Source organism: Acartia tonsa, chromosome 1 (genome assembly GCF_053477335.1).
Source record: "Acartia tonsa isolate MP-2025a chromosome 1, ASM5347733v1, whole genome shotgun sequence".
Lineage (NCBI taxonomy): Eukaryota > Metazoa > Arthropoda > Copepoda > Calanoida > Acartiidae > Acartia > Acartia tonsa.
The window spans coordinates 9,887,592-10,001,815 of NC_137260.1; the positions used below are offsets into that span (position 1 = coordinate 9,887,592).

A 114,224-nucleotide genomic window follows, 5' to 3' on the forward strand; every position below is an offset into this window, starting at 1 on the left:
CCGGGGGAATTTCACATAAACATAAAAGGATGACAACTTGTTTTAAATGGACGTACAAACATCCTGTTAACGATTTTATAGTTGCTACGCCTTCTAAATCGTGCCTAACTACTACAGGAATCACTATGCAAAGTTTGAAATCGATATGACAACCGTAACATGCCTAAAAATACCCAAAAAAGTATTATTTTAGAGCTACCCGCATAATTAGTTTGTTGTCCTTGTTTAAATTATAAAATAAAACATTAAAAAACAATTATTATGTCAGATTGCAGATTTTTTCTGTCAGCAATTACTCATATTTTATGTCAAGCTCTATTTGCAAGTATTTTAGAAAAAAACTGTATCATGAAAAAAAATAAGCATGATATATAAAAATACTTTCGTATAGGCGTATTAGGAAACTTGAGAAGTCGGGGAAATGGGTGGGGGATCAAAAAAGTCGACACCCCCAATTTTCAATTATAGATTTGAAAAGAAAAAGTTTTTTTTAAATTTTGGAAGGGTAAATTTTTTGGGAGGGAGGATGGTCGTACCCTCCTAAAAATAGTTATACACCGTCTTAGGACCTTTCGAAGCTAAACTGTAAAAGAGAACTATACTTTGGTACACAGAGACAGGTAGACAGACACACATATTTGCATCCTATTACTTTTATATAGAGATTAGATAAACAATGCTTAAATATAATCTGGAATAGCTAAGACAAAATTATGCAGAAGAACCAACAATTAATTACAAATTTTCACGTCTTCTACTAAAGCAATTCTCATGGGACAGGCATATGCTGGGTAGAAATTTAATAGAAAATAATATGAAGGTGTTAATTACCATTAAAATATTAATATTTAGGGACGTGTGAAATTGCAGGAAATTTAAATATTTTGGCCGAATAAAAATATTAAAAAATCAGGCCAGGATTTTATTGCCCTAGATAACCCCTTTTTTTTTAATTTCTAACCCTTTATTACTAGTCTCCAACTTCTCATGAACTTTATGATTTTACAAGTTTATTAAAAATATTCAAATGCTAATCAGGGCAATAAAAATCTGAGACAGACACGAGTATCTATTTACCATTTAAAAACACCAAATCTCTCCAAGATATGTATATATAAATCAAGTTTTATACAAGTTTGGGTATCATTATAATTATTTAAATTTGGGTACTTTATTTCTTAATATCTGCGGAAAACTGTCTGTAATAAAATACAAAAGATATGAAAATCATATCATCGCGATTGGGTACCACTATAATTATATAAGATGGGTACCATTATGATAATTTAAATTTGAATACTATATTTCTTATTATCCGTGGAAAACTGTCTGTAATAAAATGCAATATTCTCTACATATATTCACAACCAGGGATCTCAAGAGATAAGACAATGGATGATAAATTGATGTTTGTACCCAATGATGATATTTAAATTATTACTTAGTTGAAAAGTTAAGACACTGCTAATTAAAAAAGCTGTCTGTAATACAATGCGATATAAATGAAAATCATATCGGTTAGCATATTTACATTAAAATGATTATTTTATTTTAAAATCTGTAGTAATCTATTAATAGAAATTTACCTTTATAATTATTTAAAGTTACTTTTACTAAATTTTGAAACATTTACATAGAATACATTTTACATTAAATTGATTATTCTTATCTAAATTTGGGTACTTTATATCTTAATATCTGCGGAAAATTGTCTATTATACAATACGATAGATATGAAAATCATATTGGTTAGCATATTTACATTAAAATGATTATTTTATTTTAAAATTCGTAGTAATCTTATCATCGCAATTTACCATTTAAATTATTTAAATTACTGTCTGTAATACAATAGGGAGGGAGGAGAAATTAAGCTGTTAAGTACATTAGTATCCAAAGTTACTTTTACAAAATTTTGAAACATTTGGCCACTGAAATCCGCTTTATTAACACCACCCTCCATCCCCCATCCCCTTCCATAATATAAAAGGGGGGGGGGTTTATATCAACAAGGATGACAACATCCATAAAAGCGAAATGGTAGTACAATCAAACATTAACATAAATGTATATGTATAAACAAAAAGTATTACATAGTTGCTACTCTTTCTAAATCTAAACAATACTAGCATGCATGAATTAATGGAGCACAGACGGACACAAATTATAGAAAAGCTTCGTTTAGACAAATGTTTAAACAGTATATAGCCCCCTCCCCTCTCTACTTCGGTTAGATTTTTTTTTTGGAGGTTGGGGGGGGGGAGAGGCGGATGATGTGTATCATCAAGGCGCGCAATTTCAATTTTCAAAATGTCCGCATTTTTAATTATAGAAATTCTTATCTTTTTTTTATTCACGATGTTTCTTTACTCTATCATTATCAACTAAAAATAACCTAAAACTACAATCTTATCAAGAAGACTTTTTCTGGAGTAATTATTTGATGGTTATAGGAAATATAATTGATAAAGATACATTATTTTCTATAAGTGAAGAATTTCTATTATTATGGTCGGTCCGTTCGTACATATACCTCTAATTGTTAATTAACGTATAGCTCTAATCGGTTATTTAGGCATGTCTAACGATTTTCAACTGTACATGGTGATTTCTGTTGATTTCATATGATTTTTGAAATACTGATTCCTAAGACAACAAAGTTTAATTTCATAAACAAAGTATCTCTTAAAAATGTAAGTATGCCCTTAAACAGTATCCTGTATTTAAGCATTATCGTATAAGTATCGAAATGACTTACAATTTTGCAAATACTTCTTCATTAATATTCTGCTTATTCAACTTTACAACTCTAAATGTGTTAATGTTCATTTTGGAGCTTTGCTTTTATGTATGTTGTCATCCTTGTCAAATAACATATTACAGAGTAGCTTTGCTTCCGCTCTGAATGTAACTAAACAAGTACGAATTTTGTAATACCATTGTATTTCAGATCAAAATTTATCTACTTACAATAGATATAATTAATATCCCTTCCATATATCTTTACTACAACAACAGGAAGTTGAGGTTTTGATTTGAGCAAGGGGTCGAACTTGAAACCTTACTTTTAATAAAGCAGAGCTTTTCTATAATTAGGGTCGGTAAGTCCGTCCATTACGGTTAGGTATGTCCTTTAAACAGTATTCTGTATTGAACAGTTTTACAAAAAAAATGACGTATAATTTTGTCAAAAATAATACATTGATATTATGCTTAAATTGTTGTGACACTCTACAAAAGTTAGTATTTGATCTATCATTCTAGAGCTTTGCTTTTATGGATTTTGTCATCCTTGTAATTTTCTCAAAAGTTAGATAGAGATATTAGGGAGGGGGGGGCAGTATTTTTAATTATCCTAATATATAAAGTAATAAGCTTTTTTGTCTATAGCGAAGAATCTCGCTAACCCCTGAGCCGATATAGTCTTCCTTAGCATAATGGCAGTAAAAAAATTGTGTTATGGGCGGTTAAAATGATGGGTGGAGAAAAGAGATTAATATTGTAACCAACACTGAAATATGGTGAAATAATTTTAAGGGCGTTGATTATGGGCATAATGGCAGTAAAAAAATTGCGTTATGGGCGGTTAAAATGATGGGTGGAGAAAAGAGATTAATATCGTAACCAACACTGAAATATGGGGTCTAAGTTTAAAATCAAAGAACCCCAACACTAAGAAAATAGGCAAAAACCAGTGTTGTGTTATTATCTTATAAAGGCAGAACATAAAATTCATAAAATATTTTAATATGTATGGATGTTGTCATTCTTGTCAGTAATATGTTAGTATGTATGGACTCAATTGTATATAAACTTCGCTTTGCTTTTATGGATGTTGTAATTCTTGTTTTAAAACTTTTATTCAAGAGATAAGACAATGTACGATAAATTGATGTATAAATAATTATTGCATTGTATTAAAGATTTCTTTGATAAGACAATGGAAGATAAGTTGATGTATATACCCAATGATCTATTATTACATACATCTAACAGTGAGAGTTTTTAGTTTAAAAAAGGTAAAAATGATAAAAGTAATTCAACTATGTATTGGCATATTGATGTTCAGATTTCATGATTATTATCAAAATATTTATTAATTTGGTGTTTTACCTAGAAGTCATAAAAAATCTGTGATGTTGTAAAATTTCCCCCTTCCCCTAACGTAACAAAAAATGGACAACTCAAGAAATTCATAAATTTGTTTATTATTTTATTACCTTTCATGACCAAAAAAATTAATATTTTTATTCCAAAATTAATATTGAAAATATAAACCCTTCCTTTCTGAACAAAATTATAAATTTAGGTGTTAAATAATACTTCCTTTGTGAACGAAAAATTTAATATTTAAACCCATTAAATATATTGATATTTGAGTCCAAATAAGGACTGACCACCAAATTTTTCAATTTTACTAAAAATATTGCTACCTAGCCTATGCCTGCATGGGAGGTTGGGTTAACCCGCACCCAAAATAGACGAAAACCTTCCCTTGAGACTATATAACTTTAACTATAAAAGATACCCATATCGATCAAGTTGTTAGCAATATCCTTTTTTACACAGACAGCCATCCTGTTACTTTTTATATAAGAATGATAGAATAATAAATGTTGCACTTATAACAACTTAATTAACACTGATAATAATAAATAAGACAGCAAGACAAACAAAGTTCATAAAAAAACAAGGATGACAACATCCATAAAAGCGAAGCACTGAAAGGGTAGGACAAACGGACATTAACATTTGTATAGTGTCAGAACTAAATAAACATAATATAAATGTATAAGAGTCAAAGCAAAATTGTAAGTAAATTTGTTGAAAAACTGCTTGATACAGGATAATGTTTATGGACATACTTACATTTTTAGGACTTGATCATAGAGTTGCTTCGCTTATTACATTATACTTTGTTGTCCCAAGAATCAATATACCAAAAATCAGATCAATCCGATGATAAGATCACATAAAAATTGTTGTTAAAAAAGTAAAAAAAATTAACATGTTTAAAATGGACGTACGGATATTTTGGTGATGATTATAGAGTTGCTATGCTTTCTTAATCCTACCTAACTACTAGAAGAATCACCATGCAAAGTTTGAAATTTATAGGACAATTCTAACATGCATAAATTAACGAAAAAATCTATCCGTTACGGATGGACGGACGGACGGACGGACCAATTCTAATTATAGAAAAGCTTCGCTTTTAAGAACAAGGAAATGTATCACCATAAGTAGCGTATAAATAACAGACTGACATAATCTTTTAAAATTAACAACTAACAATTAAAACTGTTTCCTCATATCGCCACATTTGAATATTACTGCTGAGTTTGGGTAGAAGGGCTTAATCTGAATAGTAGTCCATAAGGATAGGGCACCGAAAAGTTAGAGCCAATCATAGGCACTAGAATTATGTTTATTCAAAATGAAATTTAAGTGGGGAGAACTCGGTAGTCAAAAAATTAGATTAAAACCAGGGGCTATAAGGATTCTCTTTCTTTAAAATTTATTAATCCAGAAAAAGGAGGGGGGTGTAAATTTGGATTACACTAGGGAGGGAGGGGACAATGGGCTCTTTATTTCACTGAATCTTAAGTTTTAATAGTATGTTTTCTTAATCGTTGGCTTATCAACTTTGGGGACTATTATTGAGTTTTGATTGGTTGGTTCAATTAGTTGAGTGTTCAAACGTTTCAACCACTAAAAATTTTAATCTACAGAAAGGCTAATTTTGTGTATCATCGATGGAGATGTACAGCAATTTATCGGCCATTTTCTAATCATTATAGATCCCTGGAATTACACCATATCTTAGAATAGAAAGATTAAGTTATTCATAGAGATGTTACGTTTTAAAAAGATAAAAATGATTTACTTTGTAGCTACTTGTACTAAATGAAGAAATAGTTATTTCACGCATCGTATTATAAACAGCTTTCCGCGGATATAGAAAGTACAATTATGAGATTAAAACTAGTTTTTTTAGCCCCGAGGTGCCGAAGTCACCGGCTAAAAAAACTGGTTTTAATCTTATGATTGTACATTTCTATATTCGTAGAAAGCTGAATATGATACGATGCTAGACATAATTTTTTCGTATGGATAAGAACCGGTTCCTATCCACCGGATTCGAATGAATACGAGAAATAAAATTAAAATAAAAAAGCAGTGTCCAATTAAATTGTACTTTTTAACCAATTAAGGGTTTTAACATAAGGGATAAAACAATGAAAAATAAATTGATTATTGTCCAAACGATAATAAACATAATTACCCCTTCTGTAGATTAAAAATATTGGTTTAAAAGTTTGGACACTTCTAGTTTGGAACCAACCAATAAAATTCAATAAAAGTCCCAAAGTTTTTGAGCAAACTTTGCGTAACAATTTTATTTACAGTCAAATGTCTTCCTGGTGTAGTTTAAAATATTTTTATGTGTTCTGTTTATCAATAATTTTTTTACCCATAATATATTGTAATATTTTTTGGTTGTACTTCTCATGGAAGCTTAAATAATACCGTGGGGTGGTTTTAGGCTATTTTTCTGCCCTCCCCTAGATGCTAGGTGCGAAGCAACTAGTAAAATTAATAGTATAGTTTATTTATCTATTTTTTTTGTTTTTAGTGACGCACAGACACAAGTAATTTTTAGACATTTCAATTATTTTGTATTATATATAGTAGCAATTATACTTATTGAATAAACGACAATGGCAATTGTTTTCATAAGTAGCGTAGCGAAAAGAACGTTGTCAAGTATAAAAAAAAATCACGAAACGGAAGTAACCAGCCGTACCGGTCAGTCTGATATTTTAATTGGAATAATTGGAACTTGGTAAGCACGGGTTGTAATGGGATATATAGAGTTTTTAGCCCTCAGGGATCTAAAGGGATAAGACATTGATGAATATCTCCAATGATAAGACACAAATTAACCCTGATTATTACAATTAGTGGTTGAAACGTTTGAACACTCAACTTAAGGAACCAATCATTGATAATTTTAAAAAGTCCCTACAGTTATTAAGCAAACTAATAAGAAAATGGTATTGTCCCCTTTCCTTCCTGCGTTACTTCCAACAGATACGATAATAGTAAATTTAGAATATCTAGATGATCAATCCCTTAATTGGACCAATTGTAACACATGTAGGAACAATCCGATTACATTTTTGGTGTGAGTGAGCCCAATTATATAATTAAATCGCATATGTGACTAAATATAAAACAAATGCTCTGTCTGCTAGTTGGAAATTCCTCTTAAGTTTCACGGATTTTTCACCTGATTGATCATCAAGTGCAATAAACCTATTATGATCATAAATGTGCAAATTTCAGTGTAATCATTAAAGGTAGAGAAACCACTAACTTTGTGAGGCTTTTAAAATATTAAGCCATATAAATTTGATTTGACATCCTTTATTTAAGTACAACGTGTACTGTTTTATCATATGTAAAAAAGAAAAGAAAAAAAAGCATCGTTTTATTTTATATGTGGATAATTTGTTTACATTCACAAATCAATAGGTTTGTCATTACTAGTGCAAATGTTTTCAATAAAATAGCTTTTTCTTTCAAAATTACCACTTTAATTGAATATTCATCAAAATGAATAAAGCACTATGATAAGTAGACTTGCCGTTAAATCCTACATAAAAAAAAGCTGCAAAATCAAAATTAATTGCATTTCCTTAAATGATAGTGTTAAAGTTTATTTGTCCAAAAAATGTCCGAATCAAAAACATATGTATTGATGAAACCCCAAATTATAGAGTAGTTGTGCTATGCATGTGTTAAAAGTGTTTTGTCTGAAAAAGGTCACAATTATAGGCATATGTATTAATGTATTGATGTAACCCTTAATTATAGAGTAGTTCCACTTCGTCAAGTCAATGTTTTTGTTTGAAAAAAAGATTTGTCTAAACTAAGTCACAATTAAAGACATATGTATTAATGTAACCCTAATTATAGAGTAGTTCAACTGTGTCTCAAACATAGGCGTCCAAGGGGGGGGGGGGTAATTGGCCATTTGGCACCCCCAAAATTTTGTGAACAATACCCCCCCAAAAAAAAATTACCCCTACCTTGGGGGTGCCGTAGGCACCCCCAACGATTTTGGGGGGGGGGGTAATTACCCCCCCCCCCCAAATTGAATGTTCTTAAAAAAAATTTTACTGAAAATTTTTTTTTTGGGGGGGGGAGGGAGTAATCCCCGCCTCCCCCCCCCCTCCTAAAAAAAGTCATAGTGTGACTCGAGCCTTGAGGTGTAATATATTTTATGTTCCTCGTTTGGTCTCCTAATAGTTAATGAAAAGTATATCCTAAATGGCTTTTGATAGTTTATTTTAGGATAGGTTATATTGGTTTAGGTGATTGCCCCACATGGTTAAGCAATTGGCCCCCCGCAGGGGCTAGAAATAGGAGAGAAGCTTGTGTGAAAAAAAAGAAGAAACGCCCCTTAAAGAGCGTTGCCACAAAAGGGACTATACCCCAATATAGTCCAACCAGTTAAAACAGTTCTTAACCATGATAACAAAAAATTTAATAGTTTGATCATGTTTTATTTGCTTGGGCCTTTATAAGGGCTAAAACCATCCCGGGGATCTATGATGTAATTGTAAAGCACTGAAGATTCCATAAAATAGATACCTAACTAAATTAAATATTTCATTAAATAATGAAAAAGAATTTCTATAGGCGATTTCTTTTGGGAGGATGTCAGGGTGTCTCAAAACTAGTTATAAAACTTACCAGGACCTATAAGACGCTTCGCTTTAAAGTATAATCATATTAGTTCATTGGTTAGTGAGTTAATTATTGTATTTTTATGTTCTAAAGAATGAGATACTACTATATATTTGAATAGTAGTGGCGCCCTTAGCATCTAAGAACTCGTGTTTTCTAAAGGGTAAAAAGGGAGGAGAAAAATAGCCTAAAACCACTCAAAGGATTGACCTATAATAGTGTGGAACCATCATGGGATCTATGTGAAGCTTTCCTAAAAAGGAGAACTCAGTATTAAAAGTAATGAAATCTGAAGCTATAGTCAAATAAACCTTACTTACTACTTTATGTTATAGGATAGTACTTATTAACTTAATAGATTAGGTAGGTGCTTTTTTTACATAATTAAATTACCCCCCCAAAAAATTTTATGCCCGGGGTAAATTAGTTTGGGGGGGGTAATTACCCCCCCCAAAAGATTTGGGGGGAGTATTTACCCCCCCCAACAGACTTTAGGGGGGGTAATTACCCCCCCCCAATCAAATTTTACCCCCCCCAAACACGAATTACCCCCCCCCCCTAAAATTTTTTACCCCCCCCCCAAAAAAAAGCTTGGACGCCCCTGGTCTCAAAGTATCTGTTTAAAAAAGATTTGTCTAAATGAAGTCACAATTAAAGACGTGTGTATTAATGTAACCCTTATTTACAGTGTAGTTGTGCAATGTCAAGTCAAAGTATCTGTTTAAAAAAAAGATTTGTCTAAATTAACCCATTAGTGCCGAGCGCCACTTTTATGGGCCGATCGAGCTGTAAGTTTCAGGGAAGCTTTATAATGGTCAAAACGGAATTCGTATTTTTTTGTTTTGCTCTAGTGGCGTGCACAGGAAAGTTGCAAAAAAACCCGGTTCGGCTTGGCCATAAATACCAACCAGGCATTAACACCCGTTTTTGGTGCTTTCCCCCAGTTTTAAAACCCGGTTGACCTGTATAAACCCGGTTATTTTGACCAAAAATCGAAAAATGTAATTTTTGAACGCCAAAAGTGAGATGAACACTTTTTAGAACTTTGATACGATCTGTAATTGAAAACTATACAACCTCATGTAATCTAAAGAGCTACAAGTATAATACGAAGCGATTTATTTCAAATTTAGTGTTTCGGCTATAGGTGCCGCCGTTTTCGGGTAAAAAAACCCTTTGCTCGAAGTTTTAAAAGACACACACTACAAAAAAAGAACATATAAAATTTGGGTGTTACATATCAGAAAACGAGCATAAAACTATTGGGTGACACCTATAGAGATTACTAGGGTTATTAGGGTGGCTCAAACCCTTACTAATGACGTAAACTGTTATTTTATTGGTTGAAAAGTTAAAACCGGGTAATAAAAACCGAAACCGAGCCGGGTTTTAAAATTTTCGGGTATTTATGGCCAAGCCGAACCGGGTCATAATAGGGCGTAAAAAAACGATAAAAAAATCATATACAAAATTATAATTTGAATAAAACGAATTCACAAATAGATGTACTTGTCAATAAACATTAGATTTCACAAAAAAATCAGCGACTTTACTATAAAAACAAAAAAGTTAGAAGGGGTATTTTGAATTTTCATGATTTTCAAATTTTGTTGAGCTATACCAGCAAACGGAAGTAAGCTAAACTGCCTGCTCCAGGGGGAAATGAAAGTCAGGGTAGTAGAGGGGGGATTCATTCTGAGAATGATGCAATTATGAAGCCGGAAACCGTTTTTTTTCCATTTTTCGGAACCGGGTTTTAGTGCCCGGTTCGGCACTAATGGGTTAAGTCACAATTAAAGAAATATGTATTAATGTAACCCTTATTTACAGTGTAGTTGCGCTGTGTCAAGTCAAAGTATATGTTTAAAAAAGATTTGTATAGATTAAGTCACAATTAAAGACATATGTATTAATGTAACCCTTATTTACAGAGTAGTTCCACTGTGTCTCAAAGTATCTGTTTAAAAAAGATTTGTCTAAATGAAGTGCCAATGAAAGACATATGTATTTATGTAACCCTTAATTATAGAGAAGTTATGAACCCAGTAAAAGTGTCTGACTCTGATTATGACGTAAAAAATAGCCAATGAGAGGCCAATATACACTGTAATTGACCAATGGTAAAATTTATAGTGGCCTCTCATTGGCTAATTTTTTTACGTCATAATCAGAGTCAGACACTTTTACTGGGTTCGAAGTTATGCTATGTATCTGTTGAAAGTGTTTTGTCTAAAAAAGATCACAATTAAAGAAATATGTATTTATGTAACCCTTAATTATAGAGTAGTTGCGCTGTGTCAAGTCAAAGTATCTTTTTAAAAAAAGATTTGTCTCAATGTAGTCACAATTAAAGACATGTGCAAAGCATTTTCACACTTTTGTAAACATAGTACGTTATACAAAAATGATTATTTGTATAGTGGATCAAAATTGAAATTAAAAAGTACTGTAGTTTAGTTGAAGCAGGGATCTAAAGGGATAAGACAATGGCCGATAAATTTATGTATGTATAATATATACATTGTATATCTCCAAAGAGGATACACAAAATATTACTTCAGTAGATTATGATTAGTGGTTGAAACGTTGGGACACTCAACTTACTGAACCAACTAATCAAAATTTAAAGTCTCCAAAAATGTTAAGTCAACAAATAATAAAACGAAATTATAAAACATTGGGGACTAGTGAGATAAACAACTTAATGTCCCCTCCCTCCCTGAGTTTGAAATGTGTTTGAGTAAGCAAGTGGTTATCTGGTAAGCCGAGCGTTCTCGGCCCACAGGGTAACGAGTTCGGATTCAACGAGCCCTAGCCTTTAATTATTCTACCAAAATAAACAAGCAGGATTCAATCATACAGAAATTATATATTTAAACTGAATAATATTTACAAGCAATGTTTACTATATATATACAACAGATTATAACAATGGTTAGGTTTGAAGGGGGTGTGGGACGCTAGGGCTTAGCTCCCGGCGGTAGACAGGCTGTGGGGGCAGCGGTGGTAAAAGGGGAGGCAGCGCCTCCCGGTTATATAAGCGCGTGAGGGACGCGTGATAGTTGCATGTTTGAGTCCCCTCCCCACATTTAGGCAGGCCAGTTTGACCGCTGGGTTGCGGGGTCAACAGCGGTCATGAGATAGATGGTGATATAATAAGATTAGTGCAGGGGGTTTGTTATCATAAGTCACAGCGAAGCAACTCTGTAAACTGCCTGTCCGTCTGGGTGTCGTATTACCACAACCTCCCCTTCAAGGGTTGCGTGGCTCCCGAGCCACCAGGCCTTGAACCTGGGGATACGACAGCCTATGCCTGCGCAGGACAGGCTCTTCTTGGGGCACAGCTCGATGGAGGACAGCTCGGGCTACACAGGCTCCCCGGGACACTCGTTGCTCGGTCTGACTGTGGTTGGATATCAGCATTGTCAGCTCCTGGTTGGCTTCTAGGCGTGGGTTGGCAACGGCCAAGCCCCGCCGCTGGAAATTTTGCCTCGTCTGCAGGATTAGCTCTGCCTCAGCTGGTAACTGGACACGGAGGCCTAGGCTGACTCGGGTGGTTCCTAAGGGGGGGATGACGATGGCAGAGGGCGCATAGAACTCCATGGGGGCGCCTGCTTGATTCAGGTTGCTTGGTCTCCTAGCTCCTATCCGGATGGGGATGGCTGTCATCAACAGGGGGCACATGGCTTCAGCTTCGTCTTCTGGGGCGGCCTCTTCCATCGCAGTGGCTGGTTCTTCTCCTACAGGCTCGCTGCTGGCTGGCAGGTTCTCCATGTCCGCGTCTGGGTTCCAGATGGCATCTCTGGGTGGCTCTGGAGCGGGCGGCGGCGGCGGTGGTTCGTTGGGCTGCTCCTGCAGGTTCTCCTCTACTGGGTCACGATCCTGGCTGCTAGGCTGTGGGGCGGCTGCGGCTGGCTGGTGCACTGGGAGCTGTCCTGGGTCGCTAGCTGCGGGCGCCGCCGCTCCAACTGGCAGCTCGGTGGCATCCTCGTCGCCGTCCACGTCAACTTGGATGTCTGCTGGGATCTGGTGGGCAGTCACATCTCCAGTGTATTTGCGCAGTCGGCCTACATGCGCGGTAACTTCTGAGATCCTGGCGACTGGAGAGGCAGGTTTGATGACATAATGTACTTCTGTAGCTTGCCTCACTACTTTCCAGGGGCCAGTCCATCTCTTGGTAATCTTGGCTGCCTTCCCTGGCACCAGGCGGGGGGCCAGGTACCAGACCAAGTCTCCAACCTCATACTTGGCCGTGCCTTCGTAAGCTGCCGCGCTCCTCCGGATGGCTCCCTCCTCCTTCTGCTGGATGGCATCATACACTGCATAGTAGCGCTGCAAGAGAGCTTGGACGTTGGCTGGAACTGAAGCATATTCGGTCTCTGGCAGCCGTAGCACCATGTCCACCGGAAGTTTGGCCTCTCTCCCAAAGAAGGCCAGGAACGGAGTCACGCCAGTGGATCTGCAGGCCTTGGTGTTGTAGGCAAAGGCAATAGCAGGCAGGTGGGGCTCCCAGTTGTTATCGTCTCTGTCTAGGAACAGGCGCATGCCTGTGTTGAGCGTCCTATGAAACCTCTCCACTCGGTTGGACTGCGGGTTGTAGGGTGGTGGATGTGTCAGGCCAATCTCAAGCCTGGAGGCCAGTTCCTGGAATACCTGGCCGGTAAACTCAGGGATAAGGGATGGGAAACCTGACCGAAAATTAGGTCTCAGCCTCCTTTTTAAAGTGATGGGGCAACTTTTCTTTTTTGCCTATAAAATCAACTCATTTTCGCCAGTTCATTATTGGCTGTAGGCTAATATCCAATAGCCTGAAACTTGCTTTTAGCATTAACCAATTAATTAATAACCAACGCTTCCCCCAGTTCCTAATTGGCTAAATTAATTCAAGCAAACATAAATTTCTGCTATTAGAATGAAAACAATGGAAATTTTCTGCTATCAGAATGACTACAATATACATGATGTTCAATCACATCAACTTATTATTAAATCTACACATTATTAAATGTCCATATAGCAAAACATAAACAGAGAGATCGTTTTTTGAAGACTCCGTAGGATTCAACATTTTATACTTCAGAAAAATGTGAAAAACTCATGTCTTTAGACAATTTAAAAGTTATATTTCATGTGGAATTGATAACCCACCTAAATGATTACAAATACAAAACTAGTTCAATATGTAAATAAAAAGTGTACTGTGTTTTGTTAAAAAAAAATTTCATTAATTTTGGTAAAAATTATTGCACACTTAATTAAACTTTTCTGTTAATTTTTAACGTAAAATTATTTTTTTTTAATTCTTAATTTATATGTATGCTATGGAACAATTAGTTGATAGAATGTTACCCATGTACTTATTAAATTCTACTTAATTTATTTATTTAAGCTGGGGGGCTAAAGCGGTGTTTATTTCTATATACAAATTTTGGGGTGAAGTAGATCCCCCCTTAAAATGTTTGAAAATAAATCAGATTTAACCATCTCAAAAAAAGACTTTTTTTAAATGGGGGGGGGGGTGGAGAAGTAATGACCATCTTAACGGGATTCTACTTAAACCCACTAACATATTGGTTCTTTGAAAAGTTTTTATTATATTTTATGCTAGGTGGAATTAACTACCTGAATTCTATTCTATACTTTTTTTCTTTGCATTCATATAATAGCTATTTCATCATTGTTCATAGTTTTCAAATCTAACTACTGCGTCATCCCGAAACTAGTTTTTTAGGCCTAGTTGGAAAATAGGCCTGGAATAATTTTTTCTTACGTTTCCCATCCCTTATCCCTGGTAAACTCCATTCCATTGTCGGAATGGATCTTCAGGGGGCATCCGAACGTGGCCAGGTGGCGGTGCAGCAGGGTCTCAGCCACCGTGAGAGTGCGCTTGTTGGGGATGGCGTAGAGGCTGACAAACCGGCTGAACCCATCTTGGCAGGTGAGGATATAGCGGTTCCCAGCTGGGGTCTCTGGCAGTGGCCCCACCAGGTCGATAAATAGGACTTGCTGTGGATACCCCTGGCGGGAGGGCACGTGGATCCCTTGCTTCAGTCTCTCCTTGGTAACCTTCTGGACACACTCAGGGCAAGTCTGAACCATCAGACGGATGTCACGGGCCAGGTTGGGCCACCAGAAGTGCATGGCAACGCGGGCGATAGTCGCGTCCATCCCAAAGTGCCCAGCCATGGGGGTCCCATGGGCCAGAAAGAACGTGTCCTGCTGGAGGGCCGAAGGCAGCAGGTATCTTGTCCTCTCCCCTGTCAGGGTCTGGTCAGTGGTGGTGAGGCAGCCATGCTCGTCAAGCCCCAAGGCTGGGAAGCGGCTGGCGTACTGCTGCTCGTCTCGTTCCTTGCCACGCAGCTCAGCCTTAGTTGGGGCTTTGCCATCAGCCAACCATTGGCGGACACGGAGCAGGAGGGGGTCCTGTGTCTGGGCCTCCAATACTCTAGCTGGATCCAGTCGGGCGGCAGGGGGCCGGCTAGCTGCGGACTCCCCTAGCTGGCAAAGGTTGTGGATATACTCAGCCTGCTCTGCTAATTCTTCGGCGCTAGCCGTTGGCATGTTGGCGTCTTCCCGGCGGCTGAGGGCGTCGGCGTTGGTATTCTGGGTGCCAGGCCGGTGGCAGACGGTAAAATCTAAGGCCGCTAGCTCCTCCTGCCAGCGGGCCACCATCCCTGTGGATGTGTTCAGTGATTTCATTTGTAGCAAGGCTGAGGAATCAGTGTTGATCTGGAAGCTGCGGTAGGACAAGATGCCGTGGAATTTTCGGATCCCATACATAATGGCGGCCATCTCTCCCTTCCAGGACGGGTAGCGCGTCTCAGGGTCGGTTGTCTTGCGCCCCACGGCGGCAATCAGCCTCTCCTTACCATCCTGGCATTGACTCAGTATGGCAGAAATGGCACGGCTGCTGAAGTCTGTGGTGAGCTGGAACACCGCTGGCAAATCAAACCTGGGCGGCGCTCGGATGGGGGCCTTGCGGAACTTGTCCTTGAGTTGCAGCAGCTGGGCTTCCATCTCAGGCGTCCAGGTTAGGGTCTTGGCCGTCTTCTGCCGATTCATCTCGTAGGTGAGGTCTGCATACTCTGGGATGAACAGGCGGTAGTATCCAAAGAACCCCAGCAGCGCCAGCAAATCCTTGGGGGTGCTGGGGGCCGGCCAGTCCAGGATACGGTCAATATAGTCCTCCTGCATGGCTATCCCCTCACGGCTGAGGGTGTGGCCCAGATAATCCACCTTGGATCGAAACAGCTTGGTCTTGGCTGGCTTGAGGCGGATTCCTCCCCGGCGGTGGGCTTCCAAGACCTCTCGGAGCCTGGCCAGGTGGGCCCAGGTATCCTGGTGGAAGGTCAGGACGTCGTCAAGGTATGACTGGAGGTTGGCTGTGCCTAGTGGGTTTAGGACCCCTGCAATAAACCTGGAATAGACAGACGGTGCCGTAGCCAGGCCAAAGGGCATCCTTTTCCATTGATACAAGCCCCTGGGGGTGGTGAAGGCGGTGCAGGGCCGGCTGTCCTCGGACACACGGATGGTGTAGTAGGCGGCCACCGCGTCTAAAGCACTGTAGACACGGTGCCCTCCAGCTCGTTCCACCAACTGCTGGATCCTAGGCAGGGGGTAGCTGTCCAGTTCCAGGCACTTGTTGAGGGCTCTGTAGTCGACGGCCCAGCGGGTGCTCCCGTCCTTCTTCTTGAAGGAGCACCAGGGGGCTGCTCCAGGCGGAGTCTGACGGCTCTATAACTCCCTCCTGTAGCCAGGTGTCCAGTTGTTTCTCCAATTCAGCCTCTTGCCGCGGGTTCAGATCCCTAAATCTCTGGCGGATCGGCTGGGTCCCTGGCTTGAGGTGCAGCTGCAACTCAACCACATCTGTGCAGCCGGGGGTAGAATTGGAGAAGACGTCTCTGTATTCTGACAACATAGTCCAGACCTCCTTCTTGAGCAAGGGGTCCTTGCGTAGGAACTCATTGTCTTCCATCTCCAGGGCCTCCCACAACTCCTGCATTTCTGGAGGCTCAGCAGGCTCTTGGAACGAGTGGAGACGCGGGGGAGGCGTATCAGAGACCTCTAGAATGTCAGGCTTGACCAGCTCCCCAGCCACTGGGAGGCCAGCATCCAGCAAGAGGGGCATCTCCCCTTCATTTACCACCAGTACTCTAAACACAGTGGCGGAGCCAGGCCTGTGGGCATACAGGCCTTCTGGGATGACAAGATCCTCCCCAAACCTCTGTTCTGGGGCAGCTAGTTGGATGGCATCCTTGGTGCGATGGCCTACTAGCTCAACAGGGACCGCCATGACCCCGCGGCCAGGCAGGACCACCTGCTTGGCTGTGCGGAGCTGGGGTGGCTGGCCATCAGTTGGAGTGACAGCGCTTAGCCTATACGTGGCTGGTGCGGGGTCAGCTTTGGCTCCGGGACCCACCGGCCGCGACTTGACGGGCTCGGCTTCTGGAGGGGCTGACGTGTCGGAGCCAGGTGTGGCTCCGAGGGCGTCCGGCCACGATTTGACGGGCTCGGCGCTGGGAGAGGCCAAAGTGCTGGGTCCAGCCTTGGCTCCGTGGGTGTCCGGCCGCGACTTGACGGGCTCGGCGCTCGGAGAGGCTGAGGTAGCGGAGCCATGCATGGTTCCGGAGGCAGCCGGCCACGACTTGACGGGCACGGCGCCGGGAGAGGCTGAGGCCTGGGAGTTGAGTGTGGCTCCGGGTACATCAGACCGCGACTTGACGGGTCTGGACTCGGGCTTGGCTGGTGGACTGGCTGGAGGTCCCAGGTAGAGGGGGCCAGGTGGACACGGCTGGCCGTTGATAAAGGTGTTGGCGGAGAAGATAGGTTCTGGAGGGCTGGCAATCTCAGGGAACGTTGTTGGCAGGCTCTCCCTCGGCACCTTGGGCACTGGGGGCAACCCCATGGCTAGCAGGTTAGCCCCCTTGTGTGCGTTGAGCTCAGCGTCCACCCAGTGTGTGCCTTTCTCAACCACACGCGGCTGCTCGGGCAGGGGGCCTGGCAGAGGCCCCTCATAACTTAGCTCTCTCTCGGCTGTCTCCCGGTCAATGGGGACGCCACGGAGTGGGATAAACTCCCCACGCACCCACAAGCAAGGTGGTTGCATGTCGAAACAGAGCCTAGTTCCGAACTCCTTGAGAAAATACCCTCCTAGGTTCAGAGGGTGTGAGAGGTTCCGGACCACAGTCACGTGGTATAGATGGAGTATAAGGGTGTGTGAGACTGCCATATATAACTCTTTTAATTTTCCTATTACCTGGAGGGGCTGGCCTTCCTCGTTAGCAGTCAGGATTTGGGTGTTGTCCGGAATCAACATGCGTTGCACGCCCATCGCGTGCATGAGGTGTTCAGAAATTACAGCAGACCCTGGTACACGGTTGCCAGAATCGATCATGGCATCAACCTGTACATGCTGGGCAGGGTCAGGAGTAGGAAACCTCACCCTGACATGGCAGGGGAAGTGGAGGTCCTGCCCTTGAGACAAAGGGGCCTCTCGTTCGGCTGGGGTTGACAGAAACTTCGGTGGTGGCCGAACTGCAGCTATGGTGGTATCGCTTACCATGGTGGCTTAGACTGTAGCTTCGAATCACTAGAGCTTATTAATTATCACTGGGTCAACAATTTTATATTTATTTTTATCACTTGGTTGACATTTATACACACTTATGTGTTGTTATCACTAGGAGCTCTAGGTGTGATTCTGGAAGCACTGGCAGCAGGGAATGTCCGTCCTGCAAGGTTCAGAGGGGTGACGGCGGTAGGGAATGACCCGTCCTACAGCGCCGCTGGTTCGAATCCCGAAAATGGCGGCAGGGAATGGCCCGTCCTGCAGCGCCTCGGGTTCGAATCCTGGGGGGCAGCGGCAGGGAATGTCCCGTCCTGCCGTGCCTGTGGCTCAAAATCTGCTATCCGTCGCAGTGGTAGGGCTTACTTGTGTGCTGAAGCTTCGCAGCCACACATTGCCTGCTTAAGGAGACCAGCACCCAGCTGTCTGTCTCGTAGGTTTGGCCTGGGTGTCCTGGGGCTTGTCCCAGCTACACTTGCCAATTTAGACTCAGTTCTGTAGCCGTCTGAGCTAAATTATCCGATTGCCGTGGCTGCGCACCTAGCGCTACTCCTACACGGCACGGAAAAAGCGTCTTAACTGGCGCTTTTAGCAGGCTAAATCTGCTTCCGTAGGCCAGAGGCCCACATATTGCGTTCAAAATGATGGAAATTCGACCTAAAAAGGCCGTCTCACGGGTCAGTTGGCTTCTCAGTTGGCGGCTGATTGTCCCCTTACTTGCCAAAGGGTCCAATCAGAGGTAGAATAGGCTAGTTTCTGTAAGGCTCGATTGAAACACGCTGACACCAAGTTCTGGTAAGCCGAGCGTTCTCGGCCCACAGGGTAACGAGTTCGGATTCAACGAGCCCTAGCCTTTAATTATTCTACCAAAATAAACAAGCAGGATTCAATCATACAGAAATTATATATTTAAACTGAATAATATTTACAAGCAATGTTTACTATATATATACAACAGATTATAACAATGGTTAGGTTTGAAGGGGGTGTGGGACGCTAGGGCTTAGCTCCCGGCGGTAGACAGGCTGTGGGGGCAGCGGTGGTAAAAGGGGAGGCAGCGCCTCCCGGTTATATAAGCGCGTGAGGGACGCGTGATAGTTGCATGTTTGAGTCCCCTCCCCACATTTAGGCAGGCCAGTTTGACCGCTGGGTTGCGGGGTCAACAGCGGTCATGAGATAGATGGTGATATAATAAGATTAGTGCAGGGGGTTTGTTATCATAAGTCACAGCGAAGCAACTCTGTAAACTGCCTGTCCGTCTGGGTGTCGTATTACCACAGTTACTTGAAGAGTAACTTCACAACTTTAAAAGGCTATTTTATAAACTTAGAAACGTGTTATGTGTTATGTTTTGTTCGTCAAATTATTTTTCTACGATTTGTACACTTGTACACATCTTAAGTACATTTGTCGATGGGTTCAACTTCATTCAAAGGGTAAAAAACATTGGATTGTAGAAAAAATGTAAACCCATTTATTAAAATAATTATTAATAATAATAATTAATACAAAACTAATATCTTATAATTGTTCTTTTAAAGACATTGAACACATAGTATAGCTTTTTAGAATAAATTTTGGTGGCCATCATAACAGCCATGTATAATGTACAATGTGTTTAGAAGATTTGCAACAAGAATGATAACAAATTATATATTACCAGCGGCTACGCCCCCTAGAAGCCTCTAGGGGCACTTAAGGTTAAAGGGGGTAAAAGTCGACCTCATCCCATTTTAAATTTTTGTTTAAAAGAACAAAAAAAATATTTTTGGGGGGGATGGGGGTGAAAAATAAGACACCCTCCCCAAAAAAAAGTTTAAAACCTTCCCATGTCCTATAAGAAGCTTCACTGTAAAGGAGAACAATATCGATTCAGCGGTTAGCGAGATCCTTCGGGACAGACAAAAAAACCTTACTACTTTATATATTAGGATATATGGTAAATTGAAAATATGTGTGGATATTGAAAGCAAAACAAAGCTTCAATAGATGCAGGAATCAATTATTTTATTCTATAAATTGTAAAATTATCATAGTAGAAATATAATGTTTTGACACAAAATGTGCAATTTTAAATGCCTTGTAATCATAATTTTAAGAAATAGAATTTATAAACATTCTTTAAAATTAAACCTTAATAATTAAACTTGAAACTGATACTTTGAAGTCAATGGCTTATTACGCACACTTCTGATATAAAAAATCAAATTGTTCCATTGTACTACAACCAAGGATCTTAAGAGATAAGTAATTTTTATACGAGCCCAATTATGATAAACAAAATATACCTCCTCCATTGATTAAAATAACAAAAGAAAATTATTCAAAATATTGTCATACAATTTGGTAAAATTAATCAAATTTGCGAACATTTTACTAAAGCTTTGGGAAACCAGTTTAGTTTACTAGTCAGTGTCCCATCTTTCCTGAATTGAAAAAAAAACATTGCTCATGAAACCAAGTCATGAGTAACCTTGATGAGTCCTTACCATTGCAAAACAATAATCTCTTAAAAACCAAAACCATGATAAGAATCCTTATTTCATCAGCTTAATCTAAATAACCAACCCAAACTTGCCAGCCGTTTGAGAAATCTTACTGAACAGACAGTAGGTCATAGCTAAAATACTTCATTTGAAATGACATACTTGGTAAAATATGCTACCCTATATCCTAAAAATTTTCAAACCCAGCTAAACTCCTTTGTATAGAAATCATACTTATTCATTATCAGCCCATTACCCAAAATACCTCGTATGGGCACGCTATATGCTCTAAACAGAAAACCCAAAAATATATAAAAACAAAAAAAGTTGTATAACTGTTTTGAATATTTTAATGGACTTCTATCATATCTAATTATTTACAACTGAATGTAATAGGATTAATTATTTTGAAAATATATATTATTATTTAAAGAAATAATTTTTAAGCTATAAAATGCTTTAAAAGAAGAAAACTATTTAAAGCTTTTTTTATAATACAAAATAATCTTATTTTTGCATAATAGAAAGCGACTTAATTTAAAATTTTACTAATTAGAATAATTTATCACAAATTTATACGAAACCACTGGGAAACAACGGCAAACCATGCAGTGCAAGGTCTTTGTTTTGATGTTTTCATTCAGGCAGAATTCACGGAACTAGAAGCAGAACCTGAGATGTGTATTTTCACATACATACACAAAATACAATGTCCGGTTTCATAGATTATATTCCATTGTGTCACAATTAAATTATAGGCTGAAATTTACTCTATTATAGAGTGACAGTGTGTCTGTGGGAACGGCAACTATTCTCTGAGAGTTCCAGAATAGTTTTCTGCTATCTGCGGGGATTTTTTAGATCAGCTGTAGGCTTTCTTTTTACTATTTTGTGTTACAATATTTTTTATAAAAAGTACTGGGATGTTTGTGTGTGTTTGTGTGGGGTGGGGATGAATATGTATGTGATGTGTTTATTAAGATATAAGAAAGTGCAGTTCTTGTTTTCAAGAAGCTTCATATGTTATATTACATATAAGATTAATAGAATATTTCTCTTGTTTATAATACAATATTTCTTATTTTATGTCCGTTCATTCCCCTCTGGTGTTTTTACAGTACAGCTATTCTGTTTGAATAAAAAAAGATAAAAACATTAATTTTTTTTTTAAAATGAAAAATATTCCTTATTTTAATACGACTTAATTCAGGTTTATACGTATAAAAAAAGGGGATAAATTTAAAAACTGTCGGCCCAAAATCCGGAATTACGTTCTATTAGAATAATTAACTATTCTAATATGACGTCACTCTTTATAGGCACTATAAAGAGCTTCAGATAAATTCAAAGAACGGAAAAAAATTACGTTATGACATTGGACGGGAATATTTTATTATAGAGTAGCTATTGTTTGTTTGTCCTAAAGTTTGAATTTAAAGCTTCGCCTATATAAATGTTGTCATCCTTGTTAATACAATATATAGATATATTTTTTTATCGTAATAAACTTATATACATATTAATATAATTGTGTATATATGTATTTATTTATAGGCTTTAATGCATTATTATGTTTTCTTTTTTGATACATTAGGAAACTGTCAATCATACAAACATCATTGCTGTATTTTATCTTTCTGTTCTTTTTTACTCAATTGTCCTTGTCTATATTCTGAGTGGGATATAAAGAAAAAGGCTTACAAACGAATCTTTCCTAAATCATATTTTTGAAATATAAATTAGGATCATAAGGCGAAGCATCTATTTAATGAAGTTATAAAATGTAAGTTCATAAAAACAAATTTTGTAACTAAATATCTTTGTACAAAATACTAAAAATTGTAAAATGATAAATGCGTTGATAAGATAAGACTCTAGGGGGCTAGGTGTCGCTTCGGGTACTAGACCTCTTCTCCACGCACCTTGAAACATACTCCGCTTATGATTGCAGTGTAAAGCGTTTCACCCATCAGACAACCAACTCTCTGAGATGCACGACCTTTGTCTGAGAAGTCCAAACTGTGCATGGTAACGAGCTGCGCCTGTTTTGGACCAAGGCATTTCCCCCACTCTAACTATTTACATCGTGCAACTGACATAGTAGCAGTGGGAACCATTTTTAACGTCTTTAGTTATGACGCGGTGTCGGACCGAGATTCGAACCTATCACCTTCCCGACGACGAACGGATGCGCTACGTGTTGAGCCACGGTCGCGGGTTTAAAAATGCGTTGATACTTTAAACTTATTAACTAGGTGCTTTGTTTAAAAGGGGATAGAAACCACCCCAAGACTAAAATATTCAAATGAAATAGCCACAAACCTTCTCGAGACCTAAGGGAAGATTGCTTTAAAAAAGAAAACCCAATCAATTCAGTAGTTATTGAGATCTTAAGCTTAAGACAAAAAAAAACATTCTACTTTCTATAGTAGGATCAATTAATGTTCGTTTGTCTAATCTTTTCATGTGTTAAGCTTCGAGCTTTCCTGTATGTTGGCATTCTTGTTTCAAAGGAAAAGAATAAATAAATGTTTGCTCAAGTTTTTAAAAGCGAAGCTTTTCTATAATTAGGGTCGGTCCGTCCGTACGTAAGTCCGGGAGTTTTAAACAGGTTAGAATTGTCCTATATTGATTTCAAGCTTTACATGATGATTCCTCTAACAATATTCTGCTTATTCAGTTCTGACACTCTACAAGTGTTAATGTTCCTTTGTCCTACTGTTTCAGAGCTTCGTTTTTATGGATGATGTTATCCTTGTTTTGTTGAAAATTGCTGACTTTCTGCATAAAAGAAATTCCTATAATAGAATATTGGAACTTTTATGGAAATTTAAATTGTTAACATAAACATAAAACTCAACATATCAACAAATAATTTTCATTAATATTTAGAAGAAATAAAGATGACAACAACATCAATAAAAGCAAAGCTCTAAAACGGTAGGACAAACGAACATTAAAACTTGTAGATGTTATAACTGATAAACAGAGCTGGATCTTTAATTCATTTTAGTGGTGAGCCGGATCGGGGTGCGCCAGAGGTGGACCAGAGGTGGGCTGAAGGTGAGCCACAGCAACAACTGCTAAAAAACATTAATCTTTAAAAGATTTTTGGAGTGGTGTTGCCAGATCGCTAGCGACACTCAATAAAATATCGATCATTAAATACTTTTTTTGGCTCATCCTCCAAAAACTAAAAATTTAATCATATTCCAATCTTGTTAATAATATTGCGGTCATAAATCCCCACAATAACACATCTTAATGATATTTATAGCTTTAATGTTTAAATTTCCTTAAATTGTCACCTATATGTTTTGCAGGCAACATATATATACGCGCCGGTACAACTTTATAACTTTTAGCCGTGCCAGTATGGTGTATTTCATATAAAACAATATATAATTTATTTTAAAAATAATTATAAAAATGTTTTCACAAAAGTTTTGCAATAAAATATTAAAACTAATTGAAAAAAATATTAATTAATGAAATACGACTCACCCCAATCCGGCGCGGTGGCTACACCTAACGAGTGTAACTGGTGCGCCAGAGGTGCGCCACTTGGTGGGCCGGATCGCCAATGCCATTTTGATTTAAAGATTGATATAAGGTGCGCCAATCTAGACCACCTCTGGCGCACTTCGATCCGGCCCACCACTAAATGATTTAAAGATCCAGCTCAGGATAATTATTAAAAATTAACAATAATATATTGGACCTACTGATATTCCTTTAATGATTATAAAGTTGCTACGATTTCTAAATCGTACCTGACTATAACAGAAATCACCATGCCAAGATTTAAATTAATTTGAAGACAAATCTATCATGCCTAAATTAACAATAAGATTCATCCGTTACGGATGGACAAACGGACGGGCCACCACTAATTATAGAAAAGCTTCACTATTGAAAAAGTAAGTCTTGCTTTTCGAATATTTAGTTTTGTTGTTTTTTTATCCGATTGACATTATTTTTTTTCTCAATAAGTAGATTATAGCTGGCATACAGTTGAACGTAATTCCATTAAGTATTGCAACTAGAAACCTATACATACCTATAAACTTGTTTAGAATGATACAACAATTGTATTCTGATGTTGAGTTGTCAACATCAGAACAAATATGATAAATAGAAACGGATAGGTATAGAATATACGTGGATAATATGACAGGGGAAAAATTCAATTTAGCTTGAAAACATGGAACTCGTTTATTGGCCTTTTCGTTCATCCAGTATTAGGAGAGGGATGAAGATAAAGTGGAGGGAAGGGAGGAAATCGTTATATTAGCCAGCTGAGTGTTTCAATTTATTAGAGAATATGAAAATCTGGTGTAAGATCCAAGTAATGATATATCCATTTGAACAGATTAATACTCTAATTATGATATTTTGAATTTTATTAATTATCTTAAAAAGAGAGTAAAATATTGATTCAATAAGTAATAATCAATAAAACTTCACATAACTTAACATGCATAAACATAACTTAACATGTATAAAACAAGGATGACAACATCCATAAAAGCGAAGCACTGAAACGGTAGGACAAACGGACATTAACAATTGTATAGTGTCTGAACTTAATAATCAGTATATAAAAGTATAAGAGTCGAAGCAAAATTGTAAGTAAATTTGTTGAAAAACTGCTTGATACAGGATAATGTTTATGGACATACTTACATTTTTAGGACTTGATTATAGAGTTGCTTCGGGTATGATATTGTTCTTTGTTGTCCCAGGAATCAATATACAAAAAATCAGATTAAACGGATAATTAGATCACATAAAAATTTGTTGTTAAAAAAGTAGAAAACTCAACATGTTTAAAATGGACGTACGGACATTCTGGTAATGATTATAGAATTGCTACGCTTTCTAAATCATACCTAACTACTACAGGAATCACCATGCAAAGTTTGAAATCGATAAGACAATTCTAACATGCCTAAATTAACCAATAAAAGCTATCTGTCTCGGACGGACGGACCTACCCTAATTATAGAAAAGCTTCGCTTTAAAAAATCTATATGGCTGAAAGGGAGGAGGGGGTTAGTTTGAATAAATTGAATAAAACACTTAAACATAAAATGTATAATATCACTGCTTATTTTTTGACAAAACGCGAACTTCTCCTGATCTAAAAAGTTCATAAACTGTTCATACATAAACTAAAAGTTTTCATATAATGTTGCTGAAATTTTTAGTTCTATTACTATTTTATCCAAGATCTAATAATTTTGTTTTACTTAGTTGATATAGTTTAACCTATTTTTTCAACGGATAGATTTAAGCAGGCTCAACAGCCGCACGTTAGCCGCCTTTAAGCCTTCATCAAAATCAAGGAACACAGTAATAGTGTCTGACTGATTATGACGTAACAAAAAAAAATTTGCTAATGAGAGGCCGCTATTGACCAATGGTAAAATTTATAGTGGCCTCTCATTGGCTATTTTTTTGTTACGTCATAATCAGTCAGACACTATTACTGTGTTCAAAATCAAGTTTATAAATTACCTGGTAGACTAAACATGAACGACATATGGCAATTCCTTTTCAAAAAACTTTTGAAAGCATCCAAACGGGTTTAAAATTGATGCTTAGGCGCGGCTAAAAGCCCTGTGTTTAAGAAATTTTAGAAGCCAATCTTATAGAGCAGCCGAAAAAATGAATTTCTTCTTTAAAAAACAATTTTCTCAATATGACAGACAGGCAAATACTTTGAGTTTTAGAGTTGAATAGAGAAATCATCAAAAACAAAACAAGGCATCAATCTTTGATAGCAGCTGAGAAAATAACGCTTCCATAACATGATACATCTCATAGTTTTATGCTATTTTGAAAATATATCTTAACTTTTTTTGTATTGACATATCATCGGATGTTTAATTTAGAATAATTGAATTTGACAAGTTCGCTTTAAACAAAGAATAACTACAAAATAGATACATTCAAAATTCATATTTTGGGCGAATTAATGATTTTATAACAATAACTGTCAATTATATCATTACTACCACATCAAACTGTTGTGCTAGTGGATACGCCCCTAGCGTCTAGGGACTCTGTTCAATGGGACAGCAGCTGGGAAATAGCTAAAAACCATCCCAACCAACCAAAAAAATAAAATAGCTTAAAACCCTAACAGGACCTATGTGAAGCTTACCTCAAATAGACAATCCAAGCCCTTCAGTAGTTATTAAGACTTCAATCTTCAGACAAAAAAAAACTTGCTACTTTATATAAGAGGATAGGTTTTGTCAGCCATGAAGACTCTCCATAAATGACATATCATCTTACCTAATGTATTAATAATAAAAATACTTCTGTTTTATTAAATTTTCAAACAAGTCTAATATACAAATAATATTTGATTGAAAGAGATATATGATTAGAGAATGGACAGATTTTTGAAAAACCTAAAATATTTAATGATAGATTGAAAAAGTCAAACAGTGCTTATGACTCCAATATGTAAGGTATTTACTCATAAGGTTATCCGATGGTAATGTCGATATCATGATAGCCCGTGCCACTTTTTATTAAACCCATTTAGTCGACATAAATTATCGCATATCGATGAAATGTAAACAATTTTAACAGGCGTCAATCTATCTTTAGCTCTTGAAAAAATAATCAAAATTTATCTTTAACCCAAAAGACGTCAAACAATATAATAAGATGATTTTTAATTGTATTAAATTTTATAAAAAGATTATTTTACCTTTCATTGTTCATCCTTCAGAGTTCTAAAGTTATAAGACAATGGGCAATAAATAGATGTACATCCCCAGTGATAAATCACAAATTCACCCCTTCTATAGATCACAATGGTTAAAAAGTTTGGACAATCAATTTAATGAACCAACCAATCAAAAGTAAATAAAAGTCCCCATGTTTGTTAAGTCAATAAATAAGAAAAATTGATTAAAAGACTTTGGGGACTAGTATATTAAACAGCCAAATGTCCCCTCCCTACCTGCATCTCCTTCCATATATATTACCTCGTACGGGCGGGATTACAGTCCAGGACCTTTTTGACTTGGTGTACTGCCTTGGTCCTGGTCCAGCAATCCAGGAGAACTAAGGATGACTGTGACGCACCCTTCTCTGTCCAAACACCCAATTAGGTTAAGTAACATCCAACATACAACCAACACTCTGTGATGCACGACCTTTGTCTGAGAAGTCCCAACTGTGCATGGTAACGAGTTACGCCTGTTTAGGCCAAGGCATTCCCCCTATTCTAACTATTTATGTCGCGCATCTGACATAGCAGCAGTAGGAACCAATTTTAACGTCTTTAGTTATGACGCGGTGTCGGCCCGAGATTCGAACCTATCACCTTCCCGACGACGAGCGGATGCGCTACGTGTTGAGCCACGGTCGCGGGTTTCCATATATATTCTCTTTGAGATTACCAAAAACCATTAATGTAGGTTTGATTTTAGCATAGCATTTGATAACTCAGCACACATTTATTTGAGTCCTTGCATAAACCAAAATTGCAGAGACTAAGAAAAAAATTATGTGATTCAAAGGCTAAATAGTGACGTTCGATAATTTATTACCTTTGGTTTTAGATATTCATTTATGCTAAACCAGCGGCTACGCCCCTAAAGGCCTCTCGGGGCACTTGAGGAGGAGAGAGTCGACTTTAATAACCCAATTTCTTATTTAAGATTTTAACAGAAAAAGTAAAAAAAAAATTAGGGGCACACAAACACAAAGAAATCCTGTTACTTTAGTATAAGGATTTTGTTTTATTAAATAACTCATTTAGGCAGAGTCTAAATTGTTAGGTTAGGTAATTTATGCTTAAAACATTATACAGAAGCGAAACCCTGCAGGATCTCTAAATTTGTGGGGCTGCACAATACGCAACATATACTTGCCTAACCTAAGCTAGAAAACTAAAAAAAGAAAAAAAACTCTGGAATATTGTCCTATTCTATTGATGACAACTTTATGTATATTCTCTAACCGAGGCAATTTTGATTAATTTGGATGAATACATTTTCAAGTGATACAACTCTGACATTTCAAATATGCAAGTAAAACAAGGATGCCGATAATTCAAAGAAGCGCGATTCAAGTAATTTCAAGGAATAAAGACATATCCTATTACATAAATAAGAAAGGTTTTTTGTCTGAAGCTTAGCATAGGAGGGTTTTAGGCTATTTTTTAGGCTTCAGTCTAGGGATAATTTTAGGAACAGCCGCTAGTTTATGAAAAAACACTGAAACATTCATTATATCTTTGTTAGTTTTAAAATAACTTCATCCAATTTAGTGGGGGGGGGGGGGTGGCACCTGAAAGATGTATGATTTTTAGATCACCCCCCCCCCCCCGCGTCCCTACCGTTTTCTGAAAATATAAAAATATCAAAACAAAGTGAAAAACATATATTTAGAAAGATTGAAAATAATTTTACGTTTATAAACAGCAAGAACGGTAGAATTGTGGTATCCGCCTAGGTTAAATGGCAGACACCCGAGTTCAAATGACTACGGCAGTGCGAACAGACGTGGACACATATATTATAGAGAAGCTACGCTTCTCTAGCAATCACTAAATAATAAACAGAGTCTATTCAGATGTTCCTTTATTCAGGGTCTAAGGTTTACTAAAGTTATATACAACAAACAATAAATACACAGATTGGAATAAGTAATCATAAAGCAGAATCAATATAAATACATATACAATAATCAGATTGGGCAATAATGATCCCCCATCCCTGGAAAGGGTGGGGGAACCAAACAATACAGCTTAACCATAATAAGGCTGTCAAAATCTATCATTAATTTTAAAGCATAGGGAGGGGTCGGCTGACCCCTTCCCCAGTACTCGGGGGAGGGCCCTCGGCCCTTCTCCAAACCAAGGTCAGGGTTGCCATAGAACATGGCTCACGGCTGCCGAATACCACAACTCTCCCCTCGGAAGGGGGTTTCCCTGCCAGACTTCCGACAGTGGTTGAGGCCTTCGGCCCGCTCATTAGGGGCTATTATGTACAAGAGATAATGATTCAATGGAATCCTAGTGGTGATTTTCAGGGCTGATGGGCCCCCAACGTGGGGTAGAAGGTAGAGGCTGGCTTTTGTTGGGCACGTAGCTCGGCGCCAGCGGGTGTCAGGTTGGCATGGGGCGCAGCCGCTGCGGGACCGGTCAGCAACGGGGCATTCTGGTTGGTGTTGGCAGCGGCTGGGGCACTGGCTACCAGGTTGACTGTCTGGGCGACAGCCTGGCCTCCCGAGGGGCCGCGGGGCTTTCCAGAGTGTGGCCCAGGCCTGCCTGGGCGGTCATTTCCACTATTGGCGGATTTCATGGATACCATCTCCTCGGCTGCTTCCCGGCCAATAGGAATGGCATCCCAGTCCACTGAAAAGTCCCGGGACTTGGCATGGGTGAGCCTGGCCCTGGCCAAGGCCTTACGATACAAGGTTGGGTGATACAGGAATACTTGTGACATCGCGTTCAGGGCGGCTCGTACACCTCCTTGTGCAGCTTCCAGGGAGATGATGGTTAAGTCTCCCAGCAGCTTGAGGATCAACAGCAGCAGACACAGTATGGCTGCGCCATCTCCCCACTCGTGAATAGCTTGTCTGAACCCAGCCCAGACATCCAGGGTTTCCTCCCCTTCCTCCGCCAGTCGGTCAATATTGTAGGACACGATCCCATGGTCTCCGGTGGCTGAACAGCTGCCTTGCTGGACGCATGAGCCATACGACAGGCCGGTCAGCATGGCGGCCTTATACGCCGGGAACGCTAGTAGCTGCTGCCAGTCATTCAGCTCGGCCTGAGAATACAATCCTCCCGAGCTAAAGTCATCCAAGGGCTCGGTCAGCAGCTGCTTGGGTGTATCCAGCGGGGGCGGCCTCTTCTTAGGTGCAGGAGTTAGCTCTATCCACCCTTCCTTGGCGTGTACAGTTAGGGGGTAGGTGGAGGAGCAGGGAATCTTGGTGGCGTGGCCACTATACACCTTTGTCACGGCATCTACAAATCCTGTGGGCTCCACCGGCACCTTGTCCCAACATTCATTGCTCTCCCTTACCACGTACTTATTACGTTGGCAGGTAAGCTGGAGCAATACATCTCCCCTCAAAATAGAGAACGGGCTCCCCTGGACACGCACCGGATGGGCCGGGTCTAGCTGCTGGAGCTTCCAGCAATTGGCCGCTACTTCTTCTGCTGCTGCGCTTCTCATTCGAGTTTCCAGGGTAAATCCGATGTAACCCGCGTGTATCTGGGCCTGGAGGGGGACATCCACGTCCCTGGCCGATACTCTGGGCAACGCTGCCGCGGCCGGGTCGGCTGCCACGAACAATGCTGGGTGGTTGGTGGCATGGGCCTCAAAGTCGCAGTTCACTATCGAGGTGGGGGTAGTCATGTTGATGAAGAATTGGGCCTGATGGTCAACCAGGAACGCATCCATCACCAGGCTGGGCTGGAGGCTGCGGATCAGCCTCAAGGGGCAATCTCTCCCCAGGTGGTCCCACACATATGTGGCCTCTCCAGTGACACAGGACAGCTCGGACTGGGGGCACTCTAGGGTCAGGTGGTCAGACTGGGACTCCACCCGTCCGTTCTCAACTACATAGGTCTCTTCCTTGACCAGCAGCCGTCGCTCCTGGAGCACTAACTCATTTCGGTACAGCTGGCCTTCAAAATGGACGTCCTCCCCTTCACAACCCACCCCCTTGGGGCTGTTGACCAATGCGCCTACCATATCGAGGGTAAAGAACAGGGGGTGGTTCAGCTGGAACGTCAATGGCTTGGTCTTGCCTGGCAGGGTGTAGACTCGGCTCCGGGCCAGGTCCCGGCACGTTTCTGGGTCAATCTTGGTTGGCCGCATGAGGGTGGGGACCGAGGTCACCTTCAGGTGGCCCCAGACTCCACACCTAAATGTCCACTGGGACACTGTGATTTGACAGCTATATCCCGTGGTCTCCCGAATCTTGACTTGCTGCAGGACATGTACCTCATGGCCCAAGGGCACCTCCTGGTGGAGCGGCTCCTTGCTACACATCTGCTCTTTGTTGAAGGCGGTGACATGGGTGGGGTTGGCACAGTCCCACCCTACTAAGACATAGCTAGTTGTAGGCCACACAGCTGCTAGCAATAGGCCCCACAGAACCATCCACCAATGGGAGAATCTGCCAGACAGCCACCGTCCTCGCGCACGCATCTGGGGATCCTCGGCTCTGGCCACCACTGCTTCCTGGGGCTGGACACTGCTGGACTGCTCCTGGCTAGGTATAAATTTCCATTGAGTGTTATCTTTGGACGCCCGGGGCGTCCCGATGCCCTCCCCAATGACGGACTGACAGGCGACTGGCGCCTGTCTGGGCTTCGGCTCCCCTAGCCCCAAGGTGGCCCTTCCCTCGTCCATGGCATGCACAGTGGCATGGGGCTGGAGTGCGTGTGGCACAGGCTCGCCCTGTATTACATTCCTCCCCTGCCCTAGGAACTCAGGTGCATGTGGCACAGGCAAGTCCTGATAACCCCAAATCTCAATCTCCCCAGCCTCTGGTGCGGGAGGCACAGGCAAGGCTGGAGGGTTACAATATTTTGGATACAATGCATTTGTCAATTTTAACTTATCCTGGCTCAGTTGAGGGTGGTAGACAGCTGGACTCTCTCTGATGGCAGGGGGCTCTAGATGAGGGACAGCTGGACTCTCCCTGCTGGCTGGGGGCTCTGGATGATGGATAGCTGGACTCTCCCTGCTGGCTGGTGGCGCGGGCTGCCTGGGGGTGGTAGATGTCACCCCTCCCTCTGGGGCTGCAGGCTCGTTCCAGGGTCCAGGTATCTCGGTGGCAGCGACGGTTGTCGCCCCAGGCACCAGTGTGGGGGCGCTGGATAGCACCCCCCAGTCTTCACAGGTGGCGGCGGTGGTTGCGGCCCCAGACATCAGCTTGGGGGTGCGGTATCGCACCTCTCGTCCTTCCCAGGTGGCGACGCCGGATGGCGCCCCATACATCGACTCAGATGCGCTGGCTAGCACCTCTCGCCTCTCCCGCTCGGCGGCCGCCAGGGCCTCCCGTACACCGTCTCAGTGGCGCTGGGTAGCGCCCCTCCGCTCTTGCTGGGGGGACTCGGTCTGGCAGGCCCCATCATGTTGAGGCTGAATGGTAGAGGCCGCAGGACTTCTGGCTCCGCAATGTTGGTTGGCTGCACGAACTCCGGTCCCAAGTGGTTGAGGCTGAAGCCCAGGCCAACCCGGTTGGGTTCAGCCGCTCCTCCCAGCACGTTGATCCTGGCTGGGATAGTCCCAAACTGCGGCATTCCTTCTGATTGGCCCACAGCGCTGGGGGCGGCTGCTTGCTGGAGTGTTGCTGGGGGCGCGCTCCCTTCCATGTTGGCTACCCGGCTGGGCTTCCCTGAGTGAGCGCCCTTGTCAGCTACACGTCTCCTGCCGGCTACCTGGTCCCAGTCAGCCTTGCACTCGGCTGCCGTATGGCCTGCGTAATGGCAACGTTCACATTTGGCAGGACGGTCACGGCGTGGCTGGGTGCGTCGCTCTTCTAGGCTGACCTCCATAGGCGTAGGACAATCTCTGATTCGGTGGCCCTTCCCATGGCAGCGGTAGCAGCGGCCTGGAATCTTGTCGTCTGGTGCAACCTTCCCCATCTGGTGGAGACCCGGAGCCAAGGCGCCAATCTCCATTGGCTCCGACTCATCGTACTGGGGCAACTGAACGCTGGCCGATCCCGTGAGCCCGTCGGTGGCGTCCACTAGGCACACACCCTCCTTCAGCTGCTTGGTGATCATGGTCACGGTGAACATGGCTCGCCTCGTGTACTCAGGTACCGAGGCGATCTCATGTCCCATCATAACGCGTTTCACATTGGCATTGCGGATGCCGCGGTTAAGTTCATCTATCAGTAACTCCAAGTCTTCGTGGCTGTAGGCCTCCCGGTACAGCGCACACTTGGTGGATATGTAGGCTTGTATAGGCTCCGTCGAGTGTTGCCTGTAGTCTCTGAAGGCTTGCTTCAGGGTCTGAGACTCATAGGCTGGACGAAATAACATTTCACACTCGGCCTTGACTTGTTCGTATGTCAAGGCTTGGCCTGCCTCTCCAAACAGATGAGAGGCCATCTCCGCCGCTTGCCCCGCCAGGGATAGTAAAAGGGCGTTGCGGCGGTTCAGTATGTCATGGGGGGGTACACAGTAAGCCGCCCATGACATCTCCAGCCTCCGGATGTGGAAGTTCCAGGACTGCTTGGGCGGTCCTCGGTACTCCGGCAGGTTACTCAACATCAGCTTGCGGTACTCGGCTGGAGCCGGCTGGGGATCGTCCTGGAGCCATCCTTGGAGCTGGTCGCCTCCTTGCGCTTGTGGCTGCTCCATCAGGTCAAAGGTTCAGCGGCGGGACACTAAGTTTTAAGTCAATACTATAGGCGGTTTACACTTATGGCTTCTATCCTAGCAGCCAATACCGTTTATCACTTGGTTGGTAGTTTGAACTACAAAGATCTAAAATAGGTGTACACTAGGATACTTGTCACTAGCTTCTAAGCTTTAAGGTAGGCTGGTAGGTGTAGATAGTTGTTGAGGGTCTGAACTGCTGTCAGGAACTGATTTGGTTTTCCTTATCACACTGTAGATAGGAGGGAGGAGCTTGCAAGTCTTTTTTTTCTAAAAATATCTCTGTTGTATGCTATAGAGTAGCTCCTCTCCTGTGTGTGTGTGTGGGCGTGAAATCTCCTTTCCTTGCAACGCGCCTACGCGCCGTCAGATTGCGCACACAGGTAAAACGCGCATCTATCCCTCAATCTGCTCTCTCATTGGTCCGCATTATCTCCTTTGTCCGTTGAATTTTCGTTGCGTCCCAAGCTCCGCTGCGCAACCTGTGAATTGCGCTCCGTTCTCCCGGTCGCTATCTCCGCACGGTGGACGGACTTATCCAAGTGTGGGGAGAAGGGGGAGTGCGTGAGGGGACGGGGTAAAGCCGTCCTCCCCCCTATGGGGAGGGGGGTGCTGCAGGTTTGAGGTGACTGGGTGGTGAGGTAATTGTGCTTCTTCCTTAATCCTTGGCTTATTCTTATGTCACCTCAATTGTATTTGCTTCAATTTATGGTGGGCCCCTCCCCTTCCGTTGGGATAAGGGGGTGTATTTGTCGTGCTGTAGGTTTGGGGTCAGATTGTTTACCAATGCATTGTTATCTTACATCTAGGTTCTATTTTTGGCTTTATCACAATACACAACAAATTTGTTTACCAAGCCCTGCCCATAAATCTATTGTTCAGCTTTCACACCAGGGTGGTAATCCATAAAATCTGATATAATATCTGTTTTTCTCAATGGGTGGCTGCGCTGTAGCCTCTCAGGATACTTGGAGTTGATGTAGTTTTTCTTCTGCTTGGTACACTACACTCGTATTTTCGCTCACAGCTCGCAGCTATTTTGCTTGTTTCAGCCAGTCGGCGGCAGGGAATGTCCCGTCCTGCAGCGCCGTGGGTCCGAATCTGGTTGGTGGCGGCAGGGAATGTCCCGTCCTGCAGCGCCGTGGGTTCGGATCCTGCTATCTTTTGCAGTAAATGTTGGCCTATTTTCAGCTGTTTGCAATTATTTGGCCTGTTTCAGCCCGTCCGCAGGCCTGTTTCAGCCCTTGAGCGCTCAATCCTCCATTAGATTTCGGCGCTCTTCGCGGTTCTCCGTCAAGTTTCGCTGCTCTCCGCAGTCTCTCGTCCGATTTCGCTACTCTCCGCAGCTCGGGTTCCGCCACACTCAGTGGTCTTTCGCTAGGTTTCGCTTCCACAACTGCCGGATACAGAGTTAGACCTTGCTATCCAGGGTGGGTAATTCAGGTTGCTTGTGTCAGTTTTGCCAGTTTCACTGCTGGGAGTACCTTAGCCTCAGCTGCGCGTCTGCTCTACACTTGTGGTTTGCCGTAATCTCAAACAGCTGTCACCAAAAGTTGTGGTATCCGCCTAGGTTAAATGGCAGACACCCGAGTTCAAATGACTACGGCAGTGCGAACAGACGTGGACACATATATTATAGAGAAGCTACGCTTCTCTAGCAATCACTAAATAATAAACAGAGTCTATTCAGATGTTCCTTTATTCAGGGTCTAAGGTTTACTAAAGTTATATACAACAAACAATAAATACACAGATTGGAATAAGTAATCATAAAGCAGAATCAATATAAATACATATACAATAATCAGATTGGGCAATAATGATCCCCCATCCCTGGAAAGGGTGGGGGAACCAAACAATACAGCTTAACCATAATAAGGCTGTCAAAATCTATCATTAATTTTAAAGCATAGGGAGGGGTCGGCTGACCCCTTCCCCAGTACTCGGGGGAGGGCCCTCGGCCCTTCTCCGAACCAAGGTCAGGGTTGCCATAGAACATGGCTCACGGCTGCCGAATACCACAGAATAATGGATTTATATATTTTGTTAATTTTATGGATATATGTATATGTACAAACTCTTATGTAAAAGGTTTGCTCTTAATAATGAAACTACAATTCACATTGATTTAATTTTATTGAAAATAATAATTTGACTGAAAATACAATTATTTCATATATATTATTATACTTTACATTACGTTATGATAATTAAATACACGGTAGAAAATAATTAAATATATATGGTAGAAAAGCAAGTTTGTTTTGGTTATAGCTTAGTATCACATTTAGAGAGAGAGAGAGATAGTCTTAGAAAGAAAAAAATATTTGAATTAATAACATTAAAGATTTTGTTTATATGCAAGAAATTTCAAAAAGGCTAGAAGTTATTTATCGTATCGTATTACAGACAGCTTTCCGCTGATATTAGATAAATGAAAACGTATAAGATTAAAACCAGTTTTGTTAGATCTGAGAGGCCGAAGGCCCAGGCTAAAACGGATATTAATTTTAATATTCAGGGAAAATTGCCTTAACGATGTTATAGATGATTTTTCAATATGGCTGAGAACCGGCTCTTATAAAGCGAATATTAATCGGTTATTAAGCCATACTGGAAAGTATTTAATCAAATTCAAAGATTTAGAATAAATAAGAACCAACATATATTTTTAAGCTACATGATAAAAATTAAATTTAAATGCATTTTTATATCAAAATTTTAAGCATTTTGTTATACTATGGATTTTATTTAAGTTCGCTGAGTTTCACATTAGGTATTGTACTATTTGATTTTTAAAAGCGAAGCTTTTCTATAATTAGGGTCGGTCCGTCCGTCCGTACGTCCGTACGTCCGTCCGTACGTCCGTAACGGATAGCTTTTTTCGTTAATTTAGGCATGTTAGAATTGTCCTATCGATTTCAAATTTTGCATGGTGATTCCTTTAATAGTTAGGTACGATTTAGAAAGCGTAGCAACTCTATAATCATCACCAAAATGTCCGTACGTCCATTTTAAACATGTTGATTTTTTTACTTTTTTAACAACAAATTTTTATGTGATCTAATCATCCGATTGATCTGATTTTTGGTATATTGATTCCTGGGACAACAAAGTATAATGTAATAAGCGAAGCAACTCTATAATCAAGTCCTAGATATGTAAGTATGTCCATAAACATTATCCTGAATCAAGCAGTTTTTCAACACATTTTACTTACAATTTTGCTTTGACTCTTATACATTTATATTATGATTATTCAGTTCTGACACTATATAAGTGTTAATGTCCGTTTGTCCTACTGTTTAAGTGCTTCGCTTTTATGGATGTTGTCATCCTTGTTAAAATTTGTTTACATGCATTATAAGAATAGGCCTGTTCATTAAATTTAAGACATTTAGGATCGCAGCTATGCTCTCATTTTTATTTAAATAGGTATATCTGTAAAGCGTTTAATCATATTTCACAACATGATTGTTTTGTTTTTATCATTGAAAAGCTATTTCAAATAGTTGTTTTTAACGATTTATTATGTAACTAGCAGCTGCGCCCCTAGCATCTAGGGGCTCTGTATATAAAGGTGTAAAAAATAAAGATGGAAGAAAATACCATCCCTTGGCTTAAAGTTAAAGTTCAAATAGCCTTAAACCATCCTGGCACCTATATAAATATTTACTAAAAAGGAGAACTTAATCAGTTTAATACTTACTTATATCTTAAGCATCAGACAAAAAAAAAATTCTACATTAATAGCTTACTTTTCCTCTAAAATATAAAAATTTTATATTATTGCTGCGCTACTAAGGATTAAAATTGTCCTTGTTAAAACACATTTTGATACAATATGATTGAAATAAATAATGTAAAGACGACACAACACACAAACATATAGAATATGGATTTTAAAGAATCAAAATATTTTAATATTTTTAAGAAAATACAATTTTTATGAATAATCGATAAAATATTTAATGTTTCATATTTATTCATATAGAAACCAATGAGAATTTAGTAAACATCAGTTGATGGAATCATATTAAAGTTAGGTAGGTCTATCTAACTAGGGTAACCTATTCAAGATATAGGTAAACATTTGTAGAGATAGATATACATGCACACACACTTTTATATCGTTTCACCTACTGAATAAGATAATTATTACTACAAAAATAAACGCTACTAAAATTTTGATTATTTGGTCTGCTTCGAATATTAAACTCGACTTAGATTAATTTTTTATTGCATCTTGGGATTGTTGTTGCGAAGGTTGTTGACCTTGGCCCGGGGGAGGTGGTTGTTGTGAGGGGAGGGCTGTTGGTTGTTGTGGGGGGAGGGCTCTTGGAGGGGAGGTATTCGACGGAGGTGCCGCTACATCTTCTGAGGTGCGGATACTTAAAAACTCACTGGAAATAAAATGATTTAAAAAAACTTAATTTATGTGTCTTTTTGTATTAATAACTGTCTTTCTTTCAGTCTCTCTAGATTTGTTTATTTTTAAACACTAAAGTATGTTTGTTCAACTGTCTATCTATCTATCCTGTCATGTACCTATCCATCTAAATATCTATCTGCATCCTTATTATCTATCTATCTTTTATTTCATATTCAACTAGCAGCTGCATCCCTAATATCTAGGGATATTCGAAGGGATATGAAAGGGCCGAAAATAGCTTAAAACCACACAACGACTTTTTTTATAAAAATAGAATTGCCTAAAACCATCCCGGGACCTTCGCTCTAAAGGAGAATCATATCGGTTAGCCAAATCCTTGCTACAGACAAAAAAGCTTCCTACTTTATCACAGAGGAAAAGAGCAATCCCCTGCTAATCTGATGTCTAGATGTCTATTGTTAAATGTCGTCTTAAAATTCCCTATTATCTATCTATCTATCTATCTATCTATTCCCTGCTAACCTGAAATCAAGGTGTCCATTGCTGATGTCGTCATAAGGTTCCTCATCGTCGATAGTGTCCCATTCACTTGACTCATCACGTTTTAACCTTAAACAATTTTTCCGTTGATTTATAAATGATAAGTGGTTACGCCCCCGAGGGGTTATAAACCTTATCAATTTAGCAATTAGCAAAATCTTAAGCTACAGACAAAAAATCTTACTACTTATGTAATACCAAACTTAGAGTGATCAACACAGTTTTGTTAAACATGGTATTTTAATTTGATACACAGTGTTTCATTGTTAACACAAATCTTAAGTTGGTTTACAAATAAAAAGACATGATGCTTTAATGTGTAAAAATTATATACTGTTTATTATATCAAAAGATTAATTTTTTTACAGTGGAAATAAGGAATGAGTGGGGGTGGGTGAAACTGCATAATAAAAAAGGGGAAGGTGGTAAGGTATTTAAATTTGGGCTTTTTAACCCTTAACGGTCGGGGGGGGGGGGCATCCAGTTTTTTCTATCTCATTTTCTGTGTGTGAAAGATAAAGAGCCCAAACTGCGTGACTTTTTCAGTATAGGTATGACACATAACTGAGAGTTGGAATTTTTTGAATATCTCCATCCTGGCGTGCACAGGAAGCCAGCAAACCTGGCAGGGTCATCCAGGTAAAGAGCAAAAATATTTTTTTTGACTTAAACAAAGTATTTTGTCTTGCCAAAATACTAAAATATCCTCTTGTAGTACATCCTTATATGAAATACAGGTGTTTAAGTCAATTTCAGGTTCCAGGAATGATCCTGCAGGTCCTGATCCTCCAGGTCGTCAGAAATCTTTAAAAGGCTCCTGTGGCCTCAATTTTTGACTTAGATACTTCAAATTTTAAACTTAAGCTTTTCTTACATGTCTACATAACGTAATAAAATTTCATAAAGATCCACCGCCGTTTTCCCGCCGACCGCCGACTGCGGCGGCTGGCAGCTGCCAAGTACAGCTGCGGCCACTGAAATTTATATTTTGACATTTCAAATATAAAATTTACATAAAGATAAACATTTTCTGCAAAAAAAATATTCTTCTAGCTTCAAAAATAAGAATAATAAGAAATAAATTACAGCCGTTTGAAATTTTTAAGTAAAAAAGGACCTAAAAACAAAGGTTGTTAAATAAAAGTGTGAAGGAAGCGAAAATTTACTTTGACTTACTTAAGGTCGGAAATTCATCATAACACAGGGGACTTGTACAAAAAAAATTAGCCCTCTAGCTCTAATAGGAACTGAGATAATATGGGGGGGCGTTGAACGCCCCCCCCCCCCCCGACTGATTAAGGTGCGGCAAGGGTTAATGTGACTTAGAATAACAATATATTTACTAACCTATTCTTTATCCAAATGTTAATTATAATGGGGTTTAATAATATTTTTATTCATGAGGATCTCATTTTTAAACAAATTTAATCTTATAAAAGCAAAATTTATAAAATCTCTAAAATTTAAAACTAATAATAAATTGACTTCATGTATTTGCTAAATGAATTTGAGTTAGATTTTTGCTTCAATAAAATAATCCTAAAAGAAACTTTCAAATATATATTTTAAAGGTTTTATAACATACTCTTTTTGGTCTTACATAAAAAAGAATGATAGCGATAAAAATTCTAGAAAAAAATTAATTAAACTATAAAACTAAAAATTAGTTTTATGAGCATTATTTAATTTCACATTTAGGAACTTTTTTGATATTTTTAATTTAATTAATACTAAAGTGTGTTTCGACCTGAGATTTGCTGGGAAGCTGTTGATCTAGTAAGTTTATTTTTTAAAAAAAATGCTTTTGGTAGGTTTTAGGCTATTTTGATGAGAAGTAAAACGAATTGTAACCTATACTAGCAGCTATGCCACTAGATATATTTAGGGGCACTAGAGGTGAGGAGAGGGGGAAGTCGATTCCCCCCCCCCCCTATAAATTTTAGTTTTAGGAAATACAATGCATGGGGAAGGAATTATTATTTTCTAGGGATGATTTATCTTTGAAAGGTGATGGTTTGTACCCCTCCCCAAAATTGTTATAAACCTTCCCAGATAGTGGAAGATGGCGATCATAACTATTCTCAGATATCTTCAAACTAGTTTACCCCCTCTCTTCCCCCTCTCTTTTTTCCCTTCCCCTTTCAAACCTATAATTCTGGTGTTCATACAAATGCGCCAATTTTTGTTTTATAAAATTTTTTTGAAAATAACATCTGTTTGGTTTTCCTTTGCAATTAAGCTTTTTTTTAGGTACAGGGAAGGTTTTTAACTATTTTGGGAGAGCGTATCTCCACCCTCCCAATTTAAAATCCCCCACAAAATTTTTTTTCTGAATATTTCTTATTAAAACTCAAATTAAAAAGTAGAAGGGCGGTTGACTTATCCCCCTCCCACCTTAAGAACACTTAGAGGCTTCTTGGGGGCGTTCGTTGCCCCTAGTCTTTCTTAAAATAAGAGCTATGTCTTGCATTTTTTTTCAATTAGGTGTTTGAGCACGAATTTCATATGGTAAAAATATTTTTCTTATTTAATTGTTATCCTAAAAAGATAAAAGTTATGCTTGAAAATTGTTTTAATAGCTATTATTATATGTTGCATTTTTATATAAACGTGAGAGTTGTGATCACAATTGGCGTAACATTTGTACTCTTTGGCGTCAATGCGTATTTTCAGATATCCATTACTCGCTATCCCTTCCCATGAATAACTACAGTAAAGAGGAAATTATCGTATTAGCAGTTAGCGAGATGATCCTTCACTAAAGTCAGACGAACACACACATTTTGTCATTGCAAAATATTAAAATAATTATTTTTAAAATAAATCAAATAAAACAAGAACACATATGTCATAACAAGCAAAGACTAAACAAGGATGGCAACATCTACAAAGGCGAAGCTCTAAAATCAGAAGTATAAAGACAAACGAACAATAAGTCTTGTAGACCGTCAGAACTCAATAAACAGAACATTAATTTCTAAGTCTTAACGAAATTGTACATAAATTTGTTGCAAAATTGCAGGATACAGTAAAAGGACATACTTTCATTTTTAAAATTTGATTATGGAGATACATTGCTTATGTTAAGATTGGTTATAGAATTTCATATTTTTGTTAAATATGTGTAACATACTATGATGTAAAATGTAAAATTTGTTTAGTTTAGATGCAAATTTTGTATTGTTATCAAATATCCAGAAATAAATTCACAAAACCTTATCACCAAATAGATAAGTATTTCCAGTATGGATTTGAAACCGATTAATATTCGTTATATATTAGAACCGGTTCGAAAATCATGTATAGCATCGTATTACAGACAATTTTTCACAAGCATTAGATAAATCATAAAATTAATACCAGTTTTGTTAGCCCAGGCCTTCGGCCCACCATCGGAGCTAACAAAATTTATTTTATCTTATTATTTTTCATTTTGATATCCACGGAAAGCAGTCTCTAATACGATACTATAATAAATATTAGAACCAAGACTTTTTTGCACATATTTTACTGATAATATGAATTAAAAAAAAAGAAAAAAAAACATTGAATTTATCATGCAAAATTATTGATGGATAATTAATCTTCCCTCGTAAATTATGCCTTTACAATTATAAGTAAAAGACTAAGGTGCAGAAAATTCTAGCACCGTTTATGCGAGTTAAAAGGCAACGCAAACAGATGTACCAATCATATTACTTTTTAGCAAAAGACATTAAATATATATATTTAATGTCTTTTGTTATATGTATACTATACCATCCATATAAGGAGTTGTAGGGGATGGTAAAATGTATAGCGGTCTGGTTGTTTCAGTACGCACAGATATATCCTAATTATAGTGTAGCTACGCTACTTCAAACATCTATATATTGACCTGTTTATCCGTCCATATAAAGAGCTGTAGGGAAAACTAAAATGTATGGCGGCCTGGTTGTTCCAGTACGTACATTTATATCCTAGCTATAGTGAGGTTAGGTTAGGTTAGGTTAGGTTAGGTTAGGTTAGGCTACGCTACTAAAAACATAAATATTCACCTGTTTATCCGTCCATATAAAGAGCTGTAGGGAAGGCTGAAGTGTATAGCGGCCTGGTTGTTCAAGTACGTACATTTTTATCCTAATTATAGTGAGGCTACGCTACTAAAACATATATTCACCTGTTTATCCGTCCATATAAAGAGCTGTAGGGAAGGCTGAAATGTATAGCGGCCTGGTTGATGGACATTGTCCCAGTACGGACAGACTCCAGTGCAGCTATCATGTCATCCTCGCTCCAGTGAACCTGAATTATTAGTTCCTGTTCAGCATTATGATGACATAAAAAAAACGCGGCATTAGCGTTGATGATAGCGTAACTGCTTGTTGTTGGGAGATGTTGAGTTCGAGTCGAATTTGATTGGTTGGTTTATTAAGTTAAGTGTCCAAACTTTTCAACCACTAACTTTAATCTACAGAACGGGTAATTATGTCTAACATTCTTGGGGATGTACATTAATTAATCGGCCTAGTCTTATCAATTTAATTCCCTGGCAAAATTGCCCTTTTTAAACATTTAATTTGTTCTATTTAACAATTTGTTTATTGCTGCGCTACATATTCATAATTCCAGCCTTGTTTTGAAAAGCACTTTTTACTTAGTGCCTATAAAAAATGACGTATTATACAAATGACCAATGATAGGCCAATACACACAGAATAATTTACCAATGGCAGGCCAGTACACATTTTAATTAACCAATGGAAGGCCAGTATGACGTCTTTTTTTATAGGCACTATAAAAATCTTCTTGTTTTGACAAGCTTACCGTAGCTGCTTTGCTGAGCTCAATACCAACTTTCTTACACCTGCCATACAAAGTACCACTGGGGATACCATATTCAGCTGCCGCCTTCTGCACTGCCTGGCCACCTTTTATGGCATCCAACGCGGAATTTAAATCTTCCTAAACATAAATATATATTCAGCAAAAATATGTTAATCTATTTTGTCGAAATTGTTACAACTAGTACAGATTTAAACATTTTTAAATATTTCCACTGAAAGATTTAGTTTAAAAATCATAATTTAAAGTTTTTCCTCGTTTTGCAATATTATCAAATTACAGTATACTAACAAAAACGCCCCTAGCGGGCTCTAGGGGCACGTAAAATATTAAGATCAGCTGCAAACTATATTTTTTTTATTTCTTTTGAGAAGGTGATGTTAATATTCCCTAAAAGAACAACAAACCTTCCCAGGACCTATGAGAAGCTTTCCTGTAGAGGATAACCAACCATATTTGTTCGGCGATTCCTCGGCAAGATCCCTCGGTAAAGACAGATAGAGATCCTATTACTTTTATATTTGTTTTTTTTTGCCTAGTTATTCTAACTTTAAAAAATACATTTAACCCAAGGAGTGTAAAAATACATGTTAAGATTTTTGTTTTTCCTGACCTAAAGGTTGATTTTTAGTTTTGCTATAATCTGTTACAAAGCTTAGAAAGTATTAGCTTAAGTAGAAAAGAAACAAGGAATATTATTTACACAAAAGGGAGGCAGCTTATAGTGCCTATACAAAATGAAGTCATACAATACAAATGACCAATGATAGGACCGTATACATTGGTGAAGTGGTGAAATGTATACTGGCCTACCATTGGTCACTTGTATTGTATGACGTCATTTTTTTTATTTGCACTGAGCGCTACCTCCACAAAATGAAATGATTTTTAAGAATTTGATGATGTCATTCAATAAAATGGTTTAACAAACAGTTTTGTAAAGATTGTTTTTAATTAGTGCATTTTTATTAAAGTACTAGCAGCAACACCCCCAAGAGGTCTCTAGGGGCACTAAAGGTAAAGTAATTTTTTTTTATCTAGGGGTTATCTCTTTTGGGAGGGGGGAGGGTAAAATCCCGAAAATATTTAAAAATCGAACCTATGAAAAATTTCACTACAAAGGAGAAATAAATCGGTTCAGCGGTTAGCAACACTTTATCTTGTACTCTAATAAAGTAAAACTTGTAGCTTGCTAAAATAACGACTCCCTCTCCCATCCACCCACTTTACCTTATCTACCCCCCTTCTGGATGAACAAACTGACTTGAATTGTACATCTAGGGTACTAAATGTATTATTACCTGAGTCCACGTGGTTGCCACTGCATTGAACGGCTGTGCAAGTTCTATCCCCTCCTTCCTGGCAATCTTGTACAGGGTGGAGCTGGGGATTTTGTACACTTTGGCGGCTTTGTTCGCAGAGATCTTCTTCTGGCGCAGGGCCTCTAATGCACTGGAAAAAAGTAAAATATAGATATCAAAGGCTATAATAAAATTAGCAGAATTTTGACAGTGGATAAAAAAATATTGCCAAAAACACAGCTAAAAACGATATTGACAAAAACACACCTACTTTTTGTCAAAAACACAGTGGTTTTTTTTTTGCTAGTGGTAAAAGTGGCAGCACCCCGGATTTATTTAGTGTATCTTTTTTACTAACAACTGAACTAACTAGGATATCCTTTGTTAGGGAAAGTTGAAAATATTCAGGTTTTTATTTTTGACCTCTGTATAAAGTTTCTTTGTTGAACTAAAATTCAGAAAAGTTTTTTTTTCAATATAAAAAAATGAATTAGCTTCAAATTACCAGTAAAGATATCTGCTTCATGCATATAATAATATATTTTGTCTCAACAGTAACATTTTTTACTTGGGAAAATTCTATGATTATTTTTATCCTGTTCAAAAATTTTAGGCTGAAAAATGTATTCCAAATTTACAAACCAATAAAAATGTGAAATTCCCTGACTCGCAAGCCGCGCATAATCCACAATTTTAAAACCGCCTGTGCGACATTTTTTTGTTGAAAACATGGATTGTATGTTTAGATATACAGCTGAATTTTAAAGTTATAATATAAAAATTTCACTAAGGCGTACGAGCGTCTGCCGAGCCTTGTAAAATTACATCACAAACACATGAAAGAAAAGAAAAATTCTTTCAAATAAAATTATATATTTATATTTCTTAGAATTTGCTTTGCAAGTACAATTTTCATAAGAAATGGATAATTTCTTTATAACCTCTGCATGTAAAGAAATCTTCCCCCAAATTGTATTTTTGTAAAAACATTTCTTTAAGAATATTTATATATTGTAGTTCTTTGAACCTTTAACGTCGCAATAAAAATTTTAATGACGAAAATTTTTTCTCTGGAAAATTTATATAGAGCGTTACAAAGAATAGATAGACAGACAGAGTTCTATGATAACAAAAAAATGGAAGGGTTGGGTGTGGTGGCGGTTTACAAAAAAAGCTACTACCTACAACAAGAATGAAAAATATCTTAACATTGAGCAATAAAAATTAGATCTATAAATAGCAAAGAATTTGAATAAAAAAATTTCAAAGGCCAAAAATCCAAAATTAAAAAACTTACAAGGAAGCACTTATAATAACTTCAAGTCACGTGATTTATAATTTTATTACATACTAGCGGATGCGCCTCTAGGATCTACGAACTCTGCATTTCAAGGGGCCAGGAAATTGTTTCAAACCATTCCAAGACTTAAATCTGAAATGAAATAGCTTAAAACCATTATGGGACCTATGTAAAGTTTACATATAATGGAGATCCCAATCACTTCAGTAGTTATTGTGATTTTAAGCAGCAGACAAAAAATCCTCACTACTTTATATAATAGGATAATATGCTGGCGGCTTACCTCCCTAATTCCTGTCAATATCATACATTCTATATTTATGTATAAATTTATATCATCGATCAAAGAACAAAAAATTTCATTTCATCATATCGATCAAATTTTACAAATAAAAAGTTTTATTTGAAAGCGTAGCTATTCTATGATATGTTTTGTTATCACTGCCTGCATTAAGAAGATATGATATTTAATATTTTTAAATTAACCCTTATAGAGCACCATTAATGGAACAAGGAATTTACCCCTCTAATAACCAATAAGAGGAAAATTTTTGTTAGGAATCGAACCAATGCAATGACTAACCTCAAAACCAGTGGCGTGCAGTATGGTGGTGTAAGTTGTGTTAACACCCCCCTTAAATTTCAAATGCAAGTCTTACACTGTTTTACCCCTCTGATGGTTACACCCCCACACCCCCTTGCATCGGGTAGCCTTTGAGTGTATCCTTAAACCAAATATTACTTAATGATGTTCATGATAATATAAACAAACGCCCATCAGAGAACCATCCCTTTGATTGCAAGACCATTGTCTGTGCATTATAATGAATTGTGACTGTTTTGGGCCAAGGCATCCCCACTTATCTAACTATTTATGTAGCGCACATGTCAATTTTAACGTCTTTAATTAATTGTTGGGCCGATATTAGAACCTACCAAACAACGAGCGGATGCGGGTCCACTGTGAAATCATTTTGTATGACAGTTCTTTTAACTAGCTTTTAAGTTTGTAATCTTAAAATTCAATAATATGTAATATCTAACAAAAGTTTTAATGTTGTTATCCTTGTTTAAGGTAAAGCATTTTACATTGTACATTATATCCAATAAATAGTGTGTACGTGCGTTTGTGCAATTTAAAATAGAAAGTCAGAAAGAGAACCATTAATGGATTTATTATTATTTGGATATCAGTTGAATACCATTAATGGATTTATTATTAATTGGATATTACACGAGACTTCCATGTTCACTAATAAAGTGAAACTATTAGCGGGCTAAAATAACGATACCCTCCCTCAACCCCCTCAACCCCATCCCCTCCCATCTTTCTGGATGAACTGTCCAATTAATGACAGCCTAAATTGACGACATAATTGACTATCATGATATACACGTATATTTTATATCCTTTGTATCATTAGTAATACAAAATTTGAATCAACTTTTTTTTTGGCTAATGCTAGGTTAAAAGTGCCCGGATGGGATATATACAATGCATTTTAAGCATCTATTTAATGTATCTCTTCAACAATGTATACAGAATATACGTGGAATTTAAGACATAGGAAAATTTTCGTTAATTTTAGGTTGCTAACATGGATATCATTTACTAGTTACGTTGTTTATTCAGTAGGATGGGAAGGGAGAATGGGATAAAGGGTAAGGATGGGGAGTATCCTTATTTTAGCCCGCTACTAGTTTCACTTTATTGGAGAACAAGATAATCTGGCGTAACATCCAAGTGATAATACATCCATTCCTTCAACTTGAATTACACATAAAGGAGTTTGCAAAAGACTATTTTCCTTCATTAATAATGTAAAATCCCAAACGCTTAAACTTTCTAAATGTCTTAAATAAGTGTTTTAAACCCAGGGCTCGGCAACTGCGAATAATCCAGTATGTGCTAATTTAAACCAATTCGCAATTAAACAGACAAATTTCTATGTAGAATGTATGTAGAATATACATGGATATTATGACAGGGGAAAAATTGTCATCAATTTATGTTGCTATTTCTCCTGTTACTTATTGGCCATTTCGTTCATCCAGTAGAAGGTAAGGGGAGGAGGTAAAGGGAGGATATGTGGTGAATAGCTATTTTAGCCCGCTACAAGTTCCATGTTAGGGACAGATTTAGTCATCCATTTTGAAGGTTATAAAAATCGTGTCCACTGCGAATTATTTTGGGATTTTTTACGCGGATGCCGAGTCCTGTGTATTTCATTTTCATCTTTTAAAGTAGATACAACGACAAATATCAAACTAACAAGGACAACATTTTTTATTAGTATCTCAATACTTAAAAGTCACGCTATATAGTATCATACCTAAAAGTTTTTATTAGGAAAATATTCAAGCAAAATATTATTTTGAATTTTACAGTAGATGTGCTAGTAAAATTAGTAAAAAATATTGCCTCGTATACTAAAATGAAAAATTAGCAGATTAATTGTTAGGAACCAACAGACCGGACAAAAAAAAACGATATATTTTCAGCATAGCTCAGAACCGGTTTAAATCCAACTGAAATGATGCGGTGCGGATTCGAAGCCATACTGGAATAGTTATTCATCATATCGTATTAAAGACAGCTTTCTGCGGATATTAAAATGACTTACCTATTTAAGTCTTCTTCGGACCAGGTTTTGTTTGCAGTCTCTTTCTTTGGTGTTGGTATTCCCATTCTAAATATAGTCAAATTAAAGAAATTCTTTTGATTTATGAAGCTCTTTATAGTGCCTATAAAAAAATGACGTCATACTATACAAATGACTATTTATAGTCCAATACACAGACTAAATTACCAATGGCAGGTCAGCATACATTTTAGATGACCAATGGTAGGCCAGTATAACGTCATTTTTATAGGCACTGTAAAAAGCTTCTAAATTTTTATGTAGAATTTAAAAAGGCTTTTATTAAAAAACATTCACATGTAATGACAATACACAGGGAGTAAGGGAGGGGACAATGGATCGAATATTCAATCTTTAGGAGTCTCAGACTTTGGGGACTGGCTTAAAGAGAATGTGCAAGAATTTAGCAGTTTCAGACTGAGTTTGGGGACTTGCGCAAGAAATGCCGTTACTCGCTATGTTAGTTTCGAATATATATAGTTTTGCAGACAGAGAGTAGTTCAAATATAAATACACGGCCCCCCTCCCATACTATATTTCACTCCCTTCATCCCCACCTCCTTTTTAAAAGTAGACGAGAAAGGGAAATGGAGAGGGGAGGTGGGGGAAATAAACAGGATAAAAAGGGGCAGGAAGGCGTGCGGGTCATATACTTGCCCATCCAGCTACACGCCTGCCTGCCCCTTTTTTCCGTGTTCACATCACTTGCCCCCAAATCTCTTTTCTCTTTCCCTGTCATCTGAAGAGATCCAGGGAGATATTTCTAGTAATTAATTACAGAATGGTTATGTCAGTCTGTAATACTGGTAATCTTATTTTCAAATGATTGCTTTTTTTCTTGGAACTTTTTTCTTAGTTTATGGTTTTCTAGATTTAATCAACAATCACTTTACAATTTCCACCATATTTTCGGGATTATTCTGGTTTTCATGGCCTTTCTTCAAAAACTCCTAAATTGAATTAATTGCCCATTGTCCCCTCCCTTACTCCCTGGACAATACATCTCCGATAAGAAAGTTAAAAAAAATTATGCCCTATAATAGGCCTTTAAGAACAAAATTCACGAAACTTCTCACACAATAATTTCTATTACTTTTTGGTTTACTTTTTCAACTTTAAAAATAAAATAAAATCAAGTACAAAAACTGTTTAATAAACAGACTCAAATTTACACCATATCTATAATACAAAGTAGAATGATGTCTGTCCGTCTGTCCGTCCGTCTGAAGCTTAAGATCTCGGTAACCACTGAATCGATTGGATTCTACTCTTCTACTGGTCCTGTGGTGGTTTTAGGCTATTTTCTTGGGGGGTGGGACACCCCAAACCCCCCCCAAAAAAACAAAAAATTCCGCCCTTATTTTTTTCTTTTTTTTTGCAGAAGATTTCCTTGGTCCTTTTTTTCTTTTTACTGCAGAAGGCTAGGGGCGAAGCCGCTAGTTATCCATATTTGAATAAGGATAATCTTCATTAATAATTTTTTTATTAGTTTTTTTAATAAAATAAATTTTATTAAAAATGAGATTCATTAAAAGTTAAAAAAATTTTTAAAAATATTTATTAATTAGCATTCTTAGCTTAAAATGTTTAAAATTTAATTTTAGTTACATTCAGAGAAAGTACCTCGTTGAGAACTAAAACCCATACCCCCTTATTTTTGATTAACTTGAAATTGGTTTTTTTTCGTTTATTTCTATGTTACTTTAGGTCAGCTTGAAACGGAGTGCCATACTGACGGACAAACAGATGTACATACCATAGATATAGAGTAGCTGTGCTAATAAAACTCCTGACCTATTTGCTCTCTGCCATAAGGTGGTGGGAGGTATTCCATACATTTCACTTGCCCGGGATAGGCTCAGCTTTTTAGACCTTAAAATAAATTAAACATTTTATTTAGGTCATAATCCTTCAAAATCTAAAAATGTTCATAGAAAAGTTTTAAAATTGTTTTTTTTACTACTGAAAATGATAACATTGAAAAACAAGGAATAATATTTCCATAAATACAAAACTGTTATAAAACTTAAACTTTTCTATGGGAATTAAAAGCATAAAATTGAAAGAAATTTTATAACATTTTGACTGAATTAGGGAATTGCAGCTTTTTAGAACAAATTTTGCATGTACAAAATATCGGAAAAACTAAATTTTTTAGAATTTTGGGGACAGTGTATTTAGTTAACTCATACAATTTTGTTAAAATACGTAGAATAAATTAACATTTTCCTCAATTTTTTCTCTAAACCTAAATTCTAAATTCTGAAGAGTATATTTCTTTCAATAAACAATTTTCTATAGACTTAGACCAAAATGGATAAAAAAATATATATATTGCTTATATCTATTTTGATTAATTTGGACCCGTTTAAACTTTCTTGCTGTTATTAAATCAACAGAAAGCAACTGTTCAAATGTAACTGACGGACAGGCAACTAAGATTTTATAACAGAATTATTATGGTAAGCCGAACGTTTCAGCTCACAGGGTTGCGAGTTCGAGTTCAACGAGCCTTAGCCTTGAATTATTCTACCAAAATAAACTAGCAGGATTTAGTCATACAGAAATTATATATTTAACTGAATAATATTTACAATGAATGTTTACTATATATATACAACAGATTATAACAATGGTTAGGTTTGAAGGGGGTGTGGGACGCTAGGGCTTAGCTCCCGGCGGTAGACAGGCTGTGGGGGCAGCGGTGGTAAAAGGGGAGGCAGCGCCTCCCGGTTGTATAATCGCGTGAGGGGCGCGTGATAGCTGCGTGTTTGAGTCCCTCCCCACATTTAGGCAGGCCAGTTTGACCGCTGGATAGCGGGGTCAACATCGGTCATGAGATAAATGGTGATATAATAAGATTAGTGCAGAGGGTTTGTTATGATAAGTCACAGCGTAGCAATTCTGTAAACTGCCTGTCCGTCTGGTTGTCGTATTACCACAACCTCCCCTTCAAGGGTTGCGGGGCTCTCGAGCCACCAGGCCTTGAACCTGGGGATACGACAACCTATGTCTGCGCAGGACAGGCTCTTCCTGGGGCACAGCTCGGTGGAGGACAGCTCGGGCTACACAGGCTCCACGGGACACTCGTTGCTCTGTCTGGCTGTGGTTGGATATCAGCATTGTCAACTCCTGGTTGGCTTCCAGGCGTGGGTTGGCGACGGCCAAGCCCCGCCGCTGGAAATTTTGCCTCGTCTGCAGGACTAGCTCTGCCTCAGCGGGTAGCTGGACACGGAGGCCTAGGCTAACTCTGGTGGTTCCCAAGGGGGGAATGACGATGGAGGAAGGCGCATAAAATTCCATGGGGGCGCCTGCTTGATCCAGGTTGCTTGGCCTCCTAGCTCCTACCCGGATGGGGATGGCTGTCATCAACAGGGGGCACATGGCTTCAGCTTCGTCCTCTGGGGCTGCCTCTTCCATTGCAGTGGCCGCTTCTCCTCCTACAGGCTCGCTGCTGGCTGGCAGGTTCTCCATGTCCGTATCAGGATTCCAGATGGCATCTCTGGGTGGCTCTGGAGCTGGCGGCGGCGGCGGTGGTTCGTTGGGTTGCTCCTGCAGGTTCTCTTCTACTGGGTCACGGTCCTGGCCGCTAGGCTGTGGGGCGGCTGCGGTCGGCTGGTACACTGGGAACTGTCCTGGGTCACTCGCTGGGGGCGCCGCAGCTCCGACCGGCAGCTCGGTGGCATCCTCGTCGCCGTCCAGGTCGCCTTGAATGTCTGTTGGAATCTGGTGGGCAGTCACATCTCCAGTGTATTTGCGCAGTCGGCCTACATGCGCGGTAACTTCCGAGATCCTGGCAATTGGGGAGGCAGGTTTGATGACGTAATGGACGTCTGTAGCTTATCTCACTACCTTCCAGGGGCCAGTCCATCTCTTGGTAATCTTGGCTGCCTTCCCTGACACCAGACGGGGGGCCAGGTACCAGACCAAGTCTCCAACCTCGTACTTGGCCGTGCCTTCGTAGGCTGCCGCGCTCCTCCGGATGGCTCCCTCCTCTTTCTGCTGGATGGCATCATACACTGCATGGTAGCGTTGCAGGAGAGCTTGGACGTTGGCTGGAACCGAGGCATATTCTGTGTCTGGCAGCCGGAGCACCATGTCCACCGGAAGTTTGGCCTCTCTCCCAAAGTAGGCCAGGAACGGGGTCACGCCGGTGGATCTGCAGGCCTTGGTGTTGTAGGCGAAGGCAATGGCAGGCAAGTGTGGCTCCCAGTTGTTGTCGTCTCTGTCTAAGAACAGACGCATGCCTGTATTGAGCGTCCGATGGAACCTTTCCACTCGGTTGGACTGCGGGTTGTAGGGTGGTGGATGTGTCAGGCCAATCTCAAGCTTGGAGGCCAGCTCCTGGAATACCTGGCCGGTGAACTCCATCCCATTGTCGGAGTGGATCTTCAGGGGGCATCCGAACGTGGCCAGGTGGCGGTGCAGCAGGGCTTCAGCCACCGTGAGGGTGCGCTTGTTGGGGATGGCGTAGAGGCTGACAAACCGGCTGAACCCATCTTGACAGGTGAGGATATAGCGGTTCCCGGCTGGGGTCTCTGGCAGTGGCCCCACCAGGTCAATGAACAGGACTTGCTGTGGATACCCCTGGCGGGAGGGCACATGTATCCCTTGCTTCAACCTTTCCTTGGTAACCTTCTGGACACACTCAGGACAAGTCTGAACCATCAGGCGGACGTCACGGGCCAGGTTGGGCCACCAGAAGTGCATGGCAACGCGGGCGATAGTCGCGTCCATTCCAAAGTGCCCGGCCATGGGGGTCCCATGGGCTAAAAAGAACGCGTCCTGCTGGAGGGCCGAAGGCAGCAGGTATCTTGTCCTTTCCCCTGTCAGGGTTTGGTCAGTGGTGGTGAGGCAGCCATGCTCGTCAAGTCCCAGGGCTGGGAAGCGGCTGGCGTACTGCTGCTCGTCTCGTTCCTTGCCGCGCAGCTCAGCCTTAGTTGGGGCTCTGCCATCAGCCACCCACTGGCGGACACGGAGCAGGAGAGGGTCCTGTGTCTGGGCTTCTAATACTCTAGCTGGGTCCAGTCGTGCGGCAGGGGGCCGGCTAGCTGCGGACTCCCCTAGCTGGCAAAGGTTGTGGATATACTCAGCCTGCTCTGCTAATTCTTCGGCGCTAGCCGTCGGCATGTTGGCGTCCTCCCGGCGGCTGAGGGCGTCGGCGTTGGTGTTCTGGGTGCCAGGACGGTGGCAGACAGTGAAATCTAGGGCCGCTAGCTCCTCCTGCCAGCGGGCCACCATCCCTGTGGATGTGTTCAGCGACTTCATCTGCAGCAAGGCTGAGGAATCAGTGTTGATCTGGAAGCTGCGGTAGGACAAGATGCCGTGAAATTTCCGGATTCCATACATAATGGCGGCCATCTCTCCCTTCCAGGATGGGTAGCGAGTCTCGGGGTCGGTTGTCTTGCGCCCCACGGCGGCAATCAGCCTCTCCTTGCCGTCCTGGCATTGACTCAGAATGGCAGAGATGGCGCGGCTGCTGAAGTCTGTGGTGAGCTGGAACACCGCCGGCAAGTCAAACCTGGGCGGCGCTCGGATGGGGGCTTGACGGAACTTGTCCTTGAGCTGTAGCAGCTGGGCTTCCATCTCAGGCGTCTAGGCTAGGGTCTTGGCCGTCTTCTGCCGATTCATCTCGTAGGTGAGGTCGGCATACTCTGGGATGAACAGGCGGTAGTATCCAAAGAACCCCAGAAGCGCCAGCAAGTCCTTGGGGGTGCTGGGGGCCGGCCAGTCCAGGATACGGTCAATATAATCCTCCTGCATGGCTATCCCCTCACGGCTGAGGGTGTGGCCCAGATAATCCACCTTGGCTCGGAACAGCTTGGTCTTAGCTGGCTTGAGGCGGATTCCTCCCCTGCGGTGGGCTTCCAAGACCTCCCGGAGCCTAGCCAGGTGGGCCCAGGTATCCTGGTGGAAGGTCAGGACGTCGTCAAGGTATGACTGGAGGTTGGCTGTGCCTAGTGGATTTAGGACCCCTGCAATAAATCTGGAATAGACAGACGGTGCCGTAGCCAGGCCAAAGGGCATCCTTTTCCATTGATACAAGCCCCTGGGGGTGGTGAAGGCGGTGCAGGGCCGGCTGTCCTCAGACACACGGATGGTGTAGTACGCGGCCACCGCGTCTAGGGCACTGTAGACGCGGTGCCCTCCAGCTCGTTCTACCAACTGCTGGATCCTGGGCAGAGGGTAGCTATCCAGTTCCAGGCACTTGTTGAGGGCTCTGTAGTCGACGGCCCAACGGGTGCTCCCGTCCTTCTTCTTGATGGGCACCAGGGGGCTGCTCCAGGCGGAGTCTGACGGCTCTATGACTCCCTCTTGTAGCCAGGTGTCCAGTTGTTTCTCCAGCTCAGCCTCCTGCCGCGGGTTCAGATCCCTAAATCTCTGGCGGATCGGCTGGGTTCCTGGCTTGAGGCGCAGCTGCAGCTCGACTACGTCCGTGCAGCCGGGGGTAGAGTTGGAGAAGACGTCCCTGTACTCTGATAACAGGGTCCAAACCTCCTTTTTGAGCAAGGGGTCCTTGCGCAGGAACTCGTTGTCTTCCATCTCAAGGGCCTCCCACAACTCCTGCATATCTGGGGGCTCAACAGGCTCTTGGAACGAGTGGAGACGCGGGGGAGGCTTATCAGAAACCTCTAAAATGTCAGGCTTGACTAGCTCCCCAGCCACTGGGAGGCCAGCGTCCAGCAGGAGGGGCGTCTCCCCTTCATTTACCACCAGTACTCGAAACACACTGGCGGAGCCAGGCCTGTGGGCATACAGGCCTTCTGGGATGACAAGATCCTCCCCGAACCTCTGTTCTGGGGCAGCTAGTTGGATGGCATCCTTGGTGCGGTGTCCTACTAATTCAACAGGGACAGCCATGACACCGCGGCCAGGCAAGACCACCCGCTTGGCCGTGCGGAGTTGGGGTGGCTGGCCGTCAGTTGGAGTGACAGCGCTTAGCCTATACGTGGCTGGTGCGGGGTCAGCTTTGGCTCCGGGACCCACCGGCCGCGACTTGACGGGCTCAGCCTCGGGAGGGGCTGACGTGTCGGAGCCAGGTGTGGCTCCGAGGGCGTCCGGCCACGATTTGACGGGCTCGGTGCTGGGAGAGGCCGGGGCACTGGGACCAGCCTGGGCTCCGTGGGCGTCCGGCCGCGACTTGACGGGCTCGGCGCTAGGAGAGGCTGAGGCAGCGGAGCCATGCGTGGCTCCGGAGGCGGCCGGCCACGACTTGACGGGCACGGCGCCGGGAGAGGCTGGTTCCTGGGAGTTGAGTGTGGCTCCGGGTGCATCAGACCGCGACTTGACGGGTCTGGACTCGGACTTGGCTGGCTGACTGGTTGGGGGTCCCAGGTAGAGGGGGCCAGGTGGACACGGCTGGCCGTTGATAAAGGTGTCGGCGGAGAAGATTGGTTCTGGAGGGCTGGCAATCTCAGGGAACGTTGTTGGCAGGTTCTCCAGCGGCACCTTGGGTACTGGGGGCAACCCCATGGCTAGCAGGTTGGTCCCCCTATGGGCGTTGAGCGCAGTGTCCACCCAGTGCGTGCCTTTCTCGACCACACGCGGCTGCTCTGGCAGTGGGCCTGGCAGAGGCCCCTCGTAACTCAACTCTCTCTCGGCTGTCTCCCGGTCAATGGGGACGCCACGGAGTGGGATAAACTCCCCACGCACCCACAAGCAAGGTGGTTGCATGTCGAAACAGAGCCTAGTTCCGAACTCCTTGAGAAAATACCCTCCTAGGTTCAGAGGGTGTGAGAGATTCCGGACCACAGTCACGTGGTATAGATGGAGTATAAGGGTGTGTGAGACTGCCATATATAATTCTTTCAATTTTCCTATTACCTGGAGGGGCTGGCCTTCCTCGTTAGCAGTCAGGATTTGGGTGTTGTCCGGAATCAACATGCGTTGCACGCCCATTGCGTGCATGAGGTGTTCAGAAATTACAGCAGACCCTGGTACACGGTTGCCAGAATCGATCATGGCATCAACCTGTACATGCTGGGCAGGGTCAGGAGTAGGAAACCTCACCCTGATATGGCAGGGGAAGTGGAGGTCCTGCCCTTGAGACAAGGGGGCCTCCCGTTCGGCTGGGGTTGGCAGAAACTTCGGTGGTGGCCGAACCGCAGCTATGGTGGTATCGCTTACCATGGTGGCTTAGACTGTAGCTTCGAATCACTAGAGCTTATTAATTATCACTGGGTCAACAAATTTATATTTCTTTTTATCACTTGGTTGACATTTATACACACTTATGTGTTGTTATCACTAGGAGCTCTAGGTGTGATTCTGGAAGCACTGGCAGCAGGGAATGTCCGTCCTGCAAGGTTCAGAGGGGTGACGGCGGTAGGGAATGTCCCGTCCTACAGCGCCGCTGGTTCGAATCCCGAAAATGGCGGCAGGGAATGGCCCGTCCTACAGCGCCTCGGGTTCAAATCCTGGAAGGCAGCGGCAGGGAATGTCCCGTCCTGCCGTGCCTGTGGCTCAAAATCTGCTATCCGTCGCAGTGGTAGGCCTTACTTGTGTGCTGAAGCTTCGCAGCCACACATTGCCTTCTCAAGGAGACCAGCACCCAGCTGTCTGTCTCGTAGGTTTGGCCTGGGTGTCCTGGGGCTACTCCTACACGGTACGGAAAAAGCATCTTAACTGGCGCTTTTAGCAGGCTAAATCTGCTTGCCGTAGGCCAGAGGCCCACATATTGCGTTCAAAATGATGGAAATTCGACCTAAAAAGGCCGTCTCACGGGTCAGTTGGCTTCTCAGTTGGCGGCTGATTGTCCCCTTACTTGCCAAAGGGTCCAATCAGAGGTAGAATAGGCTAATTTCTGTAAGGCTCGATTGAAACACGCTGACACCAAGTTATGGTAAGCCGAACGTTTCAGCTCACAGGGTTGCGAGTTCGAGTTCAACGAGCCTTAGCCTTGAATTATTCTACCAAAATAAACTAGCAGGATTTAGTCATACAGAAATTATATATTTAACTGAATAATATTTACAATGAATGTTTACTATATATATACAACAGATTATAACAATGGTTAGGTTTGAAGGGGGTGTGGGACGCTAGGGCTTAGCTCCCGGCGGTAGACAGGCTGTGGGGGCAGCGGTGGTAAAAGGGGAGGCAGCGCCTCCCGGTTGTATAATCGCGTGAGGGGCGCGTGATAGCTGCGTGTTTGAGTCCCTCCCCACATTTAGGCAGGCCAGTTTGACCGCTGGATAGCGGGGTCAACATCGGTCATGAGATAAATGGTGATATAATAAGATTAGTGCAGAGGGTTTGTTATGATAAGTCACAGCGTAGCAATTCTGTAAACTGCCTGTCCGTCTGGTTGTCGTATTACCACATTATCATATTATGATTATATTACAGCAAACCCATAACTCATATATGGATAATTGAATCAGTAATTAATTTTGAATAGAGGCAAATTTGCATCTATCCTTCTAAAAAGAGAAATATTAATCTTATATCATCATCGTAGGAGGTGGTATTTCGATGTTTTAACTTTTCATAAAATTGGGTTAAATCCTATAAAACTTCTTAGGCTAGCCCTACATAATACTTTATGTATATGTATGTCAGGGATCTAAAGAGAAGGGATAAGACAATGACCAAATTAATGAATGTCCTCAATGGACAATGATGAAGCACAAAATTATTCCTTCTGTAGATGACAATTAGAGGTTGAAACGTTTTGAAACTCAACTCAAAGAACCATCCAATCAAAATTAATAAAAGTCCCCAATGTTGTTAAGACCAACGAATAAGAAAACTTAAATGTCTCCTCCTCCTCTTTTTTAGTATGTATTGTAACTCCTAGGCTAGGTAACTTTCGAATTTGGCTCATTATCTAGCTTTCTTGGTTACAGAAAAAAATTGTGAAAAAAATACAGAATAGTTATTAATCGTAATCGTAATATAGACAACTTTCCGCGGATATTAAAATGAAAAATGGTGAGAAAGCAGAAGGCCCGGTATAACTTAGTATTAATTTTATTATTTTTTAATTTGTTTTTGATGCTATAAATGAGTTTTCAGCATGGCTTAGAACTGGCTGGATCTAATCCAGCAGATATCAATTAATGCATTTAATTCTATCTCAATTATGATAATTTGTACTGACAATTGAAGATTGAAAAAAAAGTGAGAATTTTTCAACATATGGGGCCAAGGGGGGGGGGGGTCAAAATAAAGAGGACCAAAAATGAATCCCCGAAACTATATTCAGTTGATGTATTTCTTGTTCTTACAGCAAATGAGATTTAAATCCTATGCAATTATAGCTGGGTTCCAGAGGGTTTAGGCTCTCTTATTCACATAATATTTTTTTTTCTATCAAGAACGACAATGACTACAAAAAGCCTGGCTACTAAAAGATATTGATCTATTAAGAAAATGTAACATTAAATGACAATAGGTAACCGCATAGCTTTTTAAGCAAACAAAATTTAATGAATTTATTTAAGCTAATGTATGTTAGACTGTAAATTTCATGTGTGTATGTTCGTTAAGATCTAATAAACAGCATGTATCTATACTATCGTAAACATGCTGCAACTACATGTAAATATTTTGTTTATGGAATCCAGATTGTATTTCTTTTTCTATGCAATTTTCTAATAGATTTATTCTCTTTTTCTTTAAAATGTTTATAAATTAAATAAAATAAATTTACTTTTCTACTATTTTTTATTCTGATTGAAACGTAAATGTACTTTTTCAACTGTTAATGCACTTTAACAAAGTTAATGCAATCAAAGAGTCGCTAGTCTGAAAAGAGCGTTTATAAAAATTAAATCATTTATATCTTCTGCTTTACCTGTATAAAACCACTACTAGAATTACTACATTTAATGTTTTGATCTAATAATAACAAGTGCTATACAATATACATGTTTATATTTCTTTAAAACAGTCTTTACCTTAAAGCTTCTAAGGCGAGATTCATGTCACGTTTAGTGTAGTTTTTGCTGTTATACTGTTGACAAAAAAACATCTATAATAAACTTTAAAATATCAAAGATATAGTCAGTTTATAACAATTTTCCTCCTTTGCTGTAGTATCACAAAGATTTAAGCAGAGCTCTGCAGGCTTCCAATTTTATTTTTTTTTGATAAGAGGGATTGCCATATTTGGGCAAGGTTTAGACTTCCAGCTGATTTTTAAGATTGTCAAAAATTTATTTCCATAAGACTTCCAGCAGTTGACGCACGGCTGCCGAGCCCTGGATTTAAGAAATATTAACCCTTAAATTGTAAAGCAGAATTACTGTTTATTCATCATAATTAAGTCTCTTATAATTGTTAAGAGATTAGAGATTTTATGCAGGGCTCGGCAGCCGCGTGTCAGCTGCCTGTAAGTCTCGGGGAAATTAACCTTTTACAATTTGAAAAATCAGATAAAAGTCTATACAGCTGACCAAACTATGACAATCCCTCTTTTCAAAAAAACTTTCAAAGCATCCAAACGGGTTTAATGCAACTTATTTGTTGTATAGCTACTCTATAAGTTGATATAGATGTATGCCTGCGCGGGAATATGCTTGCCAGGGAATCCAGCAACCTGCTCTCCATCCTAAAAACAAATACAATCATTCAAAAGTAAAAGACTGCCTTTCTGTATGTCTGTGAGACTGTTTGGTTAGTGTATGTATCTAAGGATGGCACTAACTGATGACTGGTATGGTTCTCTTTTACAGTAAAGCTATTATATGTAGAGTAAAAAAAACTCCTCTCCCCCCCCCAAAAAAAAATCAGCCATCATCTTATCATTTAAGATCCCTGTTATATATTAAATGTATTTCCTACAAAGGAAGAATTATGTTTGTAATCAGAGGAAATTACAAATAGAAAATTATTTTATGCCAAATTGCCTAAAACACTAAATTTCAATTTTCCAAATTTAAACAAGGAAAGTTTAGCTAATTGCAGCGAATCTTTTTCAAATAACCAACAACAAAACAAACATCAGACTTTTTTCATGACGCCAAAATCTCTTTTAGAATAGACCTTTTTCAGTATGGCTTAGGAACCGATTAATATTCGCTGATTAGAACCGGTTTTCAGCCATACTGAAAAATCATGAATAACATCGCATTATAGACAATTTTCCACGAATATAAAAATCAGGGAAAAGGAAATGATATTCTGAATGAAAATTTCCCCACAATCCCCTTCCCCTTTTCTTCCCTTCCCCTTTTCTCCCCTTCCTGCCGACCCCTCTTCAGTTATATGAAAAAAAAGATATATCCCTAGCTAACTTCCAAAGATTTTTAAAATTTTTGTAGAATAAAATTGATTGTCACAATAGCTAGGCCTGATAAAGATAAAATTATAAAAATTGATACCATTTTTGTTAGTCCGGGCCTTCGGCACCTCAGAACTAACAAAACTGATTTTAACCTTATAATTTTAATTTTAATATCCGCGGAAAACTGTATGTCTATAATATGATACGATTAATAACTATTATCTTATCGATGGATTCTAAACTAAAAGTCCAACTAACCAACAAACAAAAATTATAGAGTACATACGCTGATAAATAATGCACAATAAATCTATTTTCTAGTTTTTAGTATAGTACATGATCGTGTAATTTCCTAGCAAAAATGGTTAATATTTTTAATATTATGATAAATGCAGAGTTATTACAATTCATAAGGTTTAACTCAGATTATGCGCGCAGAAAAAAATGCGCCAACATTAGGCTCATAATTAGGATATGAATATGTAACTACCAAGCTAGTATTTAGACGTTTGTCTTATCTGTAATTACACAAACTTGTTTATGATTTTATTAATCTACCCTTTTTTGCACGACTTTTGTCTGGAAGTACTAAACAGCGCCTGTTAGTGGATAATGACATTCCCCAGGTTGTCATTCTTAACATCTAACGCCTGGTATAGCAGCAGTTGAGTCTTTATTTACAAATCAATTACACACCACTATTCTATCAACAAAGCCATCTTTGTGATTTTTAAGTTGCGCATTTTTTACAGCGCACTTTTTGTGAGTCTAGCACCTACTTATCATCTGTGGGAAAAACGGACTTGTCAATAAGAAGGCCGTACTTATAATACAGCAAATTCAATTCATAACAGAAAGTTGTTCTTCAAGAAATAGTGAACTATTTTCACTAATTATGCCCTTGGGAAACAGTCTAAAACCTGCATGTAAACAATAAGTGGATATATAATATGTGGATATTATGACAGGGGAATTTTTGTCATCAATTTAGGTTGCTAATAAAACATATATTGGTCAATACATTCCTCCAGGATCAGTGGATGGGATGTGATAAATTCATAACGTTAATTTATCATGGTTTGCGACAATATTTGATTCTATATACCATTACAATAAAAAACTGGGAAGGCACTTTAGAAAACTTTTTTAGCAACATTTAATAGACACTTTGAATATGTAGATAAATTTTCATTTTCTTTTACTTTCTCATCATCTTTTCTTATCATTCAGCAAGGGATAAATAACAACAATTTTTCCCGCATTTTTAATAATTTTTTTCAATTTATTCCAAATAGATCATTATCATTTGAAAATAATTTAAAAATATAAAATTAATAGTTCCCTTTTTTAATAATGATCCTTGCTTATTATGCTTTAATGGTGTTTTTTATTCTTACATGTATTATTTTATAAACATTATTATGCTGTTAATCACACATTTTTTCATTTTTCTTATTCATTAGATAAGAGAAAGATATTCTGTCAATGTTTCTTGTGAATTATAATTATTGAATCTTTAAATAGATTTGTAAAATGATAGTAAAAATATAACATTAACGTTAATTTAGGCTTGTTAGTTGTTCAATGGACTTCAAACTTTGAATGATAATTAACGAAGCAATTAATTTAGTAAGTGTTGCAACTATTACCACAATTATTGTAAGTTCCTTTTTTAGACATTTTGGCAAAGATTTTTAAGTGAACAGCATTTTTAAAAGAGTGAATCCTAGGACAATTAGGAACCATGTAATAAATAGAAAGATCTTTATTATGAGGTCTAAAACTGTTTTAACCCTTTACAGTCGGGCCCCTTGCCGCACTTTAATCGGTCGGGGGGGGGGGGGGGGCGTTCAACGCCCCCCTAATTATCTCAGTTCCTATTAGAGCTAGAGGGCTAAATTTTTTTGTGCAAGTCCCCTGTTTGATAATAAATTTCCGACCTTGTATAAGTCTAAGTCAATTTTCGCTTCCTTCACCCTTTTATTTAACAACCTTTGTTTTTAGGTCTTTTTTTATTTAAAAATTTCAAACGGCTGTAATTTTCTTATTTTTGAAGCTAAAAGAAAAATTTTTTCCCAGAAAATGTTTATCTTTATGTAAATTTTATATTAGAAATATCAAAATATAAATTTCAGCGGCCGCAGCTGTATTTGGCAGCTGCCAGCCGCAGCAGTCGGCGGTCGGCGGGAAAACGGCGGCGGATCTTCATGAAATTTTAATACGTTATGTAGACATGTAAGAAAAGCTTAAGTTTAAAATTTGAAGTCTCTAAGTCAAAAATTGCGGCCACAGGAGCCTTTTAAAGATTTCTAGAGACCTTGAGGATCAGGACCTGCAGGATCATACCTGGAACCTGAAATTGACTTGAACACCTGTATTTCATATAAGGATGTACTACTAGAGGATTTTTCAGTATTTTGGTATGATAAAATGCTTTGTTTTAGTCAAAAAAATAGTTTTGCTCTTTTAATCAAATCTTTTAAAGCTGTTTCCTGCTGCTAGCCGCAACTGTCGCAAAGAATAAACAATTACCTGCTGTTGGCCGCTGCTGTTTCTGACCGCCGCGAAGAATGCCGCCATCTCGTTGAAATCAGGGGTTGGCGTGGGTCTATCTCCTGAACAGAATGAGCATAGGTTAAACCAATTCCTAACTCACATAATTCTAAGTAGAGATATATATTATATATATTCCTGTCTGTCTGTTTGGATGTAGCTTAAAATATTATAACTGCTGATTAGGATCTGGTATACGAAGGTTTTTGGCTTTTTTCTTTGGGGAAGGTGAGTGGGGGGTGTATCCCAATATATATTAGAATTTTAATGATCTACGTATGTAGCTGCAGCTGTGAAGTTTTTGAAAAAATATAAGTTTGGAGGTTGCCTCCACCCCCTCTTTCTTCAAAAAATACTTTACAGTTAATTATTGCATCGTTTCATACACAGCTTTCCGCGATATGAAATGAAAAATATTAAATTTAAACCAGATTAGTTAGATCCGAGAGGCTGAATCCATACTGGAAATATTTAATATACATGACTAGGGTAAACAAAACATTTCAGATTAAATGGTGAAATTCTTAGCCCATTAAGTACTTAAATAGTTGTATTCTGTATGTCCAATACATAAATATGATTTTACCTTGCACAGGTGAACCAGACATTTCATATTCAATGTAGAAATCTTTAGTCCATTACTTAAATTGTTGTATACCTGTGTCAAATTCTTAAATATGATCATACCTGGCCCGGGTGAACCAGACATTTCAGATTTGATGGTGAAATCCACAGGTTCTTCAATATTGTCATCTTCTTCCTCCTGAGTTCAGTCAGATACTTAAATATTTATATGCTCTATCCTATTATATGTATAAAGTAGTAAAGTTTTTTTCGATAACTACTGAACAAATTTAGTTCTCCATTTTATGGAAGCTTCTTATAGGCCCATTGGTGGTTTTATGATATATAATTCTTATATCTAAGTTTGATTTTAGGCTATTTTCATACTTTCTTTACTCCTACGAATACTGATCTGCTAGAACCTTTAAAAGTATTATGATATACTTTTTGTACACATACAAAATCAATTAAAATCCCTGTTTTTGAAATATTTCCAATTAATTATGAAGTTTAGATCATCTACTTCAATTACTTATAAGTCACTTAAATGCAATTAAAATTTGGAAAAGAAACATTAAGAGCCAATTTAAACTAAAAATAAATAAAAAATTACATTACTGTACAAATTTTTATTTTAAGTACCTGATATTTTTTAAAGTTTTAAATAATTGAAGAGAGCAATTCTAAGTCTAATGATTAAGAAAGTAAAACAGCACAAAGAAAGCTAGATTTTGAGCTGACTTCAAGGATTTTTTATCTATGTATCCAATTTCATTTTGATTAATAATATATCATTTAACAACAATAAAAAACAATTACAATTAAATGTATGCTAACAAAGTTAGAAAAAAGAACCTAACATCATCAATTTATTTGTAATCCTTATACTAAAGTAACAGGATGTCTGTTTGTCTGTGTGTTTGTGTGTCTGTGTGTTTGTACCGAAGGATCTCACTAACCGCTGAACCGATCAGGTTATCCTTAATAGGGTAGCTTCTCATAGGTCCCGGGAAGGTTTATAACTATTTTCTTGGGGGGTGGGACACCCCCAACCCCCCCTCCCCCCCAAAAAATGACAACCCCCCCCCCCCAAATAAGAATTTTTGGGCGTAGCCGCTAGTATAATATAAAGTAATAAGTTTTTTTGTCTGCAACTTAATTGGTTGTTCTGTTCAAGGAAGCTTTACAAATATTTTGGGGTAGTTTCAGGCTATTTTTTAGACCTCCTCCGTCCTCCTCTAGAAGTAAGGGGCGAAACAATTATAAGATAAAACAAGTGGCTAGGCCATAAAAATGGTCTTCATTTTATAGAAAGAAGATATCAAAATAGTATATACCTAAGGACCTTAAATTTTTGAGTGTTTCTAACATTTCAGATATCTTAATTAATTTTTTAAATACACAGTCAACTCCTTTCTCAGAATATTGAAAAGGATTGTTGAAAATTGTGAATGATATTTATGTATCTATCTATTCCTGGTCGTGTCCGCTTTCTCGGGTTAGCTCATCATTCGTCTTTTCACCTGAAAAATAAGAAACATATATTTTCAAACATAGTTTGATTAAAGATAGTAAAATATCATATAAAAGAGAAAGAGGGGACATTGGACTGTAAAATATACTGGTTCCCAAAGTTTTCAAACACTTTCTGCCATTTTGGTTTAAAAGTGTTGGGGGCTTTATAATATATTGTATATTTGTATATTCCCCTAACTCTGAAATTATGATTTAGATCAAATAAAATTATCTTCAACTATCTTTTCCTTAAAGACCCCTGCCTTATAAAGATAGGCTGCTTTTTTTGTATTAGGAATTGTTAAAATTTGTAGGAGGTATAATTGTCTTTTTTAACGAAGAAAATGAAAAGATCCCAAAATACATTCAGCAATTTAATTCAACTTAGATAATTTGTCGGGGTAAACTCACGGCATAACTAGTTTAGGGATGTAACCAAAGGAATGTGGATATAAAGAGGGGAAAATATTAGGTTGGAATGAAATAATTTCCAGTATCCAGGTTTCTACCTGTCTGTGAGAAAACACTGTGTCCAGAACTGTGTAAAAAATGTCCTTGAGCCACTCCTGCCATCAGCTGGTTGGTTGCAACTGGAGTCACCTGAAAAATATACATATTATTTATAAGCCAGCAAAAATATGCATACCAAAAATTTTGATATAACTTTTTAGAATAATAAAGAAATTTTAGAATACATATTAAAGTTAAGTAAAAAACAGATACCGGAAGTAGGAAACATTGGACAGTTAGTTACACTGGCACCCAAAGTTTAATAACCATGTTATCCTATTTGTAGGCTCAAAAACTTTGGGTACATTTACTATATTTGATTGGTTCTTTCCAGACTAGAAGTGTTCAAACTTTTTAACCAATAATTTAAATCTAGAAGGGTTGCTTTCCAATTTAACGTTTTATTAACCCTGTTAATTTATATTGTTTTCTAATTAATATTTATTCATATTGTATCCTTTCATATTTGTATGTAATTAAAGACGGTTAGAAGTATATTTAGAATTAAAAAATCATATATACAAACCTTTGACATCTCTCCAATAGGATTCACTCTCAGCATGGGGGGCTCCCATGGCTCTTTTTCATTCTCCTACAATATAATTATTTATTGATTGTATCCTAGACAGCTTTCCATGGATAGTAAAATAAAAAAATAAAAGATTAATGCCAGTTTTGTTGGTTCGGGGGGGGGGGCAAAACTGATGTAAAATTCACGATTTTAATTCTATTACAAGTGGAAAATTCTCTAGGTATAGAGTTTAAAAAGGTTTTTGATCCATACTTTTTGATTGATTAGCCATAGTCTCTTAGGGTTTGGACCTAAGTAGTCAAGAAAAGAAAAGAATTTTTAAATTCTGGAGTATTTAAATAAATTAGATATGTTTTTGTTCTGTGGTGTTTATTTCACCTCATTAGTAATATCCACTTCAGTTATATTACGAGTGGCTCCAGGTAGAGTTCCATTTGGCCGGTCAGGCAGTCCTAGCGCTGCACATGGAGTAACACTGATCCTACCAGGTACAGGTACACTGCCAGGCCGGATAGGACTGCGGTTCTCTTGTCCGACACCAGAAAGATTGCCACCAAATTCTGTAAAAAAAAACAATTTAAGTTAGTATCAAGGAAATACAGAAAAACGTTAGAATTTTTTTCTCGTATTCATTCGAATCCTGTGGATAAGAACCGGTTCTCATCCATACGAAAAAGCTATGTCTAGCATCGTAGTATTCGGCACCTCGGGGCTAAAAAAACTGGTTTTAATCTCATAATTGTACATTCTATATCCGCGGAAAGTTGTTTATAATACGATGCGAGAAATAACTATTCTCGTATTCATTCGAATGCGATGGATAAGAACCGGTTTTCATCCACACGAAAAAGCTATGTCTAGCATCGTAGTATTCGTCACCTCGGGTCTAAAAAAACTGGTTTTAATCTTATAATAGTACATTCTATATCTGTTTCGGTACGCATGCCTTGCCGTACACGAAATCTTAATCTCCAAGCCCTCCGAATGACCAACATGTGAATGTTTACAAATGTGTATTTATTACCATGAAAACGGTGAATCTAAAACAAAAATATAAAAATTAATTACATAGTATTAATGGTTTATTATTTTTGTATATCGAGGTTGCGTGATTTCAATTTAATTAAAAATATAAAATTTCTAAAAAACTTTAAATTGGCACGAAACATATTAAATAGCATCAGAAATTGATAATTTTAGATTCAAATGATCAATAAAATTAAGGAAAATATTCGTATGTCAAAGGTTAGCAGTTAAATGGTCTATTTGTTGAAAAATTAATGTTTTAAATTTCTTCGTAAAAATATACCATACTACACTTATTATTAAGAATTAAGATAAATTCTTACCACATTATGATGTCAAACTAAGCAGGAAGGCTTATTTGAGATCTTCCACGGATTAGAGCGCATGTATATCCATCCAATACATTATTTTTATTCACGTAGCTCTTCACATGGGAATCAACAAGGAAAAAATGTGCGCGCCTTTGTTTGTTTACAAGCGAAGCGCGGAGATAGTTAGGAATGCCGCGTAACACACTCATTCTCTGGTATAAGGAAAAGGGAATTAATGGGTTCGAACTTGCCAGGGAATACAAGAAATCATTCCAACACACACCCGTCTAGTCACTGGGAATCGAACACAATAACTCATCTTAGCATCATGCGTGCAGACAGTGTCCACAAAATCATAATCTCATAACGCATAAATTACAAGAGTTTAAAATGGCATGGCCATCAGGCCTAAAATTAATTATGGTAACTTACGAACACCACAATAACTCAAACCGACTCCACTACCACATAAGGATAGGAATAAGGAATGGGAAAAGCATTCAACATTCATGAAATGCACATTTACCACTCACACATCTCATTAATCATGGCCTCATAATCTCAATTAAAGTTAGAATTACAGACCATGTAATTGCGAATACATGAATTAATAATCAATAGTACCTAAACTTTGATTAGGTACCTACATAATAATAGGCAAATGATTTTTATATTAAAAATCGCATTAATAATTAAATAATCAACTCAAACTTTTAATCAAAAGAAAGAAAGATTAAATAATGACATTTTTTCTACTGAATCTTTTTGCTAGAAAAGAAAAATAGAATTTTCATAAAAAACTTCTCAAATTAAGCATTTTCTCCAGCGGAAAATACTCGGGCTTACATCTAGACATTCTTAGATAAGATAGGTAAATCCTTAAATCTAACATGTTTAATAAAATAGATACTTAAATCTAAATAAAATATGACTGTAAAAAAAATCATCAAACATCGGAAAATTAAAATTTCATAATTTTAAATCTTCGTGAATCAAAATTGCGTAAAATAAAATTGCAATTGAAATATGCAAATTAAATTACCAAAATAAAATAAAAGCTCAATTATAAGAAAAGAACTTCTCTAAATGCTGAGTTTGCAATTTCTCTCTGTTTTAAGAAGAAAGCAACTTGTACATATTCATACAGTCAAAATTAAGGCAATTTGGGGCCTCAGTTAGAATGAACCCCTCAAGATACAAACTAACCAATCTTTAAAATATTAATAATGCCGTGTTCCAGCTATCCTGACGGACGTTATGTCTTTCCATCACAATTTTTTGATACTGCATAATTTCCGACAGGATTTCTGGCGCAGGGCTCCATCAACTGAAAATAAACATAATTAGTGATGTTTAAATCAAATCAAAATTAAAAGAATCATGAATAATTCAAGAAACTTTAGAATCATCAATCAAAGCAATCAAAATAAAATTATCTTATGCTTTAGTTTTGCCGTTCTGTAGTATGTCTGGCCGAGGTAACAGAGCTAAGATACACTATAGAGCGGTCTTATTAAGCTTAAATCTTCGAACTCAAAGAATCTACTTAATTCAAGACGAAAAAAATCTGCATTTTTCTTTAGGTACATCGGTTAAAAGGTAAATAGAAATAATTTTAATATATATGTAATATTAAATTATCTATGTGATTATAATAAATCTTAAGAAATATTTGTATGATGTAAAAAATCTCATTGTGTTACTTTTTATCATATCGAATTTCAATTAAACAAGGATAAAAATGTTCGTATTTGCGTAGGTACCTAGGAAAATTTCCGCGAAAAAAATCCCTGGTCCCGGAAAGACTTAAATCATTGAAAGAACTTGCGTAAACGTATAAATAACTTAAGTTTGCATTTCAAATGAAAAAATCTTGCGTCGATTTGAAAGTTTAAACGAAATTGAGTCAAAATTTGCGTTTTTTGTCTTTCGAAAAAAAATATCTGATAAATCTACCGTAAAAATAAAATTCAAAGTTAAACAAGAACGATACTTATACTAAACTTTGGGTAGATTGATCTTGAGCAGACGTCTTGCGGAAGTCTCGTTACTCGTGGCGGCTGCGTCATCTGATAATTTGAACTTGCAAACCACGGTCCTCCCACCTGGGCGCACTTCTTCCACACGCCCCAATCTGAACTTCTTCATCAAATTTGTGCTATCGTCGATCAGCACCACGTCTCCCGGCTCGAGCAGCACCTTGTTGCTGCGCCACTTGACGGACTTGAGTAGCTCAGGCATGAGCTGCTCCTTGTACACCTGATGGAACTGACGGGTCAACTCCTCCAAGTTCTCCAGCCTCCTGGTGATGGGTTCTTTACAACCTGTCTCAAAGGTGCAGATTGCATCGTTGGTCCTGCCGCCTAACAGATCAGCAGGTGAAATTATTCTCCAGCAATTGACGTCATCTCCTTGGGTGGCATAGGTCAATGGCTTAGAATTCAGGACTTTTGCAGTCTCAGCACACAATACCAATAAATCATTGAAGGTTACAGTAGCACCAGCCAACTTCTTGTTCAACACACGCTTGACCAGCCCAACCTGCCTCTCCACAGTACCCACGAACGAGTGTGCTGCGGTGGGCACCAGATGCCATTCAAAATGCATTCGGGTATCCTTCAAAAGTTCATCCATAATTCGCTTGGCACCGGCCATATTGGTGCCTCTGTCTGTGGTAACCCTTCTAGGCATATTGTAAAACGCCTGAAGTTTTCTCAAGCCGACCAGCACGGCTTCAGTTGAATAATCAGTCAACACATCAACAAACACAGCCTGTGTAAATCTACAGGCCACAATCAACAACCAAACTTTGTACTTGGTCTTGGAACTCCTGGTACCAACGCCAGGCTTCGTAACTTCGATCGGCCCCGCAAGGTCCATATGCACCTCCTTGAAGGGCACAGAGGGCTCGACACGATCTGGCAGAATATTAGCAATTGCGGGACTCGAACGCTTGGCATATTCAATGGAACATGCAGCACAACTCTTGACCACTTTCATAGCCTCCATGCGGCCATGTGTGATCCATGCATACCTGCGGCTTTGCGCCAACGTCTTACGATGGCCTCCATGCCCCAATTCATCGTGGGACTGTTGAAGGATGAGCCGCGCCAGCCTGTTGTGGCGGCTGAGCAAGACAACACCTGGGCTGTCCTTCATAATCTTCCTGGGGCCTCCAGCAGCGGCCTCAAGAGCCTCATCTCCTCTCCCGGACATTTTCAATATTGTAAATGTCCTAAGAGGATAACATCCATCATGACCCACAATGGGCCAACAAACCTGGACCTTGTGATGATACGGTTGAAGGGAGTCAAATTTCCCCTCGGCGTCCATGGTCATCTCCTCCTCTTGGTTGAAGGAAGTCAAAAACAGGTCACAAACAGAATCCATGTATGTATTTGTGAAAGTATAGTTCTCATAATACTTAGAACTATCATTGTTGCTAACACCATCCTCATTTGCTGCAACGCCACGTTTCTTGACAAGCAGCGTTTTAAAGCAGTTGGCAGCCTTAAGAACTGCGGCCACAGTCCTCCTTGCTTGCCTGTAGGTCCTTCTTGCCAGAGACCTCCAAAAATCATTGTCCACTACCTGTGTGAACATTACCTTGAGCTTCGCCATCTTGGGATTTAGCTCGCTCTCGGGAATGGATGCATTTACCTCACCCGCCGTCTTAACGGGCCACTGGTCCTGTTCCAGGCGCAACCAGCTTGGACCTTCCTGGTATGTAGATCCAGGTTGTACATCCTCAATCGTACACAAACCACGCGTTGCCAGATCGGCAATGTTGTGCTGGGTTGGAACCCATCTCCAATCTTCAGGGCTCGTCAACTGTTGTATCTCGGAAACACGATGACTGTTAAAAACATTTAACATAACACTGTCACTGGATAGCTGAGCTAGGGCGCAGCTGCTATCACTAAAAAACACTTTGCCAGAAATGTTGAAAGGTAGAGCTCTGGCAACAGTATCCACAAGCCTTGCCAAAATTAGACAACTAAGCATTTCTAACCTTGGAATAGACTCAATCTTCACTGGTGCGACACGTGACTTGGCGCAACACAAAACTACATCATATCCTCCAGGAACTGGCCATCTCAGGTAGGTGATGGCTGCATAGGCCTGGTTAGATGCATCGCAGAAACCAACAAGCATTGGAAGCCCCAACGGCTTATCAGGAACCATCGAACGTCTGAACGACACATTTCCAAGTGCCGAACGGTCCTGGAGGCTGGACACGAGCTCCGACCTCAACTCTCCAGGTATAACATCATCCCAGTTACATCCATGTATGCAAACTGAGCGCAGACAAAGCTTGGATTTAAGCAGCAATGGCGCTGCTAGACCCATTGGGTCATAAAGTTGTTGCACAATTCTCCAAACTTCACGTTTAGTTATCAACTCAGGTAGACTTCTCCAGAGATCCTCCAGGTCCAGATCCTCTAGTAACTTTCTACCCTTAATCTTCTCGCCGTGGTTGGCTCTGACAGGTAGGAACAACTTATCCTGTTTAGGGTCCCATACAAGGCCCAGAACTTTTACACTGTCAACATCATCTCCAGAATAAACAACAGATTTAAACTTGAAATTGCCAGGTGCAATCATATCTTCCAGCTCTTGGACCAGCTGGACAGCTTCAGGTTTGCTGTTATGACCGCTCAAACAGTCATCCACGTAAGTACAAGTCTCCAATTTGACCGATGGAGGATCTTGATACAAAATAAATTCGGAACTGAGTGGTTGCTGAACATCTCTCCACACATCCTGCTGGGCTACAACGTCACAACCTCTAATCTTCTCAGATCCATAAACATCTTGAACATCCTGCTGGGAACGTCCACCAAAAATACGACCAGTGAGTCTGAGGGCGGTCACGGCCATATCTCCAGCCAAGGCCTCACCAAAGTTGATGGTTTTGGTAAGGTAGACCTCTGGCTCTCCATCAACTGTATCAGCGAAAAAAACACGTTTCAGCTGAGAATCTTCATAGGTAGCTAATAATGAATTATAGAACTTCTGAATATCAGCCACGAATGCACACTTATAACTTCTGAACCGGATAAGATTGTGCATCAGAGTATATAATGGAACTGGGCCGTCCATCATAATACTGTTGAGGCTTAGCCCCTTGCAGCAGAGGCTAGAATTGGCGCATATCCTCAAGGGCGTGGAAATAGACTCTTTATATGCGCAGACTAGGCTCGAATAATACACGGGCTTAGTATAAGCTAGGTCTTCTGGCGAAGCTTTCTGATACACTCCACGAGACACAGCTTCTTGAAACACTTGGCAGAAGGTGCTGTATTCACCTTTTTTAATCATTCTCTGCCGGTCACGTAAGCAGATCTTATAGGCCTGCTCTGAATTGTCAAATAACACACTTGGCGGCTGCTTGTAGGGATATGAAGCCGTCCAAATATGGTTCTCAAGATCTAATGTCAGACCTTCTTCAATCAGCTGCCGCTTACGCACATCCAAGGCGGACTGCCCGGCGGCTATGGCGGCGCAATGACGGCAGTTCTTACAACCGCTGCACATTGATGGCGGCTGTATTCCCAAACTCTCAGTACTCAGGAACTCCATCTTGCTGACCTCCAACTTCACAGCTTTACAGGCGACAGGATTAGCAACAGTCCTGCCATCTGCAGACACAACTAAATAGCCTGTACCAAATAAGCTTCTGTACAGTCTAGAATCACCAACCATTTTATCTGCACACGGGAACATAGCTGGTGTTAAATGGCCGATTAAAACATCAATCTTGCCGTCGACCATAGAAAAATTATCAGGCTTCATGTTGAAAATGTCGGCGGCGGCTGTAGGATCAATAGAACGCAACCCTTCTTCAGTACCAATGCTGGGCACTACCGCCGCCTCCAGAATATGTGAATTCCGGTTGCGGTCAACCAAACAAATCTTGACTGTAGGACATGCTTGGCTCTTTCCATCTGCCAGAGAAATAGTAGCTGTGCGACCAGTTGATGGCAACTCTAACTTCTTGGCAATACTTCTTGAAATCAACGTCAAATTTGCTCCACTGTCCCACATGGCATTGACGGTGACTTGACGTTTGTCAGCCGCCAACGCCGGGACCTGCTGCAACATCAGCATAAAATTGTTCTTGCTAAACAATTGTGATTCATACACTGCCACAACTTGTCCACTAGCAACTGATTCATGTAATAATGAATTATGAGGCTGGTTGCAACTGTCAATGGTACAGCTGCCAAGCTTATCGGCTCTGGGACAATCGGCCACCCGATGCCCTTTTTGTAAGCAGAGCAAACAGGCGCCTATCTTCTTGATGAAGACTTTGCGTTCAGGAACAGACATATCCCTAAACTTGGAGCACTTAAACAACAGGTGATCAGAGTTACAACCTTCCGACGGGCAAGGCTGTTTCTTCTTGGTCTTAGCTGGAGACCCAGGTTTACCAACGGCTGTAGCTGCGGCCGCAGGATTACCTTTCTTCTTGGAGGGGGTGTCTACATCGATTGAACACCTCATCAAAATGGCGCCACGCTGTTCCTCTATAATCTTCAACAGCTTAGGAATATTTGGGGTATCCATCGAGCCCAACGCCAGGTTGAGCTTGTCCTGGAAATCACGTGGCAACTTTTTGGATAACATTTCCAAAAGAATAATGGTCAACCACTGGCTTGTGGTGACTTCCTCATCATCATCATCTTTAGTCAGCTGCTCGAGCTGGCTAACTGCACCACCAAACTCTGCTAAGACTGTCACAATCTGGTTGGAGTCCGACGGTTTAGGCTTCTTCTCCCATTGGTTGAAAAGGCAGAGCATCTGACGTGTTTTGGACTTAAAACATGCGTCGAGGTAAGCCCATTGAGATTCATGTGATTGAATCTGAATTAACTGAAGTCTCAACTCTTTATTTTTGCAGACCTTTTCACTGCTCAACAATAACTGTAAATATGACGGGTCCTGTCCTACGGTAAGCTTTTTAAAATTGTCCTTGAAACTTACGTAGGCTGACTCTGAGCCGTCAAAGCTTGGAAGAAGACGTTCGTCGACACGATTCATATATCCTGGCGTGAACATAGAACCGGTGCCGAACTGTGGTGTGCCAAACGGCGACACAAATGGCGATGCTGTCGAAGCACCCGCCGTCGTTGTAGGCGGCTTCACAGGTTCAAGCTTAACCTCGGCCAGCCGTTTCATCAAAGCAGACAAAGTGTTTATAATTGGTTCTGGTAAGGGAAAATATGACCCTTTAATAACCTTCACAATCTTTAAGCAACGATCATATAGTTCAGCCTTATGGTCAGGCAAATTATCACCAACTAAATCAACAACACTTTGAATGTCACTAAGCTCCTCCATAGCATCTAGAGCATCTTTCAGAGCGTTATAATCTTTTTGCACAGTAATTATATTAGAATAAATGTCACTAAACTCCTCAAGCTCTTGGATTCTCACACCAAGCTTGCTAAAACTGACCATAATGCTATCGAATGTCTCGAACTTGTCATGGACAAGGATTGACTCCTTAGTGAAATGTCTAACATCAAGCTCTGAAGATTCACTGACCAACTTCATCACTTTATTTAGTTCACTGGTTAGGGCCTCGACGGCTGGGCGCAGCCGTAGTCCCAGTTGAGCGCCTTTATTCTTTTTAGGACCCATGATTGTCACAATAATTAACTGTACTGATTACGATTATAATAGTGTGTGGTAAGGTATCACAACCAACACATTCACAAAACTTCACAGATATTTTCTTAGCCGCATCTGTTCTGTCTCGTTTTCATTGTTTCGGTACGCATGCCTTGCCGTACACGAAATCTTAATCTCCAAGCCCTCCGAATGACCAACATGTGAATGTTTACAAATGTGTATTTATTACCATGAAAACGGTGAATCTAAAACAAAAATATAAAAATTAATTACATAGTATTAATGGTTTATTATTTTTGTATATCGAGGTTGCGTGATTTCAATTTAATTAAAAATATAAAATTTCTAAAAAACTTTAAATTGGCACGAAACATATTAAATAGCATCAGAAATTGATAATTTTAGATTCAAATGATCAATAAAATTAAGGAAAATATTCGTATGTCAAAGGTTAGCAGTTAAATGGTCTATTTGTTGAAAAATTAATGTTTTAAATTTCTTCGTAAAAATATACCATACTACACTTATTATTAAGAATTAAGATAAATTCTTACCACATTATGATGTCAAACTAAGCAGGAAGGCTTATTTGAGATCTTCCACGGATTAGAGCGCATGTATATCCATCCAATACATTATTTTTATTCACGTAGCTCTTCACATGGGAATCAACAAGGAAAAAATGTGCGCGCCTTTGTTTGTTTACAAGCGAAGCGCGGAGATAGTTAGGAATGCCGCGTAACACACTCATTCTCTGGTATAAGGAAAAGGGAATTAATGGGTTCGAACTTGCCAGGGAATACAAGAAATCATTCCAACACAATATCCGCGGAAAGCTGTTTATAATACGATGCGAGAAATAACTATTTTTGATGTAAAATTTGACCATTGATATTGATGTTTACAAACAGTTTTGTTTTTTGTAATCTTAGATGAAAATAAACAAGTATATTAGTCAAGAAATTTTAAATGACGTTAAAGATTTATCTTTTTTGGCGGGGGGGGGGAGGGAGAAATGCTGAAAAATTCCCACTGATCTACGTCCCCAATTTTGAAAAACAAAATTACATCTCCTTTATATGAAAACTATTTGTTAAAAAGTTTAAAAACTATTAGTTAGAAACCAACTAACCAAAATTCAATAAAAAGTACTCAAAGTTTTTAAGCCAACGAATAAGATAATGTTCTTTTAAAACTTGTGGTACAAATGTCCGTTCACTATTTTTTACAAATACCTGGTGTGTTAGCTCTTGCCCCAATAGGATTAGGCTTGTGTCGGTGATTCTTGAGAAAGTGAAATTTAGGTGAGCTCTTTCTCTTGCCTGCACCAGACATCTGGCTTGCTGGCCGCTCAGGTTGACTGCCAGGTCGTTCTGCTGCCAATACTTGATAATTTAAGGAAAAAAATATATTTTAATTCTGATGATTTTTTGCTTTTTCTTTCTTTTGAGTTATATGTTAGATATAGATTTTTAGTAGTAATGATTACTCTTTTTGATTACAATGATTTCAATTGAAGATCAGCAAATCAGCTAAGTACAGGTCCATGCAAGGTAGAAAATTATAAAGTTCTAGAAGAGTTGTTAATAATAAAGATACAATCAACAAAAAAATACAAATTTGAAATTACTGTGAAATAGTATACAGTATACTTAAGACTGTATTTTACTTGTGGCATTATAATTAAGTAGCACAGACAAACATAATTATAGAGAACCTTTGCTACGAAAATATAAGCTAAATTATTAGAGTATTGTCCCTGGTTCAACGCTGGACTCTCGACTATACTCAACTCTGGGCATCAACATGAAATCCTAAAATAAAAACATATGTAAGAAATATGCTAAAGTAACCTGAAATCTAAACTGGGCATGGCGTCTCTAGAGGCTAGGGGCGAAGCAAATGACAAAATTAAAACAGTAGAGCATAGCAATAATCTGTTGTTTTAGATTTAAGTAAAATGCATACGTTTTTTCTTGGATGACCCAACAACATGCGTAAATTAACGAGTAATTCTAGAAAAAATGGCAACTAATGCTACTTTATCAGCCACTAGCTGCTACGCTCCTAGCATCTAGGAACTCTGTATTTGGAGGAGTAAGGAAAATAGCCTGAAACCAAACTTAGACATAACAATCGATTAGCCTAAAACCATCCTGAGATCTATAAGAAGCTTCACTGTAAAGGAGAACCATATCGGTTCCGCGGTTAGCATCCTTCGCTACAGACAAAATAGGATATGAAACAACAAGTTAGAGTAGAGGATATATCTGGTCCAATCAAATGAAAATCTTTTTTTCATCCAAAGCTAAGCTCTCACAATTTTTGTCTGATTTTTTTAATAAACCTTCTAGACCTAACATAAGGTATCAGTTCATAATAAATTTTAAATAATCTAACCTTCGAAGGGGATGTAGTTGTTGAATCAGCTTCCAAGCCTCTGATTCTCAGTTGGCTGGCACAGTTCAGCACTCCAGCCAGTTCTTCCTGGGGTACCTAGATAGATAGATAGATAGATAGTTTGCTGGCACAGTTCAGCACTCCAGTCAGTTCTTCCTGGGGTACCTAGATATATAGATAGATAGATAGTTGAATGGCACAGTTTAGTACTCCAGCCAGTTCTTCCTGGGGTACCTAGATAGATAGATAGTTGACTGGCAAAGTTTAGTACTCCAGCCAGATCTTCATGAGGTGCCTAGATAGATAGATAAACAGATGGATAAATAGATATATAAAAACTGAAAATTTGATCAAATCCTTGCGGTCACAGGACTCCAGCAAACTTTACTAGGTCAATGGACGTTATTGTATAAGTTACAACGAATAGAAACCATACATACCCAAGAAGAGTAAATGCTTTGTAAGAATTGTAGAATTTTATTTCTTTAAAAACATATTAACTTATGTTTATTGATCGTCAATAAGGATTTCAACCAAAAAGTATTTATTTGAGAGAAATGATTATGATTATTTTCGAGAAAATAATCTATTAAAAATAAATCCTTAGATAATACATCCGCTATTTCAAAAAGATAATTAAACTTTTATTTTGAAATAAAAAATGTATGTAAATATATTGCAAATTAATATTTTATAAGAGGATGTTTAATAGTTTCTTTGTTAGTGACTTGATTAAAATTAAATCTAAATGATCTATATGTTTACATGGGCGTAAATGTTTATAGAATTACTTCGCTTTTTAGATTATGCCAAACTGTTACAGGAATCACCAATTATATCTTTCTGTTTAGGAGATATGGACGGACGGATGTACTGATCTAACCTTTTTTTAGAAGAGCTATGATTTTACAAATCATTATGTATTAGAATAGAAAGAAAGAAACAGTAAGAAAATTGATTGAGGTATCTATTCTAATCTAGGGGTATGTTTTTTAAATGTTATAGAATATTTTTAGAAAAAATAGCAAATTAATTAATTCTGTGCAAAAGGAAATTTAATAGTTTGATCACGCTTGAAAAGGAAAAAAATTAAACATTTAAAAAAAAGTTCATTGATGATTGATAAAAATGGGAGGCAAAAAGTGTTTCCATAAATGCAAAATTCTCCCTCTCCTACTTTCCTCCTTAATATGGATTATCACAAATCATAAGGCTGACAAATCAACGACATGTTATTATTCAAAGTACTTCATTTTTTACCATTTATGTCGTTGTTATATTGTTTAATAAAAGAGGTCAACGCTGTTATTAAGATTGATTTCTTATGATATAATGCATGCACAATTTTTAAAATATTATATTGGTAGAATTTAAATTGTACTTGTTTATATAAACATCTCTATATTATTTTCCCATAGAGTAACCATTAGCGTGATTTATTCGTCATTTGTCAATTAATATCTCAAGTCAAGAATAGGAAAATACGGGAAAGCAAAATTAAAGATTGTAAAAAGTGTCATTAGAAAGTAAACAAGGATGATAAATTTCAGGAGCAGTGGAACTTTTTAAAATCAAAATAATAGTTATTTCCGCGGATATAGAACGTACAATTATAAGATTAAAACTAGTTTTTTAAGCCCCGAGGACGAGGTGCTGAAGGCACCGGCTAAAAAAAACTGGTTTTAATCTTATGATTGTACATTTTTATATTAGTAGAAAGCTGGATATAATACGATGGTAGACATAGTTTTTTCGTATGAATGAGAACCGTTTCCTATCCACCGGATTAGAATGAATACGAGAAAAAACTTTTCCACCAATAATTTTAATATAAATATTAAAAAGTTTTGTTATTCAATTGGGGTAGTAAATCAATTCATTAGGATACCTACTTAAAATATTCATCTTTTGTTATTTCTTTTTTTCTTTAAACTGCTCATAATAAAATCTTTAAAATTTTCATGAAGATCTTTTAACCCTTCCATTGATTTGGAAAATTACTGACATGCAAAGGCAAGATCTTATATATGCTTAGCATCAAATGTTTTCGTCATGATTTATTTTAATTTAAGGATTTATCTTATATATGTGCAATATTTGAAACTTATTTTACAACAATAAAAATAAATGAAAATGCAAATATTCTTTTTGAAAACAATAGCAATGTAGAATATCAAATAGAAACAATTACATAAAAACAGCATTCATCAGGGAGGGAGGGAACATTGGGCTGTTTATTACACTAGTCCCCAAATTTTTATAATAACAGTTTCTTGTATGTTGGCTCAATATCTTTTGGAATTTCATTAAATTTTGATTGATTTGTTCATTAATTGGGTGTCCATACGTTTAAACCACTAATTATATTCTACAGAAGGCGTATTATCATTGGGGACATAATTCAATTTATCGGGCATAGTCTTATTCCTTTAGATTCCTGGCATTCATAAAATCATTTTTAGAACATTTTTAAAAAATCTGCAAAATATCAAAAGTTTATAAATGTACTTTTTTTTTATTTAGCTTAAGATTTTAATAACAGCTAAACCGATTTAGTTCTCCATTCTAGGTAAGCTTCAATAGGGCTTGGGTTGGTATTATGTTTTCATTTCAATATTTGACTGAAAGAAAAATACATATCAATAAATAAACAGATAACTAAACTTTCAAGACAAATAGACAAAGCAAAACTAATCAATTTTGACACAATGTCCTATCTAGTTATATTAATAATTTCAACTTTGATTCTATACTGTACAGAAGTAAAGATATAAACCTTGGTAGGGATCTAAAGGGATAAGACAATAGCCTGTAAATCGATTTACATTCCCAATGATGATACCCCTTCTGTAGATTAGAACTAGTGGTTGAAACTTTAGGACACTCAACTTCATGAACCAAACAATAAAAAGTCCCCAAAGTTGTTAAGTCAACGAATAGAAAATTGTTATTATAAAACTTTAGGGACTAGTGAAATAAACAGCCTAATGTCCCCGCCCCTCCCAGTACCCTTGGACTAATAAGTTTCATAAGTAGGACATTAAAAATTTAGAGTAGATGTGCTCTAAAAAGAAAGGCAACACATACATAAACAAGGATGACAACATCCATAAAAGCGAAGCACTTAAACGGTAGGACAAACGGACATGAACACTTGTATAGTGTCAGAACTGAATAATCAGAATATAAAAGTATCGAAAGAGTCAAATCAAAATTGTAAGTAAAATTGTTGAAAAACTGCTTGATACAGGATAATGTTTTGGACATACTTACATTTTTAGGACTTGATTATAGAGTTGCTTTGCTTATACTATTGTTCTTTGTTGTCCCAGGAATCAATATACCAAAAATCAGATCAAACGGATAATTAGATCACATAAAAATTTGTTGTTAAAAAAGTAGAAAAATCAACATTTTTAAAATGGACATACGGACATTTTGGTAATGATTATAGAGTTGCTACGCTTTCTAAATCGTACCTAACTACTACAGGAATCATCATGCAAAGTTTGAAATCAATAGGACAATTCTAACATGTTAGGCATGTTAACGAATAAAAGCTATCTATCTCGGACGGACCGACCCTAATTATAGAAAAGCTTCGCTTTTAAAAAGAAATGTATCCTATATTGTGCTATCATATTTATCGTCTACTATTTCACTCCTTTCTCTAGAAAATAATAATGCTTGATGTGCATTGAAAATAATCAAAAATGCTGATAAATAATGATAGCTTACTTACTTACAAAAAGTAATAAAGATACTAAAAAGCAATTGGGAGAAAAAGTAGCTTGTAAATTATTATGCTAAATTTCAGGAATAAGATATAACCAACAAGCAAAATAAATTTAAAATAATATTTAGTGGGAAGATGTAAAGGTCATAAATTGTGTTTATTCCCAACGACACCAATTTTTTTTCGAATTAATTGCGTTGTTGGTATAAGCTGGCTAAATTTTCTTCATTGCATTTATTAAAACACTTTAATTCATTAAATCGTTTATGTTATTGCAAAAAATTATGAACCTTATCCATGATCTTTTAAAAAAAAATTTTTTTAAATGAAGAGAGCTAATAACATGGCTTATTGTAATTGTATACATGCTTCATAATTCATAATAATTTAGAGTGATAACAAGAATGATAATATCCATGGGTATAGTACAGCAATAATATGACTGCTAGTCAATGGTATTACACAAAATTACTCCTCCTGTAGATTACAATTTTTGGTTGAAAGGTTTGGACACTCATCTTAATTAAAAACTAATAAAAAATGAATAGAAGTACAAAAAGTTGTTAAGCCAATGAATTAGAAAACGTTATTAGACAATTTTGGGGACTATAATGAACCGCCCATTGTCGTCTTTCTTTCATTTTACTTTTATAATTAAGAAAAATAATCTATTTCAGTTTTATAATGAATAATAAAATAAAACTTAACAACATATTCTAAGAACTAAAACTGCTAATTTGACAATTAATTTTCAAATCAAGAATTTAAAATACGAATAAGTTAAGTTGAAAAATTTAATATTTTATAATGAAATAAAATATAGCTCTTTTCCGTTTATTAAAATTATGAATTTACTTGAGTGTCTTTTGTACTTTATTTGATATCGAATGTTTGTGGATGTTATGACAGGTGAAAAATTGGCGTCAATTTAGGTTGCTAACATGGACATAATTTAATAGTCAGTTTGTTATCTAGTAGGAGGGGAGAAAATGGGGGAAATCGTTATTTTAGAAAGCTACAAGGTTCACTTTGTTAGGGTACATAATAATATTGTGTAAGATCCATTAATAATAAATCCATTAGTATTTTTCTATACTAAATATTACAAAGCTCGGTTCTAAAAATGTGCATTTCCCACCTGGCTTTAATTTCTCCTTATTTCTAAATATTATGCTTAAAAATTTCTCCATTTGTAAGCAGTCACTAGCTCTATAACTATGATCCCTACGTTTGTTTATCCATAAGCATAACAAAGTCTATGGCAATGATTGACTGTAATAAATAATTTTTCTTTGTATATTCATTTCTTATGATATTATTTAACGCTATGCTTTACTCCGCCCCTAGCCAATAAGATTTATTAACACCCTTAGATTTTCTTAAATGTAGTATGTTCATCTTTTGAGGTCACCATTCTAAAAAAATGCTTTGAACAATCTGAACAGGGCCCCTTAAAAGCTCATTTCCGTGCAATTTCTTTACCAAAAAATTGCAAGAAATGAGCATTCCTGAAAAATTTACAGTACCTATTGGGTCCTGCCGAATGAAAATTATGAAAGACAGAAAATCCAGCACTTAGCTAAAGATTTGGATATTTTTTAAAATTATTTTTTTTTCTTTTTACTGATTTTTGAATAAAAATGAAGGAAAGTGTCATTTTTTGCAGTTTATTCAATTTATTGTTTTATTTATTGCTTCCATGTATTTAGCATGTTTCCGTATTTTTATGGATTTTTTCTTTTTTGGGGCCTTGTCTTATTTTTAGCGTAGCATCTCTGCAAGTAGTTCTAATAACTATTTTGGTGAATTTAACAAAAAATAGAAGAATGATTTGGCATGTTCTTCGTATTTTCACAGTAGCTTGTCTCCTATTTTTAGCCCCTACGGGGGGCTCTAACCCTTCGGGACTAATTGCCTAACACTGCGGGGCCATCACCTAACCCAATATAACCCAACCTAACCTACAGATTTTGTGTTATATTTTATTTATAGATTAGATATAACTATTAAAGTTTTAATGAATGTTATTATTACTTGAAATGTTTAAAATTAAAATAATTAATTTTTGTTTTTTCTTAATACTCAACTTTTCAGCTTTATTTGGTGGAGTGCTTATGTAGATTGTATTTTACTTAACCCTTAACGGTCGGGGGGGGGGGGCGTTGAACGCCCCCCCCCCCCATCCGGTTTTTTCTATTTCATTTTCTGTGTGTGAAAGATAAAGAGCCAAAACTGCTTGACATTTTAAGTGTGGGTATGAGACATAACTGAGAGTTGAATTTTTTTGAATATCTCCATCCTGGCGGGCACAGGATGCCAGCAAACCTGGCAGGGTCATCCAGGTAAAGAGCAAAAATATTTTTTTGACTTAAACAAAGCATTTTATCTTACCAAAATAATAAAATATCCTCTAATACTACATCCTCATATTAAATACAGGTGTTCAAGTCAATTTTAGGTTCCAGGTATGATCCTGCAGGTCCTGATCCTCCAGGTCTCCAGAAATCTCTAAAAGGCTCCTGTGGCCGCAATTTTTGACTTAGAGACTTCAAATTTCAAACTTAAGATTATCTTACATGTCTACATAATGTATTAAAATTTCATAAAGATCCGCCGCCGTTTTCCCGCCGACTGCCGACTGCGGCGGCTTGCAGTTGCCAAGTACAGCTGCGGCCGCTGAAATTATATTTTGATATTTCAAATATAAAATTTACATAAAGATAAACATTTTCAGCAAAAAAAATTTTTATTCTAGCTCCAAAAATAAAAAAATTACAGCCGTTTGAAATTTATAAGTAAAAAAGGACCTAAAAACAAAGGTTGTTAAATAAAAGGGTGAAGGAAGCGAAAATTGACCTTGATTTACTTTAGGTCGAAAATTCATCATAACACAGGGGGCTTGCACAAAAATTTTTAGCCCTCTAGCTCTAAAAGGAACTGAGATAATATGGGGGGCGTTGAACGCCCCCCCCCCCCCCCGACTGATTAAGGTGCGGCAAGGGGCCCGACTGTAAGGGGTTAAGCGGCTTTTCTATTTTTTCTATTTTCTCTACAGGGGTTGTTGTAAGCTTTGCGGGTATAAATAAAAAGTAAGGTCTCCCCAGATAAATTGGTTGAAAGAGTCTTTACATACCCCCCCATCCTCCCTCTCATATTCTGGTTTTAATAAAAAGAAGTTCACTAATATGTAAAATCAAATGTATTATGCTGATATAAATTTATGAATAATAATCATTAGGTTGCATTTCATATTTCTAAAAAAAACTGATATATATGAGAATAATATCATAATATCTAGATTACCACACAAGTGAGTAATAATTTATCCAAATTCCACACTAATGTTAATAATTAATATAAAAATTAGTTATTATATTATACTGACTTATCTAAAGTACAGTTTTTTTTCATTTTTTAATTGGAAAAACTATTTTTACAAATATATATAAATTAGAAAAATCAATTATATGATAAAGATTTTTTCAAATAGAGAGGAAGAACACTTTGTTTTATATCTTTCTGTATTAGTTAGTTCAACTTTGATTTTAGAAAAGCAGTTGATTGAATGACGAAAAACTATAATTTATTAATCCTTTAATAAACAAGTAAATGAAGAAACCAAAGAATCGCAGCAAGCAAAATAAAGGAATAAGACAATTGCCAATAAATTTATGATGGTACACAAAATTACTCCTTATTTAGATTACAATTAATGGTTGAAATGTTTGGACACTCAGCTATATAACCAACCAATAAAATTCAATAAAAAAAAACCAAAGTTGTTAAGCAAATGAATAAAAAAAACGTTATAATAAAACTTTGGGGACTAGTTTACAAAATGCCACTAACCTGAACTTCTCCTCTGTATATGAAGTGTAGTACATGGTTAATGTGCGGGGAGCGGATACCAGGGGGCAGGATTATCACGGGGTGCGGCGTAGGGTGGGAACTAAAAAGAAAAATTAAGATTGAAAAACTTAAAGAAAATAGTAACAAATATGAAATTTGTTTATTAAGATCTCGCTAAATACTGAACCATTAAAGTTTTCAATTTTAGGTAATCTGCATACGGTTCACGGGTTGATTGTAAAGCTATTTTTCTGCACTTAATTCTCCCTTTGGAATACTGAACCCCCACTTGCAATGCTAGGGATTAAGCTACTTATGATTTAATTGCTAGCATTCATTATTGATTTCCTTTAAAATGAAATATATAATTTTTCCCCCTTTTTTTAATTTTGGGCATTTAAACCAAATTTAACCTTTTAACTCATCTGTGGTACTTTAAGGAGAAAAAATATTTTTGGACTTGTACTTTTAAAATCGGAAAAGTAAAAAAGTAATGCCCCTTTAAATTTTATGATTTTACAGTTCTCATATATGACGTTAGAATTTTAATTTTCCATAAAAAATATCAATATTTTTTTTTATTTTCAAAAACAGAAAATTAGAAGAGGCTTAATTTACACAAAATTTTGATTAAAAAGAATATTTTCTATGAAAAGCTTGTGTAATAAAAGCGGATGTTAAAAAAGTATTTAATTAAGAGACAGTTAATGATATAATTTCTAATAAAATAAGGTACATCATTATTAGCTAAATATTGTTAACATAATTAAACTATACAACTTGGATTTGGTTAGAAGGTTGCGAATAAAATAGTGTAATTTAAGTAAATTTAGTTAATTTGTGAGGAAAAGCATAATTTTCTATCGATATACATATATCAATTAAGACCTTACGAGGGACTGATATAAGCATTTTCCAATTAATCAATCCATTTCTGAGATCATTTAAAAGACTACAGAAACCAGGGTTCGACAGCCGCGAGTAAGCCGCGTTTAATCCTCCGTAAAATCGTCACATCATAACTTTAAAATTCAGCTAAATGTCTAATGTCTAAACCTTTTCCTGAAAAGACAATCCATCTTTTTGGAGCCCTAAAAGAAGCACGTTGTATATTTTATACAAAATTGTAAAAAAAAAATAATTTACCTGAAAACCACCTCAAAGTATGGGGAAGAAGCGCCTAACAGAATTTTATGCGCCTTTGGAGATTAATCTTTCAATTCAAGCGAGATGAAAGGGGATGACTCAAAAAATGACTGCTTCGTGTTACATAAAATAATGTTTTGAATTTGAAAATTAAAAGTTTTAAGTTTAATCTTGAATTTAACCAATTTAAATGATACTTATGATCGAAAATTACTCTTTTATAGCTTCAAGCCTAAGAATAAGGATTTAAAATTACAATACCTATCCTGAAAGGTTATATTAAGAAGGTAAATTATGAAGTATACTCAAAATAGACATGAGAAAGCCGGGTTTGGATAATTACAGGGATCTTAAGGGATAAGACAATGGCCGATAAATTACTGTATATCCCCAATGATAATACACAAAATTCCCACTTCTGTAGATTACAATTTGTGGTTCAAACGTTTAGACACTTAACTTAACGAAACAACCAATCAAAATTCAATTCAAAGTCTCCAAAGTTGTTAGACCAACGAATAAGAAAAAGTTAGTATAAAACTTTGGGGACTAAACAGCACATTGTCCCCTAACTCCCTGGGATAATTAATTACCTCTATGAAATACAAACATTCTATATATTTATCAAATTACAGTAGCATTGGCTTTTTAGGTAAGCAAATCCCTTGTTGTAAGGATTGTTTTGTAAGCATTTTTACAGAGTTATGGTCAAATAAAGATCAAACATATAATAAGCTAACGGACTTTACGGAAATTGAAAGATTCCTTGATGGTAGTAGCCACATCAGTGGCAGTGTCTCCTACACAGACAAGAGTAACATCAGCGAATGACTCGCTGGCCAGGATCTTGTCCATCACTGCCAGCATGTGGTTCTAAATAACAAGAAATAGTATGTTCATTGTGAAGCTTTTTATATTGCCTTTAAAAAATGACGTCATACTGGCCTACCATTAGGCAATTAAATTGTATACTGGCCTGCCATTGGTAATTTAGTCTGTGTATTGGCCTACCATTGTCATTTTAGTTTGTGTATTGACCTATCATTGGTCATTTGTAAAGTATGACGTAATTTTTTGTAGGCACTTTAAAAAAAGATAACTTTAAACTTTATAAATCCTATACATATTCAATTCATAAAGGGTGAGCAAAAAAATGCGTACCTTTTTAAAATTGAAATTGCGCGGCTTGTGTTAATAGTAGAAAAATACTACGCATACCATTAGAACCGTTAAGAAGTCTATTTTTAGAAAATATAAAAACGATTCCTGTGCTACGCATAGTTTAGGAGCTAAGTGTTAAAATACCCCAAATGACTTAAAACTTGACTTGCGAGTAAATTTTGGGACATTTTACCATCTGGCTCCTAGATTATTTGTAGCACAGAAACCGTTCTTATATTTTCAAAAAATACAGTTCATAGCGGTTCTAACGGTATGCGTAACATTTTTCTACTATTAACACAAGCCGCGCAATTTGAAATTTAAAAATGTAGGCATCTTTTTTTGAAAAATATCTTCTCTAATTTTTAGTTATATTTTAAAATTTACTCGCAAGTCGAGTTTTACATCAGTTGGGACATTTTAACATGTAGCTCCTAAATTATGCGTAGCACAGGAATCGTTCTTACATTTCCAAATAATTTTAGCGGTTCTAACGGTATGCGTGACATTTTTCTACTATTAACACAAGCCACGCAATTTGAATTTTAAAAAGGTACGTATTTTTTTTGCTCACCCTTTATCTATTACAATGATCAAGAAGTAAAAGTAGCCTATAATATAAGATGAAATATTTTTGTGACTGTTAAAATCTCGCTAACCACTGCACTGTACTTATTATTCATTTTAGGGAAGCTTCATATAGATCACGGGATGAATATGATATTTATTTTAAAATAAAATGAAGTCTTGTATGCTATAGTTTGAAGGTAGTTCCGTTTTTTTTTTATTGATCATTAATATGTAAGCTAACTTGTGATTTTACAGAGACGGTCAGACTAACGGACAAACAGACATACAAATTTAAGAATAAAGTAATTACCTCGTGATTTCGCCATTTTAGGTTATACAGTGTATCTTCCATTTCTAACATTTTGGGGTTTAAAAACACTTATTTCAAAATATAATTTTTTGGACCACCTTTTCTTTTACATAATGCTTCAGCAACTTTTTAGTTATATTATCTGAAATGAAATTATAAATATATTGAAAGATTAAAGTAAAAACAAAAAGGACAATATGATATCACATGGAGATACGGCCCTGTAACTCCAGTAATTCATAATTATTAAACTTTTTTTTGAAAATATTTCATCTTCTTTTAATAATCTTATTATACTACGTTGTAAGTTTTATTTGTCTGTAGTTAAGATTTCAATAAACAGAACCTATTGAGTTATCCATTCTATAAAAGCTTCATATATATCCCGGGAAGGTTTTGGGCTTTTATTTATAAGTCTTTGGTTGGTTTCAGGCTATTTTTCTGCTACACCTTAGAGTTTAACTACATAACTTCTTTCATTTGTTGTTTAAATTATATGCGTTATTTTTTACAAGATAAAAAATCAAGGATTTAAAAGGTTACAGCTTCAGAGAAAAACACAGTTTATGCTTTAAAAAAAAGATTGATTTATGAATTTTTAACAAATAAAGTTTCAAAAGAGACAAGGTATCTGTAAAAAGCAAACTAAGCAACTGAGAGAATAGTTGAGAAAACTCGGCGCTTAATGACCACAGCTTTTTAGCGCTATTATTTACATACATATGTATATACAATTACACATACATATACACACACACATAAACAATTATATATTTGAACAATATTGGTGGCTACACTGTAGATTTACTAAAATGTACTGCATAATAGGAAATCCAAGTAATTTACCATGTTGTAGGCCATATATTGTAAAAATCTTAAAAATTCTAAAATTAAATACTTTTTCTATGTTAATGCAATTTAAACTTAAAACTTAATAAACTTAATATCTAGTGATCTAAAGGGATAAGACAATGGTCGATAAATTGACGTACATCTCCAAAAGTGATACACAAATTTACTTCCTCTGTAGATTACAATCAGTGGTTAAAACATTTGGACACTCAACTTGATGAACCAACCAATCAAAATTCAATAGAAATCCCCAAAGATGTTAAGCCTACGAATAAGAAAACGATAATATAAGACTAGTGTAATAAATAGCCCAATGTCCCCTGCCTTCCTGTCCTTTATCTGCAGTATAAGGGAATCTAATTATTACTTAAAAATCGTTGAAGATGGGCCAAATAATCTTAAATACTGAAGTTCGAGTTGTACAAAAAATAAAAGTAAGAGTGTGACAATAATATGTGATATAAATACATGCAATTAACACATATAAAAACAGCATTTTATAAAAAATACTAAGTTATTATCAAGAAAAGTTAAAAATAAAATGTATATAAAAAGTCTAAAAATTCTTGAATGTACAGAGCAAAATTGATATATGTACATAGATAAAAAAAAAGTAAGAAATTTGTTTCTATATTTTTTCAGATTGAAATTTTGGCACTAAATTTAAATATTAGCGTCATTGTCTGTGCACTATTTCTATTAATGGTGAGAAAAGTTGGAGAGGAGGGAATAGAATTAAGAGAGAGAGAGAGAGAGAGAGAAAGGGAGAGAGAGAGAAAGGGAGAGAGAGAGAAAGGAAGAGAGAGAGAAAAAGAGAGAGAGACAGAAAGAGAGAGACAGAGAGAGAGAGAGAGAGAGAGAGAGAGAGAGAGAGAGAGAGAGACAAAGAGAGAGACAGAGAGAGACAGAGAAAGAGAGAGACAGAGAAAGAGAAAAAATAGAGAGAGAAAAAGAGCCAGAGTAAGGAGAGAGACGGAAATTCAACTGAGAGACAGAGAGATAAATAAAAAGAAAAATAGATAGATTAACAGAAATTAATGAGAAGATAATTTAAATTGTAAATCTTCCTTGTTTTTTTAAAGGGGTTACAATTTTAAAAGCTATTTTAGATTTGAATTAATATCTGTATCATATTCAGTGATTAACTTACAATAACTGAAACAGATTGAAATATTTATTCGTTGCAAATATTAAAGATCTTTGTTTTTAGTTTGTTACTGATGTGTTATAGATGTTATTGTCCTTGTTAAATTCCTAATTCTCTGTTACCAAAAATATCTGGAAAAATACTTGGCGTATTTTTCGTGTTAAGATTTGTTTAATTATTAAAAATCGAAGCTTTTCTGCTTACAATTAGGGTCTGTCCGTCCAATAAGTGTATAATAGTTGTATGACCCAGAAAACTACATGGCCAAAGAAGTTGAGACCCTTTCGTCTTCTAGCAAATTTCCTTCTGTTCTTTTGTAGGAACTCAGCTGTGTTTATATTTCAGACGCTATTAGCATATTTCAAAGAACCAATAAAAAATCGGGACAGAGTTCCATATTTTTCATGCCCTCTCTATTCTTTTACTTCAATTTCCATCCTTCTGTTCACACTGCACTGTAATATTATGTTTCTTCAAAATTAAAAGGAAAGTTACTCCATATTTGCCGTTATTAGTTTGTCCGTCTGATTAGTTAGGCTTCACTTTTATGGATAATGTTATCCTTGTTAAATAAACACTTAATATTTTATTTGATAGACACGACATCACGACAAAAAAGATGGCATTTAAGTTAAAATAATGCAAAAATAGTAACTTCAAATAGGCTTTGTACCAAATACATATAATACAAAGTAGAATGATGTCTGTCCGTCCGTCTGTCTGTCTGTCCGTCTGTCTGTCCGTCTGTCTGTCCGTCTGTCCGTCCCTTAAGATCTCTGTAACCACTGAACCGATTGGATTCTACTCTTCAGGGAATATACATACTGGTCCTGTGGTGGTTTTAGGCTATTTTCTTGGGGGTAGGGACACCCCTAACCCCCCAAAAAACAAAAATCCCCCCCATATTTTTTTTTGCTGAAGATTTCCTTGGTCCTTATACGAATTTCGCCAAAATTGATCACCTCTTGGGTCAAAGCCTCTAGAGGCTACGGGCGAAGCCGCTAGTATTATATAAAGTAGTAAGCGTTTTTTGTCTGTACCAAAGGATCTCGCTAACCGCTGAACCGATATGGTTCTCCTTTACAATGAAGCTTCTTATAGGTCCAGGGAAGGTTTTAAACTATTTTTAAACTTTACCCCCTCCCCCCCCCCTTATTTTTTTTTACTCTTTTGAAACTCAAAGAGGGAGGTCATTTTCTAGTAAATCCCGTAAAGGTGTGTGTTATAAGGCCTAAAAATAGTAGTAGAACAATAAGGTGCTCTATATATTTGTATTCCCTATTGAATAGAACAATAGGGAAGAAATTTTTTTTTTTTTTTTGATAACCATACCTGGAATATCTTTAAAAAATAAGAAATTTCTATCAAACGCTTTGTTTGGCTCAAACTGACAAAAATAAAAAAAAATATAATTATAATAAATCAACCTGTAAAGAATAGCTTCTTCCTTTGTTTAGTGGTATAGATTGTTCTTAACCTTTACCTTGTACATATAGAAAACATTATTATTATAATTATATTTTTTTTTTATTTTTGTCAGTTTGAGCCAAACAAAGCGTTTGATAGAAATTTTGTATTTTTTAAAGATATTCCAGGTACGATTATCCAAAAAAAAAAAAAAAATTTCCCTATTGTTCTATTCAATAGGGAATACAAATATATAGAGCAACTTATCGTTCTACTACTATTTTTAGGCCTTATAACACACACCTTTACGGGATTTACTAGAAAATGACCTCCCTCTTTATAATGGGATGAGGTCGACCTTTCCCCCTCCTACCTTAAGTGCCACTAGAGGCTTCTTGGGGGCGTACCCGCTAGTTCCTTATAAACAAGACTTCTAAGGTAGTTAGTTATTGAGTAGATGTACATGGGTGTGCTGAATCTTCACAAGAAAATTAAACCATTTTCCTCAATAAAAATTTATATCATCAAAGTAAGTTACAAGAGTAGATGCTCAGCTCACTGTTAAACCAACGAAACAAGTGAGTTAAATTACGGATGCTCATTGATGAATTGTTCATCACAAATAATCAGTCTTGTGTCCTAAATATCAGCCAAGTGAATCAGATTTACCACAGAGCTTTGCGCAAAGACGGCAAACAAATTAAGTAATAGAGTAGCTTTAATACTAAAAAGACAAACCAGGTAGACCAAAAACAACCTGGAGGAGGGAATTCCGGGGTGAATCTATCATCTTTCAGTGATGCCTCTACTAAGGCCCAATCTAAAGAAAAATGGAGAACCATTGTGCGTGGCTTATGCTCTGGTTAGAAGAATATAATGGCGTCAGAAATATTAACACAGTCGCGTCGCTAAAAAAAATTTGCTAGCAGGCGAAAAAGGTTCCCATCACTGGAAACAGGTAGTTGTCTGTGTTAAACATATATTCTTATACATTTATATTCCTAACTTTATCTCTAATAAAAAGTAGTAAGATCTGCTATTATCTCGTTTACCTTCATGAATTCATAGTTTAAGAAAAGCTACTAATAAGCCAAGAGCGGGGTTACTTTGATTTTATTAGTTATATATCACTAGAGACTCGAGGCGTAGCCACTAGTTAGTAATTTTATCATTGGTCATTTTTTTAGATGTTGACATTTTCCAGTTTAATTTCAGTATTATTTATCGAAAAAGGGTTCTAACTATGACGGACAGACAGACGTACTTTTGGGGCTTCTACAAAAAAAAAACATTTTTAGAATAATTTTAAGACGGACATTTAATTCAATCTTTAGTAAGTACATAAACAAACGGGGAGGGGGGGGGGGAGTATTAGGAAAATGAATTGAGGTAGAAAGATAACTTGTAGAGAATTAGAGAGAAAAGGAGAGAGAGAGTGTGAGATAGAGAGAGAGACAGAGAGAAACAGAGAGAGAGAGAGAGAGAGAGAGAGAGAGAGAGAGAGAGAGAGAGAGAGAGAGAGAGAGAGAGAGAGAGAGAGAGAGAGAGAGAGAGAGAGAGAGAGAGAAGAGAGAGAGAGAGAGAGAGAGAGAGAGAGAGAGAGAGAGAGGAGAAAATGAGTAACGAGGGAAAATCGAATCTATAGAATAGTTCCTAAAGCCCCTACTCTTAGAAGATTAACATTACATTAGAGAGACTCAACAAGATAATTTCCTTATGTTACACAGCTATTACACAATTATAGAACTCAACCATTGGTAATTTCTAACCCAAACAAACATTTGACGGAACCAAAATCATATGTTTTCTCATTTCTATGTAAAAATAATCAAATAACGTAATAAATGATATCCAAAAACTGCCTAAACAGATCACAATGTCAAACTTTAATGTACTTTGATAAATTGTATGAGGATTTTCTTTAACTTTTAGAAGAAGTACAATTATATTGCCTAATGCAAATGTATATTTGAATCAAGGGCGGTAAAAAAAAAAACACCAAATGACATTTAGAGTACTAAATTAACATTTTTCTACGTAGGTAAAGTTTCTTTGAAACCTTTCCTAACAATGACAAAGAAAACTGAAAAGAAATAGATAAAAAGAAAGCTCTTTTTTTAACCCACGAAAGAGAAATAAAAAAATATTATATACATTTTTACTTTTTGTCTTTAATTCACTTTTAGTTTAAGTCACAATTGGGTTAACAATTCACTGTTTTAACTATCTTAAAATTTTGCTTTATCATTATGTTTTTATGTATATAGTTTTAAAGATAAAGAAAGCTTGATGTTTCTTCTTTTACTTTGGTTTAACATAACATAACTTAACTACAGAAGTATAAGTTGGAAGAGATAGAGATAGTGAGACGACGCTAGTCACTAGAGAAGAAAAAAAATTGGGGAAGGCAAAAATAAGGAAGGAGCTTTATCTACAAAAGGGGGAGGGGAGGGGGACAAATAGAAGGATAGATAGAGAAGGATAGATAAAGAAGTAAAAACATAGAAAGGAGGAAAGCAGAGAGAAAAATATAAGGATTAGTGAATAGATATATATATATGTGTGTAGTGTATGGGAAACAAAATAAAGAGAGAAATAGAGACACACACACACACACTGACACATACGTACGTATATGGAAAGCAAAGCATAACAAAGAAATGTGTGTATGTGTGTGTTTATGTGTGTATGTAACTTTTTCTTTGTATGTGTGAATGTGTGTGTGTGTGTGTGATAAGAAAGAAAAAAGAATTAGGAAATTGGGGAAAGATGAGAAAAAACGGGAGAGAGAGAAAAATGAGAGGAGGAGAGAGAGATAGGGAAGAAAGCGGAATAGAACAAAAAGCGATAACAAAGAAATATATATTTATATATCTAATATATATACCTATATGTATAGATAAAAATAGAGAGAGAGCTATAAATGTATTTTTATGTAGAGATAAAAGAAATATAGGAGAAAAAGGGAAGATTAACTTGATATGTATTTAAAAGCGAAGCTACATATAAACTATGATTGGTTGTCAGTTTAGATGCGCTATTTATTGATTATAAAGATGCTTTGTTAATAAAATTGTACTTTGTTGTTCTGGGAATCAGTTTTCCAAAAATCAGATAATTAGGATAATTATATCACATAGTTGTCAAAAAGTCAAAAATCAATATGTTTTAAATGAATGTACTGACATTTTGATAACGATTATAGAGTTGCTACGTTTCTAAATCGTACATAACCACTACAAGAATCACCATGCCAAGTTTGAAATTGATAGGATAACTCTAGCATGCCTAAATTAAAGAAAGAAGCTATCCGTTCCGGATAAACGGTTGGACGAACCGACCCTAATTATAGAAAAGATTCGCTTTAAAAAAAGAAAATAATTAGGTATCTTAACTCTTTAAATATTTTTCTCAAAAAGAAAGTCTTATTCTTAAGGGTTTTTTATCTTATAAAAAATTGTATGTTTTTATACTCTGTATAAAAATTACAGCAGATCAAACTATGAAAAAAACTAAATGTATATAAATAGCTTTTTCAATCAGTATGATAGATTAACATTGAGGTTACTTAAATATAACATAATTTAAACCCTTTGCCATAATTGTTTATAAGCAGTTTCGCTTTTTTGACAATAAATATATTTCTATCGTAAATTGCAAAATCAACTTTGATAGTATGCTAAAAGGATCTACTAATAGACAGTTAGATAGCTAAGTGGAAATGGCATATAGCTGCGCTATTAAACAATGTTATTTTAGTTGGAATGTGGAAACATCCGACACTGTTGGTAGTATAATGTATAGAATGGGGTAAAAAAAGGTTTCTTAGTTTTTCTTGGAAACCAACAAAATTGCGCTTTTAAGAATAGCCAAAGTTAAGTAAAGTTTTTATGTGTTTATTCTTTATACTTTACTAAAGGTTATTTCAATTAGGAGGTCGATGTTACCTTTCATGGAATAGATATAAAAAAAAACTCTTTGGGAACTATATGTAGCTCATGGTAAAGTAGAGCCAAATCGGTCCAGCGGTTAGCTTTATTTAACATGGTTATGCACCTGGCATTTAAGGAGCTCAATAATTGAAGTATGCTTTAAACCAACCCAATATTAAAAAACTAGAACTTAATCGGTTCAGAGGTTACTACTTATCATTTTACTACCAAAAAATCTTACTACTTTATGTAAAAGGATGGAAATAGTTTTGATATTAACTTCGCGTTATTGCTAATAATTATTAAGTTGAATTGTATAAACTTTTCTGAATTATATTGAAATCCTTCTTTATCTCTCCTCCCTCTTTTTTTCTCTTTCGCTCTCTCTCTCCTTCTCTCTTTTCTATTATCTCTTTCTCTCTCCGCCTACTTTCTCTTTATTATCCCTCGTATTTTCTTATCTTCTCTCCGTTTTTTCTCCCCATTTTTTTTCCTCTCTATTTTTTCTTCCCTCTAATTTCTTATCTCTCTCTCTATCTATTTTTCTTTATTTTCTTTCTTTCTCTCTAAATGTACATAGAGTTTGGGTGAGATAAGATAAGTTTAAGGAAAAAACATTCGAACAAGACAGAATAAGATTAAAATAAAACTGTTAATTTAATTTTTATATGTTACTTCGTTCAGAGAAACTTTATAGGTGCCCCGTGTTAGATTTTTACCGTAGAGGTTAGGGGTGTAGCCAGTCATATCGTTAGTTTCAAAAACTAATTTACGGCTTCAAAATATTAAAATTGGTCCCAAATATTGCTAAATTCCCTCATTTTCATACGGGGGGTTAATCGTGTGAAAGAAAGGGGTTAAATAGGTATTTGATAAATATTGAAATAGCTATACATTTTCATACGGCCAGGATATCGTTGTAAATCACTAATTATCCCTTTCAAAAACTTAGCTAGACCGTTTGATTTTATTGGGCAATTTGAGTTTTTTAAAAAATAGTGGATTTCTCAAATAAAATAGCCTGTTCATATGATCACGGAACCTTCGCATATTTCTAGCAAAAGTTTTTTTTTGTTGGCTTTTGTCTGAAGCTTAACATTAATAATAATTAATAAATACATAAATTTTTAAAAGCAAAAAAGAAAGATAAATATACGAATTAAACTATAAGAAGCTACCCTGTAAAGGTCAGCTAGATCAAAACAGACGCACACACGCACATTCAACATTTAAAATTTGTGCCGTGTTGTTATTTTTGTTTTTTTGGTCATTAGCTTAAGATTAAGAAATATCTGAACTAGTATCCTATTAGTATTATTATATTATATAGGTTATTTTTTTCTAAATACTTACTCTTCTTATATTTATTTAAGTCTCGTTGTAAAAGATCCCTCCCCTAATATATGATATGATATGTCATCGGTCAACTTTTGCTAAAAGAGGGGGGGGGGGGAGTATAGGTCAAGTGAAAGTTAAATCCTAAAGGGTATTTATATTTCCATCCAAAGTTGCAAGTCAAATATGAATATGAAAGGGGGGGGGGTTAAAATGTATATTGTCCTTGTTCACGTGACTAAGTTGACCCTTTTATCAATATACCTTGTATATTGGGGAATATTAACAAGGATTAAAACATCCATAAAAACTAGTACTGAAACTTTATGACAAACGGATACAGGAAGCAAATGCCTACATTACCAGAAATGAAAAAAGCTATCCGCTTTCTTACGGATTGACCAGCCCTAATTATAAAAAAGCTATTGTTCTGTAAGATTAAAACGATTTCTGAAACTGTATAACAAACGGATAATAACACTTAAATAGTTTCAGAATAGTCGATGGAATCAAATGCCTAAATTACCAAAAAAGCTATCCGTTTTTTACAGACGGACAAACTGACCCTAATTATAGAAAATTATTGTTCTGTATGAAGATCTCATATTTCTCATGTGAGTTCAGTTAAGTTGACCCTTCCAGTTTCCCTTCCTTAATCAGGTGACATAAATAAATAAATTTTTCCTCCCCGCCCCCCCCCCCAAAAAAAAAAAAATATTGTACAGCGATTAAGCGAAGATATGTTAATTTTATTTACCATAAAAACGAGTACTTTTAAGTCAAGTTTTTATTTCTATATAATTACTGACCCAACGGTTTGAAATAGATATTTATCGCATTGTGCCGTATATGTAATTTAGAAGCCATATTGGAATAGATATTTATCCTATTTATTAACGAGTACTTTTTTTTTAAGTCAAGTTTTTATTTCTATATAATTACTGGTAACTGACCCAACGGTTTGAAATAGATATTTATCGCATTGTGCCGTATATGTAATTTAGAAGCCATATTGGAATAGATATTTATCCTATCATATTATAGACAACTGACATTATTCTTTTATTTTAGTAATTATGGGAAAATTGAAACAAATTTAAAATGCACGGAAAAATGTCTATAAAAAAAACTTAATTATGAAATAGCTTCGCTCCAAAAAAAATAAAATACTGAAGGGAAACAAACTAATCTAAAATCTTAAATATATATGAACATAGCTTTGTAAGTATGTCTGTCCGTCCAGGCGATAAATTTAATTCAAAAAATAGATATTTATCAAAAAAACCGTATATAGTTATTCCGAATTTTACGATTTGTATTTAATAAAAGATAGACAGACAAAAAGAAAGCACTAAAATTATTAAAGTGATTATCTAAATTTGGTTACTATCATCATATCTTTGTATAATTGGTCAAAAAGCCTTCATAAAACTCCTAGGAAAGTACTACAGAGTACAGACGATATTTTTATTTACCATAAAAACGAGTACTTAAGTCAAGTTTTTATTTCTTTGTATGTAGATTTCTAGAATGATATCTATTTTTTTTAATAAAAAAAATTAAATCGACTTATATCGACAAATTACGGCTTTGTGAAAAAAAACTAAAGATATATTTTAAATTTTAAAAATTAAAATCCACGGAAAATGTCTATAATATGTTAAAAGTAAAAGTACTATAGAAACTATTTTTTGAAGCGAAGCTATTTCTGATTTATTTACATAAATAAAAACGAAAATGTCTATAATATGTTAAAAGTAAAACTATAGAAACTAACTTTTGAAGCGAAGCTATTTCTGATTTATTTACATAAATAAAAACGAAAATGTCTATAATATGTCTATAATACGATGCGATAAATATCTATTTTCTGAAGCAACATAAAACTAAGATAGACAGACAAAAATCAAAATGTATTTCCGTGAGAAATTAAATCTTGTTGTTTATCTCCCTCCCCCACCCCTCCTTCTAACTAACCATTACATTTACCACGTCCACCAGGCTAAACCAATCTAATGAAATTCTCCCCTCTTTTTATAAGGTTTTAAGTTTTAACACCTGCATTTATATTTCTTACAGATTTTTCTTTCTCATAAATTTAAATGAATTCTATTTCAAATATTATTTTTTCAAGATTATATTAAATATTAAACACAATTTTACGGATATAGGATGTACAATTATACAATTAAAAAACCGTATATAGTTTTACTTACAAAATTAACTTTATAGACTATTGACATTGAGCTATTGATATTCTATGACCACAAAAATAAAAGAAGCAAAGCTTTTATTCTAAGAGTTATATAAAAAAACCGATTTCTTTCAACTGAAGTCAAGTAAAACCCGTATATATATTTTACGGATATAGGATGTACAATTATAATTTCTACTAAAAGTTATCAAATATATTTTTTTGCATTTCTTTCAACTGAAGTCAAAAAAAAACCCGTATATAGTTATACTTACAAAATTAACTGTATTAACGTATTAACGTAAATCCGTAATATCGTTTTATTTTAGAGTTATATAAAAACGATTATATATATAGTTATACTTAATAAATTTAGATTTTATTAATTATTTATAATTTATATCATAAAAATTCAAATCTTAAATCGTAATATCCACGTATGACGTAACTCTCGCAAATCCATCGTATCACCTGAAGAAAAGGGGCGGAGATTTAGTATAAATATCTGTGTTCCGGTCATAGGCAACTCAGTTCATTCAAATATACGAAGCCATATACATAACAACACCAGTCAACCAGTCAACCAGTCAACCAGTCAACATCAAATTTTAATTTATTAGTTTGAATTTTTTAAATAATATTATTTTTGAAAAATTGAAAATATGCCTGTTACAACCAGGAGACAAGCTCTTGCGGCGGCTAACCGTCGCGCTAGAGCGCACGCGGCCGCTAATATAGCGGATCCAGTGTTGATCCTGGGGGACCACATAGTCCATGGTGGTCCTGTTCCGGTTCCTGCTCCTGTTCCTGCTCCAGAAGTACCTCCAGCAGTCCCTAGAGTTCCGCCGCCAGCAGTTCCAGTTAGAGGACCTGTTGGTCCACAGGGACCTAGGGGAGAAGTTGGTCCACCAGGACCCCCTGGAGGACCTCCCGGCCCAAGAGGGGCAAGGGGGCAGGTTGGACCACCAGGACCCCCTGGAGGTCCGAGGGGACCTCCCGGCCCAAGAGGGGCAAGGGGGCAGGTTGGACCACCAGGACCAGAAGGGCAACAAGGACCTATTGGAGCGGATGGACCACCAGGACCACCTGGCGGGCCGATGGGACCTCCCGGCCCAAGAGGACCAATGGGACCTAGAGGCGTGGGGAATGTGGAGAATAATATAACCATAAATAATAACAACACTTATTTTATTATTAATGGCCAGCATGTCCCCATGCCTAACCCAGCACAGCCGCCAATAATTCAAAACAATATTGTTTATATTTATCAGAATTTTAATAATTAATTTGTACATACTATATTAACTTATTAAGTAACTATATATATTGTAATCATATCATCATCATTATCATCAAACTATACTGTAATTATTAATTAACTATATATATAACTATTTCATATTTGTAATTGTATTGTAAATAGAAACTTTAATAACTATATTGAAATTGAATTGTAAATATTATAAAAATAACTTTTGCGTGATATTGTAAAAAATAAATGTGATAGAAACTCAAAATAATACACTTTTTATATTCATTTTTGGTGGATAGTCTTTAGATTTAATTTTATTAGACACTAACACTTTCAAAACGATTCTGGTAACGATTAATTTAATTATAGAGTTGCATGTCAAAAAAAAATCAGTTAATACTTGTGTTTGGATTAGGAACTTCGGATAATTATATCGCATTATTGGATTTACGGCCTAAACTAACCGGCTGCTTATTATATACACTTTTTATATTGGTGGATAGCTTTTAGATTTAATTTAAAAGTTTAAAAATGATTCTGGTAAAAAAGAGAAAAGATTTTTAAAAAAACTTAATTATGAAATAGCTTCGCTTCAAAAATAGAGATTTATCGCATCGTATTATAGACAGCTTTCCGCTTTATTTAAATAAATCAGTTTTTATGTAAATAAATCAGAAATAGCTTCGCTTCAAAAAATAGTTTCTATAGTTTTAATTGTTATAACTTAATTATTAAAACCAGATTTTTTAGCCCCGAGGAGCCGTTTAACTATGAAAGAAATAGCTATCTGTCTTAAAGAACGAACGAATTAAAAAGTAAAAACTTTGTATATTTGTTTTACATAGAAAGAGTAGTTTTTATTGCAAATCAAATATATTTTTTTATCCGTGGACCGTGGATATAGAGTAGACAGAACAGAAAAAGAGTAGTTTTTATTGCAAGTATGGTTGTCTTTTGAAGCATTAAGCTAATAGAAAAACGTTAAAACTAATCCTAAATTTGCCTAAACTTAAAATTGTTTATTTCTTATCAGTTCAGCATAGAGAAAGATTGATTATATTAAGTAGGGTCAAGCGGTGTGTTTTTTTTTCGGTTTGTTGAACCTGCAAATCATAAGGACTTAAACCTAGGACCCAATACTTTTTTACAGTATAATTTGATAAGTTATTTTATGTTAGTTAATATTTAATAGCGGATGAGGAAACAAATACTATGTTTTTTGTTGTTTTTTTTCTGTCAGTCGATTAGAACATGGAGAAAAATGTCATTTAATGAAGGTGGGGAAAAAACTGAGATTGCCCCGCTTTACCCTAAGGTTTAATTATTTAATAAACATGTTTAAACTTTAAAGCTACATTGTGAGATTTTTACAAATTACACCTCTAATTATATAAAGATAGAATATAGATTATTATTATTGTCAACTGTCCTATCCCCTCCTAATATTTATGTTTTTCCCCCTTTTTTTTTGGGGGGGGGGGGAGCTAAACAGATATCCTATTACCTCCTAATATTTATTACATACAACACCAACCCCAATTTTAGGGGGTTACATGGAGAAAATGTTAAAAATTTTGAGATTTTTACAAATTACACCTCTAAATATATAAAGATAGAATATAGATTATTATTATTGTCCACTGTCCTATCCCCTCCTAATATTTATGTTTTTCTCCCTTTTTTTTTTGGGGGGGGGGGGGGAGCTAAACAGATATCCTATTACCTCCTAATATTTATTACATACAACACCAACCCCAATTTTAGGGGGTTACATCATTACATGGAGAAAATGTTAAAAACCATACGTTTCAAGGGCGCGCATTACCACTCCGCGGCTCCGCCCATATTCATAATGAGCGGTGAAAATGGACAAAATTGTAAAATACGTGATAAAACATTTATAACAATCTTTTTCTATATATAACAATATAGTGTATTTCCGTAAAAAGACTCGGACGGAGGGACGTATGGACATACCTTAATTATAGAGTAACAAGGCTTCTTATAATTTCATTTTCATTATGTTTATAATATATATATGAGGGGGGGGGGGGGGTCACGATTAATTTTTAACTTGGGGAGTGGGTAAGAATATCAATAAGATTAATTTTACTTAGGATGCTTGAATAAAAGGGTTACATAATTTGTGGGCGGTTCTTGGGGAGGAGGTAAGATAATAAGATTAATTTTACTTAGGATAAATTTTTAACATGATGCTTAAATAATTTGTGGGCGGTTCTTGGGGCAGTGATTATTTTATGGGCATAATGGCGGTAAAAAAATTGCGTTATGATGGGTGGAGAAAAAAGATTAAATATATTCAAATAAGAGGAGGTCCTGGAAATTTGGTAACCAAGTGGTTAGTGTTCTTGGGGGGGGGGGGTTGGAAATTTGATGCTGAAGTGTTAAAAAATGGGGGGATTTCATTAATCTTACGGAGCGTAACATTTTGCACACAGGTATGATTAATTTAACTTTGTGTAAGAATAAGATTAATTTTACTTAGGATGCTTGAATAAAAGGGTTACATAATTTGTGGGCGGTTCTTTGGGAGGAGGTAAGATTAATTTTACTTAGGATAAATTTTTAACATGATGCTTAAATAATTTGTGGGCGGTTCTTGGGGCGGTGATTATTTTATGGGCATAATGGCGGTAAAAAAATTGCGTTATGATGGGTGGAGAAAAAAGATTAAATATATTCAAATAAGAGGAGGTCCTGGAAATTTGGTAACCAAGTGGTTAGTGTTCTGGAGAACCTGAACAACAGGTCCAGGAGGAGACTGAGACTACAAGCAGTGATGATAATGTTATTGGATCACCTCTGTTCGTAGCTGTGTTCAAACAAAGAAAGCTGGCCTATGAACAAAAACAAGAACAGGAAAGAGCAAAGAGGAAAATTGATGAACTTGCAGTCATGAGATCGGAACTGTATCAAGGACTCAGAAAATGGCGCGTTCAAAATGCCGTAAAACTGACAGACTATTATCAAAAATGGACAAACGATAAAGGAGCACAGAAGAGAGGTTCCAGATCAGCGACACTGGAGCTAATCCATGGAACAGTTGCCAACATGCTTGAAGAAGACCAGTACCCAGCACAAATCAGGGAGCTCTTAGCGAACCTTATTCTTCTGCCTGTAAGCAATTCGAGGGTGGAAAGAATATTTTCCCACCTTAAATTGCTTTTCAGCGAAAGGAGGTATAACCTAAAGGGCCATCTGGTTAAGGAACTTATGTTCCTCGGATTCAATAACCTGGTTCCCAAATCAAACCTCACGGATTTTTTAAGTTAAGCCATGATGAAGATTGTTTTGAGATCAATCATTTAGCAAAATATTGTATTTTTTGTATGAAAGAATAATAAAATGAAATAAACTTATTAAAACAATTGAAAGTAACAGGATCATAATAATGTATTGTATTTGTATTTTCAATTTTGTTTGAACAATATGAAATAAACCTATTATTTATTACAGCTAATTTGTTATTTAACAATCTCCGCTAACCCACCCAACTCGAACTCTCATTGGTCTGTTTGTTTCGTGTCGTCCGACAGATTTTGCGCTCTCCTTGGTTAGGCTCGGAATTGGTAAAGTTAAAGCTAAGAAGATGTCTTTATTTATATTACTAGTAAGTAGTAAAGAGGAGGGAGGGGACTCGAGTATTATTATTATAAAGTCTTCTCCTGTATTTATTTAAATGTATGATTTATGGGGATTACCCACGGAATATGGGGGGGGGGGTGGTGGTAAGTAACTGGTAACATGATATTACGGTCAGCCAAGGTGTTCGTACAGAAATGTTGTAAGAATTATTCTTTAGAAAATTCAAGCTATATTTTAAATTTGAGAACTTAAGTAACTGATATAGATATTATATTAATTATTATAAAAAAAAATTTTGTTTGGTATATTAGATAAATAAATAGCTATTTCTGATCATTGATACATCAAAGTCAAGCAATATTTTGAAAAATTAAGTATCACATATAGATATTATAAAAAAAACTTTGGTTGGTATATTAGCTACTTCTGAATCTGATGCATCATTGTAACCCCCCCCCCCCACGCCAGAATTCATTAACAATATATGTGCACCTGTTTCTCTACTTTGTGTGTGACTCACGTATAAGATATTTTAAGAAATATGATTGGGGGGGGGGGGGGGGGGTTACATAACATTTTTAAAAAATAATACATACGGACAAACTAATAGATAGATATACAGACGAACTACAAGATAGATATACGGACAAACTAATAGATAGATATACAGACAAACTAATAGATAGATATACGGACAAACTAAAAGATAGATATACGGACAAACTAATAGATAGATATACGGACAATCTAATAGATAGATATACAGACGAACTACAAGATAGATATACGGACAAACTAATAGATAGATATACAGACAAACTAAAAGATAGATATACGGACAAACTAATAGATAGATATACAGACAATCTAATAGATAGATATACGGACAAACTAATAGATAGATATACAGACAAACTAAAAGATAGATATACGGACAAACTAATAGATAGATATACGGACAAACTAATAGATAGATATACAGACAATCTAATAGATAGATATACAGACAATCTAATAGATAGATATACGGACAAACTAATAGATAGATATACGGACAAACTAATAGATAGATATACGGACAAACTAATAGATAGATATATGGACAAACTAATGGATAGATAATTAGATTAAGGTTTAATAAAACATTAATTCACAAAAAAATATGTAAGAAAAGTCAAAAGATAAATTAGCAATAACAACTTTGGAGACTTTTTTTCTTTAATTGTGATTGGTTGGTTTATTAAGCATGAAATGCTGCCAAAATGGAAATAAAAAAACAAGCGAAATTAGCAATAAGAACTAAGATTAACTATCTTGATAATCTGGCTACGAGATTGCGTGATGCTATAAAAAAAAACTATTCACCAAACCTATATTATTCAAGTCATAAAATTCTAGTGAGGTCGTAAAACTTATTCGTATGTTAATATTTTCCGGAATTTTTATGATTTTCTGGACAATGTTTGACCGTAAAGATATGTGAACATATTTAGTATTTTACAAATACATCCCAAATCTAGCATAAGTTGACCCCTTCTCTCCGTATGAAAATGTTAGCAGAGGTGTGAAGTCTCAATTTCCGGTCGTTTGAAAATATCGGGGAATTTGTATATTATTAGGGTTATTTTAGTATTTTGAAAATATTGAAAACAGTAACATTTCTCTACGAAATCACCCATCGTTTACGATTTTGAGTATGTTTTGAAAAATACTATAAACTAAAACTATCATTGGGTGTAGCAACTAGTAGTCATTTTATTTAAGTTGTAAGTTGTCTTGTTTCTTTATCTACATACTAGCAGCTTCGCCCCTAGCATCTAGGGGCTTTGCCCCAAGAGGTTCGATCAAACCAATTTTCGTATTTTAGATTTAAAATAAAAAAGACAAAAAAAAAATTAGGGGGGGGAGGAGGGGGTTAGTCGAGTTCGACCCCACTATTTTATTTTTTTTGGGGGGGGGTATTTTTCATTTTTTTGGGGGGGGAGGGTTGGGGTGTCCCACCCCCCAAGAAAATAGTTATAAACCTTCCCGGGAACTATGAGAAGCTACCCTGTAAAGGAGAACCCGATCGGTTCAGTGGTTAGCGAGATCCTTCGCTACAAACAAACAGGATTCTACGTTGGCTGCATCTACGCTGCGAATCTACCACCAACAACATCGGTGCCAAGAGCCAACACCTACAACAGGGAACTACGCCCTGTTTCCAAAGTATCACCGTCATCCACTACCAGCACCAGAGGCCCAGGTTTTCAGTAAAATCGACAATGAAGTCCTACACTCAGCTCCATCTTTTTAATTAGTTTGACAAAGGATCAACCCCTTCCAGCCTGTTTGATCCGGCTATTACTTATCAAGGCTGGCATTGAGCAAAATCCAGGTCCTACCTGGATCTGTCCAGTGTGCAGCAAACAAATTTCTGAACACAGACCATCCGTAGAATGCACCAAATGTAATCTCTGGCTCCATGTGAAATGCTCCAAACTTAAAAACGCAAATGCAAGAAAAAAGCTACCTAACTGGATTGGACCCTGCTGCCCCCCACCCCCCGTTACCCTTCCTTCCCCCCCTCCCCCATCATCAAACCCTCCACCTTCCCCCCCTCCCCCCCGCCTCCACTCTATACCAACACCTCAACTTCCATACAACAAACTAAACATCCTACAGCATAACATCAATGGTCTATCCAGCAAAGTAGATCAACTACTATACTTTATAAGGAAACATAAAATACACATTGCAGCAATACAAGAAACAAAATTTACCATCAACACAAAACCCGCTGATATTAAAGACTACACACTTGTTAGGAAAGATCGCCAAACCAACAAAGGAGGAGGACTCGCCTTCCTTATCCACAGATCCATCCAATTCCAGACTGAAATAACATCTCCAGCACTCGTCAACGATCAACATATTGAAATCCTGACAATAACCATCCCAGGTAGAATGGATGCATTACAAATCAGTAATGTATACATTCCCCCAATCAGCAGCTGCCAACAAGATTATGTTCCAGACATTACCAGCATCTTTGAACAGGCCACCCCAAACTCTTTAATCTTAGGTGACTTTAATGGCCACCATTCTTTATGGTATAGTGAATCTACTGAAAACATTAGAGGTAGACAAATTGCAGATCTCATTGGCGACATCCCTTTTGGTATCTTGAATGAAGACACTCCTACTCGAGTCACAGCCAATAGCTCATCATCACCAGATATATCAATGGCATCATCCAACTTATTACCTACCTGTGACTGGAAAGTGTTACCTGCTTTAAATTCTGATCATCTACCAATTATTATCTCTCTAAACACAACAACACAGAGAGTAAAAGCAGAAAACAAAACATTTATCAACGTATCCAAGGCCAACTGGGAGGGCTTTACTGACTTCACAGAAGAAATCTTTGCAAGGATTCCACATAACAACGACATACACAAGTCTGAAAAATCATTTAGAAACATCCTAAATAAAGCTGCAAACAAATTCATACCAGCTGGCAGGTTACCCAATGTCATCCATGAGGTTCCCACCGAGGCAGCCAGGCTTATAGATGAACGAGATGGCCTCAGAGCCAACAATCCTGCAGACCCTAGAATACCTGACCTAAACAAAGAGATAAATAATAAAATCAATGAACATCGGAAAACTAAGTGGAAGGAACATCTCAATACCTGTGATCCCGGCTCAAAAAAGCTCTGGAATACGATCAAGTCTCTGTCAGGCAAGCCAAACCAGCCAGATAATCAGGCCATTTATTTTGGCGACAAACCTTTCTGTGACAGAAAAAAGCTCGCAAACAATTTTAACATCCAATACACACCAGGACCAACATCTAAACCAACAAAGCAATTTAGACGAACACTGCGCAACCTTCAAAAATCTACCAAGGACCAGAAAATAATCATCACCACCCAGCAAACATCCGAAGCCATCAAGAAATGTAAAGCCTCGAAGGCTTTAGGTCCAGACAACATTTCACCACTGATGCTTAAACATCTCGGCCCACATGGTATAAAGTATTTGACTAATATCTTCAACAACTGTGTTTCCAAAGCCATAATACCATCACTCTGGAAGACCGCGCGCATCATACCCTTACTCAAGCCAGGCAAGCCATCAGACCAAGGCAAGAGCTACAGACCAATATCTCTTCTGTCCCCAGCCGCCAAAATTCTGGAAAGCATTCTTCTCCCCCAGATTACTGAATCCATACCTTTCGCCCCCCATCAACATGGATTCAGAAAAGGACATTCTACCACAACTGCACTTCAAGAGATTAAAACATACATCGAAAAAGGTCTCAATAAACCAAGGCCAGTTGAGAGAACTATTTCTGTTGCTATTGACCTTACCCAAGCATTTGATACTGTCAACCACGAGATTCTGCTGAACGACATCTATGAACTTAACCTGAACCACCACCTTAAAAGATTCTTGGCTGCCTACCTCCGAGGCAGACAGACTTTTGTTGAATTCCGTGGCCGCAGATCCAGGTACAGGAAAATGAGACAGGGTGTACCACAAGGAGGGGTCCTTTCACCTGTCTTATTCAACCTATACATGAGTAAGATGCCTAATCCATCAGGTAACATTAAATTAGTCACGTACGCTGATGATTCAAATGTCCTCAATTCTGGCGTACACCTGGAACCTGTCTGCTCAGAGATTAATGCTTATTTAAACACCTTAGAAAATTGGTTCAAAGAAAGGAATTTGTTTATCTCCCCAGCTAAGTCAACAGCCACAGTCTTCACCACATGGTCTAATGAATGCAGTGAACAGCTAAACATTTCCATCAACGGCACCCCTGTTCCCACTGTCAAACACCCAAAATTTCTAGGTGTAACCTTCGACAATTTGTTGACATTCAAACACCATGCTACCGATATTAAATCCAGAGTTAAATCTCGCAATAACATCTTAAAATCACTTTCTGGCACCACCTGGGGTATGGAAAAAGAAACTATTCTTACTACATACAAGGCAATAGGACAATCAGTAATTAATTACTGTAGCCCTATCTGGACCCCCAACCTGGCAGACGTTAACTGGAAACATCTCCAAGTAGCACAGAGTGAAGCATTAAGAGTCGCACTTGGCTGTGTTAATAAAACGCCCATCGATCACTTTAACACAGAATGCAAAATCATGAAAGTCAAGGACCACTCTGAAATGCTGTCTAGACAATTCCTCCTTGCCACTCAAAAAGATGACCACCCTAATCATGTTGACCTTTACGGCCCTCCACCTCGCCGTATCACTAAGCAAACCCTCCAAACTAGATTTGGAAATGAGACCAGAGACATGATTCCAGAAAGTGGTGTAAACAGTCAAAATTATAAACCACTACTTAAACAAATCCATACTGAGTGTGTAAGAAAATCCATCAACAACCTTACAGACAATAAAGTTCTAGACGCCCCTCCCCCCCCTGTTAACGAGGCTGAAAGAGACTTTCCCAGACAAACAAGAAGTATGCTATGTCAACTAAGATCCGGATATTCTTCTATGCTCAACTCGTACCTGTCAGCTGTTACAGAGAATACTATACAGATAGAAGACAAATGTCCCAAATGTAACCAACCATCACATACAACCAACCATCTCTTCAATTGTCCTGCTGACCCAACCAACTTAACTGCTGAATCACTATGGAACGACCCTCTGGCTGCTGCGACATTCCTTGGCCTAGATACAGGCCAACCCTTCGATGATCATGGATAGACGGGCGATACTTTTGGCTACAACAACAACAACAAACAAACAGACAAATAAACACACAAACAAACAGACAGACATCGTTCTACTTTGTATTATAGATTGTTTAGCAATTGAATGGATATGTGCTTTCTCGTAACTCGCTTTGTCCGTCTGGATATTATTCATCTTTAACACAGTTACTTATAACCAGGTTCTATTTGTCAATTTGGTCTCTTAAAAAGTACATCTATGCTACAAATAGCGAGAGATAGAGAGAGAGAGAGAGAGAGAGAGAGAGAGAGAGAGAGAGAGAGAGAGAGAGAGAGAGAGAGAGAGAGAGAGAGAGAGAGAGAGAGAGAGAGAGAGAGAGAGAGAGAGAGAGAGAGAGAGAGAGGATACAATGGGCTGTTTATTACACTAGTCCCAAAATTTTATAATAACGTATTCTTAATCAATGGATTTTGATTGGCTGGTTTATTAAGTTGAGTGTCCAAACGTTTCAACCAAATATTGTAATCTACAGAAGGGGTATTTTTTGTTTAATATTGGGGATGTACAGCAATTTATCGGCCATTGTCTTATCCCTTTAGATCCCTGGCTGCAAATTCATAGGTTCCTGTACAATGACGTGTGGTATAGGGGTGTCAACACCCCGATTAACTTGAAATTAGGACTGCCTACCTTCCCCTTTTTTTCCATTCCCTAATGGTGAATCACTGTGCACACCACTGCACTGTATGGATCAAATTAGAATACATGTAGTTATACCTAACTTTAGATTGTAGGCGTAACTTACAATTAAGGCTTTACATTTAAATAGATATATGTATATATACCTAACTTTTATAAGATTCATATAAAATACATCTTTAAAATTTCTTTAAATATTACAATATTCTTTAAATGTTTTTAAAAATCACTAAAACGAAAATTTTTCATTTTTCAATTTCTTAACTTGTTGGTTTATCACATCCGCTAAATGTATCACAGGACTGGTTTAAAACTGGTTTACATCTTATAATTTTTCATTTTAATATCGGCGGAAAGCTGTCTAAAATTCGAAGCGATAAATAATTATTCCATAATACCAGCCCTTTCACTCTTGTTAAACTCTTTCTTTCATTTTGTTCCCTCTTTTTTCTTCTTATCATTTTATCTTTTAAAAGATACATTCACCTCTCTTTCTTTCTTTACCCCCCCCCCCCTTTCTATCCCCCATTCTCCTATCTTTGTGTGTGTGTGTATGTGTGGGTGTGTGTGTGTGTATGTGTGTGATGTGTGTGCTTCTTTCCCTCATCCTATCATTTATTTTTATTTTTGTTCCATTTCTCTCTCTTTCCCCTTTTTCTTTTCTTTCCCCAATTAATTTCACCTCTCATTTTTTCAATTCTCTCGTCGTCTCGTTGTATGTATTTCTTTTTTATTTTCCCCTTTCATATAATCTCATTCTCTTCTAGTTTTTGGACAGGGATCCGTATTGTCAAAAAAATATATATAAAACAATAAATGTATAAATATAGATACATAACCCAGACAACTAACTGGATCCATTGTTGTTTCGTCTGCTGGCAAATTGCTTTCTGCACTTTTATTGCGATTTGGCTGTGTTAATATTTCCAACGCTTTTGGCTGATATTCAAAGACCCAATTGAAAGGCAGAACTGGGTTCACGATGTGGGGACATATAGTTATTTAACCCCTCTATTGTTACTTTAATTTTCAAAAAAAACATGAGTGCATCCTAAACAAATTTTCTGCAAAATGTAAAGTCTAAGTAGAATCAATTACTTATCAGTGGCTTTTGGATTAATAAATCTTTGCAAAATCCAATAAAATTTCGTGGGCGAACATAAAAGTTAGGTTTTCTAAGAATACCCTAGGAAGTTCGATAGGAATTTACCAATAGTTTTCTTAATCATTTTTAAGAATAAATATCCTGTTCAAAACACTTTTTTCTCTCCCACCTTTCTCTCTTTTTTGTCTCCCTTTCACAATATTTCTTTCTCTGTTTTTTTTATCTCTTAAACAATCCTTCAGCCGATCTATGTATTTTGTATTATTTTATAAAAGCGAAGCGTTTCTATAATTATGGTATTTCAGTCTGTCCGTACGTACGTAACGGAAGTCCTTATCGTTAATTTAGGCATTTTCTATATTGTCCTGTCGATTTCAAACTAGGCATGGTGATTCCCGTAACAGTTAGGTACAATTTAGAAATCGAAGAAACTTTTTAAATATAAGCAAAAGTTTATAGTACATTTAAAACATGTGATAATCTTCCTTGATTTTGATTTTTTTAAATTAAATTTTTTTTCTTCATGTATTTTTTTTGTAAATAATTTTACTCTGTTGAACAAGCCCATGACTAATGTAAAGCTTCTCTGTGAATGAAAATGCAGTCGGTCAGTCGTTTGTTACCTCTTAATAAATGGTTTAAAAATGACAACCTACACCAGTTAATTCTTTAATTTGCAGTGATCTTTAGGGATTAGACAATTAGTCCACAAATAGATGTAAAGCCACAATGACAAAATTACTCTAAATATTTGATTGATAGTTTGGATACTGTTATTTAAAAACCATCCAATCAAGATTTTACAAAAATACTCAAAGTTTTGAAGGCAACGAATGAGATGTTTATTTTAAACTTTGGGTACCAGTGTAATTTACATTACAATGTCCTCACCCTTCCTGTTAATCTGTCACTCTCGTTTTATTACAGTACACGTAATGTCTAATTTTAGATGAGCTGAATTTGAATTTCCGAATGTTTACACAGATTCCTTTGTGTTTCCTCATCTTATTTCAATATTTACTACTAGCTAAAAAAGCTTCAAACTTGCAAAAACCAAAAAAATTTAAATTTTGAATGTATAAATCGTTTATACATTCAAATTTAGATTTAATTTGGAAGTTTGAATTTTTTAGCTAGTAGTACATATTGAGATAGCATGAGAAAGTTGTGTACACATTCGGAAATTCAAATTCAGCTTATCTAATTTTAAGTAAATCTACTATTTCTTAAGATCCCAATTAAATAAGACCACTTAACATTTAAAAAGCAAAGCTTTAAATTTAGACTGTATATATACATATATCTTTTTGGTTCACCCCCAAATGCTGTTTTTGAGATGTTGTGCCTCATTGGTGCTGATTAATAAAAAATTAACAGTGGAAACTTTTAACCAAAAGGTGCATCTATACATTTTATATTTACTGTAAAATTATCCTAAATGAATAATAAAGCTGCTATTCTGAAAATACAAATTTGCCTATTTTTTGGTTCGCAGTGTACAAATCTTAATAAACAGAATATTACTATAAAAGATAAACAAAATTGTACCTTGTTGTTCTAGCAATCATTATTCAAAAAAAACAGATGAAAAGTAAAAGTAAATAAAACTTTTTAAAAGCGAAGCTTTTCTATAATTAGGGTCGGTCCGTCCGTACGTCCATCACAGAGAGATAGCTCTTTTAGTTGATTTAAATAGGTTAGAATTGTCCTATCGATTTCAAACTTTGCTTGATAATTCCTATAGGAGTTTGGTACGAGTTAT

The 114,224-nt window shown here is 37.3% G+C and overlaps 2 protein-coding genes across 3 annotated transcripts; one reads left to right on the forward strand and one right to left on the reverse strand.

Moving 5' to 3' along the window:
- Positions 1-36,303: 36,303 nt before the first annotated feature.
- psq (BTB-domain-containing protein pipsqueak) lies at positions 36,304-89,374 on the reverse strand. Of its 2 annotated transcripts, none has more exons than XM_080151981.1 (22): positions 89,237-89,374; positions 87,960-88,068; positions 87,196-87,247; positions 86,050-86,149; positions 78,465-78,560; positions 77,824-77,878; positions 77,300-77,437; positions 67,468-67,649; positions 67,084-67,149; positions 66,557-66,647; positions 66,007-66,055; positions 64,656-64,729; positions 63,948-64,030; positions 60,693-60,740; positions 60,088-60,143; positions 50,981-51,058; positions 49,169-49,234; positions 45,245-45,395; positions 43,926-44,063; positions 43,279-43,403; positions 39,102-39,188; positions 36,304-38,589 (listed from the first exon to the last, which is right to left on the reverse strand). In XM_080151981.1, the coding sequence occupies exons 1-22, from the start codon at positions 89,285-89,287 to the stop codon at positions 38,415-38,417; spliced, it is 2,070 nt and encodes a 689-aa protein (XP_080008107.1). In that variant the 5' UTR covers positions 89,288-89,374; the 3' UTR covers positions 36,304-38,414. The 2 variants fall into 2 exon arrangements, with proteins under 2 accessions (XP_080008107.1, XP_080008099.1); XM_080151973.1 differs by having other exon boundaries at positions 77,300-77,440.
- An 11,257-nt stretch (positions 89,375-100,631) lies between these two features.
- Positions 100,632-101,910, forward strand: LOC145332157 (uncharacterized). The gene has a single exon (XM_080177110.1). The coding sequence runs from the start codon at positions 100,766-100,768 to the stop codon at positions 101,387-101,389; it is 624 nt and encodes a 207-aa protein (XP_080033236.1). The 5' UTR covers positions 100,632-100,765; the 3' UTR covers positions 101,390-101,910.
- The last annotated feature ends 12,314 nt before the right edge of the window (positions 101,911-114,224 follow it).

What these genes read in the sequence shown, in the direction of transcription:
- psq (XM_080151973.1), bottom strand. Translation starts at nt 89,287, where the DNA reads ATGTTAGAAATGGAAGATACACTGTATAACCTAAAATGGCGAAATCAC. An exon ending in TACTTTGAGGTGGTTTTCAG is followed by an intron (nt 86,150 to 87,195) that starts GTAAATTATTTT and finishes TTTTCTTTTTAG; the next exon opens with TTCCCACCCTACGCCGCACC. An exon ending in CAACTACATCCCCTTCGAAG is followed by an intron (nt 77,879 to 78,464) that starts GTTAGATTATTT and finishes TTTTTATTTTAG; the next exon opens with GATTTCATGTTGATGCCCAG.
- LOC145332157 (XM_080177110.1), top strand. Translation starts at nt 100,766, where the DNA reads ATGCCTGTTACAACCAGGAGACAAGCTCTTGCGGCGGCTAACCGTCGC.